The sequence below is a fragment of the Phoxinus phoxinus genome (genome assembly GCF_949152265.1).
Source record: "Phoxinus phoxinus genome assembly, chromosome: 18".
In the NCBI taxonomy this organism is placed as follows: domain Eukaryota; kingdom Metazoa; phylum Chordata; class Actinopteri; order Cypriniformes; family Leuciscidae; genus Phoxinus; species Phoxinus phoxinus.
The window spans coordinates 4,560,273-4,690,593 of NC_136893.1; the positions used below are offsets into that span (position 1 = coordinate 4,560,273).

At 39.2% G+C, this 130,321-nt stretch overlaps 5 protein-coding genes and 1 pseudogene across 9 annotated transcripts in view; 5 read left to right on the forward strand and 1 right to left on the reverse strand.

The window, feature by feature from the left end:
* Positions 1-20,315: 20,315 nt before the first annotated feature.
* LOC306986267 (uncharacterized protein) lies at positions 20,316-30,601 on the forward strand. The gene is made up of 2 exons (XM_079589335.1): positions 20,316-21,933; positions 29,149-30,601. Exons 1-2 carry the CDS (start codon positions 21,495-21,497, stop codon positions 29,358-29,360), a joined length of 651 nt encoding a protein of 216 aa, XP_079445461.1. The 5' UTR covers positions 20,316-21,494; the 3' UTR covers positions 29,361-30,601.
* A 3,661-nt stretch (positions 30,602-34,262) lies between these two features.
* On the forward strand, positions 34,263-62,049 carry LOC306986009 (uncharacterized protein). The gene is made up of 20 exons (XM_079588841.1): positions 34,263-34,364; positions 38,311-38,513; positions 38,589-38,751; positions 38,845-38,994; positions 39,601-39,761; positions 39,960-40,133; positions 42,753-42,891; positions 42,986-43,173; positions 43,857-43,998; positions 44,072-44,246; positions 52,143-52,273; positions 54,133-54,335; positions 54,409-54,571; positions 54,649-54,798; positions 55,431-55,591; positions 55,885-56,061; positions 59,336-59,474; positions 59,567-59,754; positions 60,433-60,574; positions 60,648-62,049. Exons 2-20 carry the CDS (start codon positions 38,316-38,318, stop codon positions 60,821-60,823), a joined length of 3,120 nt encoding a protein of 1,039 aa, XP_079444967.1. The 5' UTR covers positions 34,263-34,364; positions 38,311-38,315; the 3' UTR covers positions 60,824-62,049.
* A 4,399-nt stretch (positions 62,050-66,448) lies between these two features.
* On the forward strand, positions 66,449-78,518 carry LOC306986262 (cytochrome P450 2J4). 3 transcript variants are annotated; one of them, XM_079589328.1, is made up of 11 exons: positions 69,581-69,631; positions 69,740-69,789; positions 70,949-71,151; positions 71,247-71,409; positions 72,124-72,273; positions 72,403-72,563; positions 73,201-73,377; positions 73,588-73,726; positions 73,813-74,000; positions 74,758-74,899; positions 77,057-78,518. In XM_079589328.1, exons 3-11 carry the CDS (start codon positions 70,954-70,956, stop codon positions 77,251-77,253), a joined length of 1,515 nt encoding a protein of 504 aa, XP_079445454.1. In that variant the 5' UTR covers positions 69,581-69,631; positions 69,740-69,789; positions 70,949-70,953; the 3' UTR covers positions 77,254-78,518. The 3 variants fall into 3 exon arrangements, with proteins under 3 accessions (XP_079445453.1, XP_079445452.1, XP_079445454.1); XM_079589327.1 differs by lacking the exons at positions 69,581-69,631; positions 69,740-69,789 and adding an exon at positions 66,449-66,513 and having other exon boundaries at positions 77,057-78,517; XM_079589326.1 differs by having other exon boundaries at positions 69,412-69,789.
* An 8,227-nt stretch (positions 78,519-86,745) lies between these two features.
* On the forward strand, positions 86,746-90,044 carry LOC306986010 (protein-glutamine gamma-glutamyltransferase K-like; annotated as a pseudogene). The gene is made up of 9 exons: positions 86,746-86,974; positions 87,053-87,171; positions 87,250-87,357; positions 87,488-87,665; positions 87,777-87,915; positions 88,027-88,213; positions 89,321-89,497; positions 89,648-89,774; positions 89,901-90,044. The product of its transcript is annotated as a protein-glutamine gamma-glutamyltransferase K-like (transcript).
* Positions 90,045-91,369: 1,325 nt separating this feature from the next.
* On the forward strand, positions 91,370-119,285 carry LOC306986114 (protein-glutamine gamma-glutamyltransferase K-like). The gene is made up of 15 exons (XM_079589009.1): positions 91,370-91,500; positions 93,833-94,386; positions 94,727-94,749; positions 96,634-96,825; positions 96,943-97,194; positions 98,797-98,915; positions 99,846-99,953; positions 100,099-100,276; positions 106,618-106,756; positions 107,618-107,810; positions 114,374-114,527; positions 115,381-115,653; positions 117,368-117,528; positions 117,619-117,755; positions 118,855-119,285. Coding segments are annotated over exons 2-15 (2,076 nt in total). The 5' UTR covers positions 91,370-91,500; positions 93,833-94,384; the 3' UTR covers positions 119,000-119,285.
* A 772-nt stretch (positions 119,286-120,057) lies between these two features.
* nhsa (Nance-Horan syndrome a (congenital cataracts and dental anomalies)) overlaps positions 120,058-130,321 on the reverse strand; it is a 95,286-nt gene continuing 85,022 nt past the window's right edge. The window contains exons 5-10 of one of the 2 annotated variants that reach the window (XM_079589321.1): positions 129,617-129,812; positions 129,019-129,066; positions 127,426-127,557; positions 124,444-127,296; positions 124,218-124,341; positions 120,058-123,566 (exon numbers count right to left, since the gene is read on the reverse strand). In XM_079589321.1, coding sequence (XP_079445447.1) covers positions 122,957-123,566; positions 124,218-124,341; positions 124,444-127,296; positions 127,426-127,557; positions 129,019-129,066; positions 129,617-129,812 — 3,963 coding nt within the window. In that variant the 3' untranslated portion in view covers positions 120,058-122,956. Of the gene's footprint in view, positions 123,567-124,217; positions 124,342-124,443; positions 127,297-127,425; positions 127,558-129,018; positions 129,067-129,616; positions 129,813-130,321 lie in introns of those variants that run through there. The other variant, XM_079589320.1, reaches the window with a different exon arrangement.

Consider the following 130,321-nt stretch of genomic DNA (forward strand, 5'->3'; position numbering starts at 1 on the left):
GGCGAGAGGGATTGTCTGTGCCATTCATTTGGCAGCTTACTAGATATGGGACCAGAGCTGAAAATATAGAATATTTTTTTCTTGATTAACAATACAAAGTTTATATTATTTTTGGTTACACTTTATTTTACGGTGGCATTGTTACAGTGCAATTACATGTTTAAGTACTGAGTAATATTAATTAACTACATGTACTTACTATAGACTTAGGGTAGGATTAGGGTTTGGTTGAGGGTTAGTTGCATGTAATTATGCATAATTAACTGTTAATACTATTGTAAGTAGCCTACATGTAACATATGTAACAAGGACATTGTAAAATAAAGTGTTACCGTTTTTTAAACTATTTTATTAACTCTTTCCCTGCCATTGACATAATTTTACAGCATTGCTTGTGCAGTGTAGTCTTTAAAAAAAACAATGCTATTTTATCAGCTTTTAGTTCAAAACATTGTTTGTTTGTTTGTTTAAAAAAAATATTCTGGAGGCCATGACATCTTTGTGAAAAGTATATGCAAAAATGCTGGTGGTGGCTGGCAAATAAAATAAAATACTGGCAGGGAAAGAGTGTGTGTTTCATATTTAATGTACTTTTAGCTTTTGTTCTTTTGCTAACTCTATTTTTGTTTATTAATCTAGGATATATTTTGAGCCTATACATGCTTGACTTATAATAACTTACCATGGCTGCATCCCAATATGCCTACTTATACTACGCCCTAAAAGTATGTACTCTTTTTGTGAAGAAAAAGTATATACTTTTGAGTGTGTAGCAAAATAATAGGCAAGCTTTGGGACATACTTCGTCATCTTTAACGGACAGATCTGTCGCGTGTATCCTGTCAGTAAACTGCCCTGTCAATCATCTTGTCACAGTTAAAATCCTCCGTTCAATCTAATTTAATTTCCTACCGTTTCGGAGAGAAATGTAGTCGCACGTTCATCTGCCAGTCGCGGGTCTTTCATGCGGAGACTCTCCTCCTGTGTTTGCAATTTGAATGTAATGATGCATTTAAAAGTTAATGGCTAAACGTATCTTTACAAAAGTTCACAATGCTGCTGCAGATGCAATATAATGTGGACAACATTGAATAAATAAATGTTCGTCAGGTTAGATACTGATAATTAATCACTCAAACCCCTTTATCTAAACCTACATAACCGCCAGACTCGCGCGTCCTCCATGTCTGTAGTTTTTTAACACTTTTCACTGGTGTTTGCAGTTCTAACCGAATCCTCGTCCAACACGCGATGGGTTGTGGGCAATATTAGCCGTTAGAGTGCACATCAATCTGCACTTCTGATTCTGACCGGAAATTGTAGACCATCCGGGTATCTTTGGAACACTCATTCCAACATACTACGATTTGGGACGTACTAATTCTACTTTCGAATACTATTTAGGACAGATAGTATGCGAATTTGGACGCAGCCCATGTTTGGTTTCCCAAAGAACCTTTCAGTGAACAGTTCTAAAAGAAGCGTGTGTGGAAAAACCTAAAGAACCTTTTTCCTCTATAAAGAACCTTTTGTGCAATGTGAAAATTCTATGGATGTTAAAGGTTCTTAATGGAACCATCAATGCCAATAAAGAACTTTTATTTTTAAGAGTGTAGAAAATGTAACTTTAGCAAAGAAAAATCCTAAAGATAAACATCTAGTAATTTAATAAACATTTTCACAAGTACATGCACGAAGACAAACTTAGACAAACTCTGTTTTGGTTGCTTTGTAAATCTGCAAACTGTAGTTTCAAGTGCTTCAAATGTGTAGAAGTTTGCCTTGCCACACATGGCTGAAATAACTATCAAATGTTTCTTTTTTTGAGGGCACTCTGTATTCCACAAACAAATATTATTTATCACCCCATTTCTTCCATCCTGCATCTTTCTCTGGAGAGCACAGCGTTTGTCTGATTGATTGAACGTCTTGGTTAGATGCTTTTCACACGGGGCCGATAGCAAGCTGAGCTCCGTCTGCACAACACTGCCTCTCATATCAAAGGTAAATGTTTACTCTCTCACGTAATATCCAAGCCAACATTACATCTCTCTTTCCTTTTAGAAAAATATTCATAGCGTGCATAAATACATCAAATACTTCAGATTGACACGCAGGTGAAAAACAACACTAGCTATTCGGCCTGCTGGATCCTGTCAGAACAAAATGTAATGTTTCATGTTGTCGGAGATGTGACCTGAAAGTGCAGTTTCATGGTATATGTATTCCATTCAAAAGATTTTTCTTTTTAAAGAAATACTTTATTCTGCATGAAACATTCAATTGATCAAAAGTAACGGGTAAGACATTTAGAATGTTACAAAAGATTCTAATTTCAAATAAATTCTGTTCTTTTGAACTTTCGATTCATCAAAGAATCCAGAAAAAAAGTATCACGGTTTCCACAAAAATATTAAGCAGCACAACTGTTTTCATCATTGAGATAATAATAATAAATGTTTCTTGGGCAGCAAATCAGAATTTTTCAATGATTTCTGAAGGATTGTGTGACACTGAAGACTGGAGTAATGATGCTGAAAATTCAGCTTTGTTTACAGGAATAAATTACATTTAAAATATATTGAAATAGAAAAGTTATTTTAATAATAACATTTCACAATATTTGTTTGCATGTTTGATCAAATAAATGCAGCCTTTATGAACATAAGACTTCTTTAAAAAAAAAAAAAAAGTATTACCAACCACAATACACAGTATATAATTGATTATATTTTACGTATTCAGATATAGAGAGTTCATGCATGGTGGAGAAATTTGAAGAGAGATTTTTTAAAGATGACCTTGATTGGAGGGGAAAGTATTTGTGCGTGTGTGTGTGTACAGGTTTATATTACATTGTGGGGACCACGAGCCAGCGGTCCCCACGAGGGAAATGGGTTAATAAACGTACTAAATTATATATTTTTGAAAACGTAACAGTGGAGAAAGTTGTGTGTGATGGGCAGGTTTAGGGGTAGGGTTAGTGTAAGGGGACAGAATATACAGTTTGTACAGTATAAAAATCATTATGCCTATGGAGAGTCCCCACAAATATAGCGAACCAGATGTGGGTTTGTGTGTGTGTGTGTGTGCGTGTGTGTGTGTGTGTGTGTGTGTGTGTGTGTGTGTGTGTGTGTGCGTGCCTGTGCTAATAATGACCAGTGGGAGTCTGAGACCTGTAGAACCAGGGAAAATTACCTCCAAGGCGTCTGGCCGGACTCTCCTGCCATCAGGACTGTGATGGTTTTTCTCTCTCTTTCTCTTCCCGAGGGAGCGAGTGACAGAAGAGATTAGAGAAGCCAACTAAAATGTGTGAAAGAAATGTGTGGCGGACTTGAGGCTGCATCCCTTCAGCAACAGATGGGCTCCTAATGAACAATCTTCCAGCCAACAATGTGGAATGAGCTGAGCCATGTCAAGAGCCGCACTCAGAGACAGCAGGACCACCGAATGAGTCAGGGGGCCAACAGACTCTTGTTTCAGTCCTGGGTTGTTTTTCCAAAGAGGAAAGAAGAGATGTCACTACAGGTGAATACAGGAGGTGACCTAAACCACCTGCCCACTCGTCTGTATACTAGTGCCCACCTGTTTCCATGGCAACACATTGTTGATGGGTCACGTCACCTCAAAAGTTACCGTTAAAGCCTGTCCACACCATGGTAACTATATGAAGTTTTAAAGTCCACGTGAACCGGAAGTTTCAAATGACTTTTCTCCAGTGTTCATTGACGTATTTCCATTGACCGTTACTCTGCTATGAGCAGAGATGGAGAGGAGGAACGCTAAAGTAAAACCCTCTGATCAATATTCCCTTTACATGCATGTAAAGGGAATATTGAACAGAGAATATTGAATATAGCGTTCCTCCTCTCCATCTCTGCTCATAGCAGAGTAACGGTTTGAGGGAGTGGCTTAGCGTTTTCAACCCAAGCCGCCAAACCTACGTCATCAGAAAAGGAACGCCATTTCTTTAACTTCTTATACATAACTTTTCAGATTTTGATTAAGGCGAGACACGGCAGGCAAAAACATCGGTTTTTTTTTCACTGGTCAATTTTGAGATTTTGGGCTATTTGTCTTCAATAACATGTCTTCTTTCAGACTTGTGGTGAAAAAAAGTCCAAAATACACATTTAGGTCTTTATTTTACTACACTTTGTTTATTTGCGTCTGTAGATTTCTCTGAATGGTAAATGGACTGCATTTATATAGCGCTTTCACAGACCCAATGGCCACCAAAGCGCTTTACATATTGCTTCACATTCATCCATTCACTCACTCATACACCGACGGCGGTGTCAGCCATGCAAGGCGCCATCCAGCTCGTCGGGAGCAGCTGGGGTTAGGTGTCTTGCTCATGGACACTTCGACACTTGGTCAGGTGGAACCGGGGGTTGAACCACCAACCTTCAGGTTTGTAGAGAACCTACATGAACCACTGAGCCACTGTCGCTGAAATTCAACAAAAGTTGGCGGTCTAAATCAACATGCTCTCCGCAATCTCTCTCTGCTTCCTTTTAATCACGCACACGTCTGGAAAGCTCTCTCTCTTCTGTACAATGCTGTACAATCTCTTCTCTAAAATGCCAAATATGGTCATGTCCTTTTAATCAGCAACCAATCGTGAAAGTAAAATGGGTATTTAACCCTAAAAGCGAAATCTCATTGGCTGATGTCAATTTCTGACATGATTGGTTCAGATGCATCACGTGACGCGCTCTGACATTTCAGCCCGATCTCATCCCAAGGCGTCATATACTGACGCTTTGACAAATCGTCTACATCCAACGCACATGGCACCCTTTAGCATCAATATGAGACGCAGATAGAAATGGGCCAGAAGGCGCCTCCTAGCGGTCTAACCCTAACACTACCCCAGACCTAAACCCAACCATAACTGTGCGTGTCATATTGACGCTAAAGGGTGCCATGTGCGTTGGATGTAGACGATTTGTCAAAAGTGTCAGTATATGACGCCCTAGGGTGAGAATGCGTTGGACATTTAGATGTGTGTTTTTGACTGTTTTTCTGCTCAGTTGAAGGCCATAAATGCTGTGTTTATAAGTTTTGATGTGATTTAGGTGGTTTGTATTGTTGTTGCTAATGATTTGATAAGATATTGTGTCAGTAAATAGTTGTTTCCACAAAAAAAAGTATGATTTTTTTACATTACAAATCTACCATACAATGTATTTTTGCTTTTGCCGCAAATATACCCGTGTCATGTGACTGGTTTTATGATCCAGGGTCACATATTGCATGTTCAGATATTCATTCAACAAAATATTCTGGGGGCCATTACATTTTTGTTAAAATGATCAAAAACTCTGGTGGTGGCTGGCAACTTTAAAAACAAATGCTGTCGGGGAAAGAGTTAATGTAAACACTACGACTTTGGGATCGACTGCTGACATCAGTTGTGTTTCTCTCTTCACAGTGTAATAGTGTTTCATAATGCATCATATTTTAGGACTTTTGACCTCCTTTGAATCTAAGTGCAGATTCATGAATTAAACATCTCACATGATAGCCTACTGTCAGTAAATCTGGGCCAGAAGACAGACTTAGTAGACACTTAGATTGTATTTCAGTTTAATTTTAGTTCAATTACTACTTGACCTTTGATTTTTAGCTCTTGTGTGTTGTGGTATAGCGGTTAAAGCTGAATCATAAATCCCATGAATCATTATTGGGTATCTGAGCAAGTCTCTTAAAATCAACAAGTCATTTTACTTTTGTTGTGAAGCATATTTCCAAGTAAAATAGGATATTCAAAAAGAAAGAAAATGCAGGATTAGGTGATTTATCTCTTACTTTTGACAAATAAGAGAAATTTGTGGCACATGCAAAAACAAATAATTGGTTTAAAGGTGGAAATAAATGTATGAAGAGAAACCTTTTTTGTTGGAATAACATGCTCTGATGTTTTTTCAGAAAGTTTTGGGTCAATTTTGATTTACCATTTTACTTATTTGGTAATTGAAGGATTTAAAATTCCTGGTCAAAATGACTGTATATGTCATCATCTTAGTTTTAAATCAGGTAGAAACCATAGAAAGCACCGTCCATCAGAATGAATGAATCCATTAATCAGCAGTGAATGTTTCTTGCGGTGGGGTAATTTTAGCAGGATGAGTTTAAATGCCTTTTGGTTGCATTACACTGTGACGTAAGACCCCTCTCCCGTTTTCAAATTAATCTTCTTAAAACGAGGCTGTCTGATTTGATATGCTTTTCTATGTAGAGATGAGGCTCTAGTATCTGCTCATTAGTGAATAGGATAATGATAACCACTCGTGCTCTCATACAGAGACAGTGACTCAAAGTGTGTGTGTTTAAATCTGTGTGTGTCTTCTATCTTTGACCTAAAGACACTGCGATGTCTTGCTCTAATCAGCTCTGCTTTAACAGATTTAATGAGTTAAACGAACTCTATCACAGGCGTGTTTCATTTCTACAGCGAGGATATTAAACTGAGCTTAAATCACAGAGTTCAGATGAAGTTTATAATTAACAGATGTAGAAATCACAATAATGACCACCCCACTAGGGCTGTTTGTTCACATATTTATGTATATTTAGTTTTTGGTGCATGAATTTCATTAAAAGAAAAGTTCAGGCCAATACAACATTTTATATTAAGAACATTTAGTCCTTTTTAGGTTGTTTTCATGATGATTCTTATTACTATATTTTAATTTGTGGATATATATTTAAGAAAACCTGGGAAATTTAAGGAATTTTAAATTAGAAAAGTTATAAAGGTCCTAAATATATTTTTTTCTAGATGGGCTAAAATATTTATTGATATAATATGTATAATAAGATAAACCACAGGCAGCGAAGTCATGGAAATCCATTGGTCAAAAGTTATGTGAACAAAAACACTACAACTTACAAATATACTTTACAAATATACAATTTAAAGCTGCAGTCCGTCGTTTTTCCTCTTTGTCGCCATCTCTGTTCGAAATCTGCAATTGCAGTTATTCGCGGAATTATTAACTGTGCGTGGGTAGTAAATCGGCATGAAACAGCGCGGATGAACACAATGTATTGAGGAGAACCTGTCGCTGCCGCGTCGCTGTGGATACTGTATACTACTGTCATCAGCAATGTATAACGTTAACCAACATTAGAATTTTCATCGGTACATGTCATCTGAACAAGTAAGTAACATTCACTTTTGTTCTGACCAAATTCGGGGGGTGGGGGGAAGCATTGCAGTAGCTATATCATGCTGATTAAATCTAACGATTGCTTATATCACGTCAAAACGTGAAAAATATATTTTGTTCTCAAATTATTAATTATTCTACATCATTATTGCGTGACTACATTTAATGTGTATTAGGGCTACCTGTAGTTCAGTTTTCATTTCTGTGCAGTATAAATTCTAATTGTCATACCAACAAATTAATGTTATAACTGTTTCGCTTTTAAATAAAAAACACACACGTGTGTGTAATCAAATGCTTATTTAAAACTGTAATATAATCTAATTTTATTCACATACATTTTGAACCCCTTCAAAACACGGAGTTCACGCCACCTTTCAAAAGCCCTGCCGATGTTTATCCTTGTTTTAGCATGGGCTCGGTTGCAGTCTCTTTTTTTCTGTAGCCACTCTGAAGTCCGAAGTCTTTTGGGTTTTACAACTGGTGAATCTCCAGTTGTCACTGGTGATTGTCGCTTTAAACTTTCGGGATCCCCAATACCAAGTGCTAAACTAAATCTCCACCATCATCCACACACGCTATAATAGCCGACTAGCCGGGACTCATTCTATATGTGTACAGAAGTGACGTAATGACGCAAAGACATGCTTGAAATTCCCGCGGAAATCCACCAGTACCACTGGAATTAAAATCATTATTACAAGCTTACCGTTTTGAATCGAGGTAAGGCAAGCAGATCGTTTTGAACACTGGCTGGTTAAGTTTTTTTTCAAAAATGTCTTTTTTGATATTTTTAAACACAAAAAAGTGCCGGACTGCAGCTTTAAATAATATAGTATGTTTATTTATTTATAATGAGTGTGAGATTTTTCAGAGCATTTTAATGTGCTTAATTGCCATGAAAATAATATCACAATGCAAAAAAAATGAATGGTCTTGAAATTGTTTTTAGGATGAAATACGAGATGTTCTTGACAGGTTGCATCACCCAACCAGTAGTGAGAAAATGTGTGAGGGTGAGTTTGATATTATTCCTGACAATAACTGTCTGCTTCCTTTAAGCTTATCACTGCCTTCAATCCCATGATTCATAATGCTATAAAAACAAACTGCTAATGAGTTAATCCGTATAGCGGTCTGCCCTTCCAAACTTCCCATCCAAGACTAATCCAGCATTGAAACTTTAGGATTTATAGCCATGTCCCATAAGATAGATATCCTGAATATCAAACAGATGCGGTTCACCTTCCTTCCCACACTGTAAACTCAAGGGGTCAGTCAGGACCTCCTGCCAAACCCAGAGGAGGTGCTGATGAAAACTGCTCTCAATTTACAGCTTTCAATTTCCATACTTAGTGAGGCGGGTCACTGTCGAATGCTCATTTTTACACTATTACTTTCTTTGCCATATATCTTATTAATTGTGTTTCACCTTCAGTGATCTGAATTGAGCCTGGCTTTGTTTCTAATGTTGATTATGATTGGTATGGACGAAAGCATCTAATATGATTACCTTTTTATGCAAGATACGTTACACAAGAATGACATGAGGGTGAGTAAAGAAATAAAGTGGAGCAATAAATACTGCAACAATAGCAGTGTTGGGTTAACACATTTCGAGTAACGTGAGTTATATATTATGTATCGGGTTACTTGAAAAAAGTAACGTTAGTTTTAAATTTATAACAAAAATATTTGATTTACTTTTTCAAATAAGTTTATTGACTGACAACTGTTCTGTCCACATGTTGAGAAACCGTGAGTAAGTTCAGAGGCATTGTGTGTGAACATGATGGTTATTGTAGTTCTAGACTGAAGCCGCGTTTCCACCGCAGGAACTTTCCCCAGGAACTAGGGACTTTCGGGTAAAAATGTCCCCCTCAGAAAGTCCCTGCTCCCGATGTAGTACTTTTTTAAAGTTCAGGAACTTTCGGGGGTGGGACTTGGGCGCTGGACATTGGTTGACTCCACGCAGCATTTTATTTCAACCATCTTTTTTTTTTTTTAAGTATGTTGCGGTGCGTGCTGTAAGAGTTGTTTGCTATCTGAATCAACAATGGAGTTTAAAAAATACGACCGATAGGCCGACGACGAGGATCAGGCTTTATTAAGCTTATATGTAGAGGACGAAATGCAGCGGGAACTGTAAAGTCGCGACCAATTTGCCTACACTCTAAAAAATGCTGGGTTGTTTCAACCCAATTTTGGGTCAAATATGGACAAACCCAGCCGTAGGGTTACATTTTTACATTACATTTTTAACCCAACGTTTGGGTTTGTCCATATTTGACCCAAAATTGGGTTGAAACAACCCAGCATTTTTTAGAGTGTAATATTCACGGTAGAGCGCGATGGAAACGCAGACAGCAATAGATCTGGGGGAAAAAATTTTCCTGGGACAAATTGTTCAAATTGTTCTGAAACAACGAAACTGCTCTGAATCACAGGGGTTGAAGATCCAAACGCAGCCGCATTTATTAAGGGTAATACACAATCGAAATCCAAATGACAAGTCAGGGCCAAAACCACAGGGAAGATAGATAATCCAAACAATAACAGAGTCCAAGATACAGGCGCACAGGGAAAATCAGGAAACTGGGCAGAAGGTCAGAAGAACCATAACACTGGAGACAAGAGAGAGCACTCAGAAATGCAGTGTGACACTAACAAGACTTTGCAAAGAAAGAGTGAAAACACAGGGCTTATAGGGTGCTTCTCAAAACGAAGGCTGCATTAATACATTAAACTTAATTTCAGAAAAATACTTTGCATTACAAATATTTATATTAACTGGCTTTCTATTAATGCACTACAGTGAATGACAGCCGTATGTCGTGTCCCATTGGCTTACATGGCAGTTTAGTGTTAGTGATTAATTTACAGCAAAACAAAAGAAAACATCAACACTTTCACGTCTGAAAACAGTATTTTCGTCTTACATTTCATAATTAACTCAGACAATCTCAGTACCGACTCGTTTTCTGTCAGTTTATGTGTGCAAAGGATTGTGGGTGATTTAAGGCCACGAAGGATACATCCGTTGCAACCTTCAAAACAGGCCGAAAGAAGGACAAAAACGAAGGCTGCCTTCAACCACATTTATCCTGACCCAATATATTCCCGGTGGATACTGTCTTGTCCCACCTTACATTTTTTATCATTCAATATCCAGAGCCACTTTGAAATGTGTTACATTACAGTAAGATGGGTTGTGAACAGCTTTTCATGTGGACTTCAAATACAGCGAGTAAATAAACCTCTCTCTTAGAGAGATCAGTTACATTTTTACAAATTCAAAAAGACTTTCTTTTCTCGTGTTATGTATTCAGGAGCATTGGATGGCGACTCTGTGACTGTGGCAGAAGTCATTACTGCGCTCCGTGAAATAGAGAGCGGATCTTTGCTTAAGGTGAAAGATTGCTGCAGAATTCCCCTCATACAGATGAAGCGGGATTGAATGGAGTGAAGAGGAGGGCAGCAAAAGTTGATTGAAGACTGAGTGGTTGTGTTACTGCGTGAGGTCAATTTCATTTCACCCGAAAGGGAAAAAATCAACAAGGATGGGAGTCTTCTTTAGGCCACCAAATAACCAATGGAAAAACACAAAACACAATGCAGAGGATTGGAGGGGGAGGGGGGGGGGGGTGGCTTTGACCCTTCAACATCAAGACTGAAAACATTTCTTATAACACAGTTAAACATTAAACATGCAAAAGCAATTGCTATATTCTAAGTGGTAGCATTGGTGTTGCTATGAGGTTGCTAGGATATTCTGACTGGTTGCCAGGGCATTGCTATGAGGTTGTAAGCATATTCTGAGTGATTGCCACAATGTTGCTATGTGCTTGCTAAGTTGTTGACTATGTAGTTGCTATATGATATCCTAAGCGGCTACCAGAGGGTTGCCATAAGGTTTCTAGGATATTTTGAGTGGTTACCAGGGTGTGGCTGTTTGGTTGTTAAGATGTTGATCATGTAGTTGATTGGGTGTTCTGAGGGGATGCCAGGGAGAGTTGCTATGTGGTTGCTATGGTGTTGTGGGTGGTTGCCAGGGCGCTGCTATGTAGTTGCTATAGGATATTCTATGTGGCTGCTAGGGGGTTGCTAGTGTATTCTGAGTTGTTACAAGGGTGTTGCTGTTAATTGTTAAGATATTGACTGTGTAGTTGCTTGCGTGTTATGAGTGGATGCCAGGGAGTTGCTATGTGGTTGCTAGGGCATTTAAAGGTGGTTCCTATGGTGTTGAGGGTGGTTGCCAGGGCGTTGCTATGTAGTTCCTAGGATATTTTAAGTGGCTGCCAGGGGGTTGCTATAAGGTTGTTAAGATATTCTGATGGGCTATTTGGTTGTTAAGATGTTGACTGTGTAGTTGCTTGGGTGTGTTCTGAGTGGATGCCAGGGAGTTGCTATGTGGTTGCTATGGTGTTGTGGGTCGTTGCCAGGGCGTTGCTATGTAGTTGCTTGGATATTTTAAGTGGCTGTCAGGGGTTGCTAGGATTTTGACATTTTTAGTGGACTTAAAAGTTCATTTAGGGAGAGAATATTAATACTTCTGTGTTCTACTGAGTGATTTAGAAGGTCTTTTATTCCTGCCGCAGTGACATTTTTTAATTAAGCTGTGTAATTATTGTATTGATTGAATGTGCTGTAATGTGTATTGTTTGTGCTGTTTGTAATTGTGGCAATAGAGTTTCTCTCAAGGGGATTAATAAAGGTTTCTAATCTAAAAATGTAATCTAATCTAATATAGTATATTCTGAGTGGTCACCACTGTTGACTGTAGCTGCAAGGGTGTTCTGAGTGCTTGCTAGCGGATTGATAGTTGTCTCGAAGTGAAATTTCTAACTTCCTGTTCCTTTAGACACTTGGAGATGATGAGTAATATGGGTTAAAAGTGGACAAATACAGTAACCAAACACAGAAATGTTACAGTACAGAGAAAATATAAACTGTCAGCCCTGAAGGACAGGATGCTGGCCTTGTTTAGACAGGAAATCTTAAATAAAGTTTAGGATATCCCTCATCATTTCTGACAGCTGTGATGGATCTGAAATTTACATCACACATAACCTTGAGAGCAATAGAGGCCAGAGCAGCGACAGGCTGTACAATACAACAGCAATAAATGTAGCAATAAAAAGAGAGCGGGATTGATGGTGGAGCAGGATTGATAAATGTGAACATAGCAGTTCGCTTGTGAGAGGAAGAGGAATGTGCTCGCTTTTGTTATTAGTTTCCTCAAACTGAGCTCCGTCACTGAATGGAAAATGAATGGAACAGCATTATAAAATAATGACTTAAAAAAACAAAGCACAGTTAGTTTTATTTATTTGAAAACCTGTGCATCATGTAAACCTTAATTTTCTTGAAAAACAAAAACAAATTATATATTGATTTGTGACATTATTTTCATGACAATTAAGCATATTTTCTCACATATTCCTATCTTACAATCATGTATATTCTATATTATTTTTCCCATGGTGTTTGAACATAAATGTGTGTTGTACACAACCACCCTATAATGGTAAAAATCCACTCACTCCTTTTCATTACCGGTACTTTCATATGGATGCTGCAATGCATGCTGGGTCAGAAAAGGTGTATTTATTGAAGAGACTAATGTGTTTTAATTCAATTGGGCCATTTTATTTGGCTTTGATACTGAAATATAAATATTTTAGTGCACATATAAATAATGTATATATCTGTATTTGATGTTTTGTGTTGAAGCCAGTCGTCTCTTGCAATCAAGGTGAATGTTTTACTAATTATACAACAGTAACACTCTTTTATTCTATATGAAATGAAGGTGCTTTGAAATGTAAACATTGTTAGTTGAAGAGCCTTGAAAGAGTATGTGTCGTGCATGCATTGCCATTAGTTTGAATATCGTCACATTAGCATTTCAACAAATTGATTAACGGTGAATAATAATGGCTACAAATAACAGCTCTGATCATGACATAATGACGTGTTTAGAATGTCATTTTTCTTTACTTTAAATATCATAGATTTTGTTGTCTTCTTTTAATAGTCAAGCAACAAGATATTGAAGTAGTGCACTTGAACATAAAAGGAACCTGAATATGTTTTCAGCTCACGCGGACAGTTACGGATGAGTCTTTACGTTCTGTCCTGCCACACCAAACAGATGAGTTTGTTAAGACTTCAGGGCTAAATATCACCACTACAGCATGTTCCCAAAGACTTAATCCCCATCAGCCATTAATGTTATTTTTAGAGGCCTCTGGGTCATCGTGAAATGAACGATATAAAGGGTGTCTAATGGAGATATGGGGCGGTGGCGCTGGAATTGAGTCTGCTTTAGTGCTGAGCTCACCTGAGGACTCGCAGAATTAAACTGAAACATTACATGAGAGAGAAATCAAGCTCTCCGTCTGACTGTTTACACTGCACAGCAAATGACCTCGCTTTTAGCCAGCACAGATGGAGACATGAAAACACAACCAGATTTGCATTTCATTAGAGAAATAGCAGCTTTTTGAATTTAGATAGATAGATAGATAGATAGATAGATAGATAGATAGATAGATAGATAGATAGATAGATAGATAGATAGATAGATAGATAAATAGATAGATAGATAGATAGATAGATAGATAGATAGATAGATAGATAGATAGATAGATAGATAGATAGATAGATAGATAGATAGATAGATAGATAGATAGATAGATAGATAGATAGATAGATAGATTTATTTTGATATTCTAGGTATTATCAACTGGCCAGAATTTTGGATTGCACCAGACGTGAAGGATTATAATATGTAACGCTACAGTGTATGATTTACTCCCATCTAGCGGTGAAATTGTATATGACTACCAACTGAATATTACTTTCTAGCCCCTCCCATTCCGAGGGCGTTTTAACTCCTAAACTCCTACGGTTGCCGTATTATTTCAAATCTACCGGCAGTTGCGAGTAATCTCCCCCTCGCATTCGGCACGGTGCCACTGAGTGTAAAAGCGCGAAAGGCGAAGCTTGAATTTCCAGGTATGTCCCTCTTTGGATAATATATTTTCAAGATGGAGGCATATTTATTCAACTTAAATAATTACACAGTGTAGCTTTAAGTACTGGGGAGCCTAACCATTTAGTGCTTTGTAAGTAATTAGCAAGATTTTAAAATGTATGCAATGTTTAGGGAACACCTCACTCTGTTATCAATGAACCCGGGATTATGTTAGTAACCTATATTGTTTTCCCTTTCAATTATTTATAAACTTCTTGTTTTAAAGTCCCCCTGTATCCAATAATTGTATCCCTTAAAACTCATCTTTGATCACCAATTTTTTTTTGAAATGTCTTAAAATAGCTTGAATGTAACTCTTCACCCTTGCCTTAGTATACGTGGTTCTATGAATATGCAACTGAGCCCCGCCTCCACTCACTCACAGCAGCTCAGAGATCCACTCGTTGACGATCACACGTTGATCTGATTGGTTAAGGTAGTTTGTGACGTCAGAAACACCAGTGATTTCAAACCGTGTTTTTGGTTTTGAGGAAGTTGGAGTTGAAGCTAAACTCACTTAATTTTAATGATTTTTCAATAGACCTGATATCTTAAGTCATTTTGCTTCTCAAGTAAATGCACCTTGATTTAAGAATGTTTAGATGGAAATCAAGACAAAGTACTGAATAAGAATTATTTACATTTTTTTGCATGTAGTGTAAAGATTTAGAACAAACCCTAACCAGAATACTTGAGGAACATGGCCTGAAAAGCCCTGTAAAGAATGAATGAAATTAATTTAGTTCACTGAGGGATGCTACACACACACATAGCCTCTAAAATGACAGGAAGAGGAAACAAGGACATGGAGAAAAAGCATCCACAGAAAGAGAGAAACACACGTGCGCACACACAATGTGCAATGTGCTGCTCCGTCTGAGGTCATACCAGATTTAAAGCAGTGTATAGTGAGCTGAGAGTACGGAGCAATTTTCATCAGAGCATTTTCATCTGAGATAAGCAGCTCCACACAACTGTGACTGTTTATTACGCAGTGTCGCCGTGAAGATCACGAGGAAGAGAGGAAAGCTCCTCTTCCTCCACCCTCATGTGAATCTGCGCTGATTAGCTCTGATTGGAGAAGCACAAGCACCTACCAAATGCTTCACTTATACCTAATGTATCACAAAATCCATCTTACGCTCTAAGTCGAACCTACAACACTATCAAAACGCTCCCACCTCACTGCATTGATGAGCTTGATATTACAGAATGCTGAATAAATTTACAGTGTGTTCACAGAATAGATCATCAAAAAAAAAATCTGTCATAATTTCTTATGCCTCATCTCAATTTAAATGTTTTGGACAAGGAGACATGTTGAAGAATGTCCTGAACATTTGGTTTGAACACACTGTTGATTAGCATTATCAGATTTTTTTATGAATGATTTAGGTTATGCACTAATGTGGTGTGATATTTACTTCTCTTTCAACCACTTGACCTCTTGTCTTGTCTTTTTCTGGCTTCTAGAGACCCAGAGCTAAAAAAACAGCAAACTGTACTAATATCAGTTTGGGACTCTGCGATTAACGTCTCTCCTGAGGACTTGGATGATGAAATGTCTGGCCTAGATCTACAAAACACCCAGATGTGCCGTCCCTGGCTAGGACAAAAAGGTAATGAATGAAACATGAAAGACGAAACAGAACAACTGTCTGGAACAAACTCTTTTAAAGAACCAAACTTGGAAAGTGTCAGATGACGATACAATTCGAGAGGTTTTCAAAGCTACTTGAAAGCTACTTTTCCGTTTTCATGTTTAATTGATGTGAACATCAGTATTTAGGGGTTCAAGTGTGTACACTCTAAAAACTGCTGGGTTGTTTTAACCCAATTTTGGGTCAAAAATGGACAATTCCCAAACGTTGGATCAAAAATAAAATGTAAAAATTTAACCCAATGGCTGGGTTTGTCCATATTTGACCCAAAACTGGGTTAAAACAACCCAGCAGTGTTGAAACTCTATTGTAATTGTTAGAATTTCCAAGGATCAGAATACTGCCCTAAAAGTGATAGGGCAGACCAAACCGTATGTCATAGAGACTTGAAACTTTGGGGTTTTAACATCACCAAGGCTCGCCCCAATTGGCCTGATGGTGGCGCTACAGCGATCAAAAGTACTTAATGGTGAAATGCTCCGTTTTTTTTTTTTTTTTTAACTACTTTTGCGAAGTAGTCCTAGGTTTTTGCCCAATCAGAACCAAACCAGTGCATAACTATTCTCTGGAGTCTGATGTCAATTATCCCCAAAGAAATGTGAAATTTTAATTTACGTCTGCGAAGGGACGGCAAAACTTTTGAAGTGGCCGTGGCCACTCTTACCAAAACCCCTATCCCTCTTGAACAGAATGAGATTTCACCAAACTCGGTACACTTATGTACAGGCTCAGTCTGTGGTAGCGTGAAAAAGCATGCATCGACAGGCCACTAGGTGGCCCTATAAAAAGAAAAAAAAAAAGAAAAAAAAAGAAACATGAACGGCTATAGCTACACAACAGTTAGTCCGACTGACTTGAAAACTGGCATGCAGTATCTTTGTCCAATGTGCCGTGATTGTCTATAAGGGCATTCGCATATCTTGAAAAACACGGCTGCCGTCGGCCAATGAAGTTTGAGCAGCTGTCAGAGAAGGTTAACGGAGGCCAATCAGAAAGAAACTCGCTAGGCCTGTTTGACTCACGGCCTGTGAGAAATGACAAAGATATCAGCCACCTAGGGGCGCCTTGGCGTTTTTCATGTGCGTAAAGGAATGCATTTTACACACGATTTTTCGCACATGCATTCATACTATATATGGTAGAACTCCCTATTCTGAACAACTTTGCCTCTATAGGACCACCACTGTCGAATCAAATTGTTTATTAAATATTGGAGATTATTTCAAAAACCTATTTTCGCTAACTATAGTCCTAGGTTTTTGTCTCAACCTTGATAACTGTTAAAAAGCTTTAAAACATATATTTGCAGAAATCAGCAGAATTTCCTACAAAAACCAGAGTATTCTGTCTGGGCCTTTGCAACTGCTCATTACTTGATATCGGCCATCAATTTAAAGTTCATTACTGTTCCTCTGCCAAAATGCCCAGTCATCTGAATGCTGAGTGAACCAACTCAATTTAGTATGTGCACATTTGGAGACCAATGACATGGCAGCGCTGGAAATTAGCACACTTTTTGAGAGGATTAGGATGTTTTTTAAATAAGCCATTTCGCTCAGATTATCCACCCAGAATACCTCCATTTTCCCTGTGCATGCCTTTACAATGATTGCCCTGAGAAAATGTGAAACCTTTAATCTACCCTGCGGTAGCTCACTGCTTTATAGCAAGGGAGAGAGAGAGTGTTTTATTCTTGCATTGCAGATGTTTCCATGAGAGATTACTGAACGGATATCGTCATTGCAGAGATTTCAGTGTTACGGACCACTGTATTTAAAACAATTTGGTCACTAATGAGGTTACAATGCAAATTCCTATATAGACATCATACAGACAGTGCCCTTTTGTTTTAGGTAATCAAACAAAGGCAAATTTGAAGTGGAAAAAATCATCTTTTTTAACACCATATTCCCTAGGGTATGTTGGAAAAGAGTTTGTTGTAAACTTGTTGTGGCATGCAATCAACATTGCTTGCTGACATAATGGAAAGTAATAACAAAAGTAATTCATTTAAAAGACATATCTTGATGTTGATAAGCAAATCAATTGGTACAACTAAATATGCACATAAAATGTAATAAAACGTGTTTTTCTCCCCCGTAGGATGTTAATCTCACCTCCAGACAAGAAGACGGTTCTTAGATGGGGCATTGGTGCTTTCAGCCAAGCTTTAATAAACGGTCTTTTGATATTTATCATCAAACCTGCAACCAGGAAATCCATCACGTCTTGCTCAGACTTCAGCCTCCCTCCACCAAAACCCTATACCTGATTCAGCCCTTTGCTGTGTGAGGTCACTGACTCCTGTCGCTTCCTCTTCTTCTTCTTGCTGAAAGCTCTGATATGCTCTTAATTGACTTCAGTCCATCAGAGAGCGGGAGACTGCGAGGCCAGTGGACACAAAGGTGTGCAAAATAACACAGGAGGTAATTGACAAGCGCAGACGAGATGACCTCCTGCAGAGAAAAGTGAAAGGGGTTAGCGCTGTATTTGAAGAGGGACTCATGGGGGTCAGTGCCGGTGAACTCTTCAGCTAATGGTGGATGGTTTCCAAAATCATTCACAAAGTTATAATAGTTCCATTCCTGACTGATCAGTACAGCATTTCTGCTGTGCTACAATATATGATAGTTAAGGAGCAGAAGTCTTTGTCAAAGTCTTTTCTTCCTCGTTGTGACGTATATCAAAATGAAACAGCTTCTCGAACAAGAACAAATGTAAACGCCAGTAAACACATCAGAGGAGGAGAGATGTCGCAAAATTACAAGGGCACATGAATAAAAAAAAATAAAGAATGATGTGCAGGGATAAATCATTTATAATAAATGCTGCAATATTCAATTAAAAATGTTTTGATATCATGGCTTTAACCTTAATTTCAATGTCAGGGACGTCTGACTTAAAATAAAATTAGTAAAGCAATGCGGTATCAATAAATTTAGATGTTAAATACCTGTAAGAACTCATTTTGTAATCAAGTAGTTATATTATAATATGTGTTGCTAAATTAGCAAGATTACTCAAACAAATGTAAGCTTTTCTTCAAGCACGTGTAGCTGAACATACGGCCTAAATAAATACCTAAATAAATGTCTCAGCCTAAATTCAAAACCCCTACATGCATAATGGTCTTATGGTCATAAATATGCTATTTGACTTTAGGTCAAAGAATTGAAGGTTTGAGTCATGCTGACATCAATCTTCGGGAATCTGGATTTTGTAAAATATTAATATTATTCGGTAACACTTTATTTTAATGTGTCCTTGTTACACATGTTACATGTACTATAGCAATAACTATAAATTAGGCATAATCACGTGCAACTAACCCTAAACCAACCCTAATCCTAACCCAATAGTGTAAATGTAGTTAATTAATATTACCTGTAATTAATATTAATTGTCTAACTGAACATTCAAACGTGCAGTGAAGGAACGGCTCATTCATGCATACTCATAAGAATAATACTCTTTTATGAACTGGATTGTTTCTAAAAATAAGCTTTAAATCTCTATCCATGACAAATTTCTCTTGGGAAGTATGGGCATTCAGTGTTCATATGAGGACATATTTGTCTTGTGTAGGGAAAAATCACTGTACAGATGGCACTGAAGGCTAACTAAACCAATTTATATGATTGAATTTAATTATTTCTGGTGGCACCATTAATGTGGCTTAATTATCTTGCTTATCTTGCTTGCTTGTTCAGCTGGTCTTCTTTCCAGGCCTAGTTTTGCCTGTGGTCTTCCAGCCTGCCCTGAACAACTGAGCGACAGATGCCCAAAACCCCTCTAAAACCAGCAAACTGGACCAGCAAAAGATCTTAGGCTTGTTTATGTTTGTTTTGTAAGTAAAGTAATGGGGAGAGTTTCAGGTATAGGGTAAACATATACTTGTGTTCATGTTGTCCAGTCAACGAAGTTGGCCACATTAAGATATGCATCTCTGTCTCTCGGCTCTTGGAGTCGTGAGGCACGGGTCAGACTCAGCACACGAAGAATGTTTTCTCTTCATCTCTTCATCTCTTATCAGGAGCTAGAGAGGATATCTCCAGACGTGATCAGAAAAAAGGAACACGTGATTTCTTTGGCGCGCACGGCTAGTTATATGAGTGTAGGTGACATAATATAAGCCACAGTAGGGGGTTTGAGGCCCAGGACCACCATTTTACCCTGCTTGTCATGGTGATTGTATAAATGTGAATTTAAGACCATTTCTGACCAAATTTAAAGTGATGTCTCCGTTCACTTTGCCTTGTCTCCTTTAACCTTGAAATGGTTAATGACAAACAAACAAAAAAGACTCCAACATAATAGTCTGCAATGACATTCTCTTTTCCTCTTGAAAGTTCCAATGCATGTCATACCAAAGCTTATGTTTGAAGTGTTTTTGTGAAAGTTATAGCTACCTTCGAGTAGCCTTGACGGGTTTTTTTCTCCGCGCGCGCTCCCTTCAGCACTGAACTGCGCGCGCTCCCAGTGCAGGCGGCGGCGTCCTTATGGGCTACTACCTTGAGAAAAGGATGGGGAAACCATACAAAACCAGTTTCCAGGTCAACGCGGGGTTAGACCCGCTGAAGGCGACCCTCGTTACGCTCTTGAACGCGCTCGCTTTGAATCCCGCCACCACCTGCATACAAAACTGACGCGCGTGTTTGGAGCTCGTGAGGAAAATGCTGACGCGTTTGATCGTTTCGTCAGCAGTTTGACGTGTAGACTGCTGAGGGATATTTATTACTCTTAAGGACTTTTTATGGACGCAAATATTTCGTTTACGCGGAAAACCTTTCTTAGGAGAAGGACATGAATTTGGATTTTTTTGTGTATATTTTCTATATAATGAGCAACGTCGTGTATAGGTTATGAGATTAGCCTGCTGAGGGATATTTATTACTCTTAACGACTTTTTATGGACGCGATATCATGGCAAATATGTTTTTATTTGGAAAACAGAATGTTTGAAAATGTTTCGAATAGTTAGTATAATCGCAGACATGTTTTATTATTTGTCCTAAAATCTCGTATACTGCACCATTTTCCATTTACTAAATAATATTTGCTTGCATTTTGTCTCATTAAACGAGAAAACCATAATTATTTCCACAGCAAACAAACTCAAATGATCATCGCAAACATCCGGTGTGAAACTATTTCTCTGAGAACGTCCTTGCATTTGGAAACGTTTTGAATATTATGAGATATATTAATTTGAACGACGTGTTTGGCGTATTACAGGATATTTATTGCTCCTTGCGACTTTATGTGGACGCGAACGATCGTCTTATACGTGGAAATTCTTTAAATTTGGGGATGTTCTAAATATAATTCGGCGCACCAATTATATAGTCAAAGCTCTTACTGCAGCACTGTCATTTACAGAACATGTATCTCATTTAACAAGCGAATGCCGTGTTTATGTGGAAATAACGCAACTGAATTTGGGAATGTTCTTGATATTCTTATTTATTTACCAATCATGTTTAGCGTTCGGTCCAAATTTCTCTCTTATTAAACCAGGAAAATCCATGTCGCACTGATGCATGAGGAAACTGATATCCTCATTCGGATAAACTGAAAGACTTCAGCAAGAGTTTGGCGCAACTACATCCACCGGTGATGCCGGAGGTCACTTCCACCAGAAGTGATCGGCTAACATCCAAAGGCATTATGTTTTTATGCAACACTACAGCCATCAAGGACTGGAGTTATTTTCTCTCTCAGATCTGGCCTCTTGTGAATAAATCGGCGGGATTTGTCCAGGATCGGGTGGAAGCTGTTACGAGCACCATGGTGACGGCTCTGGAGCCCGATCTGACCGGGATGAGCGCTAGTCACCCGCCGCTCAACTCCAATCACACGTCCGGGACGGAGCACGTCTTTCAGTACTCGTACTCCGAGAGTGACCTGCAGTACACGGACTACAGGACGCCGCCGAGGGACTCGATACCGCTGCCCAAGGCGGTGCTGTACCTGGTCATGGCCGCGCTGGTGGTGGTGGCCGTGGCGTACGCGATCGTGGGGCACCTGGTGAAGGATCTCGTGCATGAGTGTTTGGGTAAGTGCCTTCTGGAAATGCATAGGCTACTGTGTGATCAACTAAACAAAACTCTGACAAAACACTGTGCAAGTATTTGTGTGTTTTGGGTATGCATTAATATCAGAAAGATTCGACACTGAAATGCTAAAGTGCAACTCTGTCTGCACCTGTTTGGTTTATTGCACTACTGCTGCTGATAAAAAAATAAAAATAAAACAAGCCTAATAATGTCTCAAGTTGGGTTCACAGCCTTAACCAGCAAAAGTAGGGCTGGGCAAAAAAATTATGATTTTTCGATTAATCGTTTTTTTAAAATGTGGTCGATTCAAACTCGATTCTCAAAGGCCACGAATCGACTTTTTCTCCACATTTATTTATTTATCACCCAAAAGCCAGTATTAGTTTGCCTACACTGTTGTTTGCAGCCTCCATGTTAGCTTACAGCTAATGCTGTGAGATGTTATGTTTATTTTATAATAAACATAAAATAACCTGATCCTGTTTGATTAAGGATCCTGTTCTGACTTGTCCAATTTTCAGCATCAATTTCTAATCTTGCATCAAAATCCTGTCTATTCATTGTATGCATTTGAAATATAGAGTTGGGTTCTGTTTTTATGTACCCAAGTGTACATAAAATAAAAAGAGCTTAATATACAGGTTTGTGGCTCTTAATTTATTTTTATTAATTAACCACTTGTAAACTTATGTTCACTGTTGTTATATATTTTTTATAAATATAGGATTTGTATTAAATCTATATTTATTGAGTCGAATCGAGAATCGGATCGAACATCGAATTTAGAATCGAAATCGAAAATTGAGTCGAGAATCGAAATCGAAAATTGAGTCGAGAATCAAAATCGAAAATTGAGTCGAGAATCGAAATCGAAAATTGAGTCGAGAATCGAAATCGAATCGAATTGAGAGCTTGTGAATCGAATCGAATTGGAACATTTGAATGGATACCCAGCCCTTAAAGCGAAAGTGCCTATAACGAGCTAACAAAAAAATTATTTTAAGAACGTTTTGCTGATGTTCCCATGATCCCTTTAGGTTATGAAAACGTTATTTTTTAAAGTTTGCTGAATGTTCGAAATGTGTTTAATGATTTAAAAACGTTTTTCTTGGTTATGCGCACATTCCATTTCATCATTCTTCAACATTCTAAAACAAGTAAGAAGAACTAAAACGTTTCAGAAAAAAAAGTTCCATGAATGATGTATAAATAACGGGTTTGTGCTAAAGACCAGTTGAACAAACATTCTATCAGTGTTACTGGAAGAACGTTTGTTCATAACATTGAGAGAACATTGTCGGAACGTTAGCCAAAGTTCAGTGAGTGTCCCTGTAAAACCTCTCTAAAACAGATCAGCCTGACCGCTGGACCAGATAAAACATTTACCATATACATGGACTATATACATGGATTTACCATATACATGGATACATTTATAGCTCATTTATTCATTTATTGCAGCCATTTACCAGTACTATAGTCATTTTATGTAGTACTAGTCATTTTCATCATATGAAACAGTTTTGTGAAAGTGTGTATTTGTGTGCTTTGGGGGTTTTGTGAGCTTTTGGTGTGTTTAGGCATCCACATTCATTATGATGAGTTTTGCTGAAGTGTGTTTTTTGGGGCATGCTCCATTATGTTTGATAATTACGCATATGTACGTGAGTGCTATACTCGTGATATTTAGTTTGCAAGGTCCTTGGTGGTGCATATACTGTCTGCATCAGTTCTTACATTACGGAGTCTCAATGCCGAAATGCACCTCTGTTGTACATTCACACATTTACATTCACCTCCACAAACATCTCGGCTGATTCCTGAAAGCTCAGAATTGAGTATCCGGAAGGGAGTGAAAAGGAATTACAGTCCTTCACTTCTGTTTTTCAAAGACCTTGACGTTTACCTGAAGCGATGAAGCAGGCGAGTTACACACACACACACACACACACACACACACACACACACACACACACACACACACACACACACACACACACACACACACACACATACACACACACACACACACACACACACACACACACACACACACACACGCACACACACACACACACACACACACACACACAAAAGAAGCAGAGAGGGGACATGAGCACTCAACAATACCTGAGAGATTTCCCCAAAAGCCCGGGTTCCAGCGAGCTCTCATCCTGCGTGCGCTGGAGATGTGCTCTGTGCATTTGTGTGGATCCTGGAGGTGTAAATGTGAAGATTGTCTGTTTGGTGAGATTCTCACTGTAGTATTTCTCTCTCCAGGGTCAGACAGCAAGTAGGGAGCTTTCTTTTTCTATAGTAATGCACACTATTTAGTTTGCATTGCGTCTGCTTGTTTATTGTGATATGGCAAGCCTCATTATTATTGATGATTCTTAGGGTTGGGGTTTTTCTTTAAAAAAAAAATAGTGCTATTACTTTTCTAAGTGACAGGAGTTGCATTTTTTTTTCTTGGTGGACAATAAAATGTCTGGCAAAAAAAAAGCTGGCGATGCAACCATGAACACCCTAGAAATCACTCATAACTCACTAGAATTGTGGCATTGACTTTTGCATAGACATGGCTTGCAAGCACCACTAATATTTTCTTCAGTAAATGAAAAATCTAGTGTTAATTATGAACTATTTTGAATTTTATAAAAAAAAGTAAAAAAAGTAAAAAAACATAACATTGGAGGATTATTTACACAACCTGTCATATAAAAAGTCAATGCAACACCACTATATATATATACACTCAAAAAAATGTTGGGTTGTTTCAACCCAATTTTGGGTCAAATATGGACAAACCCAAACGTTGGGCTAAAAATGTAATTTAAAAATGTAACCCAACGGCTGGGTTTGTCCATATTTGACCCAAAATTGGGTTGAAACAACCCAGCATTTTTTAGAGTGTATGTAATGTATATATATATATATATATATATATATATACATGAGCCAGGCATGCAGAATGTATAGAAGAGCCAGTTCTCTTACAGCATGTGTTCTTTTTCCGGAATTATAAAAATCTCTTTTAATGCCCTGATTATTTTGCCATGCTTATTTCCCTCTCCCTCTTTCACGGAAGCAGTTCAGCCTAATTGGCATAAATGTGTATGTGGGAAGTTTTCATGCCATCACATGTCTCTGCTTATCAGCCACTGTTGTTTACTCGCACCCTTCAGTCTGACTCTGCCGTATTATCTGCTCATCTTAATTCCAGGATGCTTTCTGAGTCAAAGGCGAATGCGTTTAGCGCTGCTGGCTTCTGCCATGGATCTGAACGAAGTGTGCCGTTTGATGGAGCATTCAGACCGGATGAGTTATTTGAATCATTAGTCAAGCAGTGTAGTACTTTAATTATCAATAGGTGAACTGCAAGGTATTTAATGGATGCAGTCAGACATCAGCCTGGGGCTCATATATAACACGTAGTGTGTATTGCATTACAGAAATAAGCTGTTGTTGCTTCCTAACTGGAATATCAATTTTGTTTTCATGATCTGGGAAATATGACCCGGACATGTTCTTGTTTTTTTTGTGAGGTTCTCGCTTTCTTCTTCATAAAGAAGACTGCACATCTTATTCGGTTTCCATCACGCTTTTCATTAAATTGTTGAAATCAGACCTGTTAATCAAGTCATGGGCTATTTTTAACTTAGTTTATGTCCTTGAATAATGACGTGTGTAATGTTTGTATAGCGTGTCTGTGAAAGTGTGCATGCCTCTTTTGTGTTATAGCATTAATGGCTTGTCATTGAGTGCAGTGAATATGAATATTTATGTTTATCTCTCCACCTCTGTCAGGACAGCATGCATATCATGGTTTAACATCTCACTTCTGCTGCCAGAGGCTGTTTACTGCTTCTCTATGTCTTGTGTCTTGTGCTTTCTGTCACAGTTCTCCGACTGAATCTGTCTCCAGACCATTTTCCAAATACTTTCACATTGTTTTGTCAAAATGGACTCAATAGATGAATTCAGACTTCAGGAAAGTTTTCTGTGTATTATGAGTTGTTTAGAATCAGAACCCTGAATCATGAAAGTTCCATTTAAAGTATAAATTTGTTCTGACAAAAAATACTGTTTATTCCCTATTCTGGAGAGAAGTTATTCATTAAACTAGGTTCATTTAAACTTTATTCATTTAAATCAGTGTGGACAGTGACAGAATAAAGGCCTGTTCACAGCAAGTTTTTGGCATGAAAAACGCCCAACTTCATAATGGCCCTTTCAAAACAAAGCACTCTATGGCCGCTTTATTCTCTTTATCCATCATGTACGAGTCTTTTATGTACAAATACAAACGACATTGTGTGTGTGTGTGTGTGTGTGTGTGTGTGTGTTGGGATGCAAGGTCACTTTTTTAAAATTGTTCAGAAGGTGACCAATTTAAATACAATATTCCAAAAACTATTTTTCTTTAAAAAAATATTTGGATACCTGAAGAAATGTTTGCCATCCTAGCATTTAAAAAAATACTGAATAATAACATTCAGTTAAAAATTTTGGCACAAAGAACATGCAAAGAACAAATGCCAACATTTTTGACTGAATAATCCTTGAATAAAAAGGTATAAAAAATAAAGCATTTATTGTCACTGTCCTGCAATCCTCACTCCTTCATATTTGTATTTGCACATGTGTATGACTCTCAAGCGATTTTTAACCTTTAACCTTTAACCCTAAGGTCATTTGTGGTGTAAAACACCGTTCTACACATGCTGCTATTACAAGTAACGCAAGTTACGTAATCAGATTACTTTTCAAGTAACTTGTAAAGCATTACTTTTAAATTTAGACCTAAATATCTGAGTTGCTTTTTCAAATAAGTTACACAGGTTGAGAGAAATCGTGAGTAAGTTCAGAGGCGTTGTGTGTGAACAAAAAACATGATGGTATTTGTAGTTCTAGACTAATGTGAACAACATGCACTCATCTCACTTGCACAAAAACAGTATTCCTCATAAACATAAGTGAAATGCACAAATATACTTTATGTATTTAATCTCACTTTATTACCCAATGTCTTGCTTGCTACTCACCTTCGATAATCCAATTCAACTACTAATAAGCACAAATGAATTACTTCAGATAAACATCACATTTGTGTTTATTTTTTATTGCTGAAGAAAGAGTTTGGCTGTGTCCTGCCATACCGTAAAAGTTATAAGTGGACGTTATCAAGTACACTCATTCAATCCCACAATGCACCACAATAACGACCGATGTACGCTCAAAGGCTAGAGAATACCCATAATGCACTGTGAGGTGCCGAATGAATTTCCGCGTTTTGCCAGAAGATGGCGCCCGCAGCGGAATCATCCATACATTCATTTTCCATGCAGCTGGACTAATGTGGGTACAGTGTAATATCATAAGGTATAAATTCCTATTTAAGTTTTTATCCATGCTAGTTTCCTAAGTTTAAAATAATTATTAAACAGTACAAACTATGCAAAAGCCGAAATTCACTCACTCGTTCTCCTTCACTCGCGGAAGTGAGCTTATAGTGCAGTAATGTTAGGAATAATGAATTAGGATAAGGGGGGTTTCGGACACAGCATTGAGCTTTCTTCTCATGCGTCCTGTTCTTCTGTGAAAAGTTTGTATTTTCACTGTAATTTTTGTGTGTTTGTTTATTTTATTTCTAACAACAACACAAAAAAAATAAAAAATAAAATATATATATATATATATATATATATATATATATATATATATATATATATATATATATATATATATATATATATATAATAAGTATGTTGGAACATACCGAGAGAAAAAAACAATATCTATAAAGTATTATAACAATAATTACAATATGTTGGAAAAGGAGCAGATGAAGCAGAAGCTTCTGTACTTTACAGGACACTGAATTTGCATTTGCTTCAGCCTAAGGCTTATTCATTGCAATTTTGGTGTGAAAGGTTCACTTTACATTGCAAGGACCCATCAAGTTGAGAATCACTATATATATTCTACAAATATGAGCATATTTGTGGCATAAAATTAGGTTTTCTTAATAAATACTAACAAATTGCAACATATAAAATATTGCTGCACTATAGCCGTAAAACTTGTGTTGTACATCACATCAGTGTATACTGTGTGTATAGCCTGACTGGAATGATTTATTGGCCAGTCAGAATCCAGGACAGTAACCATTCGTTTTAATGAACTCAAAAAATGTTTAGGCATACATTTAAGATCGGTGTATTTGAATTGCAAATGAAATGTTGATTATTTCGGATGGAAACACAAGCAAATCAGCTTAATGTGATGCACTGTCAGGCATGCATAAATGAAACATGTCCGATTAAAAAAAAAAAAATCATTGTAGCCTATTATTAATTATTTGAACATATTTGATTTTATTTAAATACTTTCTAAACTAATTTATTTAAATAGCTCAAAATCAGCATAAATCTGTTCATTGTGAAAACAATTACATATTTAGTTAAAAGCAAACTCGGATTATGGCTTGCTGTGAAACAAGCAAAACAGTTCAAATGTATGAAAATGAAACAGATTGGATTGATTGATGAAAAATATCTAAACCTGGTCATTGTGTAAAACACATTCAGTTTATTAGTACTATTGCAGAAATATTACCTGTTTCGTTTCACACAAAAAAATGCTGGGTTGTTCCAACCCATGATTGGGTCAAATATAGACAAACACAACCCTGTTTAATTTCTTTAATTAAAAAATGTAAACCCAACAGTTGGATTTGGCCATATTTGACCCAAACATTGGGTTGAAACAACCCAACATTTTTAGGTTTATGTCTGACTGACAACTATGCATCACATTAACTTCATTGGTTTATTAAAGCTGTGTAATCTAAGTGGAGGGAAATTTTATGTATCCAGATACATAAATCTTAAATTTACGAGTAAATATTTTTTTTTGAGTGTCTATCAAACTCTTAAAAATAAAGTTTCCAAAACAGTTTTTTGCTGTGGTGCCATATAAAAACAAAAAAATATTCTGGTTCCGCAAAGAACACAGTTTTTAGTTTGAGGAACATTTGAATAACCTGAAGATCATTTTTCCTCTGTTGAGAACATGTTGTGGAATCATGGAAAGGTTCTGTGGACGTTAAAGGTTCTTCGAGGAACCATCGATGGCAACCAGCACCTTTATTTGTCCTCTCATGCAGCGAATCCTCTGACTGATAATCATCTGTAATCTGTGTGTCTCATCAGAGTGGGTGTTCGGGCCTCGTTCAGACGACCGCAGGGGCAAGAGTGAGGTGAACTGCATCAGCAGCAGCGTGAACGAAATGAGCGAACTCTCCCGTCCAGTGGACATCGTGTACAACCACTCCGAGTCCCCGAACACCATCAGACCGGAAGAACTGGTGGTCACCATCGACGAGACCTCGCAGCTCCCTCGCGAAGCTCACAGTGGAACCTAACCGAGGAACACAACCACGGTTTGAGTCAGCCCTTTATTAGGAGGAGACAAGCATGTTTGCTTCAGTTTGATCGGCATCTGTGAGCCGGTGCAGTGAAGGCAAACGACCTTTAGCGGTCATGATGAGGAGAACTGAGGAAGCTGGGAGACTTTAGAAGGAATGGGATCACAATATACATTACATGTTCTGTACCGGAGTGCTGTGAGACACTAAATATTCTCAAACTCAATTTGAACTCGAGAAAGAGGAGAGACTCTTCTTTCTCATTCACATCAGTCTTATTTTTCTTGTTTTGTGGAGACATGCACTGTGAATCTAGAATAGTCTTCTGCTGTTATCCATTTCCTGGTTTGATTTTCCCAATTTTTGCAGATATTTATCGCTGAGTACTTTGGGCTGCGTTATAGTATTTGCGAATACTTACATTTGACTCACTTTCAGGGTTTCTATAATTGATGCTGCGTAGAAAAAGAAACACTTAGAGATCTGCTCACTATGGCTTGATGGTTTAGAGATATACAGCTCTCGATGAAAAAACGAAATATCACAAATGGTGAAACAAAACTGCAGATGTATTGTTTTTTTTTCATCTAGCAGTGTTACCAAAAATGTGTGTTTTATAATGGAGGGAGACACTATACACAAATCACTGAAAAGATGTATATAAATGAAAGAAAACAGCAGTTAAATACACTTATAAATGGTTGTATACATTGACAGATGATCTAAAAAGATGAATATCTCTGTTTACTTCACAGCTAAGGGCTATAATTTCAGATCATCGTAACGAAGCTTCAGATCTGAGCATCACATTTTTAAGCAGATTTTCAAAGTCAAAAAAAGGGGATAATTGTTTCAAACTGGCAAAAAAAAAAAAAATCATTCAGAAATAAGATTGAGACATTAGACTGAAGGCTTCGTCCACGTCTGCTGTTCCCTCTTTCATACATTTTCAGTAAAGGTGAAAAAAATAAAAATACTAGGCAATTTTCCTGGTTACCACAACAACTTGTTTATATCTTTGCTGCCAAATTGTAATTGTTTTCTCACGTATTCAAAAAAAAAATTGTCTGTGATCCATGTGTCCAGTCATGCCATGTAAACAATAATCAGAATACGTTTTGAAAGTTGTAGAAAAACACAAAATATATTTTTTCTGTTTCTCATGTCATGTCATGTAATTTTACACAAATGTCACAAACGTCACCTTAATAAATGTGTGACATTACGTCAAATTTATCAAAAACAACTTGACATTCATTTTTCTTTTATTTTTTTCTGCTGCAAAACAAAGCCTGACACATTAAAAAAAAAAATGTAATTCAAAATAAATGACAACGTTATTAATGGATCCTTTTTCAGTGATCCAATGCTAGCAGGAAAACAAATAAGTCTTTAGCACAGAAGGATTTAATAAATTCTATTTATTTATTTTTTTTGAAATATTTGATAACTTATCAAAAATAAAGTATAAAATTACATCAAGGTAGACCATAACATTGTAATGTGGTCTTTCATACTAAAATGAATTAAACGCATTAGTCTGGTCAGGTTTAATTATTTAATGAATTCATGTAAAATTACTTATATTAACCTGTTTTCTATTTGTGAATTGAAGTCGTTTTGCTTAATTTATTTAAAGGATTTTTTAAAATTTAGCTGGTGTAATGTCTAGAAATTGTAAAATAGCAACGAAAAATTACTTGTTGGTTTTTGCAAACAATGTTTTTTGTTTGTTTGTTTTTACCTTGAAAAAAAAATGTTTTTACGAAAATAACTTATTCGATAGCTTATATAATAACTTATAGCCTAACCTATAATAACTTATAAACTTAAGAAAATAATGATCAAGTTGAAGTAAAAGTGGTTGTCATGAACACTCAGTTTGATCTGCCATTGAGAACAGCCAATTATCTCCCCTCACTTATTAAAATTAATGAAGTGGGTTTTAGCACAATGATGAAATGTTACCACAGTTCCATAAGCCTTAAATGGGATCAAGCGCGAAGGGCAAGTGGAAAAGCGATCGTAATTATCCCATATTAACATTTAAGATGTTTGTGTTTCTGACCCAACAGCCATCCTGCTTGTACTTGTTAATTCAGGTTTATTCAGTTAAGCAGTTGTCTAATGTCTTTTTTACATCGAGCTGAAAGAGTCTTGAAGGGACTGCTAACAATAAAACAATAATAACAGTAAACAACAGAAACTAGGCCACTTCATACATATCAGCATCAACATTCATAACTGACAACAGTTTGTGTTTACAAGGTCAAGAGTGTAATATAACGTCTTGTGTGGATTGATTTATCAGATCCGAGTTCCTTGATGGGACCTGTATGATAATTAGGAGTATTTTCTCCCTGACATGTTTCATACTCTATGTCCTAGTTCTGTATGCAGTGTTTGAAAGTTCAGGACTATTAGTCTGACATTCACGGATTCATCAGGAGTGAGATAAAACATGCCCCACACATTTACATGTTGTTCGTTTGGAAAATGGCAGCATTTCCACTTTGAAATTAATTCAGGATTGATTCTTTACTTTACCTATAGCTTACCATTTACATTTGATTTTTGTCTTACTTTTTGAACATTTTGGTGTTACATTATCACTCACTACCCTTAAAACTGGCTTCAATCCATAACTCAGTACGTCGTATAGATTATGTAAATAAATATATACTTTATGTATAATATGCACTACTGTACAGATGTTTGCTGCAGGTTTCCAGTGCCAAGCAAAGCCGCCGCAGAGCATCACCGAGCCACATGCTTAACTGTAGACAGCATATGCTTCATTCTTCTTCCTCCAGACAGAATCCCAACACTTCTGTGGCTTATTTATATGATTTTAAGCAAATTGGAGACGACTTTTTTGTGCTTTTGGGTCAGTAGTGGTGTAGTCTTGGAGTTCAGGCATGCGTTTAGTGCGCTCCTTACTGTGCAGCTGAAGAAACCTCAGTGTCTGTTGCCACCAAGTCTTACTGCAAGTCTTTTGCCGTCACTCGAGAGTTTTTCTGAACCGCCCTTCTCAGAAATCTGGTTGCAGCTGTTGATAGCTTTATGTTTCTTTCCCGTCCAGGTAGTGTAACCACCGTTCCTTTAACTTTGAACTTGCAAACTATGCTTCCAATGGTGTAGGAACATGTGTCTAGGAACATTTAGTGTCTATCTTTTATCCTGTTCCTTGTTTGTGAAGGGCGATGATATCTTCTCTCAACTTTTTGGTCCATTCTTTTGACTAAGCCATATTTCTAACATGCAGTCAACAAACCTGAACACAATGAACAGCCAGTTCAGATATTTCATGTGTTCTAGCTCAAGCACACCTGATGAAACTAATGAAGCTCTTGATTAGTTGCAACGGGGTGTTTGAGACAACACCAGATTTGCGCTGTTGTGAGGGATTCTATTCAGGTGTTTTTTTTTTTTTTTTTTTTTTTTTGACTGCAGAAGTAATTAAATTTTTTATTTTCAGTTGAATTTTAGGAAACCACTTGAAACATTTGTTGTGTTAAGCTATTTCAATTACTTTAGTTTGATTGGTTCATTGCAAACAGCTGAAAGTCTGAACATTTTGTAGTCTGGGAAAACCCTGACGAACTTCCGCAAATTGATTTTTTTGTCAGCGTTTCTTTGAAATAGAAATATTTTGTTACATTTAACATTTGTAAGTTAAATGTATGTGTGTAATGGTCTCTCTGGTCTCAGTAAGCATGGCGTCAGTGTTGTCACAGCTGATGGGTCAGTGGATAGATGTTCAGGGACTCCTGATATTTCTGTGTGTGCTGCTGTTGGTGAAACACCTGCGAGATCTTCAGTCAAAGAACATGCCGCCAGGACCCTTCCCTGCCTATCATTGGAAACCTTATAAATATAGGGTTTAGAGATCCAATGGGCTCCTTTCAGAGGGTAAGTCTCATGACGTATACAATATAGTATGTTAAATTATTTTATGTGAATGTATAACATGAAGATCATGTTGATCAGATTGCTGAGAGGTATGGAGATGTGAGCACACTTTATCTGGGAAACCAGCCCTGCATAATGCTCACTGGATACGAGAGTTTCAAAGAGGCATTTGTGGAACAGGCGGACATCTTCACAGACCGACCGCACTTCCCTCTGAATGAGAAGCTCACTAAAGGGAAAGGTACAGATGGAGAAAAAGTTATATTGCATCCGATTCAAATACTGGCAAAATCTTAAACATTACCTAAAATCATTCTTTCTTTGTAGGTTTAGTTATGTTAAGTGAGCACATGTGGCGTCAACAGAGGCATTTTGCTCTGGCAATGGTGCCACTGAAATACTTTGGTGTGGGTCAGGCAAAGTTATGTCCATACAGCTCTATCATCATCATGAGTTTACTCGGATTATGAGCATATTTACTGATCCAGACCATGATTTCCAGGTAAGAAGATGTGTCCAGGTGAGCAGCTCGCTCGTATGGAGCTCTTCCTCTTCTTCTTCACTTCTCTGATGCAGCGTTTACCTTCCTGCTATTAATTGCGATTAATCTTTGCCCAGCACTAAAATAAACAAAAATAATGCTAATGATATTATTGATATTATAAATGTTAAATATAAAATTAAATGTAGGCCTATACACAAATTTGGTTTCAGATTTAAACACTCGTTTTTTGGGGTCGACAGCTTATAAAAACGTATTTCTGGGTTTCTTAGCTTGTTTGCTGTACACCTCGTCACACAGCAGCTTTAAGGCATTTTTCTGTCTTTTGTTAGAAGCAAGAAATGACAAGGAGGCAGCCTCTCATAATGCAAAGGCAATGGAGACGGTTGGACATTGCACCCCTTCCCAGTGTGGGCGTGGCCTAAATACGCTCTATCTCTATGCGCGCACTACCGAACGTACATGGAACCCATACCGAACGTTCACGAACCCGGACATCATTCCACAGTTTCTTCCTTGCAGACAGTTTTACAGGTTGGCTGTAGCCTACGTTTATATTTCCACGACCGTCCATAAACATCATTCTCGTAAGTAGCTATAATGACCAACATCTATTGCAGTGGAACGATTATTTGACATTGCTGCTTCAGTTGTAATTGTGTTTGAGCTGTAAAGTCAGGCGGGTTAAAGTCCCAACTTTTACTTCGTTGTGTTTTTACCGTGAAAATAATATTGAAATAAAGTTATAGTAATATTTATACTAAGTAATAGGCTATGCTATAACTCTGACGCTTACTTAACTAAATGTAAATTAGTGCTAAATCCCTTTAAATAAATAACCTTTATTTTTTTATATTTTATAACTTATTAAATATAGCAAAATCTAAAATTACATCAAGGTATACCATACCATTTTAATGTGGTATTTCATACTAAAATTAATTAAATGCATTAACGTAGTCTGGTCAGGTAAGGAATAGTTATTTGATTATTAATTTGTATTAATAAATGTATTTTAAATGTATTTATTATTAAAATCCAGCTGGTGTAATGCCTAGTTTGTGTTTCTGACCCAACAGCTGTCGTCTTATTACATCGAGCTGAATTAGTCTTGAAGTGACTCTTTCTGTAAAACAATTGACCTGCTAACAATAAAACAATAAAAACAGTAAACAACAGAAACTAGGCCACTTCATACATATCAGCTGCAACAGACACTGTCATAAACATTAATAACTGACAACAGCTGTGTGTTTACAGGTCAAGAGAGTAATATTATTATTCTTGTGTGAATTTATCAGGTCTTCGATGGAACTTTAATAATTAGGAGTATTTTCTCTGCATGCTTCATGTCCAAGTTCTGAATGCAGCGTTAAAAAAGTTCAGGACTATTAGTCTGACATTCACTGATTCATCAGGAGTGAGATAAAACATGCCCCACACATTTACCTGTTGTTCATTTGGACAATGGCACCATTTCCACTTTGAAATTAATTAAAGATTGATTCTTTATATTAAAGCTTACCATTTACATTAGATTTTTGTCTTGTTTTATAAAACTGTTGGTGTTACATTGATATCACCCGCTACCCTCAAAACTGTCTGCAATCCATAACTCAGTACTTCTTTTAGGTAAACAAATGTACACTTAAGTACACATATACCCATTCAAAGATTTTCGGGTTGGTAAGATTTTTTTAAATGTTCTCTTATGCTCACCAAGGCTGCATTTATTTGATGCAAAAACAGAGATATTGTGAAATATTATTACAATTTAGAAATAACTTTTCTATTTGAATGTGATTTATTCCTGTGATCAAAGCTACATGTTCAGCATCATTACTCCAGTCTTCAGTGTCACATGATCCTTCAGAAATCACTCTAATATGCTGATTTGCTGCTCAAGAAACATTTATTATTATTATCAATGTTGAAAGCAATTAAAGAGGACCTATTATGCTTTTTTATATGTTCAACTCTTTGCTGTTTGAAAAAGTTGCAAAGTTACAGTACAAAGTCCCTCCAAAGGGAGTTATTCTTTATATCACAATATTTCTCATTTAAATCATTCCCGCCCAAGGCAATGCAGAGTAAAGGGGCTGGTTGAGTTAGTTAGTAGTGTGTTGAAACTCGTGGTTATGGTAAGGGGTGGGACATTTCCCAAACACATTTAAAGCACTTGAATCACAACACACCGGTCCAGCCGGTGTTTAGAGCACATTGAGCTTTTCCGAAGGAGGGGCTCAGACAGGAACTAAACAGAGCTGACAGACTGGGAAGAGAGGAGCTTATTTAACCATGAAAATATCTTCTAGTAGAGCCCAAAAACAAAATCAAGACTTTGAAAAAGGCCATAATATTGTAGCGAACTAAGAAAACAATAAGACTCACTTAATGGATTTGATGCTTTTTTATTAACGTGAGCACATGTTTGGCTGATGCTCATGGTGCATTCACACCGGACGCGAATAGCGCGTCAGGCGCGAGTGATTTCAATGTTAAGTCAATGCAAAGGCGCGTTTTACGCGCGTAACGCGTCTTTGCATTGACTTAACATTGAAATCACTCGCGCCTGACGCGCTATTCGCGTCCGGTGTGTAGGGACCGTCAGACGAACTCCAAACTGGATCTTTTCCCACCAGTTCCCACCGACACACATCACAGTGCAGACTTGTTCTTCAGCAGAACACCCCACCCCTTAAAGCCCACACAAACAGAACATAAAACGGGAAGGAAAATAACATAAAACACTCTTCAGACTTGCCACAGTACCCTCCTTTCACAAAGTTCCTTGACCTTGAGGGAACGAACAAAGTCCCTGAACCGTCTTCGCATTTTCCTGACTCTCTCAGACGGCAGCTGCCCTTCTTGTGTAACTGAAGGTGGACTATTCGAATGCAAAGTTTGCAGCTCAAGAACCGGTCTGGCTACACGTGGGAATGCACAGAGGAGTTGAAGTGCTCGACTGGGATCCTGGCCCAACCCACTGGGAGTCAAGTTTAGGGCACCTGCCCTTATTTCTCAGAGGGTTGTACACCCACACCAGCTCTCCTGCTGTGAAATGCCACTGTCTTGCTTTCAGGTCGTAATTTCGCTTCTGCCGGGTCCCCGCTTTTAACAACTGCTTCCTTGCAAAATGATGTGGCTTCCAACGAGTCCTGAAGCTTTCTAGCATGCTTAGGGTCTGGTGGCACAGCAGGTGAATCAGGTTGCCTCCCGAAAGCCATTTCTCCAGGTGTTCTGATCTCCCGCCCCTACATCAAAAGAGCAAGAGGTTTAATCTTACATGGTGGATCGGCACGCCATTTGGATAAACGGCAATACAAGTGCATATTCCGATCTCGCTGATGCTTGGCAGACACAATTGCCAGCTGTTCCACCAGCGTCCGATTAAACCTCGCAACAAGGCCATCACTTTGGGGATGTAAAGGGGTGGTCCTTGTTTTGTGGATCCCAAATTCTTAGCACATTATTGAGTAGTATATTATTACTGTTACATTACATGCGACCCAATCCCGGCATTGGTCACTGTGTATGGATTCTGCAACCCCGAACCGGCTAAACATGCCATCCACCATTGCCATTGAAATAATTCATAGCCGTCAACAGGTAAACCTGTTACCCCTCTCCGATCATGGAAAAGGACCCATTACATCCTCACCCACTCTCTCCATTAGGCCCCCTACGGGGAATTTGCGGGCAGTGTAACCATCACACCGCCGACAAAAATCCTCCACATCTCTCCTCAGTAAAAACTGTCTGACATATTTGAATGTTTTTGAAACCCCAAAAGTGTCCAGACCCCACCGTCTCATGAGCAGCCCTGATAACACCCTCACACAGCGACCTCTGCACCACCACCTGCCACCTCCCCTCCCCAGTGGCAGGGTCTGTCCACTCCCTCTCTAACACCCCGTCTCGCAGGCGCAGGTCCTTGAATTTTAATAATAGAATAGAATTCTGATTTGCCTAATAATAAATACATTTGTATGGCCATGCTTACAAACTACAGAAGCACCACTGGTATCTGTGGGCCAGTTGCTCTCACCGCCTGCACCTTCTCTTCCATCGTTCCATTTGGCCTGGCATTGGGAGCAAGTGGTACCTGCCAATAGCCAGTGTGCAGGTCCAGGGAAGTAAACCATGATGACTCCGCTACGAGGTCCAGTGACTCATCCACAGAAGGGATATGGGGTATGACTCCTTTCTGGTGACCTCAATAAGGCACCTATAGTCAATGCAAATCTCCATTGCCAACTCATGTATATCCAATTCAAGAGCTTTGCAGACCTTTGACCAGTTTCCAACATGAGCCAACAGTTCAAACTGTGCATAAAAAGCTTCCCAATCAGGTTTACCTGAGAATTTGCCCACCCACACATCACTGCGCAGACTCGTTCTTTAGCAGAACACCAAAACTTTTTTTTTTAAGGATTTTTTTTGTCAGCGTTTATTTGAAATAGAAATCTCTTGTTACATTATACATGTTTTTGTAAGTTAAATGTATGTGTGTAATGGTCTCTCTGGTCTCAGTAAGCATGGCGTCAGTGTTGTCACAGCTGATGGGTCAGTGGATAGATGTTCAGGGACTCCTGATATTTCTGTGTGTGCTGCTGTTGGTGAAACACCTGCGAGATGTTCAGTCAAAGAACATGCCGCCAGGACCCTTCCCTCTGCCTATCATTGGAAACCTTATAAATATAGGGTTTAGAGATCCACTGGGCTCCTTTCAGAGGGTAAGTCTCATATGATGCATGCACATATGTAAAATTATTTTATGTGAATGTTTACATGAAGATCATGTTGATCAGATTGCTGAGAGGTATGGAGATGTGAGCACACTTTATCTGGGAAACCAGCCCTGCATAATGCTCACTGGATACGAGAGTTTCAAAGAGGCATTTGTGGAACAGGCGGACATCTTCACAGACCGGCCGTACTTCCCTGTGAATGAGAAGCTCACTAAAGGAAAAGGTACAGATGGAGAATAAGTTATATTGCCCCTATCTGATTTAAATACTGGCAAAATCTTAAACATTACCAAAAATAATAAAAAAAAATTTGTAGGTCTATTTATGTCAAATGGCCACATGTGGCGTCAACAGAGGCGTTTTGCTCTGGCAACACTAAAATACTTTGGTGTGGGGAAGAAAACTCTAGAAAACTTCATCCTGCAGGAGTGTCGCTGTCTCTGTGACTCTGTACAGACTGAACAAGGTCAGTGAGCATCATTGTATTGCCAGACACCATTTTATTCTCTTCACTAGCAAGATTTGCTGTCATTCATTTAAAACTCAAGAAAATATGAAAACCGAATGAATAAACTTTTTTTAAAATCTGAAATTGTATTATATCCAGGGAATACATTTTTTGTTCAATGTCACAATTATGTCTTTAAGGGCTGTGTGTACATACTATCCTCTAGCGGCCACTATCTGCAAGTACAAGTGTATTTTTGAAGGTCAAACTTCTGGGAAACCACACATTCCTTCATTTTATTTTTTATTTAAATATATACTGTGAGATCCAAAAGTCTAAATAAAAATGTTGTAATCATAAATTATAGTTTGATAACAATAAATTATATATTAAGTAAAACAATATTTAAGATTAACTATAGTACATGTCTAGAGTAAATTTGTGAGTAAATGTGTGGCATTCAGCATGTGGATGGAAACATTAGTGTTCTCAGTAGTTTGGATGCTACTATATATGTGAGTAAGGAAAATTAGTTTTTTAGGAGATGTTTGTTTGTTTGTATTTCAGGTTTTCTGTTCTTAAATCTAATAACATTGCTCTTTAATTTGGTTGTTGTGTTTCTAGGTTTGCCCTTTGACCCTCAGCCTCTTGTGACCAGTGCCGTGGCTAATATAATCAGCGGGTTGGTGTTTGGTCACAGGTTTGAGTATGATGATCATCAGTTTCATCTGATGCAGAAGTATGTGGATGACATGTTACAGCTTCCCATCTCAAACTGGGGTCGGGTACGAGTTCACCCTGCTATCACAATATCATACACAAGGCTAACAATCTAAAAAATTAAAAAGTTAATATCAGTGAAACTGATATAAATTTGGCTTTATTGACAGTGTTAACAACATCAGTTTCATTCAAGGAATAGTAGTGCTTGTTAAATTGTTGCATTGTTTGAAAATTTGTGTCCTTTATTTGTCTCTTTACAGTTATATAATCAGTTTCCCACCCTCATGTCGTTGCTGCCAGGACAACACCAGACGGCATTCGCAGGCATGTATAAGCTTCAGCCCCTTCTGCGAGAAGAATTCAGAAAACACAAGGAGGAGAGAGACCCGTCCAACCCCAGAGACATTGACTGTTATCTGGATGAAATTGAGAAGGTAGTGTCATCCTAAGATGTCCTGGTGTATTTATATTCCTTTAAGGGGGCTTTAATGGGAGTTGGAACATGCGTTATCACCTCCTTTATGAATTTTCATTTCTGCCCTACAGAGATCGTGTAGTTACAGCATCTTACAGCTTATTGGATCATGCTAACTAGTCAAACCTTAACCACTTGTTACCAGTTCCAAATTTTCCTTAGTGAAATAAGTGCTGGAGCTTAAATGCCACCAATTTATTTAGAATATGAACCTTTCACATTGAATTGTCCGCACATAAATCTAAAGTCCCTCGAAGTTATTTCACTCGGTGGCCATATTTTAAACGCCTCTTGGGCATGCAAGTGCAGCTCCTATCTCTTTGAATGCGGAGACATAAATATTCCAAAACTGCATTTTGTGATGGGACCTCTTTCGCACTGATCGCGAAGTGGTTGCGCTGGCCCGTGGGGGTTAAGTTGCTATCTATTCAATGTTCTGTTGTTCGTTCTCGTTAATGCATCAGTTGAACTATTTTGTTTGTATTTGTTTGATTTACCTTCTAAATATGTTATTAACGACTCATAACCTGATCTTCCTCTTTATCGTCTGTTTGCTGCAACCGAGTGCGACTGAAGAACGGACCCAAGACCTAATATGGGAATTGCTTCCATTAACGTTGCTCTATGAGGGGCAACACAATTCTGAAAGGAGTGACTATTTGTGTTCCAGTAAGGCAGAGACCTGGATGTATATGTGGAGGAGTTCCTCGACATCTGCCATCATGCCACCTTCCACGACGTTTGTTTAATGGAGGGATTTCGGGGTGGACTGGACGAAGATCTCTGCTTCATCTTGTCCCGCTGCAATCCCTGTCGGACCCCTTAGCCTGAGCCTGTGAAGTCAGCGCCAACTAACGCCCCGGAGCCGAAGCCCAACATGAGTCTGACCAGGGATGTGAGCCGGCAACAGCCGCCCCAGAGGGAATATTGGTGGACTTTGATACTGGTGAGAACTGCTTAATATACTGGGACACTGAAATAATGTCTCCCACCCTATCCCAACCTGCTTTATCTGTATCTTCATCATTGATTCAGCCCAGTATAATTCCTCAGTTTTTATCCTGTATGAACATTGAATTGTTATCAGTTATCCCGCCCAGCCTCCCTCTCCCACCGCCACTACTAAGTTCAGCCTGTACTTCAGCCCCGCCTCAGCTACGTTCCTTCGCCTTCCCCTGTGATACCTTGCAGCATTGTGAAGCCTCAGGTCATGCTTTCACCAGCCTCGCCTTAGCGAAAGGATCCTTCCGTTTCGTCTCCGGCCTCTGATCCCTTTGCTCCACCTCGGCCTGGCGACCTGTCGGCTTCGCCTTGGCTCCTACCACCCTCGGCTCCACCAGAGACCATCGGCCTTATGGCTTCACTGGGTTCCCTTGTTACTCTGGCTCCACCCTGGTCAGTCGTCTCGTCACCCTACCTGCATCACGGACTTGCAAGCCTTCTGCTGCGCTCCTTCTCTCCACCCCTACTGCTTCAGCGTGTTCCTCCTTCCCCCCAGCTCCGCCTTGGTCCTCGGTCACACCGACTCCATCTCATTCCTCGGCACTTGGGTTTCACCTCGGACACTCGTCGCCGCGGCTCCACCTAGGTCTCCCGTGCCAGCGGTGTTGCTATGTTCTATCGGCTCTCCGTCTGCGCCCTGAGATCCCCTGACATCGGCTCAATCTCCGTTGGTCATCCCACGCATGTTGTCAGCTAAGGCCCCATCCACACTACTGCGTTTTCATTTAGAAACGGAGACCTTTTGCTACGTTTGCACCTCCCGTCCAGACTACAACGGCAAAAACGAAGACCTAAAACGGAGAAGTTTAAAAATGCTGCCGACCCCGTTTTGCGTTTTGAATCTCCGGAGGGCGTTTTAGTGAAGACGGTCAGAACGGAGGACTTTAGAAACGATGACGAAGAGGCTCACGCTCGGCTCTATGATTGGGTGTCATCAGTCATGGCGTATCCTTCCCTGATTCGTCAACCACCCGTCACATGACCCGTCCCCGTGAATAAAACATACAAAAAACAGCCTGGACTATGTAACGTTAGTGACTGCAACATGGATAACGAATTACAAGCGTTACTGACGTTGATGTCTTTGCTAGCAGCTGTTGTGCAAGTAAATTCTGCATTTTACAATGCCTACATGCGCCTGTTTACACCAGCACGCGCATGCCCAGTGTTGGTGAATGGTTACGTGATCCGCATTTTCAGTCGTTTTAATGTGGACGGAAATAAATTCTTATACGCAGCCAAACCGCTGGTGTGGACCACCTTATCAGTTGTCATGTTGATTAACTTATTCTCACAGGTGTTTATCATAATTTCCCTCATTTGCTTGGTATTTAAGTTGCTCTATATATTTACTGTTGATTTACAAACACAAACACACACACACACACACACACACACACACACACACACACACATATATATATATATATATATATATATATATATATATATATATATATATATATATATATATATATATATATATATATATATATTATCAAAATATGTATTATAGTTTCTGAAAATATATTTTTTATGCCATATGGGAAGTTTTTTTGTGTTCCATCATTCCCAGTGTAAGGACAGTGAGGCAGAGTTCACAGAGGAGAACCTGATGTACTGTGTAGTGGATCTGTTTGGAGCCGGAACAGAGACCAGCTCTACTACCCTCAGATGGGCTTTACTCTTCATGGTCAAGTATCCAGACGTGCAAGGTGGGATGTCAGTAAATCAGCAAACGTGACTTCCTGTTGCTTGTCCTCAAAAGGTACCTTCAGCATGTTCTTCGTTGACCATTTTTTATTTCAGAGAAAGTCCAGTCTGAGATTGATCAGGTGATTGGACAGACACGTCAACTACAAATGGATGACCGAACAAATCTGCCGTACACCTATGCTGTGATCCATGAAATTCAGAGGTTCGCGAACATTGTTACCTTTACGCCTCCCAGAGTAGCCAACAAGGACACAACAGTGAGAGGACAACTCATCCCGAAGGTCATTGCATTTTTATGTTATGTACCATACAGCATTTGTGTGATTAATCAAGGTCAGTTATGTGCAACTTAAGAAAAGGTCCAATTATGCATGTTAAGCTTTCTTTAGTGTGTAATGTTACTGTTTGAAAAAGGACTGCAAAGTTCAAAAGCACAAAGTCCCTCCAAAGGGAGTTATTTTCAATATCAGTAACACTGTTTTCTGAACTCCCTGAAACGCTCCATTGTAGTCTTGAGTTTTCTTCCGGGAACAAACACGTCACAATATTCCTCATTTAAATAATTCCCGCCCAAGGCATACGCCAAATTAAGGGGCTAGGCCTGGTTAGGTTAGTTAGTAGTATATAAACTCGTGTTTAGGGTAAGGGGCGGGACATTTACCAAACACTCTCGAAGTGCTTGACCAATCACAACACACTAATCCAGCCGACTAATCAGAGCACATTGAGCTTTTCAGAAGGAGGGGCTTCATATAGACAGGAACAAACAGAGTGTTACTGACACACTGGGAAGAGAGGAGCTGCAAAAACATCAAATATGAGGAAAATAACCTGTTTGAACATGCAAGCATGAAAACCTATTTAGATAAGCCCAAAAACCAATTCAAGACTTGGTTAAAAGGCATAATAGGTCCTCTGTAATGAATCTACCACTCACTCAAGTCTATATGTTTTGCTATTACAGGGTGTGATGGTGCTGCCGTTGCTAAAGACAATCTTACAGGATAAGAACGAGTACAGCACTCCATATGAATTCAACCCTGCGCACTTTCTGGATGAAAATGGCATGTTTTTGAAAAAAGACACTTTCATCCCTTTTTCAATAGGTAGGTTATGTCCATACTATCGTCTATCATCATCTTTATGAGCATAATTACTGATCCAGGCCATGATTTCCAGGTAAGAGGATGTGTCCAGGTGAGCAGCTCGCTCGTATGGAGCTCTTCCTCTTCTTCACGTCTCTGATGCAGCGTTTTACCTTCCTGCCTCTGGACGGACAAACGCTGAGTCTGAAAGGATCTATAAGCGTCTCGTCTGGTCCTGAACCCTTCCAGATATGTGCAGTGCCTCGATAGTGTAGATTTTATTCATTTAAAAATCAGCTTCCTTAAAGCAGTTGTGTTCCTGAATCATGTCCAAGCACCAGTGTTCATTACATAGGTCAAAATGCAGAGACAATCAACTTGATTCGATAGTTCAGTATTTAGACCAGCCCGACTCTACTGTTCCAAAGTTTGGGGTTAGTATGATTTTGTAAATGTTTTTGAAAGAAGTCTCTTCTACTCACCAAGGCTACATTTATTTGATCAAATACAGTAAAAACAGAAATATTGTGAACAATTATTACAATTTAAAATAACTTTTGTATTTAAATATATTTTAAAATGTCATTTATTCCTGTGATCAAAGCTGATTTTTTTTTAGCATAATCTGTCTTCAGTGTCACATGACCCTTCAGAAATCAGTATAATATGCAGATTTGCTGCTCAAGAAACATTTCTTTCAGGACCACTATCGTCAAATATGATTGACAATTAGCATACAGTTTGGATTGGCGTTATGGTTCAGTTCTGGGCGAGAACTCCCTGCAGCCTAGCATGGATAAGGGCAGCAATAACCCCCCTTAGGGTAAACAGAACAGAACCAACATGAATGTATGCAAATATATTTAATTCAAGATTTTAAAGTACAACATAATTCAATAATTTATTCTGATTCAAGAGAATCAAAATGCCAAATCCTGATTGAGGAGAGGTGGAGCTGGGGATGGAGGAGGGTAATTCGCTCCTGAGAATTGCGATATCTGCTGATAATACTGAAGGACAGCAGCCAAATCACCCTGTAGCCCAAGACTGGTTGCCCACTGAAGCTGAGCAGGGCTGAGCCTGGTTAGTACCTGGATGGGAGACTCCTGGGAAATCCAGGTTGCGGCTGGTAGAAGTGTTAGTGAGGCCAGCAGGGGGCGCTCACCCTGTGGTCTGTGTGGGTCCTAACACCCCAGTATTGTGATGTGGACACTATACTGCCAAAAGAGTGCCGTCCTTCGGATCAGAAGTTAAACCGAGGTCCTGACTCTCTGTGGTCATTAAAAATCCCAGGATGTCCTTCGAAAAAGAGTAGGGGTGTAACCCCGGCATCCTGGCCAAATTTGCCCAGTGGCCTCTGTCCATCATGGCCTCCTAATCATCCCCATATACTGATTTGCTTCATCACTGTCTCCTCTCCACCAGTAAGCTGGTGTGTGGTAAGCGTTCTGGCGCAATATGGCTGCCGTCGCACCATCCAAGTGGATGCTGCACATTGGTGGTGGTTGAAGAGATCTTCTATGTAAAGCGCTTTGAGGTCTCAGAAAAAGGGCTATATAAATGTATTGAATTATTATTAAGGAGCTTATATATGTATACAGTTATACAGTAGGCGTCGTATTCCTATTGGTAGATGTGGGTCAGCTGAGAGTCAGCTGATGCGAGCTTGACTGACGTGGACCTGCCAGAACTGGAGCTACGCTTGATTTACTATTATTATCAATGATGAAAACAGTTGTGCTGCTTCATATTTTTGTGATAACTTTTAGTTGTTTTCAGGATTCTTTGATGAATAGAATGTTCAAAATAAAAGCATTTATTTGCAATAGAAATCTACATTGTAAATATCATGTTTGATCAATAATTTGCTGAATAAAAGTAGTATTTCTTAAAAAAAAAAAAAAATCGTACTGACCCCAAACTTTTGAATGGTACTTTAATTGGCACTTTAACAACTAATTTGCATTCTTGTTTGGATCTTTAAAATATTTCTGTTGGACATTTGACAGATGTCATTTAGAGGCACTCATATAAAAAAAATATTTTGAGTCGTCTGACTGTTTTGCAGACAAACGGCAATTACATTTTCTGCATGGCTCATATTAACTTGACCAATATATTCTGAAGGCAAAGTCCAAACTTACGAAAGTACAACTAAAAGCCATCATAACCATTTGATCAAAGAAGTTTGAATTTGGCTTGCTTTTACTGTGGTAAATATTTCTCTAATTTCTCAAATCTAGAGATACTTGTGAAAAAAAGTTGTTTAATGCTACAAGTAAGAGTTTTTTTTCTTTTCTTTCATCACATACAAACTTTGTGCAGATACTGGACTACTAGCATTTATTTGAAATAGAAATCTTTTGTAACATAATAAAAGTCTTTACTGACATTTTTTATCATTTTAAAGCAACCTTGCTTAATCGTGTAATCAATGTTGTGAACAAAAACAGTTGTGCTGCTTGTCATTAAATCAGATGTAAAAATTATCCAGTTCAATACATGTGAAATATTTGAGCAGATATAAAACATGATCTAGTATCTCAATGCCAAGTTGTACCGCACAATAAAGCCACACAAATTCATGCATATCTTCACAGGATGATAAATATGTTTCATGAATATTAATTAGATGACATGATGGTCCAGGAAGGGCCCAGAATCATGATCATTAGGCTAATTTAGTTCAGTTGGCAAGTATAATAGTCTGATTTTCACCATGTTACAAACCCTTGAAAATCAAGTAAACTGGCAGTAATCTAGACCATTAGCTCTGCATATATGTCTCAGGTGATGAACAAACACTAACACCATAAAAGTGCATAGCATGATCAGGACGAGGTAGGGTTTAATATCATTTCTTTGAGATAATGGCTTTCTCAGATACAGACTGAGACCTGAATTACATTTACAGTAGGTGTATTTTCTGATGTGAAAATCTCTAAAAATATAAACTTGATGTAGTGTATAGGCTACACTATTTCTAGTGTAATAGTCTGCTTTGTATGATGATTATTGCAGCGTTTCTTTTACAAATGAGGCAAATATGGCTTACATATGTTGAAGAAGTTAATAAGACATTGTGGTTGTAATTCTGAATCATACAAATTTTAAACATTAGGGCCACAATTACGAAACGGCAAATTAGCGTGCAGCCGATGGGAGTGGAAAGTTGTACGGGTGATATAAAATGCACAAATTGTGCCCTCAGCTTTAAAAAAAAAACAGCAATTCTCAAAATACTCACACATGCATGTATAATAAGCTATATTTAAGAAAAATGTGTTTTATTTATCTATATAAAATATATTATGTAAAAAAAAAAATATAGCCTATATATATATATATATATATATATATATATATATATATATATATATATATATATATATATATATATATATATATATATATATATATATAATACAGTAGGCCTACATGCAAATACTTAAAGAGGACCTATTATTCTTTTTTACACGTTCAATTCTTTGCTGTGTGAAAAAGTTGCAAAGTTACAAAGTCCTTCCAAAGGGGGGGACTTATGTTATTCGTATACATAATATGATTAATATTATTAATGTTAATATATCACTGATTCTTGAGAGTCGGGACAAAACATGTCCCACACAGAAAAGTCTAATTTATAGCAAAAATTAAGAAATTCATCATGATTGGCATACTTACAAAGTTAAATCTAAAGGATTTGTATATACCTATCTGATTTTTAGAATAAACTTTTTATCTTTTTGGGGAAAATTTGAAGGTTTTCTACAGGTCCATGTAGAAGGTCCATGTTATTGCACTTGTCCTCAGCAAGAGGTCACAACATTAACCATCCCAAAAAACTTTAAAAAAGCTCTACAATTGTGAAAACATATATATCAAATACAAAATAAGGGGTATACATATAAAAAACAATGCATGAAGTGAACATCAAACAATATTTTCCATAGAAATCTGCCTATTAAAGTTGTCCTCAGTTTCTGTCAACTCCGTCAGATATTTTCATAAAGCTCTTTAAATCAGGAAATAGCATGGTCAGCTATATCCCTGAGGACCCCTTTTCATCTCCCTGCCTGTGGTGAATGCAGCAATACCACACATTCTCTAGTACGTTTTAATTTTTTTTATATTTTAGACAAACAATGTCAATATTCCTATGGTCACAGCTGCACCATGTCAATACCATCTTTCCGTTAAGATACTTTTTTTAAACCATAGTGGATTGAATTTAAGCATTTTAGTGAGGTTATTGGGACAGCTAGCAACTGAGGAAAAACTACCTAGCTGCAGTGCACAATACATGTTTTGGTGGAAAATACATGCCCTTACGTCAACTCCGTCAGACGTCAACTCCGTCAGGTTCTATGTCTGACGGAGTTGACCTGTACGATGACGGAGTTGACAAATCCACCAATAACCTCTTAATGTGCGAATATAATATTATTTGTGAATATAGTGAAGGGTTAAACTGTTATTTCAGGGTTTTATTTACACATAAATGCACATACATAGCATGCATTACATTATTTAACCATACGCATCTGACTTGTAGAGAATGGGCAGGCAGTGGTCTGCTTATTATTGTGTAACGTGTAACTTTGCCAGCACTTTAATATATATATATTTATATATATAGAGACAGATAGACAAATGAGAAGCCAGTGTAGGGCTGGGCGATATGGCCAAAAAAAATTATCACGGCAGAGGGTAGCCCCTGGTTTCCCTTATTGTTTTTTTTTGTTTTTTATAGTTGGAAACGGTTTAATTTAAAATAGTTGGAAACGGTGTATGTGCAATATGTTTATTATAGTTTGCTTTACAGTAAGTTCAGTACTCTAATAACAAGGAGTAGTTTTAGTAGTAGTGTTTAAAGAGCACATCTGTTCACTAATCAGCAATGCACACATTTTGTGTCAACACCGTCAGTTTTTCGTCAACACCATCAGTTTTTCGTCAACACCGTCAGTTTTTCGTCAACACCATCAGATCTTCGACGTTTGGATGTATGTTTTTGTTAATTTTTTGGGGAAAAAAATATTCTTCCTTCAGTTGGTGTTGTTTTTGTAATAAAGGACCATCTGATCTACATCCTCTTAGGTTTTATTTATTTAAGGAATTTGTTTTTACAATATTGAAATTAAAATCAAAGTTTAAAAGTGCAAATATTTAGAAATCTGAGTTTTCAGAATAGTGTGAAATCACAACTTAAGTTTATATATTGTATTTTGTTTACATATCAGAGTAACTAAACACTATTACAATATACTTCATAACTTTAGATTCTTGTTGGATTGGAAGAATTTAAATTGTTTACTTTTTAGTGTGTCTGACGGAGTTGACACAAATCCAGTTCTGAAGGGAAACATGTAAATTTGTTTAAAATGTGTTTTTATTTAGAACCTGTTCCTTTACATGGTTAAATAGCTAAGACCTTTCTCTGCAGAAACGTATAACTCTAATTGATATAGTGTGTATTTTAAAAAAAAGTTTTTTAAAACGTGTTTTGTCCCGACTCTCAAGAATCAGTGATATATATATATATATATATATATATATATATATATATATATATATATATATATATATATATATATATATATATATATATATATATAACATTTATAATATAATAGCCTACATAACGCCGTAGGCGGACGCGCCGTGACGTCATCACAACAACATTCCAGTTTCTCTTCCGTGAAGACCTCTTATACTGTCTGGTGAAGACCTCTTACTGTCTGGTGAAGACCTCTTACTGTCTGGTGAAGACCTCTTATATACTGTCTGGTGAAGACCGACTTCTACAGTTTTGGCTGTAGCCTGCGTTTATATTTCCACGACCGTCCATTGTTTGATAAATAAACATCATTCTCGTAAGTACAGATATCCTGACCAACATCTATGCAGTGTAGCGATTATTTGCTGCTTCAGTTATAGTTGTGTTTGAGCTGCAAACTCAGGCGATGTCCAACTTTTACTTCGTTGTGTTTTTACCGTGAAAGGACTGTTAGTGTTTGTCTTTTTCTGTTTACTTTGCGTTGGAGGCAAAAGCACACTTGAAATAATATTGAAATAAAGTTATATTAATATAATTCATATATAGTCATATATAACTCTGACGCAGAGTTTTATACTGATCTGCATGGTATTGATATAAATGCCAAATTGAATTTATATGAGTGCTAAATAATTTTTTCCTTTTTAGAAATCTTTTATGATTCATTAAATATAGCTAAAATATAAAATGACATCAAGGTAAACCATAACATTTTAATGTGGTCTTTCATACTAAAAAAATTCTATTTGAATAGCCTACTTTTTTATTCCTGTGATCAAAGATACATTTTCAGCATCATTACTCCAGTCTTCAGTGTCACATGATCCTTCAGAAATCATTATAATATGCTGAGTTGCTACTCAAGAAACATTTATTATTATTATCAATGTTGAAAATAATTAAAGAGGACCTATTATTCTTTTTTACATGTTCAATTCTTTGCTGTTTGAAAAAGTTGCAAAGTCCCTCCAAAGGGAGTTATTCTTTATACTGTTTGTATGAGTTCACTGTTTTCTGAACTCCCTGAAACGCCTCCATTGTAGTCTTGAGTTTTCTTCCGGGAACGAACACGTTACAATATTCCTCTTTTAAATAATTCCCGCCCAAGGCAATGCAAAATAAAGGGGCTATAGCCTGGTTGAGTTAGTTGGTCAAATGCAGCCAAGGACATTTTAATTTGGCATTAACAGTTTTACTTACTTAAAATCTACTTTGTTGTACTAGGCAGGAGTAAAGTTCATAGGATTTTGTAAAACTATGTTGGGTGGACCTCTGTCCCCTCTAGGGGGGTTCGGGGCATGCTTCCCCGCAAGAACATTTTGTACATTTTAAGATTAAATGCATCAGTCTGGTGCACTTTAAGAGCTTCAACCCATGAACTGTGCACATTGAACAAAGAAAAAGCATTAACTTTTACCTGGACATTAAAGAGGGCTCAAACATCTTTTTAGTTATGATATAGAGAGTCTCAAGTCTACATTACATCATCACTGGTGTTTTAGGATGCCAAACAATTATTATAATAATGATTTATATAATTATTCCTATGACGTAAAATCCATATAGCCTAGGCTATTGTAAAACAAATGTACTGTATAAATGAAAACTAAAATTTCATAAGTATATTTTACATTACACTATAGTATAGGAACATTTCAATACTTTTGTCCTAATTTCTTCACTTGCAAGAAATAAACCCTTGAGCTTTTATTTTGGAGAAAACACCAGATCACCATGCTGATAGCGTGAGCAAAGTGCGCACTTCAGCACAAACAGACTTAAAGTCTTTTGCTGTTTTATAAAGGCACAAAGCCATATCACGGTTTCGATTTTAGTTTGTTGGCAAAATATAACGCTAGAGACGTTTATGTTAGGCTATAAGTTTCACATCTCATGTTGGGAAAAGGAAGAAGAGCGAGTTCGGCAAAAGGTGGATTCGAACTCTGGTCGAACGTGTCTAAAGCTACGTTCAAGCACCTCACGCCCTACCACCTACGCCACTGTAGATATTAACTAGCGGTTGTCTCAACTAAAAAGTTTCACCATCATGTATCATGTATTTATTTACAAAATTTAACAATAATTTATTTGCACACAAAAAAGTATCATGATCAGTTTTTTAGTCTGACCATGATACTTTTTTGTGTGCAAATAAATGATTGTTAACACACACACACAAACACACACTCATTAATTAATTTTAATTTAATTTAATTAAAAAAACAGACACACGGTTAGTGGGGTCTTGGAGGCCCCCTAGAGGTCGGAGGCCCCCGGGCGCCGGCCCAATCGGCCTGGTGGTAAATCTGGCCTTGGGCGGGACATTTCCCAAACACATTCGAAGTGCTTGACCAATCACAACACACTGCTCCAGCCGACCAATCAGAGCACATTGAGCTTTTCCGAAAGAGGGGCTTCATAGAGACAGAAACTAAACAGAGCTGACAGACTGGGAAGAGAGGAGCTTACATATTTAACCATGAAAATCTCTTCTAGTAGAGCCCAAAAACAAAATCAAGGAAAAGGCCATAATATTGTAGCGAATTGAGAAAATAAGATTCACTTAATGGATTTAATGCGTTTTCCTGACTCTCTGAGGCGGCAGCTGCCCTTCTTGTGTAACTGAAGCAGGACTATTAGAATGCAAAGTTTGCAGCTCAAGAACCGGTCTGGCTGCACGTGGGACTGCACAGAGGACTGGAAGCGCTAGACTGGGATCCTGCCCCGCCCTCTGGGGTAAGCATAACTGTATAGGAGACTATAAGTTACCAATCTGTCTGTGCACGCCCACCTTTCTACCCCTCGAGGCAACTGAAACCAGTAAACAACTTCTCAGACTCTCGCCAGAACACTGCATGGCCCAACTCACTGGGAGTCAAGTTTAGGGCACCTGCCCGTATTTCTCTGAGGGTTGTACACCCACACCAGCTCTCCTGCTGTGAAATGCCACTGTTTTGCTTTCAGGTCGTAATTTCGCTTCTGCCGGGTCCCCGCTTTTAACAACTGCTTCCTTGCAAAATTGTGAGTGACTTCCAACGAGTACTGAAGCTTTCTAGCATGCTTAGTGTCCGGTGGCACAGCAGGCAAATCTGGTGGCCTCCCGAAAGCCATTTCTCCAGGTGTTCTGATCTCCCGCCCCTACATCAAAAGACCGGGTGTGCTAGAGGTTGAGTCTTACATGGCGGATTGGCACGCCATTTGGATAAACGGCAAGTGCATATTCCAATCTCGCTGATGCTTGACAGACACAATTGTTCCACCAGCGTCCTATTAAACCTCTCAACAAGGCCATCACTTTGGGGATGTAAAGGGGTGGTCCTTGTTTTGTGAATCCCAAATTCTTTGCACATTATTGAGAAGTATATTACTGTTACATTACATGCGACCCAATCCCGGCATTGGTCGCTGTGTATGGATTCTGCAACCCCGAACAGGCTGAACATGCCACCCACCAACGCGTTCACCACTGTCTTTGCTTTTTGGTCAGGCATTGCATAAACTTCTGGCCTTTTAGTGAAATAATTCAAAGCCGTCAAAAGGTAAACCTGTTACCCCTCTCTGAACATGGAAAAGGACCCATTACATCCTCACCCACTCTCCCCATTAGGCCCCCTACGGGAATTTGCGGGCAGTGTAACCATCAAACCGCCAACAAAAATTCTCCACATCTCTCCTCACAAGCCCCCAGTAAAAACTGTCTGACATATTTGAATGAAACCCCAAAGTGTCCAGACCCCACTGTCTCATGGGCAGCCCTAATAACACCCTCACACAGCGACCTCTGCACCACCACCTCCCCTCCCCAGTGGCAGGGTCTTTCCACTCCCTCTCTAACACCCCGTCTCGCAGGCGCAGGTCCTTGAATTTGGCCCATAAGGTTATTGTGGATTGAGAGAGAAGGGCCACTTCCTCACACAGAGGTCGCTGCTGAGTTTGGACCCAATGGATTACTGGTTGTAGGTCCGCATCTTCATCTTGCAGCTGCCTCCAGTCCTCTACTCCTATTCTCCCCACCGTCAAACACGTCAGTGTATCGCCATGCTTACAAACCACAGAAGCACCACTGGTATCTGGAGTGGGCGAGTTGCTCACCGCCTGCACCGTCTCTTCTATCGTGCCAATCCCCACACCAGCCACTCTGGCAGCGGAATTCCCAATAACACCCCTGTCCATTAACCTGGCAAAAGTAGGCGGTGTATTGCAGAGCCCCTTGAACTGCCATGAGATGGCTGCCTCTGGCCGCCCCCTGACTGCCTCAGAGCATCTGCTGCTCTAAGACACATATCCAATTTAAGAGCTTTGCAGTCCTCTGACCAGTTTCCAACATGAGCCGACATTTCAAATTGTGCATGAAAAGCTTCCCAATCAGCTTAACCTGAGAATTTGGGGGTTCCCAGTTCCCAACCACACATCACTGCACACACTTGTTCTTCAGCAGAAACAGGAGCAGAACAAAAAACACTCTTTAGGCTTGCTACAATATGGACTCCTTATGGATTTTTTTGTCAGCGTTTATTTGAAATAGAAATCTCTTGTTACATTATACATGTTTTTGTAAGTTAAATGTCTGTGTGTAATGGTCTCTCTGGTCTCAGGAAGCATGGCGTCAGTGTTGTCACAGCTGATGGGTCAGTGGATAGATGTTCAGGGACTCCTGATATTTCTGTGTGTGCTGCTGTTGGTGAAACACCTGCGAGATGTTCAGTCAAAGAACATGCCGCCAGGACCCTTCCCTCTGCCTATCATTGGAAACCTTATAAATATAGGGTTTAGAGATCCACTGGGCTCCTTTCAGAGGGTAAGTCTCATATGATACACATATGTAAAATTATTTTATGTGAATGTATAACTTAAAGATTCATGTTGATCAGATTGCTGAGAGGTATGGAGATGTGAGCACACTTTATATGGGAAACCAGCCCTGCATAATGCTCACTGGATACGAGAGTTTCAAAGAGGCATTTGTGGAACAGGCAGACATCTTCACAGACCGACCGCACTTCCCTGTGAATGACAAGCTCACTAAAGGAAAAGGTACAGATGGAGTTATATTGCTCCTATCTAATTGGCAACATCCTAAACATTAAGAATTTTTTTTTTTTTTTTTGTAGGTCTATTTATGTCAAATGGCCACATGTGGCGTCAACAGAGGCGTTTTGCTCTGGCAACACTAAAATACTTTGGTGTGGGGAAGAAAACTCTAGAAAACTTCATCCTGCAGGAGTGTCGCTGTCTCTGTGACTCTGTACAGACTGAACAAGGTCAGTGAGCATCATTGTATTGCCAGACACCATTTTATTCTCTTCACTAGCAAGATTTGCTGTCATTCATTTCAAACTCAAGAATATATGTACCGGTAAACAGAATGAATGCACTTTTTTAAAATCTGAAAATTGTATTATATCCAGGGAATCAATTTTTTGTTCAATGTCATAATCATGTCTTTAAGGGCTGTGTGTACATACTATCCTCTAGCGGCCACTATCTGCAAGTACAAGTGTATTTTTGAAGGTCAAACATCTGGGAAACCACACATTTTCTCTTTTTATTTAAATATATACAGTGAGACCAAAAGTCTGAGACTAAATAAAAATGTAGTAATCATAAATATGTAATAATCATAAATCATATTTTAATAATAATAAATTAAGATATATATAACATATATAAATTAAGTAAAACAATATTTAAGATTAAATTTTCTAGAGTAAATTTGTGAGAAAATGTGTGGCATTCAGCATGTGTATGGAAACATAAGTGTTCTCAGAAGTTTGGATGCCACTATATATTTGAGAAAGGAAAATATATATTTTTTAGATGTTTGTTTGTTTTTCAGGTTTTCTGTTCTTAAATCTAATAACATTGCTCTTTAATTTGGTTGTTGTGTTTCTAGGTTTGCCCTTTGACCCTCAGTGTCTTGTGACCAGTGCCGTGGCTAATATAATCAGCGGGTTGGTGTTTGGTCACAGGTTTGAGTATGATGATCATCAGTTTCATCTGATGCAGAAGTATGTGGATGACATGTTACAGCTTCCCATCTCAAACTGGGGTCGGGTACGAGTTCACCCTGCTATCACAATATCATACACAAGGCTAACAATCTAAAAAATAAAAAAGAACTTGGCTTTATTGACAAGTGTTAACAACATGGTAAATGGTAATGGTAAATGGACTGCATTTATATAGCGCTTTCACAGACCCAATGGCCACCAAAGCGCTTTACATTTAGCCTCACATTCACCCATTCATACACCGAATGAAACATCAGTTTCATTCAAGGAATAGTAGTGCTTGTTAAATTGGTGCATTGTTTGAAAAATTTTTGTCCTTTATTTGTCTCTTTACAGTTATATAATCAGTTTCCCGCCCTCATGTCGTTGCTGCCAGGACAACACCAGACGGCATTTGCAGGCATGTATAAGCTTCAGCCCCTTCTGCAGGAAGAATTCAGAAAACACAAGGAGGAGAGAGACCCGTCCAACCCCAGAGACTACATTGACTGTTATCTGAATGAAATTGAGAAGGTAGTGTCATCCTAAGATGTCCTGGTGCATTTATGTTCCTTTAAGAGGGCTTTATTGGGAGTTGGAACATGCGTTATCACCTCCTTTATGAATATTCATTTCTGCCCTACAGAGATCGTGTAGTTACAGCATCTTACAGCTAATTGGATCATGCTAACTAGTCAAACCTTAACCACTTGTTGCCAGTTCCAATTTTTCCTTAGTGAAATAAGTGCTGGAGCTTAAATGCCACCAATTTATTTAGAATATGAACCTTTCGAATTGAATATTGCAAAAGTCCCTTTAAGACAAGTAATTTAACTCGGCGGCCATATTTTAAACGCCTCTTGGGCATGCAAGTGCAGCACCTATCTCTTTGAATGCGGAGACCTAAAATCCTCAAAAACTGCATTTTGTGATGGGGGCTCTTTCGCACCGATAAGAAAAAAAACAAGGTGGTCCTGCTGGCGCAACCGCTGACCCGTTCTTGTTAATGCATCAGTTGAACTATTTAGTCTGTATTTGTTTGATTACCTTCTAAATATGTTATTAAAGACTCATAACCTGATCATCCTCTTCATCATCTGTTTGCTGCAACCGATTGTGACAGAAGAGCGGCCCCAAGACCTAATATGGGAATTGCTTCCATCAACGTTCTGCCATCATGCCATCTGGACTAAGATCTCCCCTTCATCATGCCCCGTGAAAATCCTCCCTGCTGGACCCTTAAAGTCCCTGTAAAGTCAAAATTAAGTATGTGTTCTGAGTTTGTCATATCACAGAAAAATGTGTTATTAGCCACCCAGCCAAATTTGAATGATAAAAAAGGCCGGCAAGTACATAAAATAAGCTATCAAAATCTTGAAAAAATGAGCAGTGGTCTCTGCTCTCAAACGCTGGGGGCGTGTCCGCAGGCTGCGCTGAAACCAACTTCTCGAGTGACTTTATGCATGAAAGACTCGGTCTCTTTTGTGGTCGGAAGGGACTGCTTTGTGAACAGATAATAGTTTAAATTAAACTATTAATTTAAACCCCCGTTTTAGCCCCGCCATAAAAATCCGGAAAATAGCAATGGTGAAAAACTGTTTAACGGTCTAACTTCACAATTCAGTTCTTCCCAGTTCACAGTCTTTGTAATATGTTTTAGCAATAAATTTCTAACATTTATAATGCGTTTAGAATTTATTTTTAGAATTGCCTTTACAGGGACTTTAAAGGTTGTATCAGCGATTTCAGGCCCAAACATAAATGATCACATTCATCTAATCTTTCCTAACTAGCTGTCCGCCCCATAAGCAAGCTGTCAAAAAAACGCGTCTCTGTAGGCAGCCTAGGCTCTGAGATTTGCACACAAAAACAATTGGTTTTACCAACCACTCAAAACCAAAATAAACAGTGTTCCAACCAATCACCGACAGGGGCTGGGTGTTGTGAGTTTTTGCGCTCGTGCACGGTAACGGCTGCACGCGAAGTCGGAGCTGAAGAAGAAGCCAGTGTCAATCCCCAAGAGGAGGAGGAGGATTAGGGCGAGGGAATACCATCGTGTTTATTCCAAGACACGTATAGTTATCGGGAAGGCTTTTGAACGGTGGAAAGAAATTAAAGTAAAAAAAAAACAAAAAAAACTTGGATGCCGAGGTTGCACTGTTTCTTCTGGACAGGTGAGTAGCTGCTACTGATGACTTGTTTGGATGTGAACTGTGTGTGAAAATATCCTTCTTGAAATAATATGAGCGAAGCTCAACTAAACTTGGGTAGCTCTAGCTAAGAAATGCGCGTGCATGTTTTTTTTTTTTTCATGATGCACGAAACGGGAGGGAGGGGCGAGCTAACTTGGTTTGTTTGGGATCTCGCTTCAAACACAAACAGAAGTGACGTCACCCACAATCGCTGATACAACCTTTAAGGCTTACATCAACTTCGCACTGTGGGTGAATGGATCCGTATTCACAGTAGGCGAAGCAGAGGATGACAGGAGCCTTGTCCAGCCGCACCGTACAGATGTCATGCTACCAGACCCAGAACACAGCCCACCATCACCCCTCAACACAGAGACGACTACGGCAGAGCCCCCGACAGATGGAGAGCTTTCCCCCGCCGAGTATACTGAGCCCTTGAAGTCAGCGTCAACTAACGCCCCAGAGCCGAAGCCCAAAGGTGAGTCAGACCAGGGTTGTGAGCCGGCAACAGCCGTCCTAGAGGGAATATTGGTGGACTTGATACTGGGCGGACTGCTTAATAGACTGGGACACTGAAATTCTGCCTCACCCTATCCCAACCTGATTTATCTGTTCTATCTTCATCATGATTCAGCCCAGTATAATTCCTCAGTCTTTATCCTGTATGAACATTGAATTGTTATCAGTTATCCCGCCCAGCCTCCACTACTAAGTTCAGCCTGTCCTTCAGCCCTTCGCCTTTTGCCGTGATGCCATGCATTCACCAGCCTTGCCTGAGCGAGAGGATCCCTCCGCTCCTTCTCCGGCCTCTGATCCCTTTGATGCACCTCGGCCTGGCGACCTTTCGCTTTCGCATTGGCTCCTCTCACCCTCGGCTCCACCAGAGACCCTCGACCTTATGGCTCCACCGGGTCCCCTTGTCCCTCTGACTCCACCCTGGTCGTCTCGTCACTCTGCCTGGGCCACAGACTTGCAAGCCTTCTGCTGTACTCCATCTTTCCACCTCAACTGCTTCAGCGTGTTCCTCCTTCCCCCCAGCTCCGCCTCAGTCCTCGGGCACATAGGTTTCACCTCGGACTCTCATCGCCGCATCTCTACATCTGCGCCCTGGGATCCCCTGACATCGGCTCAATCTCCGTCGGTCATCCGAAGCATGTTGTCAGCTAAGTCACCATCATGGCTCCTCCTTCAGTCGACTCCACCCTGGGCTGTTGTCCTTGCTGCGCTCTGGGTCTTCAACATCTGGCCATTCCTCCAGTCATCTTCCTGATGGATGCTCACACAATCTACTCCTCCTTGGTTTATCTGCCTGTCTGTCTGCCTGTTCTCACCAAACCTTGACCTGCTCCTTTTCACTAGCCCTTCGCCAACTTCACGTCCTCCTCCAAAGCCCCCACCCGCCCCCTCATCTCCCTTGTCACTTTTTTTTTTTTTAGTTTCTTGTTTTTAGTTTCATTTTCATGGACTCTTAGATTGTATTCTAAGAGATATATGTATATATATATATATATATATATATACATTTAAAAAATATGTATTATAGATATGTATTATTGTTTCTGAAAAAATATATGTTATGGCAAATGGGAAGTTTTTTTGTGTTCCATCATTCCCAGTGTAAGGACAGTGAGGCAGAGTTCACAGAGGAGAACCTGATGTACTGTGTAGTGGATCTGTTTGGAGCCGGAACAGAGACCAGCTCTACTACCCTCAGATGGGCTTTACTCTTCATGGTCAAGTATCCAGACGTGCAAGGTGGGATGTCAGTAAATCAGCAAATGTGACTTCCTGTTGCTTGTCCTTAAAAGGTAACTTCAGCATGTTCTTTGTTGCCTATTTTCTTTCAGAGAAAGTCCAGTCTGAGATTGATCAGGTAATTGGACAGACACGTCAACTACAAATGGATGACCGAACAAATCTGCCATACACCTATGCTGTGATCCATGAAATTCAGAGGTTTGCGAACATTATCACCTTTACGCCTCCCAGAGTGGCCAACAAGGACACAACAGTGAGAGGACAACTCATCCCGAAGGTCATTGCATTTTCATGTTATGTGCCATACAGCATTTGTGTGACTAAACAAGGTCAGTTATGTGCAATTTAAGAAAATTAAAGGGGTCCTATTATGGATGTTCAACTTTCTTAAGTTTGTAATGTTACTGTTTGAAAAAGTACTGCAAAGTTCAAAAGCACAAAGTCCCTCCAAAGGAAGTTATTTTTAATATCAGTAACACTGTTTTCTGAACTCCCTGAAACGCCTCCATTGTAGTCTTGAGTTTTCTTCCAGGAAAACACGTCACAATATTCCTAATTTAAATAATTCCCGCCCAAGGCATACGCCAAATAAAGGGGCTAGGCCTGGTTGAGTTAGTTAGTAGTATATTGAATCTCATGTTTAGGGTAAGGAGCGGGACATTTCCCAAACACTCTCGAAGTGCTTGACCAATCAAAACACACTGGTCCAGCCGACTAATCAGAGCACATTGAGCTTTTCAGAATGAGTGGCTTCATATAGACAGGAACTAAACGGAGCGTTACTGACAGACTGGGAAGAGAGGAGCTACAAAAACATAAAATATGAGCATGAATGCAAGCATGAAAACCTATTTAGTTAAGCCCAAAAACAAAATCAAGACTTTGTAAAAAGGCATAATAGGTCCTCTGTAATGAATCTACCACTCACTCAAGTCTATATGTTTTGCTATTACAGGGTGTGATGGTGCTGCCGTTGCTAAAGACAATCTTACAGGATAAGAACGAGTACAGCACTCCATATGAATTTAACCCTGCGCACTTTCTGGATGAAAATGGCATGTTTTTGAAAAAAGACACTTTCATCCCTTTTTCAATAGGTAGGTTATGTCCATACTATCGTCTATCATCACCTTTATGAGCATAATTACTGATCCAGGCCATGATTTCCAGGTAAGAGGATGTGTCCAGGTGAGCAGCTCGCTCGTATGGAGCTCTTCCTCTTCTTCACGTCTCTGATGCAGCGTTTTACCTTCCTGCCTCTGGATGGACAAACGCTGAGTCTGAAAGGATCTATAAGCGTCTCGTCTGGTCCTGAACCCTTCCAGATATGTGCAGTGCCTCGATAGTGTAGATTTTATTCATTTAAAAATCAGCTTCCTTAAAGCAGTTCTGTTCCTGAATCATGTCCAAGCACCAGTGTTCATTACATGGTTTGATGCAGAGACAACCAACTTGATACGATAGTTCAGTACTCAGACCTGCCAGATTTTACCGTTCAAAAGTTTTGGGTTAGTATGATTTTTTTAAAGGGGTGGTAAAATGCCCTTTTCACAAGATGTAAAATAAATTTCTGATGTCCCCAGAGTGTGTGTGTGAAGTTTTAGCTCAAAATACCTAATTTAAAATAACTTTTGTATTTAAGTATACTTTAAAATGTAATTTATTGATGCAAAGCTGAATTTTCAGTATCATTACGCCATCATTACTTTGTGATCACTTTTAGTTGTTTTCAGGATTCTTTGATTAATAGAATGTTCAAAATAACAGCATTTATTTGAAATAGAAATCTACATTATAAATGTCTTATTTGATCAATTATCATATTTGATCAATAATTTGCTGAATAATTATTTCTTTACAAAAAAATCGTACTGATCCCAAACTTTTGAATGGTAGTTTAATTGGCACTTTAATAACTATATTAGGCCCAGAATCATTCAGTTGACAAGTATAGTTTGATTTTCACTCTGTAACTTCCGACAAAACCAACAAACCCTTGAAAATCAAGTACACTGGCAGTAATCTATTCTAGGCCATTAGCTCTGCATATATCTCAGCCAGGTGATGAACAAACACCATAAAATTCATAACTGGCTTGATCAGGATGAGGTAGAGAGTTTAATATGATGTATTTGAGCTAATGGCTTTCTCACTGCTACTAATGTGTGAGCACTAACTTGGAAGGATTAAATGCAGAGGACAAATTCCAAGTATTGGTAATTTACATCAACAAATCATCTAATGCCAATAAAAATGAAGTGTCTTTATAATATGGGTTATTTGATTCAATTTTAGGGCATGGTTAATCATACCAATAAAACACTTACAGTACAACTCTATTATACAAATGAGCTGGACGATGACATTGTTTTCTCCAGAGCGTCTCTATAGATAAATGAACTAAATGAATAACTTTTATACAACAAAAATGAAATATCATTTAACTTACTTAAACTGGATTACACTTTATTTTTTCTAGATCGGCTGTACAGCCGAAAGATTATATGTGTTGCATTATTTTCCTGTTATCACTGTTAATCTGCTTTGAAACAATCTGTATAAAAGCACTATATAAATAAAGGTGAGACTTGATTTTAATGTCTTTAAATGTATACAATTCTTCTGAGATCATCAGGTAGAAATCATTTAGACACTGGTTCATGGGTCGCAAGGGAGATAACCGCTCTATTGACTGTTTTTATGTAATGCAATATATACAAATAGAAAACAAGGCCAGATCATTGGTGATATTACATTTTAGGTTTAATATGTAAACAGTTGCATGTATAGAAAGTACGTACTGCCCTCTACAGGCCAAAATATGCAAGTGCAAGTTTCTTTCTGAAGGTCAAGCATGCATCATCTGTCCATCACATTTCCCGAAATCTCTTAGCAGTGCAGTGCATTTTCTTTCATTGTTGTTTTTCTAGGTTTGCCTCTTGACTTTAAACATCTTGTGATCATTTTGGTCTTAGGTTTGACTGAGCAGCACCTAGTGTTTAGAAATCCTGTTTGAAAGTCAGAGTGATTTGTTCGGGGAAAAAGAACAAGGCCTGTAAAAAATATTTTGAAAACTGTTCATGCATTTTAATATTTTAAAAATGTCACCATGTTATACCTTAAAACTAAAGTATTACCCACTTATTTTTTGTCCTTGCAAAAATACATGCACAGTTAAACATTTCATTATGCTGAGATGAAAGGAGTCACAAATAATGATAATAATAAAAACACTGCTACGTTTTAATGCATTTCCAAGTATCCAAGTATTTCAGAACGTGTTGCTTTAGCAGCTAAGTTTCAAATCAAAAAAACAAAAAAGCATTGTCTCACATGGAGCAATGTCAGGGTCACATGACCAGCCAGACTACTCACTTTTTTGAGCATGTTTGCACTGTTGCCTCATTCCCATAATTCCTTTAGTAAACCGACTGCTTAAAAGAAGCAGACATTGCATGCAATCTTTTTTAGTTAACCCTGCAGTAAATCGAACCCTGCAGCAAAAAAAAATGTTCTTCATCTCATTCCGGGTATTAAAAGATATTATTGAACTTGTATGTTATCAGCTCTGATGTCACAGATAATATCAACTTCAATGTTTGTATGGTAGCCGACCTGAAGAAGAAAGTTCAGCTCTGAGATCAAACCCTTCACACTTCAGAGAGTGCTGTCTGAATCTCGGCTGTCTGATCTACTGAAGCATCCAGATCCTGTCAACTAGAGAAGCTCAAGTATGTTGGACATTAAAGTCACCATAAAATTGACTATTCTTATTTTTATGGAAGATGGCAGTATTTATTATAAATGATTTATCCAGGCACATCATTATTTATTTATTTTTAAATGAATGTGCCCTCGTATATAACCTTTAATCAAAATAACTTCCCCTCCCTCTTGCAGAAACTTCTCTTCTCTGATGATGAGGGCAGGGCAACCGTCAATCACATGAGATCCACCAAACCACAAACAATCCAATTCCCCATGAACAAATAAAGTCATGCCCTACTTTTTTCTTGTTAAGGAGCGCTAAAGTAAAACTATCTGTTCAATATTTCATTTCACTCGGAGATACGTCACAACACTTGAGAAAAGTCGTTTGCAACTTCGGGTTCACACAGACTTGTTCATCTTTCGTTCATCTTCGGAACACAAATGAAGATCTTTTTTATGGAATCTGAGAGCTTTCTGATCCTCCATTGACAGTCTACGCAACTACCACATTGACGCATCAAAAAGTTAGAGATCGTAAAACGAATCCATATGAATTTAGTGGTTTAGTCAACATTTCATATAATCGCTTTCATATAATGAACAGATAGAATTTAGTGAATTTATTCACATATAAACATTTATCAACTCACACATCAGCTGTGGTAAACAGGAGCTCAAACATGTTCACTTGAAGAACCAATGAGGTTCATTCTTGTGTTACGCAGCACGTTTGAGCTTCAGCAAGAACCAATGAGGTTCATTCTTGTGTTACGCAGCACGTTTGAGCTTCTGCAAGAACCAATGAGGTTCATTCTTGTGTTACGCAGCACGTTTGAGCTTCAGCAAGAACCAATGAGGTTCATTCTTGTGTTACGCAGCACGTTTGAGCTTCAGCAAGAACCAATGAGGTTCATTCTTGTGTTACGCAGCACGTTTGAGCTTCTGCAAGAACCAATGAGGTTCATTCTTGTGTTACGCAGCACGTTTGAGCTTCAGCAAGAACCAATGAGGTTCATTCTTGTGTTACGCAGCACGTTTGAGCTTCAGCAAGAACCAATGAGGTTCATTCTTGTGTTACGCAGCACGTTTGAGCTTCAGCAAGAACCAATGAGGTTCATTCTTGTGTTACGCAGCACGTTTGAGCTTCAGCAAGAACCAATGAGGTTCATTCCTGTGTTACGCAGCACGTTTGCTCATGACTTGCTGGATGCGGGACAAAGCTTCAAATTTCGGCACTGTAACTTTTTCATGTAGCCTAAATTTTATAGTTTTTTTTCTATATTTACTTCACCACAAAATCATTTTTTATCAGTGTAGAGACAAAACTGGCTCAGATTTCATCAAAAAGACCTTCGTTTGTGTTCCGAAGATGAACCAAAAAGTCTTACCAGTTTGGAACAACATGAGGGTGAGTAATTAATGAGAACATTTTCATTTTTGAGTGAACTAACCCTTTAAGTCATTGTTTTCAGCAGGCTGTAGCTCATCTGTGGATCACGTACATTCATCAAAACCACTGGCCACTTTATCTGGTACACTTTTCTCAGGATATGACCCTCCGAAACACCTGACCCCTTTTTGACCCGGATTCAGCAAAGTGCTAAAAACTTTCCTGAGAGATTTTGCTCCATGATGTTATCATTCATGCCACAAATCTACCGTTTCACCCTTAAACCAAAGGTGCTCTATAGAACTTAGATCTTATGACTGTGGAGGTCAGCGAAATACAACGAGCTCATTGTCGAACTAGTTTGAAATAACGAATGCTTTGTGGCATTTAGCTGGCCATTAGAACATAATGCTCATTTATGGGTCCATGCATGCCATAATTTCTACCCGGCTATCGGTCAAGGTTCAGATTAGGTGATGGCTTTTCCCATCTGTACTACCATTCAAAAGTTTAGGCTCGGTTTTTTCAACTTTTATTCTGTAAGGATGCATTAAATTAATCAATAGCGACAGTAAATACATTTATAATGTTACAAAATATTTCTATTTGAAATAAATACTGTTCTTATTCATCATAAAATCTGAAAGCAAAAGTATGGTTTATACAAAATATTAAGTTTTCAACATTGATAATATTAAGAAATTGTTCTTAAGCATCAAATCATCATATTATAATGGTTTCTGAAGGATCATGTGACACTGAAGACTGGAGTAATGATGCTGAAATTTCAGCTTTGCCAGTAGGTATAAATTACATTTTAAAATATATTAAAATAAAAAATTGGTTTTATATTTTAACCATATTTTACTATATTACTGTTTTTCCTGAATTTTTTTGATCAAATAAATGCAACCTTGGTGAGCTTAAGAGACTTCTTTCAAAAACTTAAAAAAAAAATGTTGTTGACCCTATTTTGCTATTTGGTCTTATTGTAACAATTAATATCAAGTGACTTTCAGTGCATTCTGGGAACAACTGTCCACAAGTTTGTGTGTACAAGCAGAGCGTAAGAACATATTTATGAATGATTAACACAGAAATTTGTTCTGCTCTTGCTATCATTAAGGACCACTGCAAAAATGCATTGTCACGTCATACGTAAAATCAAATAAAAGACTGTTTATTTCTGTTTTGAGACCACAGAGATCTTCATGGAACTCACATATGTTCTAGATGATTTGTACCTGATTTCACCCTATAATTTTAATAATTTGTTAATACTGGGAAAAAGTTTGGAATATGATTTTATACATGTTTTTGAAAGAAGTCTATTAAGCTTACAGTTTATAATAACTGTTTTCTATTTGAATTAAATTGTAATTTATTCCTGTGCTCAAAGCTGTATTTTCAGCACCATTCAGCACACTTCAGAAATCATTATAATATGATGATTTGCTGCTCACGATACATTTAGCTTAATATTTAGTTCTCCTTAACCCCAGACCAACCTGTTATTACATACTTTTGTTAAATATCCTGTAGATTTTATCATTTACAGTTGGTCTTTCTCCATCATGCACTGAAAAACAAGACTCGGTTTATGTTGTGAATCAAGGACACCTGTGCTGGTGCTCATGGATAGAACGATCACATGTGTGATATTTTCTAATTTTACTCATTCTGCACCCCCTGCCCCCTCTCTGTGAAAATTCCTAGAATTGCCATGAAACCAAAATCTTTCCACTATCACTATGTGGTCAGCAATGCACCAAAAGCACTGTCCTCAGTGCGTCATAAGACATGGAGCTTTGTTTTGTTGGTGAGATTAAATTCCTCCACAGTCCATTAATGTCTGAAGCAACTACCAAGACACACACTGACCGCTTTCTCGCTGGCAACATCTTCAGCCAGCAGCCACTGCTCAAAGCACTCAAGGTAAAATTTTATTTTTTGCCGTTTATGTGAATGTGATTTCGGTGAACATGATTTCACCAAGTAAACCGTGTTTCTGGATCACCCTCCTTGTTAATCCTGGAACAACATTCCAATCAACCAATCAGACTTGAGGGATATTTAATGTCAGGTTTAGCCTTACAACTATAGGGTTAGGTGCTTCTACATCAGTGTTATTCATCCATCAATTGATTTTAGGGATAAGTTATGTGTTGGATTATGTTTAGTGGGTTAAGAGACTATGCTTTTGGGCAAGAATACTGGTCCAGGATCAGCAGAAGATGTCGATCCAGGCACACGTCTTACTTAGCATAATCACGCCAACTGACCACAGTGGAACGTGTGTGTGTGTGTGTGTGTGTGTATGTGTGTGTGTGTGTGTGTGTGTGTGTGTGTGTGTGAGGGTGAGGATTGGGGAAAGACCTGGCAACCATCCCTGGAAAAAATCATTGCCAAGAAAATTCATGTCTCAAGTAGCATATGGCAAGAGATGGCCCATATATGGTCACCAAGAGATACGGCTGAAATGGTTATGAATGAATATTGTTATTTCTGCTATTTAAGTAGTTTTGTTAGTAGGCTACTTTAGTAGTAAATATGATGATGCTAAAAAAAAAGTATTAAAGGGAAATCATTAAGGTCCTACAACCTTTGTACCATGTGCTGCCTCCCTGCTGTTGTTTGAGTTCAAAGAACTTGGGTCAATTACACTAATAATTGCACACAGTGGGTCTCATTCATGAAACACGAGCAGAACGAATTCTTGTGTAAATCGTGTGTAAAGTGGTTCTGGCTTAAATTTTCGGATTCATTAAAATGTTTGTATTTTCCAAATGTTAGTTGGTACGAAAGAAATCTACACCTGCTCCCAGCCACGCGTAGTGCGCGTGCGTTTAAAGGAACACTCCGACTTTTTGGGACTTTAGCCTATTCAACTTATCCCCCAGAGTTAGATAACTCCACACATACCTTTTTCATCTCCGTGCGTGCTATAAGTCTGTTTGACGCACCCACCGCTAGCCTAGCTTAGCACAAAGACTGGATGTAAATGGTTGCAGCTAGCATACTAATCCAAATAAGTGACAAAATAACGCAAACATTTTCCTATTTACATGTTGTGATTTGTATAGTCACAGAGTGTACAAAAAACAAAGTCACATGAGACAGACATATTTAAACCGTATAAATACTGGGAACTATATTCTCTGAAGGCGAAGCACTGCTATTTGGGCGGAGTGATAACCGCAGCACCTGAGACACGCCGTGGTGAGGAGCAGAGAGTTCGTTCAGAGCGCGTCTCAGGTGCTGCGGTTATCACTCCGCCCAAATAGCAGTGCTTCGCCTTTTTTCTTTTTACTTGTATTATGAGAGCCAGTGATAGCATCTGCAAACTGAACACTTTAATCAAATAATTAATTGCTTTCAATAGGGCTGGGCTATATTTTTTCGAAGTGAACTAATTAGTTTTTTGCAGTCGAGCTTCATGTCGAACCATTTTCTTTTCATTACTGGGCCTGTTCGATTAACAGATGAAACTCCAGTAACTGCGTCTGTAATATCTGCCAATCTTCCTTTTTTTAGGACCTGATACACCTATGTACGCTTGAAAATAAAATGTGGCGTTTTGAATGAACTTCTGATAATAAAATATTATCTGATAATGAGCAATTTTTCTTTTTCATTCGCTTTTAAGAAGAAATGCTGAAATCCTGCGTTTGGTGTCATAATATGATGCCCATATATAGTTGTCAGTCGGATTTAATGGGCGGGATTTATGGTAATTTGAGAATGAGCGTGCACGCGCTTCCCATTTACGACTGATTGGAATTCATTAACACACACACGTTTCACTATCACTTCTGACGTTTACGAAATATTTGTGAATCAGGAGAAGAGTTTTCGGGAAGGTCTCTTTACGCGCAAATCACTCACATATTTACTCGTATATTTACGAATATTTCATGAATGAGGCCCATTGTATATCAATTAAGACAAAAGATTATGGAAGATAACACAAAGTAGATTAAAGCCCACACACATGCATCAAAACAGTCAGCTTAATCCAATGGACCAGTCTTAACAGTTAACAAACTGTTTAAAACTTGTTTTGAGGCATTGAAGTGATAATAATGTCGACGTCCGAGTGTAATTCTCGAACGGGTTTGCTGCTTTGGTTATCTCTCAAATGAACGTGTAAACGTGTAGCCTAATTGGCAGATGCAGTAAATACACACTCTGATTGCTTTATAACAGCGTTATCTAAAATACTGTTGATAAGCTTATTACGTTTATTGTAGGGGCAGATAGGCTACAAGCTCACACACCACTCACTGATCTACTGACATAATTCACACACCACCGACACGCATGCGTATTTGACACGTCCCCTTTAAGAAGGAGTTCATGAGAGTTTGTGGGGTTGGTTCAGTTCAGACGGATTAGTTTAATTTGTGTCGGTCTCACACTGCAATCCTGCCTCAGTGTAGCCTATTTTTTAGTAGGTCAAAAAGCTACAATATCAAGTTTTGCGATCTACATGCCATGCGATAGGCTATACGATGCCCACCAAGCGATAACCTTCGGTCCGAACTTTGTACGGACTATTTCCCCCATGTAGCACGTTCGAGCAATTCACACGTTATATGACATTAAGTTGACGAGATAACAGAAGAATACAAAAGACAATAAAGACAAGAGTCAAATGGTCTGGAACTGCACCAGTTAGCAGCACTTAGACCAGTTTTTGTATAATAATAATTTAAAAAATAAATAAAATAATTGTATGTATTTACAATTGCCATATGTAAATATATGTAAATTCCACGGGAAACTTTCGAGCATTCGGGAGCGTGCATTGCGTAACCTGAAAACGCTAAATAACTTAGCCTATAAAAAATCTATAAAATGTTTCATGGCTCTCAATCATTTATTTATTTATTCATTCATTCGTTTATTTTATTAATAATAATAATAATAATAATAATATTCGTTTATTTTAAACGAGATCAAGGAGGTCCTTATAATGCAATGACGCATGACGTCAAAGATTACCTGTTAATACTAAAACTAATCAAGCACCAAAGCGAATCAGGGCTTGAATGTGAGTGAGATGTGTTGAGAAGTTTCGGTGTGAACGTCGTTAGTCACTGGGCTGGCTGAGGCTGCCTGACACAGCAGAGCTACAGTAGCCTTGTTATGTTTTCTGTAGGTTAATTCATGACATTCGGAAAACAAATTAAGACACTCCGTGATCTCTGGGTAAGTACCGTGTTCCCCTCATTTGCGATTCTTTAGTTTGCAGTAGTATATTGTGCAGTGTAACACTACAACTTTTGTGAGTGCCTAGCATGGGTTCATATTATGTGGTTGGTCACAACAAGTGGTTGGGCACTTGATATGAGCTTAAAATTTGCATTAGGCTATACGCTATAACAAGTAGCCTAGTGTTCAACTTGGACAATAGTGCCCTAATAGTGTGAAATATAGATCATAGATGTTAATTCACTATATTAACCTCAGGAGAACTGATTACCTAGTCTAAAAATCACTTAAAGTGATAGTTAGCTTAAAAAAAAAAGTAATTAAACTTATATACTCACCCTCGTTAAAAACCTGTAAGACTTTCATTTATCTTCAGAATACAAATGAAGATCTTTTATTGATGAAGTCTGAGCTTTCTGTCCCTCAGTTGACAGACATCTTCCAGTTTAACGTGAGTTTTGACGTGAGTTGATGAATGTTTATGTGAATAAAATTGAATCTGTTCACCATAAGGTCATTCTTCATTTGTGGTGGCCCTCTACTTTAGAACAGTTGAAATGAACTTTTAATACCAATAAATTATAAAATGTTTTCATGTTTGTATTCTGTAGGATAAACACAATTTGTGCACTATAAATAGATCATTTTTAGTTTTAAAATACATATTTAATTGAGTTTGAGAGATTGCATTTATAGCAAAATATGTATGTTCCCACCATATCTCAGAGAGCTATCATGGAATTTAATTACAACAATATAACATTTTTAACAAAGCGATCTCTTCAGAGTATTAGACTAAACCACTCAATTCGGACTAGTTTTTACGATCTCTTCGTGAACTTTTAAAAAGTGTCAAAGTAGTTAGCTGTCAACAATGGAAAGACAAAGCTCTCAGATTTCAACAAAAGATCTTCATTTGTGTTCTGAAGATGAACGAAAGTATGGTTTTGAAACGACATGAAGTAACCGAGTTTTCATTTTTGGGTGAACTATCCCTTTAAACACCGGTTTGACCAGTCATTGAAATTGAAATTTGCTTTGATATTAGATGTCATACAACGATATTCATACATTTTAATGTTACCTACGTGGTCTTACAGTTGAAGAATATGCTATATAAAGACCATTAATGTGTGCAAAATCTCTCTGGTTTCAGTAAGCATGGCGTCAGTGTTGTCACAGCTGATGGGTCAGTGGATAGATGTTCAGGGACTCCTGATATTTCTGTGTGTGCTGCTGTTGGTGAAACACCTGCGAGATGTTCAGTCAAAGAACATGCCGCCAGGACCCTTCCCTCTGCCCTTGTTTGGAAACGTAATGAGTATAGGCTTTAGTGATCCAATGGAGGTTTTTCCGAAGGTATGTGTTTTTGTTTTTGTTTTTTGTTTTTCATATGCATAATATTATGTTTATTAAATGAGTTGTGTACATTCACAAGTTGACATGTTGATTAGATTGCTGAGCGGTATGGAGATGTGAGCACATTTTATCTGGGAAACAAACCTTGCATACTGCTCACTGGATACGAGACTTTCAAAGAGGCATTTGTGGAACAGGCGGACATCTTCACAGACCGGCCGTACTTCCCTGTGAATGACAAAATCTGTAAAGGGAAAGGTAAAAGGACACCGTCCTATGAGTGACACCATTTACACGTTAAAATGTTCAAAAACATTAAGTCTGTTATCAATAAACTGCTCACAAATTCATCTTTTTGTGAAACGTCAGGAAACATCTTGTAATTCGCCTTTTATTTAAGGCGTTATATGTACTTTCAGACACAACAAATGTGTTTATTTTTGCTGATACTGAAATTAAATGTTAGTGTTGTTGTACGAAATATCAATATTTTGCTATAATTTTCAATCAGTGCACCAGACATTTAGTAAAATTGGTAAAACTTTTGCAGTGGCTAGAATAGCAAGCTTTGTCATTGAAAACATGCAGAACTGTTCATGACATACATTCTGTAGATCGTTACAGTGATCCTGGATTTAATGTAACGTGAGAAATTTAACTTTCCGGTCTCTCTTGAAATAAGGAAGTTCATTCATTTAGTAATTCAAAACTCCCACGTGACCATTGAACTATATGATGCAAAATGTTCACTAAGAAACACATGGAAGGAAACCACTTTGGTTAACACATGACTGCCCACATGTACAATTTGAAGGATCCAGTAGCGCAAATATTAGAACAGGCGGCAAATTGGCAGGCCACCATAAATAATAGATGTTACCAATTACATTTGTAAAAAGGTTGTTTACATAGCCTCAATTCAATACACTTCAGCAATCATAGATTTTGCTTTTTTTGTCTCTTTGTATGTAGGTCTGATCTTCTCCGGCGGGCACATGTGGCGTCAACAGAGGCGTTTTGCTCTGGCAACACTGAAGTATTTTGGTGTGGGCAAGAAAACACTAGAAAACTCCATCCTGCAGGAGTGTCTCTTTGTCTGTAGTACTTTTCAAGACAAGCAAGGTCAGAGCACCATTTCTGCCTGAATTCATACATCTGAACCGACTACAAGTACACACTGCTCTCTACAGGCGAAGATGTGAAAGTACGGTTTGCAGCCGTAACCATTCTTCCTCTCTTTTGCTTTCTAAGGTTTGCCATTCAACCCTCATCACATCTTGAACTACGCGGTGGGCAATATAATATGCAGCCTGGTTTTTGGCCACAAGTTTGAGTATGACGACCAACGTTTTCATGAGCTGTTGCTGTATTCAGATGACACCTTCAAGCTTCCCGTCAATATCTGGGGCCGGGTATGAGACCAAATTTACTATTATGGACCTTTTTCACAAAAGTCCTCCTATAATACTATTTTAAAAGCTCCTAATTTAGTTTTAAGCCTCCTAGAATATATATATATAGGCTTACATGATTCCAAGGTCGGAAAACCTTTAAAAAAATGTCTCATAATATACATTGCAGTGTCAGCTCGTTTCTCACAGTGTCTGAATTGGTTCGATAAAGGATTCGATCTTTCTAAACTCCTCCTTTCCGAGAGCCTGCTCTGCCCTGATTGGTCAGTTGGTCGACCGCTTAGTGCGTGTCCAAAACCAAATGTCCATTCGAATATCTGAATTTCAGCGATTGATACACAGTGATATGAACGGTAACGATGGCGTCGATTTTGTAAAATCTAAGAAATGCTGAATTTAGCTTTAGTTTTTTTTTGTGCTATTGTAGCAAAAGGGGAGAACATTTTTGTAGTTTCCATTTCCCACCAGAGTTTACTCAACTATGATGAATGTCTAAATTGTAATTTGTAAAGACCAGGAACATGTATTTATGATTATTTTATGTTGACTACGAAGCGAGATCAATGGTACTGAAATGTGAGATTCTCTGCAAAGATTGCTGAATTACCGATGACCAAATGTATTTGTCCCTCAACAGCTGTATAACACGTTTCCCGCCGTGATGTCCTTGCTGCCAGGAAATCACCAGACTACATTTGCCAACCTTTCCAAGCTGAAGCTCTTTTTTCAGGAGGAAATCAGGAAGCACATAGAGGACCGAAACCCTTCCAGTCCCAGAGACTACATCGACTGTTATCTGGATGAAATTGAGAAGGTAAGCGTCCGGTTTTAGCGGATCCTGGCAGAATGGTTTCAGGAAATCTTCTCTTCTGATTTAGATTGTTTGTAGACTGATAATTCATGCTTTTTAAATGAAATCCAGTGAACTCAAAGGAAACGTTTGTGCACTTTTAATTTACCTGTTTTTAGAAACGCTCTAGCCATCTCTTTTTAACCCCTCTTTCTGTCCATGGTTGAATCCCAGTGTAAGGACAGTGAGGCAGAGTTCACAGAGGAGAACCTGATACACTGTGTGTTGGATCTGTTTGGAGCCGGAACAGAAAGCACTGCTAAATCACTCAGCTGGGCTTTACTCTACATGGCCAAGTACCCAGAGGTGCAAGGTGGGCCGCTCTGCTCCTTTGACTTTCTTGTTAGGCTAATGTGTGTTTGTGTGTGTCCACATACTCTGCATGTTTCCTTTCCATAGAGAGAGTCCAGTCTGAGATCGATCAGGTGATTGGACAGACACGTCAGCCGTCGATGGAAGACCGGACACATCTGCCGTACACCTATGCGGTGATCCATGAAATTCAGAGGTTCGCAAACGTTCTTGCCTTCATTCCACCGAGAGTTGCCAGCAGAGACACCACAGTAGCTGGATGCCTCATTCCAAAGGCAAGTAAAGCTTTTTTCAAAATTAAAAATTGCAATACGGTTTTCCCCTCAAGTTTTGCCAGAAACTTTTTTTTTTTTGCTTGATCTTTCATTAGCTACTGCATTACTGTACAGGATTTAAATTGGCACAAATTTAACAATTATGGTAGAAGTGAGAATGAGTTTCTTTGAGTTAACCCTTGTGCGTCCTTAAGGAGATTTAACTTTTTCAGGTTTTTTTTATATATAATTTTGCGTGTTAATACCAGTTGCCAACTGCATACATTTTGACAGAAGTGTGTATTTTTATTGGAACACTGGTAACACAAAATAGTTTTTCTAAAGGACAACATGTCCCCATTCATTTTTTTTATTTTTTTATCCTGGGGCCATTTAGCTATAAAGTGACTAATATATATATATATATATATATATATATATATATAAAATTTTCTTTTTTTTACCAGATGCTGCCATTTTCTCAGGTTTGGCCTATAAATCCCAGCGTTGTGTATATTAAGCTTTGCTGGGATCTAATGGGGAAAAAATATGACACTGCACCCAAGCATCAAAATTTGTCTTTTTTTTTTTTTGCTTCAGACATTTAGGTCCTCTAAAGACAGAGTAACTTTTTTAAATTGACGCACAAGGGTTAAATTTGGTAAACGTACAGATTTTTTTTTTTAAACAATATATTGTACCGATAACATGATTCTATTTCAGTGAACAAACACTTTGTTTAATGATTGTAATGTTCTTGTGTTTTGTCCTATGACAGGGTGTGATGGTGCTGCCGTTGCTGAAGCCAATCCTAGAGGATAAGAAAGAGTACAGCACTCCGAATGAATTCAACCCTGCACACTTTCTGGATGAAAATGGGAAATTTTTGAAGAGAGAAAATTTCATCCCTTTTTCAATAGGTAGGTCATAAGGAATATATAAACTATAACTAAAATAAATATATACATTCACACATACTACTACATACATTTTTTTATTATTGTTTTTGAAAAGAAGTTTCTTCTCACCAAGGCTGCGTTTATTTGTTCAAAATACAGTAAATAAAATTACAATTTAAAATAACAGTTATTCTCTTGTAATATATTTTAAAAAGTAATTTATCCATGTGATCAAAGCTGAATTTTCAGCATCATTACTCCAGTCTTCAGAGTCACATGATCCTTGTATAGATCCTATATATAGGAATCATTCTAATATGCTGATTTGCTGCTAAAAAAAAAACATTTATCAATGTTGAAAACGGTTGTGCTGCTTAATATTTTTGTGGAAAGTGTGATAAGGATTAAAAGAAAGTTCATAAGAGCAGCGCTTCTTTGAAACAGAAATATGTTGTAACCTCTAAGGATAGATATGCACCGATATGAATATTTTGGCCGGTACCGATATTGGCTGATAAATCTACATCCAAAATTTTATATAGAGACTTATGATTCATTAGCGCTATAGGGAGATGAAGAACAATAACAAAGTGCATTAAACTGAAACTATTTGAGCTACAAGCCAGTGTGTTGATAACGATAAGTTAAAATAACATGTCAGATTACAATATCAACCAGAGTTACGGGCTGTTTTGTACAGTTAAAATAACTGGAAGTGAATTATACCAATAGCCTCACACATTTAAATTACCAATGACTTATAATAAATAAGTAGCCTTGTAATAAGCAGGTCATTTTGCCAGGTTGGTTGATTGTACCTTTTAACCCTTTATTTATAATTAAAATCAGACACTTGTTATGAGATTAACATTTTGATTTTGATATATTGGCTGATAAATCTACATCCAAATTTGTATATAATTAAGAACCTGATTGCAAAAACAAGTCTTGCCATTAAAATGTCCCAAGCACACAATTATGATGTTCTCATTATAATTTTATGTAGTCTATATGACAGACTCGTGCTGCACATGTTGCATTTACCTGTATTTTCCTTTTTTTTTTAAGTGATTCTGATATATCCATATTTCAAGTAATTCAAAACATGGCGAACAGTGCACATCTGAAGTGTTTCATCTGAAGGAAATAATCCATAATTTATTGGCTTTAAAGGAACACTCCACTTTTTTTTGGAAATAGGCTCATTTTCCATCTCCCCGAGAGTTAAACAGTTTTACCGTTTTCGAATCCATTCAGCCGATCTCCGGGTCTGACGGTAGCACTTTTAGCATAGCTTAGCATAGATCATTGAATCTGATTAGACCTTTAGCATCTCTCTCAAAAAAATTACCAGAGTTTCGATATTTTTCCTATTTAAAACTTGACTCTTCTGTAGTTACATCGTGAACTAAGACCGACAGAAAATGAAAAGTTGTGATTTTCTAGGCCAATATGACTAGGAACTGTACTCTCATTCCTGCGTAATACTCAAGAAACTGTTGCCGTACCAGCAGCGCAATGATATTACTAACTTAGTCCCGGTCATGTTGGAAGTTACTGAGCTGGGGACTACTTTCAGGCGCTGTGTAATATCATTGCGCTGCTGGTACAGCTGCACAGTTCCTTGATTATTACGCAGGAATGAGATTATAGTTCCTAGTCATATCGGCATAGAAAATCGCAACTTTTCATTTTCTGTCGGTCTTAGTACACGATGTAACTACAGAAGAGTCAAGTTTTAAATAAAAATATAAACTCTTTGGTAATTTTTTTGAGAGATGCTAACGGTCTAATCAGATTCAATGATCTATGCTAAAAGTGCTACCGCCAGACCCGGAGATCGGCTGGATTCGAAAACGGTAAAACTGTTTAACTCTAGGAGTGTTGGAAAATGAGCCTATTTCCCAAAAAAGTTGAGCGTTCCTTTAATGTATTGGCCAAATTTTCTTATCGGGCCGATAATTATAACATTAAAAATGAACGTATATCGGCCTATACCAATATGGTGGCCGATATATCTTTCATCCCTAGTAACATCTTTACTCTCACTTTTGATCAATTTAATGCGTCCTTGCTGAAAAAAAAGTTACTTACCCAAAACTTTTGAATGGTAGTATATATAAACTGAGATTTCATCAAATTCACCTAAGCTTTACTGATCCAGACCTTGATTTCCAGGTAAGAGGATGTGTCCAGGTGAGCAGCTCGCTGGAATGGAGCTCTTCCTCTTCTTTATCTCGCTGATGCAGCGTTTTACCTTCCTGCCTCCTGAGGGACAAACACTGAGTCTCAAAAGAACAGTTGGCATCGCTTCTGCTCCTGAGCCTTTCCATATTCGTGCTGTTCCTCGAGAATTCGACACTATTGCAACCTAAAATAATCGCCTCGTTAAAGCACATTGATGAAGTACAGATAACAATTTCTTTCTCTGGTAATATGTGAAACATGTAGTTATGAATATGGTATTTTTTATTTCCATTTCATACACAAGGTCAGTAGTCAGGCTACTTTTTCCCCATTTTAAGTATCCTAGTACATGGGGGACGTGTTGAAAATCGAAGGCAGTCGACTTTGCTTCACAGTCAATGAAATAATCGAAGCGGTTGGGCTATTTAGGGTGCAACACATCTTTCTCCATTGACAGCCATTAAAAGTAGCTATACATTTTAATATATAGTATGAACCCCTTAAAGGGGCAAGGGCAATGGACAGAATATGAGATGGGAGGATATGTCAATGCATTCGCTTTCACTCACAAATAATGCAAAAGTTTTGTGAGCGAACTCGTAGCACTTGTGAAAGAACGCAAATGAAACCCATCTCATATTTTTCTATCCCTCCGTAATTTTGCAATGCGGAAGAAAGCTATTTTATTTGAACGTGTGAGACTTATGATTCATTAGCGCTATAGGGAGATGAAGAACAATAACAAAGTGCATTAAACTGAAACTATTTGAGCTACAAGCCAGTGTGTTGATAACGATAAGTTAAAATAACATGTCAGATTACAATATCAACCAGAGTTACGGGCTGTTTTGTACAGTTAAAATAACTGGAAGTGAATTATACCAATAGCCTCACACGTTTAAATGACCAATGACTTATAATAAATAAGTAGCCTTGTAATAAGCAGGTCATTTTGCCAGGTTGGTTGATTGTACCTTTTAACCCTTTATTTATAATTAAAATTGGACACTTGTTATGAGATTAAAATTGTGATTCCTCTAATTGATTTCTCTGTGAATTTTAATGACATTAAACCATTCAAGCGCAAGAGAACCGGCGAGCTGTTTTCTGTACTGTGCTCTTCTGTGTCTTTTTTGCACTTGAACACACAAATACACACAAAAATGTCACAATATCCACATAAACACAGTCAGTTATGTCTTAAGTGAACGTAAACAGTTAAGGAAAACCATGTTGTGTAACAGTATATTGGGTCCGTGCGTCAGGTCTTAGACGGTAGAAGGTTTATTGGGCTGCTGTCACTTTGTCATTAATGTTAATCAAAAAACAAAAGACTCACTCACTGTTCTTGATGGAATAACTTCTGTAACTATATTTATAATGAATATTTTATTTATAAACTGGTTTTATTAGATTCGTTTCTGTACCTGAATACCTGAAAACACTGGTAATTTCAATCATATCTTTGTCCGGTTGCATTTATTTGTGCGATTTGCTAGTTCGTTATTTTTTTCTTTGATTTTTTTTTATCACTGACTGTGTACTTGTCTTTAATAATGCTTGAAATGTAAGCTTGTTTTTGCTATGGTATTTTTAAACCACAGGCAAAATGTCCCTGTGTAAAAGTTCTTGAGCTTGTTGATTTTTTTTGTTTATGGTATTCAGCTGCAATGAAATGTTTTGCAGAAATAACATTTAGAATAATTTTTAATAAATTTCTTTTCTTTTTTTTGTACCTTATTGGAATCTAAAATAGGACTCGATAAGTATCGTAATCGATAGGCAGAGTCAGAATTGTTAAAATTCAAAGAATACCCAAACATGAGGAATATTGTGATGTGTTCATTCCCAGAAGAAAACTCAAGACTACAATGGAGGCGTTTCAGGGAGTTCAGAAACAGTCACACTGATATAGAGAATAACTCCCGCTGGAGGGACTTTGAAACTTTGCAGAGCTTTTTCATCCTCAAACAACAACATTACACTAAAGAAAGATGACCATGTAAAAAAACATTAATGGAATAAACTATGTAAGTAACATTGTATGTTTGCTGCTGCAGAAATAAACCTCGTATATTTTCTTTGTAAAATTGGATTTTCTATTTGATATTTCTTTATAATTTTACACTTTTGCAATAACTTTCTGCTTCATTATTCTTGCCGGAAGAACTCGAGGACTGAAACATCAGTCACACATAATCACAGCTTTCTGTCAGTTAGTGTCAGCTGATCACAAACCGGCGTGCAGCTCACGCTCTTCCACTTATTGACTGGGAATGAGACGGACACTTCATTTCCACATGGTCTCCTGTCTTCATCCTGGACGAGCGTCTGGACTCCATGATCATGGCATGACGTCAGGTCGCTGCACGGGTTGTGCTGACAAACTGGCTTGACGCAGCCGTACACCTGCTGTCCACACACTCCACTCTACGTACAGTCATGCTGGAGGACGACAGCCTGACGACCACAGCACGTCTCACATCTGCAAGAGTTCCTGCCGACAGCAGCGCAGATCTTCACTTTACTGCAGTCGGACTGGAGGAGTTTAACGGCTGGGGAACGGCCCAGTTGTTGATGGCTGATTGATCACAAGACATAGTGTGAGCTGGAACCATTGAGAGGAGAGATTGATGAATAGCAAGAAAACACGCAATCAGCTTTTTCAACGGCATGATTATCTAAGTTGAATACTTACATGTTTTCAGTTTTTCTTCCTGATTGTATTTGAATAATGAACAATCTGTGTTTTCAGTCTCACTGGAAGCAACTGTTGTTTTTCTCTCACAAGCGACCGATATATTCACATCTTCATCTCCACCCCGTCCACAGCTCAGAGCTGAAGAATTTAATGTTTCATGAAAGGGCGGGTTTAGAGTTTAGAATTAATTATAATTTATATAAATTTAAATACAGTAGAAGTGCATTTTTTACATTGATGCATGAGAGAAAGATTGGTTCACTAGCTGTATTTAACTTTAGATAAGTATATTTAGCATTGCACAAGTGAGAGTCATTTCAGTGATAATGGGAAAGGTTTAACAAGAAGTAAAAATATATCTCAACTGAATTAATCAGACTAATTAACCAACTAATATCTTGATTTCATGTCTCTAAGGCCCTGTTTACACCTGGTATTAAGATGTGTTTTGGTCGATCGGATCACAAGAGACACATTCCTGTTTACACCTGGTGTTTTAATCCGTCTCTTTTGTCCTCTTTCAACCACTTCTTTCCTGATTTCTTCAGGAGGAGGGTCTATGGCCGGGTAAATGTTTGGGCTTTTTCAGATCTTTCAATCTGATGGACAAAATCATCTCAAGCAATTTACATGAACGCGACCGAAGGTGAATAAAGGAAATGTTATTGTTAATTTGAACATTTAATGAAACTGAAAAAAATAGGCTAAAAAGGCAAAGAAATGACAAAATAAAAACTTTAAAAAAGAATGTGCCCGTGTGGATGGATTATTTATGTGGTTTCACATTTGGATACAACAAATTTTGATATAAAAAAGCTCACTGACTAAAACAATCTACAAAAAAAAAGAAACGAAAATGAATCTGCATTAAGGCTGTTTTTGTCTTGTCAAGTCATCTTCATTTATTTGGCGCTTTTAACAATGTAGATAGTTTCAAAGCTACTTTACAGAGATAAACGTATAATTTAAGGTAACAGATTGTTTTGGCTTTATAGCGGTTCTTGAATAATGTTACTTTCCAGCTAAAGTTAGTTTTGATTGATTCACTTCTGTCGAAAGGATCATTTATTATTAAATTAGGGGCCGCTAAGACGACACCGTTCTCTTTACACAGACTTTAAACGCGAACCTGTGAGAAACGCTGATGGCGCGCGCATCAAGAATTAATTCTATAGTTGTGCGTTTGAGGGCCGAGACCATCTTGGGACCGAGATGGTCTTGTGCATGTTGTCCACGAGGGTCCCACCTTGTAGTAAGTGCAATCCTGAATGAAGTCCATCTGGGCAATTAACATGGGGCCATTATGGAGCCCGCAGACAATCCTATATACTGTAGATCCCCATAGTGTGTTAATTAAGTGTGTTAGTTTTATATTTTATAACACCCCTTAACAACCACGATATTAGAGAAACATTAATAGGCCTACTACTCTGAATACACTGTATACAGACCCTGCCATCATGTGTCATGACATTGTTCCTTTCACATCGTTCTCCACAGAGGAAAACTAGATATTTGACACTCGATTTAGTGAAGACTGACAGGCATGTAATTAGCTAAAGACAAAAAAATGTTTTTTTTTCCTTTTTATTAAAACATTGTTTTTTAAGCTATTTGAATTATGAGGACTCATGAATCATAAATCACATTTAGGTTGTAATACCAGTGTAATACACATGTCATTATACAGATTTGTGTCCTCATAAATCACAAAAATAAGACCACACACACACACACACACACACACGCCTTTTGTTGCAATTAATTATTTCAAGTGAGATACATATAGAACATAATTTGCTTATTTTCCAGAGGATTGAATCATTGCAGTTTGATGATCCTTATTGATGACGTCATGTGACTGACTGGATGATAATGAAGCATCTTGCTTGATTTTAAGCATGACTAGTTCATGAACTGCAGGCTTGAGTCAGTAAAGACTAGCTGGCTTATTTAGCTGCATAATTATAAAAAACATAATATTACAACAATTACACTATTATGTTCTGCACTGTGGCTTTTAGACGAGACTACAAATATATAAGATATGTAAAAGGTTTATTAGAACAAATTATTCTCATTAATTTGGTTTGTTTAAGGTATATTTCTAATGTATGTTATAAAACAATGGAAGACTATATGGTATGGTAAGGACGTACAGTAAAAATTCTCTTTCATTTATAATGAAATTTCAATTTTTTTGCCCAGATAACTACAAATGGCGTTGTGTTATGCTCTCATTACTTCTCATTAAACTTAATTGACACAATTTTCTTATGTAAAAATGTGAAGATTGCACTGGTGCTGTTTTTAAGTTAAATAAGAGAGACTCATCCACACTAAACTGCCCCTCTCGTGAGACGGAGACATTCTTCACAGTCTTCAGCTCTGAGCTGTGGACGGGGTGGAGATGAAGAGGTGAATATATACCGGTCTGCAGAGGAGAGAAACTTCAGAGCCAGAGAAGAGTTGCTGAGTTCTTAACTCAGATTCTGGTGCTTTCAGAAAACAGGCATGCAGATTTTACAGACTGACCTTGTAGATGTTGGGGAGGAGCATTTCTCATACATTTATTTGAATTTCGAAAAAACGACAAAAAACATTTGCTGACGCTGTTAGACATTTGGAACTGTGTCTGACAGACAATTGAATTTTTCAGAAACTTTATGACTATAAGTGCATGAATATTTAATTAGGAAACATGCCTAATCCAATGACAAGGGTTATCTGTTTTTGAATAGCTACTAAAAGACAGTTTTGTCTTGCCAATTATTCTCTCCCAATCTCTTTCTCTCACACTCTTGTTTGTTTGTTGCAGCTCACACTATGTCTTGTGAAAAGTCAATCATCAAGTGTTGCCCGGTCGGACGCTTTGCACTCACTACGCTGGACGATTGCAAGAAAGCGCCATGCTGTGTGTCAGTTTGCAACAACCCTTGCAGTTGTCCTTACAACCTCGGCCTAGCATGCTGTGAATGTGGTTGTAAGAGCTACACCAAGAAAGTGGCATGCTGTGTTAAACCTTGCACTAAGTTCTGCAACTGTGTCCCATCACGCTGTGATTATGGTTTTAAGGACGACTGCAAGAAAGTGGCATGCTACAATCCCTGCAGCAACCCCTGCAACCACATCCCACCATGCTTTGACTATGATTATAAGCAAGTTGCCTGCAAGAATATTAAAGATGACTGCATGCCACCATGTGGAAGAAAGGTGATCGGGCGTTTTCAAGTTATTGATTCAGGAGATTCAAAAGAGGCTTTCTGCAAGCCGGTTGGTGAACGCAACACTCTGTCATGCCATGATCAAGACGTCAAGAATGTTAGCTGTGACTGCAAAGGCATTCAGTCATGTGGAAACAAGATGATTGGGCGCTTTCCAGTCGTCAAACTGGATTCAGAAGGGCCGCGCTGCAAGCCGACTCATGCCCGCGCAATTGACAACATGATGTGATTACTGTATGTTGGATTGTGATGACTGCTGTCCTTGGTTTACAGTCAAAAATGTAGCAGAAAGTTGTTGTTTTGCTTGATTATTTTCTGTAACATTGCTAAAAGTACAAAGAAATAAATGGAAAATAAAGATGTTAAAATAAAAACGTGTTAAAGCATTATTTCTCTAGTTTAAAACTAGAATTTCTGCACCACTGCCCCGGCCACAAACTAAAAAAGTCGCTGTTTGAATTAAAATGGCCAAATGCTTAAAGTCCCCCTGTAGTCAATAATTGTATCCCTTAAAACTCATCTTTGATCACCAAAATTACATATTTAAAAGTTTTTTTTCCTTGAAAAAAAAATTCTTAATGCCATAAAATAGCTTGATTGTAACTCGACACCCTTATTTCATTTCGTATACGCGGTTCTATGAATATGCAAATGAGCCCTGCCTCCTCTCACTCACAGCAGCTCAGAGATCCACTGGTTGACGATCACACGTTGATCTGATTGGTTACAAGGTAGTTTGTGACGTCAGAAACACCAGCGATTTCAAACCGTGTTTTTCAGACTGTATTTGGTTCAGTGCAGTTTTAAGGAGAAAATACTCAGCAATGGTGTTGACATGAACTTACACACGGTTTGTGTTAAAGCATATTAAAAACACCACATACTGTAGACATATAAACAACATTAAAAACTTGATTTTCACCACATGGGGACTTTAAGAGTCTATGATTGGAACATTATTGCAGTGATTATTATGTTTCTATCATGTGGTTTGGCAACAGTTCTTCTAACCCTAATTGATGGAGTGTGTAGATTTTCATTTCTTAAACATCCATGTAGGAAGACGCATCATGGCCATATTCCAGGATGACAATGTAAAAATTCATCAGGATCAAATTGTGAAAGAATGGTTGAGAGAGAGAATGAAGAATCATTTTCACACATGAATTGACGATTCTGAGTCCAGAACTTAAATTCATGTAAAGTCTTTGGGATGTGCTGGAGGAGACTTGACATAGTGCTGGACTCTTGCATTGACAATACAAGATCTTGACCAGAAATTGATGCACAGCTTAATAAAAAAATTAATACAATTGTGTTATTTCCATTAAGAGGTGCATCAATTTTGGGCCAAGATCTTGTTTAACGTGGATTTTTCACGTACAGTAGGTCATATATTTGGCCATATTACATTATATACTTTTTTTTTCTTTCTTTTTTCTGTACATGATAACAGTGGCATAGCAAATGTGAGATGTTTGTAATGATGTAGGCAAACAATGTTTAATACTTTGATGGTTTGGCAATGAACATTTGCACTGATGTAGTATTTAAATAAGCTGTTACAATTAACTCGTGAGACTCATCTTAAGCACTAAACTCTCTCTCATCAGATGGGAAATTCTTCACACTCTTCAGCTTTTGAGCTGTGGATGGGGTGGAGATGAAGGTTTTAATATATACTGGGCTGATGTAGAGAAACAGTTGAACAAAAGAAGAGGTTTACTTCACATTCGCTTTATTAATTCTTTCAGATAACACACTCTTCAAACACATTCAGAACTACAACCAAGTAATGAACTCAAATATTGTTTTATGCTCTTGTGATCTGATTTTATTTCCACATTGCTAAAAATGTGGTCAAGTGAAGCCCAGGATCGTCTTTAGCAGACTGTTTATATTTTTTCTCTGATTATGTGCAGGACATGCAGTAAAATATGTAATCTGTGCATTTATCTGTATATGTAAAAGTCACTGAATTGATAAAGCTATAAAGGCAAAAAAATAAAGGCAGGATTAACCAAAAAAAAAAAAAAAGATGTGGATCCTTATTTAGTGTTTTGTCGCTAAAATCCGTTTGAGAGTTAAAGAAGTTGAGAAAGCCATGACGACCTGTAAGGAGTTGAGAGCCCAATCTCAACAAACCTCAACAACCTTCTTTAAAATGGTTCATTGTGTGTTGTTTTTTGAGCAATCACTGATGATGAACTAATCATGTATTCTTGTAAAAGGTCATTCAAATCCGTTATGCTGGAGTCAGAAAAGTGTGCAGAGGAGGACAGCGTATCCGTTTGCGAGCATTGCTGTTGCAATCACTTCAAATCATGTCAAAAATCTTATGACAAGGAGCATGTCAAGCCCAGAATTACGAATTATTGCACAGGCTCTTGGACACACGTGGAGCACGTGGTGAATGGTAAGAAGTCTTTGGAATGTAATGCATGATGTAAGAGGTGCTTAAGCATAACTTCTACATCAGCCAAATGTATGCAGCATGAATTTGATAAAAAAATCGAATGCACTGACGGCCCTACTCTATTCACTAACTGTTTTCTATTACTCAGATCTGCCATTGCATGTGTGTTCGGTTGACCTCATCAAATCCAGGACAGGTCAAAATCGACGAGAGCATCACATGGATCGTTATCTCAGCGATCACCTCATCATCCGTAGAGGACAATGTTTTGAGATGTGGATTGAGCTGTCCCGTCCCTTTAATCCAAACTCAATTTGATATAGCGATCACATCATTATCCACAGCGCAATTGATTGGTTGCTGTTGTATTAGCGGACAACCCAGCAAGCAATTTTGCGTTTAAAAGATGTCTAATAGCCGTCCGAACACAGCCCAGAAGGCTAGGCTAAAACAAGGCAAAATGTGAGCTGTCAGTGAAGATTTAATAGACGTCTAAACCATAGCCCAAGAATAGACTAGTTATCAATTAGATAACAAAGAAATGAAATGAGTGAAGAATTAAAACCAAACACCTTGTAATCACTGTTTACTTTCCTTACATGATGGAATACATCTCGCAAGTTATTTTGGCAAAAACGACATGTAACCAAATTCAAGGTTATTTTGGCTAGAAGTAGGCTATGTTACTCATAGCCGGACTATATCGTGTCTAGTATTAACCTAGACGGTGAAATGACAGCTATTGCTTGCTGGGTAGTGTTTGCTGTTAGCAGTCTGCAGCACGCTTTCAGAAACCCTACACCTTCCCCAGCTCCACCTGTATAGACCTGCTACGGGTTTATTTCATGTGTGTTATGTGCAGCAGCAGCATGTCTGTGAATGTATTGGCAGTAGCAAGTATCGCTAGTAGCAGTGTATCAGATCTACTCCGCCAAGACCAAATACATTAACATTGCTGTATCCATTACCATGCCAATCTCCCTGAGAGTTGTCATGACAGATGTGGATAATTTGAAGACAAAACAAGTTCAAAATGTCTGAGACCACTAGAGAAACACATTACAAAATTACACAATCAGAATAACAGTTACATTGATAAGTTACAATTAAAGAAAGTCCTGTTGATCATGTTCTCCTTGAGTTGAGATGCTCCAAAGCATCTTGTGCTTCATTGGCTGCAAAAACATCTAACCCGTACAGTTTTCTCTATCCAAATATTTTTAATGTATTTTCTGATCGTTTAACCTCACTGTAAAATCTGGATATACAGTATATATATACACCACAATTTCCTCTTCTTGTGTCATATGTTTTACAGTATAGGTAACATCCCATCAACATGGAACGAGACACTCATGATGGTTCCATTGACTTCAAGGAAGACTGCTGGGAAGCCAAGATTGTTGAACAAATGCAAAACCGAATCAAACTGTGTGTCTACTCTCAGTCAACAGCTTCTATTGGACGATACAAGCTCACTGTCATAACCAACAGTCCAGGAGGAAAGGCCACTTCACTAGACACTCCTGAAAATTACATTTACATGCTGTTCAACCCCTGGTGTAAAGGTATGTGCACACGATATTGCACTTTTTAGAGAAAAACTAGAAAGTGCTGTTGAATCTAGAAGAATTTCTCTTTATCAGATGACGGTGTGTACCTGCATGAGGAGTCGGAGAGAGTTGAGTATGTGCTGAACGACATGGGCAGAATCTACTATGGGACTAAACAGCAGATTGGCTGCAGGACATGGAACTTCGGTCAAGTAAGAGTTAAACTTTAATTCATATTCATATAAAAGTGCATGCAAACATTTATTAATTACATTTCTTATTATTCTTAGTTTAATGAAGGAGTCTTGGCAGTGTGTTTCTTTGTGTTGGAGAAGAGCGGTGGTCTTTGTTCAGGACGGGGAGACCCTGTTAACGTGGCCAGAGTAGCATCTGCAATAGTGAGTTTTCCAGACATTTTCAAACTAGGTTTTTGGGTCTGGATAACAACCTGATTAGACAATGAGAACAACAATCTTTAAGTAAAAGAGCAGATGAAGATATAACATTGATATTTTATCATTGTGACAGATTAATACCAATGACAACAGTGGTGTGATGATGGGTAGTTGGTCAAATACCTACACAGACGGGACTTCTCCTACTTCCTGGAGCGGCAGCGGTGCCATCCTGAAACAATACCACAAAAGTGGAGGAAAACCTGTCAAATATGGACAGTGTTGGGTCTTTGCTGGAGTCACCAACACAAGTAAGATGTCAAACATACTGGATGGAAAAAAGCAAGCAATAACGTGACTGGGAGAATTTATGTATAGTTATGTGTATTGGATTAATTCTTCTCTCAATCTCTCATCCTCAGTTTTGAGATGTTTGGGCATTCCCACTCGTCCGGTCTCAAACTTCAATTCTGCTCATGACACTGATGTTTCATTGACAACTGATGTTTATTTAGATGAAAATTTTGAGCCAATTGAACATCTAAACCGTTATTCGGTCTGGTAAGATCACATGGCGTAAAACATTCCTGTTTCTTTAAGTACACTCACTGCATCCATATTCATTTCAATTTCTATACCCTTGGTTGATTCTATTCTATTCTCTCCATGTAGGAACTTCCACGTGTGGAATGAGGCCTGGATGTCTCGTCCCGACCTGCCATCTGGTTTTGGAGGTTGGCAGGTGGTTGATGCCACTCCTCAACTGACCAGCCAAGACATCTTCCACTGCGGTCCAACATCTGTTGCTGCGATCCGCGGTGGACAGGTTCAGCATGATGCACCCTTCCTTTCTGCTGGAGTATGTTAATGCATTACCTTCCATCATCCAGGGTTTGATGTTGCATGTAATATTTCTACGTGTAAACATACAAGTACACATTTCTTTAAGTAGCATTTAAATTCTAAGTATGTAATGTTTCAGGAAATGTCGTATTCTGTGTATGATAACACGATTTTGGTTAATATTGAAAAATGACATGTATTAAATAAAGGGGTGGTTGATTATGATTTCACTTTTCTAACTTAGTTAGTGTATAATGTTGCTGTTTGAGCATAAACAACATCTGCAAAGTTACAATGCTCAAAGTTCAAAGCAAAGGAAGATATTTTCTTTTAAATAAATTGCTTTTTAAGGACTACAACAAACAGCTTTATAAGTCTTTGATGTCCCCAGAGTGTGTGTGTGAAGTTTTAGCTCAAAATACCCCACAGATATTTTTATATTTAGCATGTTAAAATTGTCACTTTTTGAGGGTGAGCAAAAACGCACCGTTTTGTGTGTGTCCCTTTAAATGCAAATGAGCTGCTGCACCCGGCACAGGGGGCGGAGCTTCAACAGCTTGCGCTCACACAGACATGCACTGAAAAATTCAAAAACTTTTAGCCTTTTATGTTCAAATCGGATTCAGAAAATTATTGAGAGACTCAGGAAGAAGTGACAGCATGTAGAAGCAACAGGAAACAGGAAACAAGAAAGTAAACCAAATTTCTTCATTTATTTTTGTAAAGAAACCTCATTGCTTAACTGGCTACTCTCTGCTGTCTCAGATGACGACATCACTTCCTGACGGCCACCGTAACTTCTGTTGGGTGCAATTCGCAACCTCACCACTAGATGCCGCTAAAAATTACACAGTGCACCTTTAAAATGCAAATTTAGACCTTTTTTTTATAAACTTTTAGGAAATACTTTGTAAAGCCAGCATCAAGGTTTGTCTTGACAAACTTACCTTTTCTAGTTTTGTATTAATTTGGTGCAAACCATGTTAACTCAGTCATACCAAATTCATCTTACACTTTACATACAGTATCAGCTGTGAAGAAAAGCATAATGATGAGGATGATCATTAATTTCAAATGAGACTTTGTTATGAAAGCATTTGTATTCACTCACTGTTTATCTCAGTGTCTTTTATCTGTAGTCCAGATTCTGGAGTGGACCTTGCGGTATGAGGACTATAAAGGACCACCTGGTTGATCAAGCAGTGTTGATGCTTACACTCTCTGGACGGAGATACTGGCCACACAGATACTGGCCACCCAGTTCAACTTCAGATTGCGCACACCGGATCTCATTATCATTGTGAGTTTTCTTATTCATGAACTCTTTATAGAGATTTCATCTGCCAGTGTATGTGTTCGAGGTAGAGTTTTTGCAACCCAGTTCTTTTTTCTTTTCTTTTTTGCAGCATAATTTGCCTGATTAGATCTTCTGTAAACCTTTCTTTTTCAGCCTGTATGTGGTGTCGTGGGCAAAGAGATGACATTCAAAATCAGATTCCAGAACCCACTTCCCTGTGTGCTGAAGTTTTCCATTTTGAAGGACTGGGATTGCAGTGTGTCAGAACAATTAACCATGGGTAAGACGCAAGGGTATTATATTAATTTGCACTGCTTGATATAAATTACAGTTGACTGATGAATACAATGTAAAAATGAATTCAAATTAAATGTGTACATAATAATTTTCTCTCTCTGTTACTCAGTGACATTGCACTGTGAACCTGAAGGAGACATTTATTCCCAAGTGTCACGGGCCACAGAAACTTCTGGCATCTCTTGAGTGTCCTCAGCTCACTCAGGTTCATGGATTCACCAACGTTGTTGTTAGTGAAATGATTTACGGTTAAACAGAGATGGTTTGTGATGTAACTAGGCTCATAAGGCTTATGGTTAGAGGCTGTTTATGTATAATATAGCATTATGTATCTCATATTCCTTTAAAGTGAGGGACCTAAAGTTTATTTATGGTTTACAATAAAAGTAACAAAACAAAATAGGCTATATTACATATTCCTCATTTAATTGATCACAAGCCAGATTATTAATATGTAACCTGTGTGTAACTTCATATTTAGAAATACAAATATTTGTAGCAAATTAATTTATAATCAATGTAATACATTTTAGTTATGATGTGTACTTATAAGCATTATTTTCTTTCCTGAAATGATGGAAAGTGTTTTAATAATGCTTGAAAAAACAGTAATTCTATAATGCTTGACTATAATATGGTTTTCTTTACAATACAATAAACTCTAAAACAACACAAACCTATTGAAGCTTGTTTCCGTTTACATCTCACAATTCTGATTTTTTTTTCCTTACAGTTGCGAGTTTATCTTATCATTCTGGCTTATTTATTTTTTTGTATTATTACTTTTTTACTGCTTTTACTATGCATAGACAATAAATAAACATAGACAAGATAGACAATGAAGAAAAAAAATACACATGAAAACATACAAGGCTGCAGAAGTTCCAAGAATGAACTTTATCATGAACTAGTAAATTTTCATTTGAATGTGTAAGAAGAACTGGGTTTGTTAGAACTGAATTCAGATTCAAGATGCTGTAATTCATTGTATTTGTGAGAGTGCACATGGGTGGTCAGTGAGTTTGCACTGAACTGCATTGACCAGTCGAGATATTATATAGGCGGTGTTATAGTATTGTCAAAGTTGTCAGTATTTACTTACACTGCAAGAAATTAATTCAGAAACAGTTCTCAGCTTGTTTTGAGATGTGTAGACTACATAAAGAGTATGACATCCATGCTGTACCAAACAAAAACACATTTTAATATAGGCCTGATTTTAATTTAAATGTATGCTCTGATTACAGAATTAAAGTAAAAAAAAAAAGTTATTTTAGTAATAATCTGTATTTAGCATAGTCTATTTAAGAAGACTTCAAAACAATTGATAAATTAACTTAAAGGGGTGGTATAATCCCCTTTTCACAAGATGTAAAATAAATCTCTGATGTCCCCAGAGTGTGTATGTGAAGTTTTAGCTCAAAATACCCCACGGATATTTTTATATAGCATGTTAAAGTTGTCACTTTTTGAAGGTGAGCAAAAACGCACCGTTTTGTGACTGTTCCTTTAAATGCAAATGAGCTGCTGCTCCCGGCACAGGGGGCGGAGCTTCAAGAGTGTGTGTTAGCAGCTCCATTACCTCACGCAGACAAGCACTAAAATGTCAGAAACTGTTCTGCCTTTTATGTTTAAACGGAGTCAGACAAAGATGGAGAGACTCAAGAAGAAGTGACAACATGTAGAATGCAACAGGACGTCTCTGAATGGTTAGTTGATGAATTGATGTTGCTGATGTGGAGTTAACTATTTTTAATTAGAATATTGTGTCATGATAATCTATACATCGCTTGTATAGGAACTGTTGTGAGATGCACACAGAGTGACTTTCTATTGCATGTGAAAAGACGGATGCTAAACATCTGGGATGCTAACCCAGGAGGAATGTCCTGTAGTCCCTACCAGCCATTTGTTGTAGTCCTTAAAAAACAATTTCTTTAAATTGAAATTTAATTGAAATCTTCTTTTGCTCTGAACTTTTAGCTTCGTAACTTTGCAGAAGTTGTTTATGTTCAAACAGCAACATTACACACTAAAGTTAAAAAAGTAAAATCATAATCAACCACCCCTTTAATCATACCAATATACAGTAATAAATAGATGCTGAAGCAACAATAACCTAGGAAAGTCATGTGACCAAATGTTAGAAGGGGGGTGTCTTAATTAAGTGGGGTTAAGACAGCTGTTTTGTGAATGTGTGAGAATAAGGGTGAGAGCACATATTTTGTTGACCGTGCGCAGACCTGTACAAAATATAACAAGATACAAGCTTCAAGGATTGCCGTGTCACAGAAGTTATTCCTGCACTCAGCTCCTTAGCGGCTTTGGATTGTTTTTGTGCCGCTACAGAGGTGTTATATGATTAGCCTATTTCTGCTGCGCGAGATCCAAACAAAACGCTTCAGGCCTACTGCATTTATCAGCTTTATTTGTCACAGTTCCGATGCTCAAACACATTGTATTCCACAATTGTTGTTGTGCCACAAAACATTGTTTTCTTCCATCATTACTTACACCTGACTTCACTTTCTCTCTGGCTATATACCCATTAAACCCACACTCCACACAGTGTCCAACAGCAGCTACAACTAATTATAAATAGAGCATAATGGCTCTTACAGACGCTATTTTTTATCAAAAACTTTAGCAACCAATGCCTTCAGATCTTGTTTAGTAGCATATATTCTCTTTAATTGCTATAATATCTTTACACAAAACCATACAATTACCGTTACAATTGCGACTCAAAATTTAAAATGCTATGTAATGTTAACTACATGTAATTATTCATAAAATGTGGTGATTTAGTGCCTCCCTCCAGTTAAATAATTATTGTGTTAGTAATAACTTTATTCACTATGTAAGTCATGAGCACGTTTTCCACATGGCTGAATCATACACTGAAGGTGTTTGCTGCACATGATCATCATTACTTATTCCTCATTAGGAAAGGAGATGAATGACTGTGCAATGCCAATTACAATGTGCGTCAGGGGCGGTTTCTTCATTCGGGCGATTGTGTGACGCAGACGCACCACCAAAGTGTGAAAGGGACAGATTTTTTCAATCCCATTCACATTAAACACAGAGTTACGCTAGCCGTCACTGTTGTTCTGCCTCTGGATATAGTCCAATCAGCGTCAAGTCACGTTCTGTGGAGTACCGCCTCTTTTGGGGCGATTTCACTCTGGTCGAGAATGTAATGTGATTTGGTTATTCACTAAGTTTGTTTTCATAGCCTTCATATGAACATTGTATGTTGGAAAACATTTTTAATGAAATTAAATAAATAAATACAAATTATTCAAATAGAACAAAATTAAATAATTAAATTTTACCATATATAGGTATTATACAACCCTACCTTATGGCATACTTCAGCATAAATGCTGAATTTTCCATGTTAAGCAGTAATGATAATATTAACATAATGATGATAATGATATTTTTGTTGCTGTTTGTGGAGCTTGGGGTGTCTACAGAGACCACGTTTTTTTACAGTGTGTTCAGGAGACAGACAGCTAGCGGATAGTGAGGAGAATATTTGCTGTATGTGAATGTGACAAAAAAAAATTATGGCCTAAAAAACGCGTGATTAGAGCACCTTTAAGCACAATAACTGTGCATTTTTAAATATTTAAAAAATCTGGTCTATTTATACAGAGTTATGTAATGGATGTGTTAAAGGCACACTATGCAAGATTTGTACCTTAATATAAAAGCTTCGAAGTCATTTAGATGGTAAACGAACTCGTAGAGCGAAGGGGGGAGACACACGGCGCTGGCAAAACCAGCAATGTAAGTTTGAGAGTAACGTTAAATACAAGTACTCCACAGCGACTCTAGGGGTCTCTGTTTGACAAAAACAAAAATCTTGCATAGTGTGCCTTTAATGTTGTGGTATTGTTACTGTAGTTTAATTTGTATTACATCACTTAAGGCTCCATTAACCTCAGAGAGACAACAATGTATAAGAAATACAGAAACTGTTTTGATATACAGTATTTTAAGAAAATAATTTGTTTATATATCTTTCCACAGACCCCGAGCACTTTCACAGACCACTAATAACAGATGAAAAGCCATTTGTCATTCAGTAATCGCCTTCTAAAAATAATTCGAGTTTTTCATTCTGTTTTTTTTTGTTTTTTTTTGGTGCATGTGTGTTTGAGGCTCAGTATAAGCCATTTATTTCATCACCTTATAAATACTGCTTATCAGTTAAGAATCTAGTTGAGAAGTTAATGTCTTAATGAGGCAGTTAAAATGTTATGATTATTATCTCTAATTACTCCTCCTTTGACATCATTACAACAAATGAGACCAACCAGGCCATATTGAAATAAGCTGTTAAAAATAACTTGTGAGATTCAACCTCATGATACATGAAATTCTTCACACCCTTCAGCTCTGAGCTGTGGATGGGGTGGAGATGAGGATGTGAATATATACATCATGGCTACTAAAGAGAAAAAACATTTGAGTGAAGAAAGTTTTGCCTCCAGACTGAAGGTCAAGTTAGGTGCAGTTACTCTGTCCAAATAGAAACATACACACACTCTTCAAACTAGTTCAACGACAAGAACAGCGAACATGTAAGTATTCTATTCTATTCTATTCTATTCTATTCTATTCTATTCTATTCTATTCTATTCTATTCTATTCTATTTGTGTGTGTGTGTGTGTGTGTGTGTGTGATCTAGTTTAATTTTGTACATAATCCTAATTTAGATTCCAGATGATTTAGAATTTTTTTATCCTTATATTTTGATGAGAAAGCCAGAAACATCTTTAGCACCCTCTTCTTCTTCTTCACAGTTTTCTGCAGTTAATTCAGCTTGTATGAGTAAAAAAAAAAAGTTAATTCCATTTAAACGTTGTTTTGTAAGTAATTATAAGAATAAAGTTTGAAAAATATCTCTCTCTTCCTCTCAGGGGTCCACATGTAGAAGTGAACGGTAAGAGCGATATATCTTAATACTGCAGTGCATAATAGTAAATAATATTATAAGGTCTGATTGTCATTGTTGCATTGATAAAGCTTATACTATCCCTCGTGAAATAAAAACATATACCAAAATGTATTTAAAATACATAAACGTACTGATATAAATATAAATAAACTTTATTTGGAGTACTTCTTTATTCAACAAAGTGCATTTCTTAATTTTAAGCCTTAAAATGTGTTTATTATCACTATTAGTTAGGATAGTATGATCTCTGAATAATATCAGTCTATATATATAAGATATTTAAAGTGTAAAGTATACTTGCAATAGTTCCACTTTAGCACAATCAAACATACTTAAGTTTATGTATAGGTGAATTTCAGCGCTATTTCTGGATATCTGTACAAAATGAGTTGCTCCAGTTTAGCAGACTTTAAGTATATCAATTTAGTATACAGAAAGTACAATTGCTGGGTATTTATATTAAAACACATAAATATGTTAATGTATTTGTAGAGTAATTGAAATAAAATAAATGTATTTCAAAAACATTTTAGTACCGGTATATTTATTTTTCACTAGGGATTGTATAAGTATTGCAAAATACGTTTGCACTACTATTGTGCGCAGTCCTTCAGCCTATTCTGACTTAGTGTGATGTTTTAGCGATGGTTTCACTGTATAGATCTGTATCATGCTGTTTTTGAATACAAAATTAATTTTGTAAATGCATGCTATCAATCAGGGTCGGGTCCACCATGATTTCACCACATATTTTGTTGATCCTAGAACAACATTCCTATCTGAAAATGTATTTCTAACTAACCCTAAACCTATACCCAGACTGTAAAAAAAAAAAAAAAAGTTTATTTACGGTAAAATACCGGCAGCTGTGGTTGCCAGTCATTTACCGTATAAAATATGGTAGCAAATTTTAGGTTTTACAGACATTTTAAATTTACAGTAATAAACCATATTTTGTTATCTGATATAATGTTAATTTACCAACCTATTGAAGTATTAATATCTGTTTTGTACCATACACTGACAACCAACAATCACAGCAGTGATGAGTCACATGATCAATCAAAGCTCATCACAAGCAGCGCCTCCACAAGAAAGTTAATACTAGAAGCTGCACAGTGTCATTCACACAAACATTAAACACCATCATGATAACACAAATTAAATTTAAAAAATGCAATAAACATTAATTTAACAACATTAAATATAACATAAAACCCTAATGTACATAACTGATTAGAAAACAAAACAAAGGAAACTATGAAGAAACATATTTATTTCAACAAAAATATATCAAATGTGAAGTGTCACGCAGGGAATTGTGGGAATGTCAATTTACTTTTTTTCAGTGTAAATTTTACAATGAGTTGTTCTTTTTCACTTTCAAAAACTGTAAATTTAACGGTATTTTACAGTAAAATTATATTAAACGTACCATTAGATCGATCACAGTTATTTGCCGTATATAGTAAGGAAACTTTCTGTTAACCAATTAACAGTCTTTTACCGTTAAAAATCACAATAATTTTTTAACTTATCCGTAAAATCGGAGGGAAATGATAGGTGAATAACACTGATGCAGATGCGCCTAACTCTGGTTGTTAGCCTAAACTTGATATTAACTGTAAACTTGTCCCTTAAATCTGATTGGTTGTTTGAAATATTGTTCCAGGATCAGCAAAGATGTTGATCCAGGATCATGTTGATGTTGTACTTGGTGAAATCACGTTCACCTCAGGGTCACATGAACCTGAAACCATATCCAGGTTTTCTCAAGAAAGATATCACCAAAATAATATTTAAAAAAGATATGAATGCTAATTTTTTAGTTTGTCATGCTAAGCTTTCCTTATATGTCTAATTGTTTAGATGCAGTACTGGAGGTACGATCTATTGATCTCATCAAGGCCAGGAAAGGCCAGAATCGACAGGAGCATCACACAGATGCTTTCTTTAGCAGTCATCTCATCGTCCGTAGAGGACAATGTTTCCAGATGTCTATCGAGCTGTCCAGACCTTTTGTTCCAAACAGAGACCAACTTCAGCTGGAGCTGAGACTTGGTCAGTCATGGCTTTACTGTACTTACTGTCGCAAACGATGATCCTGTTTACACCTGCCATACTAACCGTCTTGTATCACCTGATGAAACATTATTCTCACATGTGTGTGTTTTGCAGGTGACGACATACCCGTACACAGGGACAGTTTTGTAATTGTCCCATTAGTGTCGGAATTCAAGAAAGATGCCTGGGAGGTGAAGATTGTTGAACAGGCGAAGACCACAATCCGACTGTCAGTTTACTCCCTTCCAAACGCTTGTATTGGACGGTACAAACTCATCGTGGTTACAAACTGCCCGGCGGGAAAGGCCACTTCACCAGACACACCTGAAAATGACATTTACATGCTGTTCAACCCCTGGTGCAAAGGTATTATTTGAAGAGAGAGAAAATAAGGGGAAACGGTGTGTGTCTATCAGTTATGAGCTCATGAAAGTGCGTATCTATACCAAAAATGTTATTTCCCGTACCATTTATACGCCAAATGTTTTTTTCCGTGCATATATACGCACTGAAAACCCTTGGGTAGGATTAGGGGTGGGTAGTGCGTGCGTATTACACACCATAAAGTGCGTATCATATGCACGTGAAAACTGCGTATCATGTGCACGCAAAAACTATTTCTGGCATATAAATGGCACGAGAAATAACATTTGTCATATAGATACGCACTTTCATGAGATCGGGCTCCTCACATACACATACACAAACACATACTGTACACATACACATTGTATGATTTTGGGCTGTCCCAGACGAAAGATGACGAATCGTGGCGGTTTCTGTGGTCATGGCTCCTAAACGGTGGGCGCACGTCGTACAGTGGGAGAGATTCAAAGATGGCCGTCATCACGGCCTTGAGACCAAAGACAGATATTAAGCATGATCATCTCACAGTGTTTGATAGCCAATAAAAATGCAACATGAAATGGCGTATTGATCAACGCAACATGGCACTAAAACTTAAAACTACTTACCTCAAGCTCCATTTACAAAACTGGCATGCATTGGTCTCTTTTCCCTAGCCATGATCACGTCAATATTCTCCTCTTTCGCTTCCTCCTCTTTTTTCTGCGAAAAAAACACACAAAAAAAAACACAATTGACCGTTCGCAAAGACTCGCCGCCCTTAGTTACTGTCGCTATGTCCGACAAGCTACGCCGCTCTCACGCCACACCATGTTCTCACGCAGTGAAAAATACATCGCGGAGCAGAGAGGAGACTGACAACACACTGACAGTACTGGACAGACCAGCTTACTTTTCGGTTACTTTTGATATTAAACATATTAAACAAAGTCTCACCTTTCAAATTTGGTCATTTTTTAAAAAGAGATTTAAACAATAAATACCGTTTTGTGGCTCTTTAATGTGTCTGACAGATCGCTGTAGAGCATCAGTTAAAGCTGCTCATAAACCGATAATCTCTTCCTTCTAGTTCATTTATAGCATCAAATAAACATGAATGAACATCAGAAGGAATGTTGTTTTAACCGCGGAAAGGCATCAGTACACTCCGCTTCTCAAGTCCAAATCCTCCCATGTTAATCTACTAACTTTCCTGACTGCTTTGTCGGACAAAATGGCGGATGGCGAAGTATGATTGGTCCGATCACCTGTCAATCAAGCTCCGTGCGAAGGGTCAATTGCCAAAGTGTGATTCATCTTGCTCTAGGCCTATTTGTTTACCACTGGCTCATACTGAGGACATTTTATTCTTCTATACTAACTTGCATCGTAGCCTACGATTCAAAATGTGTCATCATCGTACAGTCAACACATGTCGTATCCAAGATTATTAGATCCATGTCGTACAGTGTGATTTGTAATGATCTAGGATTGCTAAAATCACACAGTCTGTAGCAGGCATTAGACAATTACACTGAAGCATGAAATAACAGAATTAACTTACATGTTAATGAAGCTAATCTATTGAAATGTCAACTTTCTCTCTCTTTCTGTTCTTAACAGACGACTCTGTGTACATGCATAATGAAGCTGAGAGGACTGAATATGTGCTGAATGATATGGGCAAACTGTACTATGGAACAGAGCAACAGATTGGTACCAGAACCTGGAACTTTGGTCAGGTAAAATTTCAACATTTAAAATTTCAAAAATATAATGTTTTCATTAGATGTTTAAATGTATCAGTAAAATGTAGGTTTCCTGTTATTATCTGTTATTTTTCAAGAATTCTCATCATCATTCTTGGAATTTTCATTTTCGATTAATTTTTACAATTCTAAACTAACATTACTTGCAGTTTTGTGTGTGAAAATTAAGAATGTTTTCAAATGGCTGGGTTTAGGAATTATTGTTCAGCTCATCAGTTTTTTATATTTCAAATTAAAATGTATTTGACTTGTTTTAAAGAAGGTGTGTTTTATCCTTCCTGGAGCTCAGACAGTAAAGCATTGCATTAACAATGGCAAGGTTACTAGAGATTACGATTACTAGAGAATGAATGAATTGCAAAAACACTGAAAAAAATTATATGATCAATAAGTTATGACAATATATGTTTTTACATATTCATCAAAATAAGTTAAGCAATTTTCAACTTTTTTAATACATATAAGTTATACAAGATTCAACTTTTTTTTTAAGTCAGCTGAATGTAATTCAAGTTCAAAAGTTTATTGTACTTCAAAATTTAAGGCAGCAACATTTTTTAAAGCTTGTAATTTGAATAAAAGTGGGATTAATTAATAAAAGATTAATTTAACAGTGGATCAATAAAATACACGACTTGTCAGCTGATTATTGTTGTAACATTGAATCATGGTTGCAGAAAAGTTCTCAGAATTTATATGTAAAAAATTGAAAAATTACCCAAAATGTAATATTCCTAGAACGTCCTGGGAACCGAAACTTGTTGGTTGGGATACATTTCATGCAGATATTTCACTTTAGACATCTGAACCATATTCCCATGAAGTAGAAAGCCTATGATGCATTATTTCCAAGACAAAATTTCGTGCTTGTTTCAATTGCAACCTCTGATCTGTGATTCTTAGTTTGATGAAGGAGTCTTGGCGGCTTGTTTCTTTGTGTTGGAGAAGAGTGGGAGTCCTTGCTCCGGATGGGGAGACCCTGTTAACATAGTCAGAGTGGCGTCTGCCATGGTAGGTCCAGACTCTCTTTTTACCAACATTGGATTTTTCCATGCTCTGTTGTTGTGTAAGGACGACCGAAAAGGTCTGCAGCTCAGTGATGATCAATGAATCGTGATGACGTGAAGCAGATAACATCATTTTGTCAATGTGTCAGGTTAATTCCAACGACGATCAAGGTGTGCTGATGGGTAACTGGCAAAAAACCTATGAGGGAGGAACTTCTCCAACAGCCTGGAGTGGAAGCAGTGCCATCCTGAAACAATACCACGACAGTAAAGGAATACCTGTCAAATATGGACAGTGCTGGGTCTTTGCTGCAGTCACCAACACACGTAATATTTTATTGAGCATTATTGACAGTGATACAGAATATAGGGGCCTAAAAATGAACATGAGGATAGAACCAGCTTTCCTACACGTGCTTCTGCTGTTGTCTAACATAGAGAGTGAAGCATTGCAATTGAGCTAAATAAAAAAAAGATTCTTCAATAAAATCATGTATATCTAGCAATTCTGCATAGTACCAAAAGGTTAATCGAATTGAATCATGACCATCGTTTAGTTAAGAAATATAATCAAAGTGTTGTCACTTACACCTTTAAAAGAGGCCCTGTTTACACTTGGCATTAACATGTGATCATGTCATAATGTTTCCATATAAAGTTGCTTCTGTATCCAGAAAACAGATTATTGGATATATTTTCCCCACACAATATTTACATTAGCGATGTACATTTAATAGGCTACATTTAATGAAAAAAGTGCAATTACACCACCTGTGCAGCTAACAGAAATGTCTAAGAATCATTAAATTATGGAAACGTTATTTCTGAATGTTCCATCCATGAATGTTCAAAACGTCTCTGGTTACGTATGTAACCTTAGTTCCCTGAGAGGGAACGAAACGCTGCGTTTACGCAATGGGAACACTTCCAAGTGTGTCGTCATGAAGCACATGTATAATCAATCCAATGAATGAGCGGGACGTCAGGTGACGTCATAGACCAGGAAACTATAAATCACCCCTTAACGCAGAGCGTGACAGCTTCTGAAAAACCTGAAGCAAGTCGATCAGGGCATGCAGGAAGTATGGCAGGCGAACGCAGCGTTTCGTTCCCTCTCAGGGAACTAAGGTTACATACGTAACCAGAGACGTTCCCTATCAAGGGAACTCCCGCTGCGTTTACGCAATGGGAACCCCATACCCACTACGCCATAATTACAAGTGCCCGTTCTGTGTGAGTCCTGCGCACACTAAGAAGCGAGCAACCTCGCCCCCGGAGTGGAGAGGTCTAAATCATAAAATTTGACAAATGTATGCGGTGAGGACCAGCCTGCCGCATTACAAACGTCATGAAGGGAAACTCCCGAAATCAAAGCCGTAGAGGCAGCCATACTCCTTGTAGAATGAGCACGGACAGCCAAAGGTGAAGGCTGTCCGACCGCTTGATAAGCAAGTGAGATAGCCTCGACTACCCACTTGCTCATAACCTGTTTCGATGCAGGGCAACCCTTCTTGGTTGAACCGAAGCAGACAAATAACTGCTCTGATCTACGCCACAGGGCAGCTCTGTGAACGTAGGCATCCAAAGCCCGAACTGGACACAACAGATTTAGTCTTTCCTGATCTGGGGTATTAAAAGGTGGAGGACAGAAGGCCTGCAGCACAATTGGGCCTGCAACATTAGTCAGTATTTTAGGAATGTAACCCGGCCTAGGGTGAAGAAATGCCTTAACCATACCAGGTGCAAATTCTAGGCATGTTGGAGCAACCGACAGGGCCTGCAAATCTCCAATTCTCTTAATTGAAGAAATGGCAAGAAGGAATAAAGTTTTTAGTGTAAGGAACTTTTCTGAAACCTCTTCAATAGGCTCGAAGGGAGCCAGGGCCAGACCCTCAAGTACAATGGCCAAATCCCAAGCCGGTGCTCTAGAGTGCAGTGCAGGCCTCAGCCTCAATGTGCCACGGAGAAAACGGTTAACCAAAGGATCTCTCCCCAGAGAAGTAGCCCCCAGAGGGGTGAGATATGCCGATATAGCTGCTACGTACACCTTTAAGGTGGAAGGAGATAATCCAGCAGAGAAACGGTCTTGAAGGAAATCGAGAACTGTACCAACCGGGCAGTTAACAGGATCCAAATTACGTTCTCCACACCAGGTAGAGAATAATTTCCATTTCAAAGCATAAAGTTTTCTCGTGGAGGGAGCTCTGGATTGCAGGATGGTCTCCACGACCTCAGTCGAGAGACCGGATTCTATGAGCTGGGCCCCCTCAGAGGCCAAGCCCACAGTCTCCACAACTCTGGGTGAGGGTGAAATATTGTGCCCCTTGCTTGGGACAGCAGGTCCCTCCTGACAGGAATCTCCAATGGAGAGCCGTCCAGAAGAGACACTAGATCCGAGAACCAAACTCGGGCCGGCCAATACGGGGCTACTAACAATAGATGAGCCCCTTCCCGGCGAACCCTCTCCAGAACTCCCGGGAGCATTGATACCGGGGGGAAGGCGTACAGGTGTGACCTCGGCCACACCTGTACCATGGCATCCAGTCCGAGAGGAGCTGGATGAGTGAGGGAGAACCACAGCGGACAATGGGTTGTATCGTGCGATGCAAAAAGATCGATCTCTGCTCGACCAAAGTTCTCCCATAGGAGCTCCACCACTTCGGGGTGAAGTCTCCACTCCCCGGGCCTCAGCCCCTGCCTCGACAGGATATCTGCACCCACATTCAGATGCCCTGGAATATAAACTGCCCTGAGAGACAGCAATTTCCCCTGGGCCCATAGGAGGATCTGATGAGCCAGTTTGCACAGTATACGAGACCTCAGACCCCCCTGATGGTTGATGTAAGAAACCACCGACATGTTGTCTGACCGGACAAGCACATGGTGGCCTTTCAGGTCCGGCAGGAAGTATTTGAGAGCATGAAATACCGCCATCATTTCTAGCCGATTTATGTGCCAAGAGAGCTGATGGTCCTGCCAAAGACCCGTCGCCGAGCGGCCACTCATGACCGCCCCCCATCCTGTGAGGGATGCATCCGTCGATAGCGTTAAGCGTCGACAAGACGCCCCCAACACTGGGCCCTGGGCGAGGAACCAAGGCTTCTTCCACATGACCAAGGCACGTAGGCAGCGCCGCGTGACCTTGATCATGCGGAAAGGATTTCCCCTCGGAGAAAACCCCTTGGTCCTGAGCCACCACTGCAGGGGTCTCATGTACAGAAGGCCAAAAGTTATCACGTTGGACGCAGCTGCCATGAGACCCAACAATCTCTGAAACTGTTTCACAGTGTGTGACTGGCCTAGTTTTACTCTTTTTACGGCTGTGAGAATCGCAGAGATACGTGCTGGAGACAATCGTGCTTGCATGGTTGTCGAATCCCACACCACCCCTAGATAAGTGGTCCTCTGAGCTGGGAGGAGCACACTTTTCTTGGCGTTTAACCGTAACCCCAACAACTTTATATGAGACAGAACGACATCTCGATGCCGAACTGCCAACTGCTCGGACTGAGCTAGAATCAACCAGTCGTCGATGTAATTTAATACGCGAATGCCCTGGAGTCTCAGAGGAGCCAGAGCTGCATCCACGCATTTTGTAAATGTGCGGGGTGATAATCCTAGGCCGAACGGAAGAACCCGAAATTGGTATGCTTCGCCCCCGAAAGCAAACCTCAGGAACTTCCTGTGATGAGGATGGATAGACACATGGAAGTACGCGTCCTTCAAGTCTATTGTGACAAACCAGTCCTCGGACTGAATCTGTGACACAATCTGTTTTAGCGTAAGCATTTTGAACTTGAGTTTCTGAACTCTGCTGTTTAAATGACGCAGGTCTAGAATCGGACGCAACCCTCCATCCTTCTTCGGAACGATGAAGTAACGGCTGTAAAACCCTGACTCTCTGCTGGTAGGAGAAACCTTCTCTATAGCTCCCTTTTGAAGAAGCGTCAGTACTTCCTGCTCCATGACCAGAGCCTGCTCTGGGCCCACTACTGTGGAGAGGACCCCTAGAAATCTGGGTGGACGAAAACCGAACTGAATTCTGTAACCCTTTTCTACTATACGCAGGACCCACTGAGAAATATTTGGCAGAAGTTTCCACGCTGCCAGAAATTCCGCTAAGGGAACCAGTCTCTCGAGACTGGCCTCTGGATTTGGTTGAACAGTCACTTCGGCGCCCTGAAACGGCGAACCGGCAGGGAACAACCGAACTGACCGCTCCACGACCCTCCTCGGAGGATCGTATGGGGACGCTGACACCACGGTGCCCTGTAACGGCGAACCGGCAGGGAACAACCGTTGTGGCAGCGCTGCGACTTTCCTCAGAAAGTCGCCCCCCAGAGGGCGCCGAAGAGGAACGATTTCTCGAAACCGTCCCTCCCCGGAGGGGACCACCCTCAGAAGTTTGACACCACAGGCGTCAGGACTTCTTCTTCTTAGACCAAGCCTTCTTAGATATGACAGTCCTCAGATCTTGCCTATCACCAGATGGCCTGGCCTGCGACCGCCACCCAGACCCCCCAGGTTGTGGAGGAGCCCGAGCGGCGACGCTACGTTTCTGTTGCACTCTGTGCTGTGAGGAGCTCGTAGACGGCCGAGGCTGCTCTGATTTAATGATTTTACGAAAAGCAGTCTCGGGGGCATCAGATCGGCGAGGAAGAAACTTCTGGAACGCTGCAGATTGCTTTTTTGTTTCTTGAAACCTATCAACGACACAATTTATAGCATCGCCGAACAGACTTGTAGGAGAAAGCGGGGCGTCCAGAAGAACAGATCTATCTTTATCTTTGATTTCAGAAAGATTTAACCATAAATGGCGCTCCGTGGCCACCAGGGCTGCCATAGACCGGCCCACTGATTTGGCCGTCTCCTTGGTGGCACGGAGAGATAAATCTGTCGCGCGACGCAATTCTCGAATTGCGTCAGCACTAACTTCCTCACTTTGATCGATATCCCTCAGCAGGTCGGCTTGATAAGCTTGCAAAATAGACATTGTATGCAAGCACGCTGCTGCCTGACCTGCTGCCGAAAACGCTTTACCCACAAACGATGATGTAGCTTTTAATGGTTTAGTGGGTAATGTCGGGGCTTTCAGTGATGACGCTGACTCGGGAGAGAGATAGCTCGCAAGCGTCTCTTCAGCCTGAGGCATTGTCACATAACCAAAATCTTTAATACCTTTAACATTACTATAAATAGATGTTTGGGGATTAAAAACTCTGAAAGATACCGGTTTATTCCACGATTTCGACACCTCAGTGTGGAGATCGGGAAAAAACGGGAGTTCCCGACGGGGAGGCTGTGATCTAGATGGAAAATAGCGATCATCTAGTAAACTCTTTTTAGAATCACATTCAAAATCATCGGCTGGCCAGTCAATATTTAATTTAGCTACAGCGCGAGATAAAACCTCCATAAGCTCCTCATCACCAGAGGTATGAGCTGGCGAAAACTCATAATCCCCTGTATCAACACTGACAGCGTCCAATTCCTCGGAACTGGATAGCTGCGGCATTGGTGCCTCAACCCGGGGAGAAGAAACCGCAGGGCGGGCTTCCCCCTGGGCAGAGACACTGGATCCAGCAGGTAAAGGCTGAGATAGGGCGGTGCCCGTCTCAAACCCCGCTGCTAGATCCATCTGCGAACCCCAAGATACGTTTCGCCGCTGTGCCTCGGCAGCAGCGGGACCCGTACCTCGGGGAGCGCGGACCGAACCGTCCTCCTCAAAGAACGCCCGGCGAGAGCGGAGCGTCCTCACGGACAGCAGCTCGCAATGCTCACAGTCAGCTCCCTCGAGAACTGACTGGGCATGCTCCACTCCCAAACAAGCAACACAAAGCTGATGTGTGTCCCCACCCGTGATGTAACGAGGGCAGGGAACAACACAACGCTTGAAATCTTGCTTGCTCGCCATAATATATATATATATTGAGTGTGTTTGTAACAGACAACAATAAATCAGACAAAGGACAAATACAGAGAGCGCTTCGCTGAAGAAACAGAAGCTGTCACGCTCTGCGTTAAGGGGTGATTTATAGTTTCCTGGTCTATGACGTCACCTGACGTCCCGCTCATTCATTGGATTGATTATACATGTGCTTCATGACGACACACTTGGAAGTGTTCCCATTGCGTAAACGCAGCGGGAGTTCCCTTGATAGGGAACCATGTTTTTTAAATGTTTTATGTGATCATGTGAACATTGAATCATTTTGCAAAACATTTTTGGGAACGTTACTTTGAATGTTCTCTGAATGTTCTGAAGTAAGTAGTAACATTTCAAAAATGTTAAATGAACTAAAACATGTGTTTTGAAAGAGGCATGACTTTGGAGTGAAGGGATGGCTAGCTCGCTAATGCTAACCTCTCCGAAAATTGCCTACCTTATTACCTTTATTGTGAGTTTTCGTGATAATGCAGAGCTCATGCTGAACTGAAGGTTTGTTTTAAAAACCTGACAGAAGCGCGGGACTGATCAGGACAGGCAGATCAGAACGAATTCCATTCACAAAAGAGTTTACATTGTCTTTTTTTGCGTATCAACATCCAGATAAAAAAAAAAAACAGATACAAATCGCACTTTTACGCTAAATGGATATGGGACCAGAGAGGTTGGGATGAAATCTTGGGCACTGCACTTTGTTAATGTTTTTCTCTTTTTCTCTCAGTGTGTCGGTGTTTTGGCATTCCCACCCGTCCAGTCTCAAACTTCAGTTCTGCTCATGACACTGACAGTTCCTTAACAACAGATGTGTATTTAGACGAGAATCTTGAAGAGATTAAACACCTTAACCGGGATAAGATCTGGTAAGATCGTGTCTTTGTATTCACGTGTTATTTTACTATCGTCGCGATGCTAAATAATTGTTTTATATATAGCCTATTTTTTTTTTTTTTTTTGTATAGTTAAAGTAGTTTAATATAATTAAAATAGCCTAATTTAGTTTTTTATTTATTTTCGAAATGTAGGCCTACAGTTTTTATTAATTGTTATTTCGGTATGTCTACATCAATTTAAACTACACGAGTATGGGAAATATGGCAACTGAAATAAAATAAGTTGAACGTTTTTTATATTTTATTTTAAGTAACATTATGTATCGTTATACTTGCATCACCCATTTTCCTTTTTCCATGATACTGTGTCATGCAACTGCAGGACGCCTAAGGAAGTAGGCTATTTGTGATTTCATAAAAGTTATAGGTTCATTATTGTTTTAATAATTTGACAACGTTAAAGGAATAGTTCGCCCAAAAATTTAAATTTCCCCATAGTTTACTCACCCTAAATCCGTTAGGTGTATGAAGTTATATTAAACAACATCCATGCTTTGTATGGCATTGAATAGTGCCCAAGTTTTTGAAGCTGCAAAAAACTCATCCATCCATCATAAAAGTAATCCATATGACTTCTGAAGCAAAGTGATGGGTTTTTGTAAGAAAAATATCCATATTTATAACTTTATAAACTATAATCCCTGGCTTCCAGCAACAGCCGTACGCGCGTTCACGAGAGAGTCGAAACTCGGTCACTATTCAATGGCATTACAAAGGCTGAAAAAATAATCTCATATACACCTAGGATGACTTGAGGGTGAGTAAATAATAGGATAATTTTATTTTTTGGTGAACTATTCCTTTAAAGTTGCTGCTTTTCTCTCCATGTAGGAACTTCCACGTGTGGAATGATGCCTGGATGTCTCGTCCCGACCTGCCATCTGGTTTCGGGGGTTGGCAGGTGGTTGATGCCACTCCTCAGGAGAGCAGCCAGGGCGTCTACTGCTGCGGCCCAGCATCTGTGGCTGCGGTCCGCACTGGACAGACCTTCCTCAAATATGACACGGGCTTCGTTTTTGCTGAAGTATGCTAATTACTTTCCTGTAATTTAAGATTCCATCATAAAGAGTTTAGTTATATTTTATGATATCTAATGTTCTCTTACGTAGAGTTCTCTCGTACTGCGTCGAAGAACGCTACGGGAAAGATATTTCTTTGTCGAGATTGAAGCCAAAAATTAATCCTTAATTTTGTAATATTGTAAAACGCTTTTCTGAAGCATACAACCTAGGCGGAGCAATACAGCTCACCCATTGGCTGCTCTGCCAGAAAAGCACAGCCTATGCGAGGCCAGGACGCTGACCAATGAGGACGCTTCGCGCCCTTCTGCGTCACCTCCCGCCCAAACAGGCGTGGCCTAGGCCTATAAATACGAGCATAGCTGTCTAACACGCCGATTTTCTTAAATTCAACGAAGCTGCACGCATCGCTGGATTGATTCGAGCCGCCACAGCCGTTTGGATACAAGCACCTCAGCAGGACGAGCCCTTACCTGAAGCCGCTGGTCTTCGCCGCCTTCAGCCGCCGTTCCCTGCTGCGCTTCTCCGGCGTGGATATATCCTTTCAGTTTTGTGTGTGTTTTGTGTGTGTGTTCGCCTACCGCGTCACACGCTTTTTCCTCACAAAAGAGCACGAGCGTCTTTATAAAGATGTCTCGCTTTTCCTGCGGCTCCTGCCGAGCCGCGCTCATCGACGGGGACCACCACGAGTTATGTGTTTCCTGCTTGGGCGAGGAACATGCAGCTATCGCTCTCGGTGATGGCGGCTGCCATCACTGCGACATGATGCCAATCGCGACTCTGCGGACTCGCCTTGCATCTTTCGCCGAAGCTGCTCAACCGCCCCCTGTAGCGCCGCGCCGTAAAAAGCGCCGTGCTCAGCGGGTCCCGGAACCTCCCTCCACGAGGAGCTCGCCGCCGCCGCCGCTAGCTCCTCTCAACGTCTCGCTCGAGTCGCTCACCGACGGACAACAGCCGCAGCACGCCGCTTTGTCCGTTATGGATGACGACCAGCAAGCTGTATCAGAGGGAGATGATGATTGCTGTTCGCTTCTCGCTTCGGAGAGCGAGGGTTGGGCGAGCTCTGTGGACCTCCCCTCCCCCGCTGTTCGAGAGCGCAGAGGAGGGAAGATCAGCATCGAGGCGGAACTGATGCGTCTGCTCACACAGGCCGTGTCGAGCCTCGGCCTCGATTGGTCGACGCCCGAACAACCTGCACTCAACCGGCTGGATGGACGCTTCCTCTCTGGAGACCGCGCTGCGCCCCCCTCCAGACACGCACCGTTTCTTCCTGAGCTTCACGAAGAGGTAGCGAAATCATGGAAGGCGCCATTTTCAGCCAGAGTACGTACTTCTGCCTCGCCAGCATTCTCCGTAGTGGACGGTGCTCGAGACAGAGGCTACCACGCTCTCCCTCCGGTCGAGGAGGCGGTAGCGACTCACCTTTGCCCACCCTCTGCGGGACGGCGGGCTAAGGGAGTCCTACCATCCAAAGCTTGCCGCACGTCTTCAGCTCTGAACGGTCGCGTGTATTCCGCCGCCGGACAAGCTGCATCGGCGCTGCACACCATGGCGGTGCTTCAAATCCACCAGGCCAACCTCCTCTGCAAGCTAGACGAGGAAGGCCCGGGCGCGATCAGTGTTCCGGACTTGCGTAGCGCCACAGACCTAGCTCTTCGCGCTACAAAGTCCGCCGCACACGCCATCGGCAGGATTATGGCCACAGCTACTGTTTCTGAGAGACATTTATGGCTGACTCTCTCTGAAATGGCGGAATCCGAGCGCTCTGCGTTTCTCGACGCCCCCATTTCACCGGCTGGCCTCTTCGGATCCTCCGTGAAGGACTTCGCGGACCGATTCGCCGAGGTACAGAAAACTTCGCAGGCCATGAGACATTTCCTGCCAAAGCGCTCCAGTTCCGCAACAGGCCGCCCTAAACAGCCGCCTGCCCGAACTCAGCAGCGCCCCGCGCCCGCCGCGCCGGCCCAGCAGCAACAGGCCCGAGAGAGACCACGGTCTCGCTCCGCCGGACGCCGCCCGCCACCGCGTGGTCCTCGGCCCAAGATCTCAATCAAGCCCGAGGCCTCGGCGCCATCCTAGCCCTGCTAGGAAAAAGACGGTGTTCGGGTCCCGCTGCGGCCGGACTTCCACCAAAGATTCCCGCTTGTACACCCCTAAGTTCCGTGTTTGTACCAGTGTACTCAGCAGCCAACAAACCGGCCGTAAAGCCCGTTTGCCTGCACACAAACGCCGTTTTCACGGCGACCCAGATAAATCTAAAAAAGAGTTTAATTTCTGGTGTTCCGGCCAAGGCCGATGGTGTAATGTGTGTAACTGCAATGCCCACCCAGTGCCCATTCATTCACACAAGCACAGCCCCGTTCAACACAGGGTTTGCACACATAAAATCGGCTCACACCGATTGTGCTTTACGTGTAGTGAGCGTGCCCACTGTCCAGTGCCCACAACCACTACACACTGCACGTTCCGCGGTTTCTGTAAAAACGAAACTAACGAACGGTCAGTCAGTACACAAACACAGTGTCCCCGGTGTTATAAATGTGCCCGCCACCAAGCGCCCACGTTTATTCACAAACATAACGAGCCCCGTAGGGCTCGCCCCGCGTGCTCTCTCTCAACTCAGAGAGTCGAGCGCGCGCGGGACGCATACTGTGTTAAACATGTCCCCCGCCTCAGACGCCACGGCGTCCATGTCACAGCACATGGTTGCTCTCGTGTCGCCGCCATTTCGCGACCAGAGCCCAGATTACATTCAACCCCTAGTCACACGTGCAGATGCATGGGAAGGACTACCCGGGGTTTCAGAATGGGTGCTAGAGACTATAAAAAGAGGCTATTCGCTACAGTTTTATCGACGCCCTCCCCGTTTCACGGGAAAAGTCGAAACCACGGTAAAAACAGAAGTAGCACATCTACTTCGAGCCGAAATAGCGAAGCTATTGAGCAAAGGGGCCATAGAGCCTTTATCTCAAGCTCAGAGCGAAGGGGGCCTGTACAGCAGATATTTCCTGGTACCGAAGAAAGACGGGGGTCTCAGACCCATTTTAGATCTAAGGCGTCTGAACAAAACGCTTGCAAAGCGGAAGTTCAGAATGCTCACGACCAGAAGTATCCTCGCGCAAATTCGCCGAGGAGACTGGTTTATGGCAATAGATCTGAAAGACGCGTATTTTCACATACAAATTGCGTCACGTCACAGGCGATTTTTGAGATTCGCCTTCGAGGGCCGGGCATATCAGTACACAGTCCTGCCATTCGGCCTATCCCTAGCACCTCGTACATTTACAGTGTGCATGGACGCGGCGCTGGCACCCCTGAGACTCCGGGGCGTTCGAATTCTGAACTATTTGGACGATTGGCTAATTCTGGCTCAATCGCCGTCAGAACTCGCTCACCACAAGACACTAATACTCGATCACCTCGAGTGCTTAGGTCTGAGAGTCAATTGGGAGAAAAGTTCACTGTTTCCCAGTCAAAGGATCTCCTTTTTAGGACTGGATCTGAACTCACTGTCTATGACAGCACAGCTGTCATCACAGCGCAGGCGAAATACCCTGCAAATGGCGAAATCCTTCCTCAGCGGCCACATAGTGCCACTCAGGAGATTTCAGAAAATGCTGGGCCTCATGGCCTCAGCCTCAACAGTGCTGCAGTTGGGCCTGCTGCGCATGCGCCCACTACAGTTCTGGTTGAGAGCGCGCGTACCGCGCCGAGCATGGCTACACGGTCGCTATCGCCTCAAGGTCACTCAGGAATGCATTTCAGCCCTGACACCATGGAGAGCGTCAGACTGGTACCGGTCAGGTGTAAGCCTGGGGACTTCCTCGAGCCTGAAGGTGGTGTCCACGGACGCGTCCACCTCAGGCTGGGGAGCACTGCTCGACGGCAGTCCGCTCTTTGGCCAGTGGTCAGAGCGAGCCGAACTACCGCACATAAACTGCCTGGAAATGATGGCAGTGGACTTTGCGCTGAGGCGCTTCTGTCCCCGGATAAAAGGACACCACGTCCTGGTCCGCTCGGACAACATGTCGGTAGTAGCCTACATAAACCGCCAGGGTGGCGTGAGATCCCGGAACCTATTCAGGTTAGCGGAACGCATACTGGTGTGGGCCCAGCACAACCTGCGCTCGTTAAGAGCAATGCACGTGCCAGGCCACTTGAACGTAGGCCCGGACAGACTCTCACGGAACAACGTTCCCACGGGAGAGTGGTCCCTACACACACAGACAGTGCGTCTGCTGTGGAAAACGTTCGGCAGAGCGGAAATAGACCTGTTTGCAAACCAGGAAAACGCTCATTGCCCAGAATTCTTTTCGAAGAGCACGAACGCGCTGGCCAGAGTCTGGCCCCGCCGCCCGCTCTATGCTTTTCCTCCTGTCTCACTCCTGCCTCAAGTGCTGGAGCGTATCAGGGAGAGCGGATGCTCAGTACTGCTAGTTGCTCCATTCTGGACGAATCAGACCTGGTTCCCAGCTTTGATGCGACTGAAAAGTACTGCCCCGTGGCCGATACCAGTGAGGAGAGACCTCCTCTCACAGGCCAAGGGCTCGATTCTGCATCCTCACCCCGAGCTTTGGTCCCTACACGTATGGGCCATAAACGGGTACCCGCTAACCTCCCAAGAGGAGTGTTAGACACGATCGAACAAGCTAGGGCTCCGTCTACTAGACGGCTCTACGCTTCCAAATGGTCGGTGTTCTCTGGATGGTGTTCAGATCAAGGTCTGTCACCACTTCAGTGTGGAGAACCGGAGATTCTCTCCTTCTTGCAAGAGCTATTGGATAAGGGAAGAACCCCATCCACGCTCAAAGTCTATGTGGCTGCCATATCAGCGTTCGTTAATCCAACGCTTGGCCGTTCACTAGGCAGGAACGACCTGGTGGTCCGCTTCCTGAGAGGCGCCAGGAGGTTAAACCCTCCAAGGCCTCCTTCAGTCCCCGTTTGGGACCTTTCTACAGTGTTGAACGCTATGAAAGGGGCCCCTTTCGAGCCTATTCACTCAGTTGACATGAAACACCTGTCTCTCAAGACCGTGTTTCTTTTGGCTCTCGCTTCAGTGAAGCGTGTGGGAGACTTGCAAGCGCTCTCAGTGAGAGCTTCTTGTATGGAGTTCGGGCCAAACGACTCTATAGTCGTATTGAAACCGAAGCATGGGTACGTGCCTAAGTCCCTCAACACACCGTTCAGGGCTCAGGTCATCTCCCTGTCGGCCCTGCCGGCCTCAGAGGACGGAAATAGCTCCCTTTGCCCGGTCAGGGCATTAAGAGCTTACGTGTCCCGCTCCGCTGTTTTTCGACAGACGGAGCAGCTCTTCGTTTCGTTCAGCGGGCGCTCCAAGGGACGAGCCGCAACGAAACAGAGTCTGTCTCGATGGGTAGTGGACGCCATTGCGCTAGCCTACGCATCTAGAGGCTTGGAATGCCCTTTGGGCATCAGAGCACATTCCACGAGAGGCATGGCCTCCTCATGGGCTTGGTATAGCGGAATCTCGTTACAAGATATCTGTATGGCGGCAGGCTGGGCCTCCCCGTCTACATTTATTAGGTTCTATAACCTAGAGGTTCCTGCGTTGCAGGCTAAACTGCTCTCGGTCTAGAAGACTATGTATAAGTGTTCCTGCCCCGCACTGCGGCCCAGGTCACTTCAATGGTAATATGTACAAGTGCTCCTGCCCCGCGCTGCGGCCCAGGTCACTTCAATGTCTAATATGTATAAGTGCTCCTGCCCCGCGCTGCGGCCCAGGTCACTTCAATGTTTAAGCATCACTCACTGACAATGTGTCCCATGAGCATGCTATTACCCCTCATATATATCTATATTTACATATATATGCTATTATGCCTTAAGAGGCACTACTATAAGGGATGATGCTATTTTAGCCGCTCTCCTTATACTTCTTGGGGTAGGCGCTTGTATACCAGGGCGCGCGCGCCCTTAGGTGTCTGTGTCGATCCAAGAACACGCACGGCGGTTTGCATAGGGTTCCCGTAGCATTCTTCGACGCAGTACGAGAGAACTCTACGTAAGAGAACGTACTCGGTTACTAACGTAACCTCGGTTCTCTCTAGGAGAGGGAACGAGTACTGCGTCTCATGCCGTGCGTGTCCACGCTGCGTCGCTTCATTGACGAAAATCGGCGTGTTAGACAGCTATGCTCGTATTTATAGGCCTAGGCCACGCCTGTTTGGGCGGGAGGTGACGCAGAAGGGCGCGAAGCGTCCTCATTGGTCAGCGTCCTGGCCTCGCATAGGCTGTGCTTTTCTGGCAGAGCAGCCAATGGGTGAGCTGTATTGCTCCGCCTAGGTTGTATGCTTCAGAAAAGTGTTTTACAATATTACAAAATTAAGGATTAATTTTTGGCTTCAATCTCGACAAAGAAATATCTTTCCCGTAGCGTTCTTCGACGCAGTACTCGTTCCCTCTCCTAGAGAGAACCGAGGTTACGTTAGTAACCGAGTACGTTTTATGAGCGTATATGCCTCATATTTCTATCTGTCGCACATAATCTCACCACATAGATTTATAATATGGTGTGCTAGTACTAAATATTTGGCTCTTTGTGTTGAAGGTGAACAGCGATAAAGTCTACTGGCAGCGCAAAACTGACGGGACCTTCGATGTGATTCGAGTTGACAAGAGCGCAGTGGGTCACTGCATCAGCACCAAGGCTGTTGGCTCAGACAAACGTGTGGATATCACACACCTCTACAAACACCCAGAAGGTGAAAATATACATTAAATAATGACGTGACAGTTGTGATAAGGTTTGCACTTACGCGTGACAAAAACGTTTACATGCTTTTGAAATGCTTAATTTTAAAAATGCATAATTATTTTAGAATCTAAATATTTTTTTCTTGTACTAAAAAAACTGACATGGTCACTTCTAAAATATATATACAATAAAAAACATTTTATTGTGTTTGAATAAAATCAAAATGCATTTTTGGGGGAGAAAACCTCTGAAAATGCCAATTTGGTACTGAAGAGTTTTGGTAATCCAAATGTGTAAACTACACATCATGTTTTTGCTCACGTTATTATTATTATTTTAAGTGTAAGTGTATCAGTATCAAATTCAAATGTGTTTATGAAGCACAATTTAAAAATTTACTTAAAAAATTTAAAACTTCATACAAAAAGTAGTGCTATCAAATCGATTACCGGTAATCGTGTTTAATCGCATCTAACATGAAAGTTTGTAAAAAATATTAGATATGAGTGTGTATATATATATATATATATACTGTATATATTATGTGTGTGTGTGTATATATATATATATATAGGCCTATATATAGGCCTATATAAAATGCATTTACAAACTTTTATGTTAGATGTGATTAATCACGATTATTTGATTTGACAGCACTAAAAAAAGCATTGTGAAAATTCAAGAATAATAGTAACATTTAGTAACATGACTGATGAATTTGCACATGATTTTTCTTAAAGCATATTAAAAACACCACATAGACATATAAACACTATTCAAAACTTTTATTTTCACCACAATGGGACTTGTAAATGTGTGTATAATTACCCCTGCCCTCTCGTTTCCCCGTCACTGGTCAGGTTCGGAGGAGGAGCGCACCGCTGTGGAAACGGCCTGTAGCTTCGGCTCCAAGCGGTCCGTCTACTCTCCCACAAGTGCCAGTGATAGAGATGTGACTGTCGACGTGTCCATGCAGGGTGATGGACCATGTGTTGGTCAGGACGCTGAGCTGTCCATCGTTCTGAAGAACAACAGCAGCGCTCCTCGTAGTGTTGATCTCTGCAGCCAGGTGACAGCCAACAAGATCGTCCTGAAGAAGGACCAGACCAGTGTTGAGCTCAAGCCCAGTGAAGGTGAGAGATGATGATCTCATCAGCAGAACAACACATCAGACATTTGTGACATACTTAACAATCGTTTGTCATTTTTGGTAATTGAAATAAAGCTGAAACATAAATATATTAGATTAAACACTTAAACTTAAATGAAAATTACAACTGCAATAACACTGAATTAAAGCTATAGAAATTTGAAAACAAAACAATTACAATGAAAAGGCACATAACAATTACTTAAAACTTAAACTTGTTTGAATGATTTTGGATGACTTTAATATATTTTCAGTTTTTAGTTTAATTTTAGTGTAAGTTTTTTAAACTGAAGTACTAAACTACAACTGCAATAACACTTAATTAAAGCTAAATAACTTACTATAAATATCTAAATAATATCAAAGAAAAAACAACAAAAAACTTAATTATGAAATATTACAAATATTAATACATACTATAATAGTATTTAAATCATACTAAAGTTACACTGGTAGAGTGTTGTATCTAGTAAAATAGGACTAAACATTTTTTATTCTACTAACATTCCATTTAATTCAATAACCCAGATGATACTACTACATTTTAATATCATTATTAATAATAAAATATAAATATTAGATACAAATCTTAAACTTATCAAACAAACAAATAAAAGGACAAAAGCACACAACAAATAGTTTTAAATGAATTTAAAAACAGAAAATATAAAAATACAAACTAATTAAAAACACTATAGAAGTATTTTACTAAAATAACACTGGCATTGTTGTCTACTTGTAAATCAGATAAAACCAAATTAATTCTATTTTAATTAAATATAATTAAATAACTCATATGGTACTTGTAACCAAATATTGTTATTACTATTAATATGGTAACACATTTTTCTATATTAATACAATACAATTACCATTGTGTTAATACAATATAAATATTAAATACACTTAAAAAAACTTAAATGAAAATGAACTGAAATCATTTGAAATTGAAGTACTAAAATGACTAAAACTATAACTGCAATAACAGTTAATTAAACCTATATAAAAATAATTTAAAATATCAATTACTAAAACAAAAAGTTACATTAAAAATGCAAAATATAAAAATTAAAGTAATAAATTATATAATAGTGTAGACCTATATATAACACTAATATAAAATAACACTAGTATAGCACTTGCAAATAAGACAAAACCAATGTAATTTATTCAATAACTGATATGTGATATGACCACAAAACCAGTCACATGGGTCAAATTTTTAAAATTGAGATTTATACAAAGCTGAATAAATATTTTTTCCATTGATGGATGGTTTGTTAGTTAGGATAGGACAATATTCGGCCGAGATACAACTATTGAAAATCTGGAATCTGAGGGTGCAAACAAATCGAAACATTATAAAAATCTCCTTTAAAGTTGTGCATTTATGTTCACGATTGCTGCATTATCTCACAAAAATACATATTTTATATATTTATGGTAGGAAATTTACTAAATATCTTCATGGAACATGATCTTTACTTAATATCCTAATGATTTTTAGCATAAAAGGAAAAATGTATAATTTTGACCCATGCAATGTATTGTTGGCTATTGCCACAGATATACCCGTGCGACTCGTGACTGGTTTTGTGATCCAGGGTCACATAGTTGTAACCAGTTGTTCTTATTAATATAGTCCATTGTAAGTGGTGATGTGTATTTGGAGTCTCATGGATGTTTTGTCTGTGTAGTCCGGTCTCTGGAGTGGACCCTGCACTATGACGACTATAAGGAGAAGCTGCTGGGTCAGTCGGCTCTGGTGCTCACGCTCTCGGGACGGGTCACTGAGACCAAACAAACTCTGGCCAAACAGTTCAGCTTCAGACTGCGCACACCAGACCTCCTCATCGCTGTGAGTTTAAGTGACTGCTGAGAGTATTACCCAGCTGGCTATGTGGCATTAATGCGGCTCGTGTGTGTGTGTGTGTGATCTCTCCCTCAGCCTGTATGTGATGCTGTGGTGGGCCGAGAGCTGGAAGTCAAGATCAAATTCCAGAACCCATTGCCCCGTGTGCTGAAGAACGTCATGTTCCGGATCGAGGGACTGGGAATGCAGCACGTCAAAACCATTCACTACGGGTAAGACGTTCATTCGCAATGAATCACATTGTTTTCTGATGAAGGGGTTTCTAACAATGAATGTTCACAGAGATGTTTGCTGGTTAAAAAAAATAAAGGTTAGGTTGCACACTGTACTTACTCTAAGTAATGTTAATGAACTAGTACTACATGCACTTACTATAGAGTTATGGTTAGTTACTTGTAAGTATGCATAATTTACTGTTATTACAATAGAAAGCACACACTATGTCACCTTAAAACATTAATTTTTTACTAAATGTAAGAGGATTAGTTTTAAAATCCTTCATTGTCTTGCGGCTTGTGAGTATAACAGTATTAAGACATAATGTTTTACTGGTTTCTCTGATTTAAACTTCACTAGCAAAAAAATATTTCTGATGTTTTATTAATTTTTGTGAATTAGTTCACCAAAGTCTGTTTCAGTTGATTAATGAAAAACTCTGGATCATTCATTGAAGTCTATGCATTTTTCATGTATTAATATATGATGTTGTTTATAAAATTATATGTTGGTATATATATATATATACTTTTTTTTTTTTTTTTACTACTAACTACCAATATACATTAGTGACCAAAAGTGATGTCAGTAGAGGATACTTGCTTTTAATGACCGTACAGGGAAAATATTTTATATTTTCTAAATATGAGGGAATAACAAAACACTAAAGCTGGTTAAGGTATTTATCTGACACAATTATTCTGCAAACTACAGCTATAGGATTTATTTTACTAAGCATAAAAAGGATCGAAAAACAAAAAAACATACATACTGTAAGTGACTACAACATTTAACTCAGTTCATATTTTATTGCTTTTCTCTCATTTTTGCATGTGTTCATAATTTCTTTGTATGACTGCTTGGACAATAATTATTGTCAACAATTCTGCATGTTTCATTGCGTTATTATCACAAATAAAACAATTGACTCCCAAGTACAATATGATATGACAACTGATAAATGATGTAACAAATTTTTCATACTATTTTATGAAGAGTGAGGACGATATCGCTTGGCCACTACTATATACAGTATATATATACACACACACACACACAGTATATCAAATAACTATCTTTCATCCTTTCTCTCAGTGATATCGCAGGCCAAGCCACAGTGTGTCTGACCGAGACATTAGTCCCCAACCGCTCCGGCTCACAGAAGCTTCTGGCAACACTGGACTGTCCTCAGCTCACTCAGGTGCACGGAGTCGCAAACATCCTGGTCAAAGACCGCTGAGAAACCTTGACTTCATCTAGTGAGCACAAGCATCTCCATTCTCAAGACATTGATAACTACACCGAGGCCAATGTCTTGTCTTAACCTACACAATTCAAAGATGGTGCTTTTTAATTTGGATGGATTTCTAGAGGGAGTGGGAATGTTTCACTGTCTCATTTAAATGATGTCCTTGGATAAGATATTATACTTATGGGCAATATTCGTCCCACTTGAACAAAGGGTTTGAAGGTTCGGCTGGTTAGCAGATCCCAGTTATCCTCTGCTGGTTGATCTGTACCAAACAATAAACGCAAAAACAAAATAACTCCCGTTGTTGTTGTTTTTTGGTCACACAAATCATACTATCAATAATCATACTCATTCCTTCAATACATTTACACTTAAAGTGGGAACGCTTTAATTAAAGCCTGAATGTACAGTATAATGCAAAATAAAGTGTTATAATTAATGCTATAATGCATTATATCCTTTCATAAATAATTGTAATCAAAGTTAAATTGCATTATAATATATGCAGATTCCTTGTTAGATCTGAAATTGGTGGTTTGTCATGTTTTAATGCTTTACTTTCTAAAAGTGTGTACAATGAATACATAAGCATTATAATGTATTATAACTGTGGTTACAATTATTCGAGACATACTGGTACATTGCATTACAAGTTATAATTAATGCATTAAAATACTTTTATAATGCATTATATATAAAGGTGTTACTGCAAGGTTACACATTATAATTCTTTCTCCATCATCGGTGCGCCTCGAGCCGAGGGTGTAACCTGTAATTAACTCATTAGTGTTACATGTTCACACAGAACTAAAACATGTAGAAACATTTTCAAAACTGAAAACTACAAACACACCTGTCAAAGTGGGGCATGTAAGAGCAGCTTCTTAACACTTCATTAACAAAAGGCCTTTCATTTTATTCCACAACATCCAAACTCACTATTGAAATCACTACATTTTTGCGTTTTATATGAACTGTTTAAATGTGGCATGATTTACCAGACTTCATTTTATTCTGCATATTCACCTGTCTTGATAAATGAGCATTTACACACACAGAGACGTGTTTAGGTGTTTAAAGCAGTCACATTTATTGGCCTCTTCTATGCACATTTACTAAACAGCCAGACAAGCTGGCAAACGGTTTGAGACATTTTACAATGGGACTTTCCACAAAGTTTACTAAAAAATAAATACAAGACTCAAAAGTGTTGCACAGATCAAAAATATACAAAGGCTTATAATTAATGTAAACTTTGAAAACATTTTACATAAGAAACACCCTGGAAACAATTTTTAAAAGGTATTATATTTACAAATTTGTACAAAAAAAAAGGAGAAGAAAAAAAACATTAGTTGCTTGAAGACTTCAGTCTAGTACCAGGAGAGACGTCACATGACTGTGTTCGGTACAGTGTTTGTCCAACTCTGAAATCCTTTGGTACACAAATCTTTGCATGTTACCATTCACCAAGCATGCTTTAACGATATTAGATATTTTTTTCTCAACTCATAACTGATTGTGTTAACTATTCCTGTTTAAATAGCCTTAGGTACAGCAATAAACAATGTGAAAACCTTCACAAACATACTACATCAGTGCAAATTTTAAGGTTAGACTTTACAATGTTGGAATGGTAGCTTACAAAATCGTTTACCTCTGTCTTAGAGATGGATAGTGATGGAAGTCTTAAGATTGCTTAGATTTGTAGTTGTGTTTTTCCCTTTGTATAACATCTTTACCTAAAGCTAGATAGTTGCGGGTAGCTGTTAGTGATCAAATAGCTGAAGACAGCTCAAATACTTGGTCCTGTAAATGATCCAAAGACTGAATCTCACACCAATAGCAGGGTAAGTCGCAAAAACACCAGGCGGTCAATGGTACAAAGGAGAGAAATGCCAAATACACCACTGGACATCATTAGGTTTCAAAGGTTCATTAACACGGTAGCTTATGTCATTAGTATTTTTATATTATTTATAAGTGGTTTTATTTTCTGTGTTAGATTAATCTCTTTTAAAACCAGTGTTTTCCCAATAAAGCTTAACCTCTGAAAGAAAAAAGTCCATAAATAAATCGGCAGGCATAAATTGATCAAGGCCCGAAATTTCATAGACACTAGTTTAACTCTTACACTTTCGTACCAAAATTAAAAGCATGAGGTGAGTCTTAGAAACTGATTTAAAAAAAAACGATAACCAAAACAGTAGTGCAAATCCACGTTCAATCTTTTTTACAACTTCTCTTCTTTGATTCGCACCATTTTTAGCACATCCTCATTCGCACAGATTTACTGATCCAGCAAAGAAATATTGTCTATGTATGACTTTAAGACGCAAACCCTTCTTACTGCAGACTTGCTCCGTCTCAGTCTGACGTCTACATCTCTGTAGTCTTTCTTTGGATATTTTCTATTGTCTGTGCTACTTGTTTTCCATCAGTGTCTATGACGATACCCAACTTAAAGTCCTTCTAGTAACTTTCCTCATTGCCCTCTCAACATCGCAAATTCAAACCCAAAGCAAAACAAACTGCAAAAGCCTCCTGACCAAAAGCACTTTCACTACACACTTCTACAAACTTCTACTTGTCCTTCTACACGTTATTCTGCCAGTCCATTTTACTACATATAAATGTCTTTGAAAAAGATTGTCAACAGTGTTTCGATCTGATATATTAGGACAAAAACAGATCATATTTGACATATTGATGATGCAAATTCATTGATGCTCTCAAAAAATGATGTACCAATATCGGCTCCGCTCTGAAGTTTTATTGCATGCAGTTAAGTCGATCTATTAAAGTGAAATATATAAAAGCTACAACCACTGCGGTAGAGGCATAATTTCAAGTTGGCTGTAAAAAGCTTGCACAGTATTAGTCCTGCTTTGTGGGTCAGTGATCAATAACCAAAAACGTCACTTTACAATGAGCAGAATCATTAATATATGAGAAACGATTGGTACGGTATTCACAGAATACATCTAGTGCCCGTGTTGTAGCTGTTGTTGTTTTTTTCTTAGATCAATTCATTGATATAGAAACAATGAGTTTATTTATTTATTTTTTAAGAAATTTGCTTAAAAAATATAAATATTGAATGGAAGGGAAGAATCATGTGGTCATTTCAATTGCTTTAAAATTAGATGTCGCATTAAAAGTCTTTCAATATCTTAAAAATGCCAAAAGGGACAATTTTCCAGATCGTAAATCTCATTAAAATACATTTTAAAAAAGCCTATTCTATTTGTAGATATTTGTTTTTGTCACTTTTTCATTTGTGGCATTTTATACGATTTCTCAAAAATGTCTGATATTTTCTCAGTACCAAAAGAAGTGCAAAATAGTGGTTGGCCGTCAGGATAATCCAACTCAGCTACATCTCTTGCCCAATAAGATCCAGTTGCTGGCTAACTCAGAAGTACTTAGCCCATTTATGCTACAGCTATCTATACAAAAGGCCACTCTTTGATTGTCCCAAGCTGTTTGCCATAAACAGTATGTGTTTAAGCTACAAGAAAGATTTTCCCTTCTTTTAACATCTTCTGGACCCATTTTCACAGTTACCCCTGTACAGCACTGTTTCTAGACAATGCTAAATGTCTGTGACAAAAAGCATCTGTGAATAATTACAAAGTGATGGATTTTTAGCATGTCGTTTTCTCCACTCTCATTCTCAAATGAATGGTACACAAACAAAGCATTTACATAAAATAAATATGCCCATGGAAGTTATTGGAACACCACCACTGAAACCATCATCAGAATGATTTGTTCTTTTTGATACAAAAGGGTACAGACACTATGTAGTTTGTCTATGGTTCACGGTCTTCTTAAGAACAGATACTTAAAAAATATATAGTATGCCAAGAGCCCAGCATTATTGACTTAATGTCAAAGATTGTGTCTAGACTCAGTTGATGCTCAAATTCTAAGATGCATTTTTCAGGAGGAGCGGTCATCGTGTGGGCTTCCATCTGAGTTTTCAGTTTCCCCTTCTGATATGGCCTGCATGGGAGCAGTGTACAGCCGACTGCGTGTACTGTAGCGGCTACTATTTGCAGCTGGTGGCATCCTTGACCGGCCTTGTCTAGATGAGGCAGATGTGGGAAATGCTTTTGTGGAGAAGCCCTCAGCATATGATTTTGGAAAGGGGCTGTGGATTTGCTCATGATTTCCCTCTGGAAACTGCTGTTGTAAAGGAGAAAGTGGATCCTCAAGTGGTCTAGAACCCTCCATCAGGAGCTCACCGGGGCTTTTGGGCGCAATTGGGCTCTTTAGGATCTCCGTAGCTGACATGCGATAACTGGAGTCGGACCGACTTCCCTTTTTCAACAGCAGCAATTTGAACTCTTCATTTGAGGTACTGGACTTTTTGGCACTCCTATAAATTGGACCCGGGGTTCGCTGAGTTTGAATAGGTGGACTTGCAGGCACGTTTGGGGTGCTTGGCGAAGTTGCAGGATTAGTTGCAGAGCCATTCCCAGCGACAATGGCTAAACGGCTCCGCACTGATTCTCCAGAATCTTTCCTGCCCAGCATTTTTCGTTTTGACCTGAGATGGAAAAACACAAATAAGAGACAATAAGATTTTTGGGATTTTTCACTCTATCCCCGCCATTGACAGAATTTTCCGGCTTTCCATGTTTTCACTGTTACATGGTAGGGGGCGCTATTAGGCAAAACAAAAGCAAAGATGAAGCAGAAACAAGCGATAGCATATGTAAGTAGATCGTCGACAATAAAAAGCATATGAATCAAAACTGCCTAATGTTATGAAATGTCGACCCAGGACAAGCTATAGGACTGTGCAAGCATTAGGGGAGTTGATGGATTTGATCTACTCCATATATGTTTTGATCATCGTTCTGAATCCAATCAAGATGTAGTCTTTGAATTTTTTTTTATTTTCTCAGCTTTTTGCTCAAAATGTTGTTTTTTTTAAATCAAACTTTTCCACATTCAAGTGTTGATAAACAATAATACATGGAGCTAGAATAAAACAGGTTTTTGTTTAAAAACAGAGAGTCTGTTTCTTTTTATAAATTGTAAGTTCAGATATTTATAACACAAAATATACTGGGCCATGAAACTTGTGTAAATTATTTCACGTTAAAACGTTTTTCAAAAACGCTGGCGGGGAAGTAGTTTTTTTTTGTGTATATTTTTTTCTGATCATCACAAATATACCAAACTTAAAACACACCTGTGAATCATGGCAAAGAGATCCTCTGTTGTGCGACTTTTACTTGGTGAAAGAAAAACGCTATCATCCTCAGATCTGGATTCGTCTGTCAGAGGGGACACTGTTGGATCGCTTGGTGTGGACTCTGAAAAAGAAACTCTGAAACTCATTCCAATTCAAAATGTCTGAAATATTAAAGAACATAGCAGCTAGTTTACATAGTAATGGAAAGCTTACACAAACATACCTCTGCTAAAATAGTCTTCTGTGTCTGGTGTTGACCCTTCCTCTACATGTTCCTGTGAGGCACTTCTGGTTGGAACACCTGATGTTACATATTCTCCTCCAGCACCGCTAATTGGAAAAGCTTGCAATGTCTCTGATCTTTGCTTGACAATATCAGGCACTTGGTCAAGAATATCTGACCTCTTTGCTAGACCATTCTGACCAGGGCTTCTCTCGTTTGGCTCAGATCTCAATGGCTGGTTTTGCTCTACTTCCAGACTACTCTGGGGAAAGAAACTATTTGAGGTGCTCACCTTTTCTGCAACTTCTTGAGAATTCCCCAATGTCAGTTCATCCATGTTCTCCTCATCAGACTGGGCCTTAAAAGCAGTCATGCTCCAAAGAGGGGATGGGGCTAATCGGTCAAATCTATTTCTTGCACCAAAATGGCTTGCTATATTCTTACCAGATAGTCCATCTACTGGGGTAAACAGTGATTCACAATTGTCCTGAGAGGAAGGTTCTGTGAGAAGGGGTCTATAGGGTGGAGGTTTCCTAGTTTCATGGGGTTTATTGTGAGTAGGCGGGGTGATGATAGTCACAGTGGGACACTTAGGCCTAGTGGCAGTATCAGTGCTAAGTCGATCGTAGCTCCCTTCTCCAGATTTGCCAACTGAACGTAGCTGAACTGAACGAAGAACTGTAGGAGTGATGGCCAAAGGGCTAGTAATTGCCAGCTCATCACTTGAAAGACTCTCACGCTTGGTTTCTGTTGAAGCTGCTGCCTTGTGTTTACTCTGGTGCAGGATGTGTATCTGGTTTTTGTGAATTGAAGGCTTGCTGACATTGGGAAGGGCACTTAGGTTAAGGTGGGTGGGAGGAATGATAGGCAATTCAAGGTCCCTTTTGGATGAGTACTGCTGTAAAGAAGCAAGTGAGGACTTCCTTTCTGGGACTTTGGGTTTCCTCTTGCCACCAGGAGGGGACATTGGGTGAGCGTTCGGGAAGAAAGCCGATGGAAGAGAAGATGTTGGTGTCTCCGACTGGCTTGAGTAGCCACTGGAAGGTGATGCTAGACCCACCAGCTTTTCTGGTGAAGGCAATCTAAACTCGCTTTCCACCGATGGTAGTGAAGGAGTGGTGGCCCTCGATCCTGACTGGGAAGTCTGGGATTCTGAGCTCTCCTGTGATTTAATGCATTCAATGACAGTGGTACCCGTAGCTGTGCTGGAATTTGACAATGATCTGTAAGGATCATTGGATTTCAAGTCATTAAGAAGCCAGAGGTCTGCATAGTCTGACTGGACAGCTCCCTCATCCTTGAAGGAATGTGTTTCTGTGGAGCCAAACAAAGCAACTTCTGGAATCTCTGTAGAACTCTCAACACCCCAAGCCCCCAGTGGCTCCTCACTCTCCAGCTGACTCGAGGAGCCTCCGTTTAATCCCACATGCTGAGTTCTCTCCCTGGAAGACGTTGATTTGTTCTGACCACCAGCAATCTTTGGTTCGTTCTTGTCAGTGGAAGGTCCAACATGGCTGCTTATTGTCCTCAAGGATGAGCTACGTTTTGGCGGGGATGGCTTCACCTTTGGTTTCCTTAGAGAGAGACTATTTCTCCCAAGTGTGTTTGTTTGATGTCCATATTCTGCCTGCTGCTGGTCTACAGATGCATAGTTATACGTGAAGCTTTTGCTACCTTTAAGACCACAGTCAAAGTGCATGGAGGTATAGTAGCCCTCTGCATCTACAGAATAGTGTGAGGCGGTGTCTGCCTTTTCAGAAGGTGGCCTTTCTGTTAAACTTTCAAAAGTGGCTATGCTAGCAAAACTGGGACATTCTAGGATGTTCTCTGCCCTAGAGTGCTCAGGACTGAAGTCAGGCTGGCAAGGCATGTTGTGCCTGTAGAGGGGATAGCTCCACTCACCCTCACTGGCAGTGCTGACTCCAGCATCATCAAGCATGTCAGTTGCAGTGGAAGTGAATGAACCTGTCCTATGGCTACGGAGGCCTTGCGATCGGTCTCCAGGATAATGATCAATAATGAAGCCTGTGGAATCATCATTAGTATTAGTAGCTGCATTCAACGATAGCTCTGAATCACAGTGGGATGATCCGGTGAGTGGGGGTGAAGCTGCAGGTGGAATGGTCTCTGATGTCTGGGAGGGACATGTAGAACTACTACCACTCCAGTTGCCACTCGAGGACTGGTGATCTTCCTTGTGGTCCATCTGGCTAGTCAGCACACCAGCGTTGGAAACGGAGTGAATGGGGCTACTGAACGTATCAGAACTTGACGAAATCTCACAGCTACCCATGTCAGCTTTACGAGGCAGACGGGATCGACCCCTCTCCATCCAGTCATGCTCTGTAGATCCAGCATGTTGCATGAATTTCAAACTGTTATGCTGGCCCTCTGGGATTGCCTGGTCATCAGTGCTTTCTTCATCATCTTTTAGAATATGTTCCCCAGGGACTGGTAGGAAGTCCTCTGCCTCAAACGGGGACAGTTCTTCCTCATCCTCATCATCATCCTCATCACTGTCATCATGACCTTCATCCACCAGTCGCCCTCCCTCACGCGGGAGGCTTCGGGAACGCAGACGGGAGCCTACTGAGGCGGTGAACATTGTGTCAGAGTTGTCAGGCAGAGAAGATATGTTACCCGTGGAATGAGACAGTGACACAGTCACGCCCTGCCCCCTTTGTGCTCTGATCCGTCTACGTGAGGGTGCAGCCCCAACAATCAGCAATTCTTCTGTCTGGCAACCAGAGTCCTTAGTGCTGAGGCGAGCGAGCGTGAGATCCTCTTTGCAAAGTTTAGGGTTGGTGTGGACTATCACAGTACGTTCTCTGGCCACTGGAGACTCGTCAGAATCTAAAAAGTGATGAAAGATGTTTTTAGCAATACATTTCATTTTCGTGACATTTACTATTATCACATTCAAATACATTTAATAAACAAGTAATGAAAACAAAAAGAGTGATAGTAGAATGATTCACACACCCAAATCCTGCTGCACTCGTCTGGGGATGCCAGTGATCGTTTTCCGTCTCCTTAGCTTCCTCCGCCGTTGAAGAACTGACTGCGAATGGACTAGTGAGCAGCGCACACTGGCCTCTCTGTCGAACCCAACCCCTGCAAAGAGCAACAGACATGTGAGAGGGTGTTGGGAGCAAGCCACTTTTTTTTGCTTCTCCAAATCCATACCATGTTTCTCACTCGTTTTTTATTTTTATTTTATTTTAGCCATAATAATTATTAAAAGAACACATTTATAAGTTAATATAGTTATTTATTTAACAATAGATTCTTGAATATATTTAATATACAAATACATTTTATGTTTATAATATTTTACAGTATATAACAGTACTAAATTCCTGCATGTTATGCATCATTATGCAAGTTTAAAATCTCAGAAGAAAAAAATGCATGTATTATAAAATCATAAATGTAACAAAAAAAGATGGTTTCAGTCATGTTAAAATATTTTAACTGACACAAAAATACATCAAACAACAATACGCAATGCCATGCAAGGTGAAAGGAGCGACATATTCAGGACGTCAGAACAGAAAACAACCAGGGTTGAAAATGGGAGTATATCTGTCCTACCCGACCCCAGCCTTACTCTCTAGACTGCAGCCTGCTGCCGTTCTCTTTATTTGAAGCTTTATTTGTTTTGATGTTTGTCCAGTGTCATGCATCATGACTCTCATGTGATTGCAGGCTTGGCCCTTTGAGCACCAATTACAACACTGCGCCTGTGATGTGCAATTTCCAGTCGACACTGTCTTTGATTCAATCCATGCTGACACGCACTGCAAAAGTCCAGTTCCAGTCGAGCCTGGAGTAGATATATTCAGCCTCTTTGTAATTCTAATGCAACTGATTAGCATGCACAAAACGCTTTCTTGACTCTTTGCATTACCTGGCACAAAGAAAGTAACCAAGACAACTAGGAACTTTTTTGTTTCAAATTTTATGACTTGCAGATTTTAGCCTACTTTCCAGTGTGTCTAATTTTAATGTATTTGGGTGATTCTTCAGTTCGGGAAATTAAAATGAAACTTATTCAAACCATGTTTCATCTATTTTAAAACATTTATCACATGCCATGGAATAAAGAAGATCTGATCATGGCCTTGTTTAACCTTCAACTAGCAAATGGTCTAAAAGTCTAAAATGGCAAAAGTTTAAAGCAATTATTTTTTACGCTTTTAAAACAGAATGAGGTTTTAAAAGTTACTCTAACTGAAAAAAAATCACCCGTTTACTTTATCCATCTATGTTTCAGAACAACTAACCATTTATGTATTAAATGAATGGCCACTTAATGCCAAATTATAGTAGCATGACCTAGTAATGTGAATGATCAATTTCCGTAACTGCTTTTCGCATTAAATTAAAAAGAAGAAACGGCCAAAATGAGAGTGTTTATAAAGCTAAGATGCCAACCCCTTCTCTCTCTCTCTCTCTCTCTCTCTCTCTCTCTCTCTCTCTCTCTACATGTTGTTCTAAATGGTGATGGTTAGGGAATGAAGTGGCACTGAGACTGAAGAGGGAAACTTAATGGACATGTAAAAGATCTCTCACTTAGCAAAGCTGATATCGCTGAGGGGGAAGTAGCGTTGGCGCCCTCCTCTGAAAACAATACACGCAAAATTCAGCGTTCTCACAAGATAATCCCTCTGTTCATTGGTGCCAGAGGAGAACTTTGGTCAAGATGTTCATGCTTTCATATGCATTTAGTTATGAGATGCAACATATACTGTTCCTGGGTTATTCTAGCACTAGCAAAACTATCACAGCAAAAATATAGGCAGGTAAAAGCCAATATCTTGTCATTTCTGATCTGATACAGGGATTAAGAAAGGACCAAGAGAACCCGAACAACAAGTGTGAACACACTCTTAATCAAGAATTAGCACAAAAGCTCCTGGCATTATTTGCTATTAGCATTGCTCTTTACATACTAAATTTGCACACTTTTACAACATCACTAGATCCTAACGGACCAAAGTTCTCCTTCAGTAGTGACAACTTCACCAGACTTGAGCCATATGTAGTTGAGCAATAATAGAATGAAAGTAGCGTTTCTTTAATTTAAACTTTCCTTTATAACTGCTATGAACAACCATTTAAGTCTCAGACTCAGCATGCATTTTCACCAGCAAACACTAGAGGCATTTACCTGTCACGTTAATGGGAACGATGCATGAGGTGATGACTCGAGACTCCGTCTTCATCTTCTCCTCTGGGGTGGGTAATGGTAAGACTCCAGCCCAGTTTGTCTGTTTGTCCAGCGTTGAGGGCACGTTTGGGATCGGGCACTTTGACCAGTGGCCCAGAGGCGCTGCCTCTGAATCCGAATCGACTGGAGGAGCAACCTAGAAGAACATTACGGCAAAGGATATCAGAATGAGCTTTCTGTGGTTGAATCAAATGAATGATGTTTCCAGTGTTGCGCTGAACTTCAAGACCCCATGAATTCACTTGATTAGAGCAGTTAAAGGGTTAGTTCACTCAAAAATTTAAATTGTGTCATTAATTACTACTCACTCTCATGTCTTTCGTTCATCTTCGGAACACAAATGAAGATCTTTTGATTAAATCTGAGAGCTTTCCGTCCCTCCATTGATAGCCTAGGCAACTACCACTTTCAAGCCCCAGAAAGGTAGTAAATAAGTTGTTTAAGTAATCCATGTGACACCAGTGGCTTAACCTAAATTTTATGAGTCCTTTGTGCAGAAAAACACTTTATTTACAAAGCATTAATCTCCCATGCGTGTTGTGTTAATGCGAGAGTGGACGTTGTTGCATGAACGCACATTGGAGATTGATATTTTGGTAAATTGTGTTTTTTTTTCGCTGCATAAAATTGTGGTTAAGCCACTGG

Bases quoted from the DNA above. Each gene is read 5' to 3' on its own strand.
- LOC306986009 (XM_079588841.1), top strand. From the start codon at position 38,316: ATGGCGTCAGTGTTGTCACAGCTGATGGGTCAGTGGATAGATGTTCAG. The intron at 38,514-38,588 runs GTAAGTCTCATA...CATGTTGATCAG, and splicing joins CACTGGGCTCCTTTCAGAGG to ATTGCTGAGAGGTATGGAGA. The intron at 38,752-38,844 runs GTACAGATGGAG...AAAAATTTGTAG, and splicing joins GAAGCTCACTAAAGGAAAAG to GTCTATTTATGTCAAATGGC.
- LOC306986262 (XM_079589327.1), top strand. From the start codon at position 70,954: ATGGCGTCAGTGTTGTCACAGCTGATGGGTCAGTGGATAGATGTTCAG. The intron at 72,564-73,200 runs GTATGAGACCAA...GTCCCTCAACAG, and splicing joins CCGTCAATATCTGGGGCCGG to CTGTATAACACGTTTCCCGC. The intron at 73,378-73,587 runs GTAAGCGTCCGG...GTTGAATCCCAG, and splicing joins ATCTGGATGAAATTGAGAAG to TGTAAGGACAGTGAGGCAGA.
- LOC306986267 (XM_079589335.1), top strand. From the start codon at position 21,495: ATGCCGGAGGTCACTTCCACCAGAAGTGATCGGCTAACATCCAAAGGC. The intron at 21,934-29,148 runs GTAAGTGCCTTC...GTGTCTCATCAG, and splicing joins TCTCGTGCATGAGTGTTTGG to AGTGGGTGTTCGGGCCTCGT.
- LOC306986114 (XM_079589009.1), top strand. The intron at 94,750-96,633 runs GTAAGAGCGATA...CTAATTGTTTAG, and splicing joins TCCACATGTAGAAGTGAACG to ATGCAGTACTGGAGGTACGA. The intron at 106,757-107,617 runs GTAAGATCGTGT...CTCTCCATGTAG, and splicing joins CTTAACCGGGATAAGATCTG to GAACTTCCACGTGTGGAATG.